Raw genomic sequence first — 144,179 nt, forward strand, 5'->3', positions numbered from 1 at the left:
GGCAGCATTTGCCTTTGGATGTATATAGACTGCTGTTAAAAAGATTTGAGGGAACTCGCGTGGCAGATAAAAAGGACGCAATGATACAGATAAAAGTTCAATGTCCGATGTGCAGATGCGTTCTCTGACAGTAACAGCGCTACAGTACTGTTTGTTTACATAAAAACATACCCCGCCCCCTTGCGTTTTGTCTGTCGCTTCAGTCTCTCGGTCCAGGCGAATAGGTTCACCGAAGCCATCAATGGACAGGTCGCCGTCCCTGTCCCGGTCGGTGAGCCATGTCTCCGTGAAGGCCATTAAGCAGCATTCTCTATAGTCTTTCTGGAACCGAACATTTCCCTGGAGTTCTTCCACTTTGTTCCTTAGCGATTGGACATTCCCCATTATCATGGAAGGCAGAGGGATCCGGGTCAGCTGTTTCCTGAGGCGCAGTCTGACACCCACGCGTTTGCCCCGTTTCCTCCTCTTCTCCTTGATCAAGCCACGGTTTTGGTCGGGTTTCTTCCGAATACATTCTGGCAGCTGTATCGTGGCATCTGTCACGTCAGCTCCATTTACAAAGTTCAATTGTAGCAGCGCATTTCTGCTGTATTGTATCCTCGCTCGGTCAACAGCGCCATTGACATCACGAACAAGATCCACAGTGTGGCCAAGTAAAAGAGATCCATCTTAGATTAGCAGCACGAGGAGCACTCAAAATACATTTAAAACAGGTTAAAAACAAGTTAAAACAAAAAACACACGGGCGCCACACTCTCACTGCCGGTCGGTGCGTGCGCATGTCACTGCAGAAATATTGATCATTTAATGAACAAAGAAAGGTCAGATTTTGGCAAGACAAAAGTCTTGTCGCCTACAGAGAGTAATGTGAAAATTGAACAAATCATTTACTTCAAATACAAAAATATGTTGCATAACATCAGTGAATTAAGTAGTGGTGCTGTGAGATCCATATTTAATATCTTGCATGACTTCCATGAGCTTTAAGGACTGCATCCATACGGTTCGACAATGATTCTTACAATTTATTGATGAAGTCATCAGGAATAGCAAAGAAAGAAGTCTTACATGCCTCCCAGAGTTCATCTTTGGTTTGGTCTTCCATGCTTCCTCTTTCATTATACCCCAGACATGCTCAATGATGTTCATGTCTGGTGACTGGGCTGGCCAGTCCTGGAGCACCTTGATCTTCTTCGCCTTGAGGAACTTTGATGTAGATATGGAAGTATGCGATGGAGCAACCATGCGATGTAATTCAACCGAATATTCATCTGAGAAATCCACCTTCCAGGTCGAATCAGTGCCCAGAAATCAGAACTAAACAAAAGGCAATTTAAAAAAACGTGTGGCATTTTCTAAGGCCCCACAGCCTGCTAAAAGCATGGACGCTGGAAAAGTGGCAGAAGGTGGATTTCTCTGATGAATCTTCGGTTGAATTCCATCACAGCCGCCGCAAATTTTGCAGGAGACCTACATGGATCCGAGATTCACCCAGAAAACAGTTAAGTTTGGTGGCGGAAAAATCCAGTATGGGGGTGTGCGAGAGATTTGCAGGATGGAAGGCAATATAATAGCCTAAAATATCAAGAAGAATTAGCTACCTCTTACATTCCAAACCATAAAAGGGGTCAAATTTTGCAGCAGGGTGGTGCTCCATCGCATGCTTCCATCTCTACATCAAAGTTCCTCAAGGCGAAGAAGATCAAGGTGCTCCAGGACTGGCCAGCCCAGTCACCAGACATGAACATCATTGAGCATGTCTGGGGTAGAATGAAAGAGGAAGCATGGAAGACCAAACCAAAGAATCTTGATGAACTCTGGGAGGCATGTAAGACTGCTTTCTTTGCTATTCCTGATGACTTCATCAATAAATTGTATGAATCATTGTCGAACCGCATGGATGCAGTCCTTCAAGCTCATGGAAATCATACAAGATATTAAATATGGATCTCACAGCACCACTACTTAATTCACTGATGTTATGCAACATATTTTTGTATTTGAAGTAAATTATTTGTAAAATTTTTACATTACTCTCTGTAGGCGACAACTTTTGTCTTGCCAAAATCTGACCTTCCTGTGTTCATTAAATTATCAATATTTCTTCAATGAAGCAAATTTATTTTAGTATATTAAACATAATTTGGGAGGGTTTTAGCTTTCATATGAGCCATTTTTTAAAACCTGTTATGTTCTGGGTCAAATTGACCCGTTTTGAAGTTTGAAGATCTTAAATCTTTTCAGTATGAAACTTATTCTGCTTGCCTTAATTTGGGTAATCAACATATAATATGAAAATAGTTCATCTCACATATTTGCAACCACCCCCTGCATGTTTATATCACATAGATACTGTTCGGGTGAATTTGACCCAGCAGTAAAACTGGAGGTAAAAGGGTGTCAGAAATGTAAGACTATTTCTTTCTTTACAACTGTGAGACATATTTCACCCAAATGACACACACACACACACACACACACACACACACACACACACACACACACACACACACACACACACACACACACACACCCACACACACACACGTGCAAGTGTTATGACTTTTGACGGGAACCATTACGGGAACACTCCACCCACATTCAGTGGACACTCAGCAGGGGAGGGGCAAAACATATAAAAGATTATCTGCATGGGAGTCCTACCAACATTACACTCTGTCAGGCAGACCTTTACAAAATGAGTAGCAGAAGCAAAAGGATCACAGTCCAGGAGGCTCTGAGTCATCATTGATCATGCTAGTGAAATAGAGGAGGATGCATCTTGAGCTAAATTCTGATTCTAATGATTCTGATTTTGAACCAGATGAGGGAATTGCTATTCCTATTCCTCCAAGCAAGACATTCAATGTCAAACAATGGTGAAATACAGTGGTCTTCATCCCCAAATATGCGTCAGGCAAAACTGTATGTCTGCAGAAAACATAATAAAGACAGTGCCAGGGCCCACTAGGATGGCAGTGACGCGTGTGACTGACATCAAGTCAGCTTTTGAGCTGGTCATGCCAGATTCAATACAGAAAATCATTCTGGAAATGCCTAATGTAGAAGGGAGGCGTGCTTTAATGGGAGAAGTGGAAGGAGCTGGACAAAACACATTTAGATGCGTATTTGGGGCTCCTCATCCTGGCTGGGGTCTATAAGTCAAAGGATGAATCGACAGCCAGTCTGTGGGATGCAGAGACAGGCAGGGCTATATTTCAAGCCACAATGTCTCTTGAAACTTTTCACATTTTCTCCAGGGTAATTAGATTTGATAATCGAGAGACAAGGGCTGGTATATGGGAGAGAGACAAGCTGGCAGCTGTTGGGACAGTGTGGGACAAGTGGGTAGAGCAACTTCCACTACTCTATAACCCAGGCACATTATGCATTATTATACTTCTCTGGGGCTCCTTCAACCAGTTTTTCAGAGTAAACCTGCATGTTCAATGCATAGCTGGTGTTTGCATCACATGCTGCCGGGATTTTTATCCCATATTTAGCTGGTTTGGAAGGCATGTATTGCCTTAATGGGCAGCGACCTCTGAATGCCACCAGCATTTCATACACTGTGATATTAGGGCCTGGGTTATAGAGTAATGATGGTCTTTCAAAAGTAAAAAAAAAAAATGGTGAAACATAAAAAAAAAAAGTTTGAACATGTGTTTTTTTAATGAAAAACAAGTGAATTATCCTAATTGAACCATTCCTTGTTAGAGGTAAGGAACACCATTGCACTAAATATTGATAGAATAGTTAGTAATGGAGTTAGTAATGAAATGTTCACACTGCTAGAATTTTTTTGGTTTCGGACATCTTTTGGATAATAAACATGCACCGGGTAAAATTTACCCGGGAACACCATTGCTGTTCCTGACAAATGAACATAACAGGAAGGTTGTTACTAATTTTAAAACTCTCACGCACCACTCCTCTTTGTATGCTCGAGTTGGATGGTTTGCCCTGTCCACCTGCAGACTCCATTGGCATATCCTTATATATAAAACTATCCTCTGTATTCTTGCTACCTACCTGCAGAAGTATGTCATTCAGAAAAGCACAGGAAAGTATCAGCTCCGCTCTGAGGACTTGTTTTTACTGACTGTGCCTAGAGTCCGTACTGAACTGGGGAAAAGGGCATTTAGTTATGCTGCTCCTTTTTCATGGGACCAGCTGCAAAATGCGCTAAAATTTAAGGAGCTGGTTTCTCTAAACATGTTTAAGTCCTTACTTAATGATGTTGAAGCTGGCTCTTCTGTCTATACATGCTTTGTTTGATGATGTTCAGACTGTGACTCTATTTATATGCTCTGTTGTTTTTAAATTATTGTCTGTAACTGTGGAACTGTGCTGCTGCCTGTCTTGGCCAGGACTCTCTTGTAAAAGAGATTTTTAATCTCAATGAGACTTCTCCTGGTTAAATAAAGGTTAAATAAAAATAAAAAAATGTGTTAAGGACACAATATCTCATATCAGATTAAACCGGCCTAATATAAATGAGTAATTTAGTAATGACTTCCACCAGAATGAAATACAGTATCTCAACAGATATTGAATAGATTGCCTAAAAATTGGTTCGGATGTGTATGTCCCTTGTTAAGATGTGCCTATACCAAACACGTAGCGCGTGATGGCCATCGCTTCTAAAGGTGCGAACACACTGCACTCTGACGCGCGGCGAGATTACATACAAAGTCAATGTACAATCGCGTCGCCGCGCCATCGGTGTCAAGCGGCAGGCTTGAGCATTTCACGCAGCGCGTGTCGCGTATCATTTGCGGCGCAGCAAACTCAGAAGTTGAAAATATTGAACTTTACGCCGTCGCCGCGATAGCCAGCGTTGAGCTCCTCCCGACGTCAATCACTTTGGGACGATGGACAGAGGAAAATAAAATGGAAGAAAAAATAATAGTCACCGTTTGCGGGATCCCGGTGCTCTATGACACCACCAGCGTCCTCTACAAGGACCGGAACAAAAAGGAGCAGGCGTGGCTCAGGGTGAGAGAGGAGGTTGGGCTCCCTGATAAGTTCTGTGAATATTTGTCTGTTGCCTGTGTACAGCTCTCAGTTTTGCTTTATATGAACCAAGTCTCCCTCCCGATATTATATTTCCCCTAATCAACCATGGCTGAGATCAGACGCAGCACAACAGTCTGCATGTCCGCACAAAAACAACAACAACACGGCCAACAACTGTGCCAAAAGACAAATAAACAGCAACTGAACAGCACAAATAGCATAGCATTAAAACAGCATTGCATATTCACGCCGCTCAGTAATGCATACAATTAACAGCAAAGCAGCAACATACCAAACACATTTACAGCAGCATTGTGTGCACGGCGGTACAAAATAAAGGCAAATAGCCTACATTCCCCTACCTGGCTGTGACAGGGGACCGTGGCTGGCGTAGATAAACACCGGTGCTTCGCTGTACTTGTCGTGAAAGTTCCCCGGACTTGATCGTCATGTTTGGGTTCATAATATGGAGGTGCTAGCCGTACACAACCGGGTGATTTAACTAATGCTATCCAACTTGGTTTATCAGCTAAATCACAGCCGCACATATTCACTGAATTAATCTCTTACGTGACTCATGAAATTTATTATTTATATCAGACATAAATCGAGTTTTTATTTCATCCAAAAGCCAAACCAAACCATTGACAATTATTCTGTATTTTATTTTTTCATGCAATGCCGCCTCAAGGCTCAATACAGCCCCTAGCTGGTGGTGTCTCTACCCCTCCCCCTCATCTGCTCCATCTATTTTGCTGTCTCTTTGTTTCATTTGGACACATGAGGAGATGTCAACAGTGACCATTCATATTTTTTCCATCACTTGGCTATGATATCAAAAGCTTATGACAGGTTCTTTTATGCGTCTTCTACAAAATGTCCGAGCAAATCTGGGCGCTCGCAATTACCCCCGGGGCCGGGGCAACATTTTATCGCAGCAGAGAGTATGCTGGGTGACACTGCGGGCTCTGACCCACACACACACACACACACACACACACACACACACACACACACACACACACACACACACACACACACACACACACACACACACACACACACACACACACACACACGCGCGCGCGCTTCCCCCGCGCCGTCCTGTACAGCAAGACGATCTAGCCCCCAAATCCCCAGCCGCAACCAGCCATCCAATAGGTGGATGTAGGCAGCCTCAAGCGTGCAATTTTCCCTGCCTTCTTTTCTTTCTTGACATACCCCCTGCCTGGCCACACAAAGCTGGGCTTGACTGCGCCGCCTGAACACACACAAAAGCTTTTCTGTCTCGCCATTCATTTGCCAAATGGGGCCTTATCACATGGTGTTAATTGGCTGTATTTAAGATGCCTTGTGGTTTGTTTTAAATGGATGCAGGGACGATTTTTGATGCATGACCACAACTTCTCGCTTACTGGCATTGTTGTCAGATCTGAGGGCTTTAGGGTACTTATTTGTAAATTGAATTAAAGGATGAGTCATCGATAAAGTTGTCAAATCAATGTCAAAATCAGTGAATATCTCTTCACAATATGCTACATGTCTGTATGTGTCCGCTGAAATAAAAATCCAGTGCTTATACACAGCTTAGGCTCTGTGAATGGTTATGTTGCTAGCAACAGTGGGCCCCCTTTGTTTTCATACCATTTATACCAGATTACAGAGCCTATATGTGTATGAACACCAGATTTTATTTTGGTGCACACACAATACGGACAGGTAGCAGATTGTGAGGAGATATTCACTGATTTTGACAAAGTGATTTCTCCAGAATTGCTGACTTCACCTTAAATGCTCTCAAAGCGCTTGCATACAGAATAAACAAAAGCAAAAACAAACATAAGGCATGATATGAGCTTTTATGGTACCCATACATGAGCCTCCAGTAGCAATGGCCATTAATGGGTGCAACAGGTCTAGGCTATGCATGACCAGATGTGGCCCCCTTCCATGATTTATGAACTGGTTTCATGTATGATGTATGAATACAAATCGTCCTCCATTATCATGATACAAGTATAACTGCCAGCTGTTTCCACCTGCTCCCATTCTAACCACAAGAGGAAGCCTGTCAAGTGTGCAGGCAGCAGAGTCCTGTGAGATAGCACATCATAACTGGGAGTGAACAGCCCTGCGTGTGCTATGCCGCGTGTCAGGCATACTGCACACATAATGTCTTCCATTCATTGTGCCAGCTGCAGCCCCTCATTATGTGACCTAAAGCTCGTCAGTTATAGGCCGGTGTGGATGACAGCTGTTTCACTTGTCCCACTAAGGCTCTGTTATACGTTTACTCGGAGGCTGCCCCCCTTTTCAGACAATTATTAATCTACCACTTACTGTACACGGTAATTGCCTTCCCCCTGTTGAAATGAGCCCAGGGACAAGGGAACTGTGATGATCTTGGCAGCATGATCTGCCCACAGATTCAGGGCCTATTAATACGGAACTTGCGGGACTGAACAAAGCGGTGGGCTTAATTGTACAAGCATGCCTGTCTGTATTATTATTATTAAACTTTCAATCCAGGCATCACAAATCAAATTTGAGGCCCTTGTATTAGGAGAAAGGGCATAACATCGGATTAAAGATAATAGGAAAACCCCTCCGGACAGTATAATTCCTCAAACAATTTCCAGCACTAAAAATCTATTTCCCCAATGTTGTCCCTGAAGGGCTGGGTGAGACACTCAATTTCCCCATCTGCCGGCTACAAAGGGGCACTACGGCGTGAAAGTTTTCAGATACTGCTGCACTTCCACAACAATTGATTGTGCTCTGCCTGGGGAGGGGTATAACAACAGCCTTGACATAATGAGCCTGGAAGTGAGGACTGGTATTTTGTGCACCACATGACTTGTGTAGAAAAATGAAGTGACAATAGAGTGACATCAGAGTCAGAGAGGGTGACGGACCATAGTGTGAGGTCATGGGGTTTACATCCGTGGTGCCAGGCTAGAGACAGGGAGAGGTGGAGTTTGGGAGACAGAAGCCATGTTTACTGAGTAGCTTAGGCAATGGACGCTGCCTGTGAAAGAATATAAGCACTGAACCCCTAAAATATTTGAAGCTATAGTGCGTAACTTCATCATATCGGTTACATTCAAGCCATCGCCTAACGAGTTGACACAAAGTTGATCAAGCATATCAGCTCCATTAAACTCTCTCTGTATTTCACAGTATGGCAGCGTTAACAAACTGGTGTCGTCCCCTGACACTGGTGCAGGAGCTTAGAAAAATCCCAAAGATTGCCAAAAAAATGTTTCAGTTGTTACTGCTAAGAAAACACGTACAGCAAAAGAAATACATGCGTGATCACCAAAAGGTTTGCCTCATGTAGGCGCCGACAGTGTTGTTGATATAACTCAGAATTCCTCATGGGAGCGACAGAAGTTACACACTATAGCTTTAACATACAGTGCATACGGAAAGTATTCACAGTGCTTCAATTTTTCTAAATGTTCTTATGTTTCAGCCTGGAATAACGCTGGATTAAATACTTTTTTCTTCCTCAAAATTCTACACAAAATACCCCATAATGAAAACTTAAAAAAATTTTGTTTGAGATTTTAGCAGATTTATTAAAAATAAAAAACTAAGAGTGAATGAACAGGTAGATGGAATAACCTGTTAGGCTTCCTCCGGTGCCCATGTGTCAGCTGCAGAGTCATCGGCCAGGAACCACCAATCATCAACTTTTCACTCCTTTAATCCTGGAACGTCTCCTGGTGGCGGAGCAGCCACCCCCAGCAGCTGATAGGTGTTACACTCTGCAACTGTTGTCAGGGTTAGTTGTTCTTTCCCCAGCGCTTGTCTTTCCTCCTCAGCCAGAGCCAAAAGCTCCCCTTTTCTGCCTCCTCCGTCAGCTCTTTAGTTGCCTTCTTTATGTTCCCTCCGGTCCTGCGTCTTTCAGAAGGTGTGTGGTTGACAGCCCCACATCGGCATCCAACCTCCACTGGATAGATGGTGGTCTTCCAGCCAGCCTGCCGGCACTCAGCAGCCAGCTCTGAGTACTTTGCCTTCTTACGTTCGTATGCGGCCTCCATCCCCTCCTCCGCTGGTACTGTGAGCTCAATGAGGAGCACGGATTTTGCACTGGTGGACCACACCACTATGTCGGGGCGGAGAGACATAGTAGTGATCTCAACCGGGAACCGGAGCTGCCGGTCGAGAAAATTACTTGTACATATAAGTATTCACAGCCTTTGTGATCAAGCTCAACATTGAACTCAGGTCCTTGAGATGTTTCTACAGCTTAATTGGAGTCCACCTGTGGTAAATTCAGTTGTTTGGACATGATTTGGAAAGGTACACACCTGTCTATATCAGGTCCCATCGTTAACAGTGCATGTCAGACCACAAAACAAGCATGAAGTCGAAGGAATTGTCTGTAGACCTCCGAGACAGGATTGCCTTAGGGCACAGATCTGGGGAAGGGTACAGAAAAATGTATGCTGCTTTAAAGGTCCCAATTAGCACAGTGGCCTCCATCGTCTATAAAATGGAAGAAGTTTGGAACCACCAGGACTCTTCCTAGAGCTGGCCGTCCCTCTAAAGTGATCAGGGGAGAAGGGCTTTAGTTAGGGAGGTGGCCAATAACCCGATGGTCACTCTGACATAGCTCCAGGGTTCCTCTGTGGAGAGAGGAGAACCTTTTAGAAGGACGACCATCGCTGCAGAACTCCGCCAATAAGGCCTGTATGGTAGAGTGGCCAGACGGAAGCCCCAGCCTGCAGTTTGCCAAAAGGCACTTGAAAGACTCTCAGACCATGAGAAACAAAATGTTTCGGTCTGATGAGACAAAGATCGAACTCTTTGGCGTGAATGCAAAGCCTTGTGTTTGGAGAAAACCAGGCATCACCTGGCCAATACCATCCGTACAGTGAAGCATGGTGGTGGCAGCATCATGCTGCGGGGATGTTTTTCAGCGCGCTCTTGACCTCAGACTAGGGTGACGGTTCATCTTTCAACAGGACAACGACACTAAGCACACAGCCAAGATATGGAAGGAGTGGCTTTAGGACAACTCTGTAAATGTCCTAGAGTGGCCCAGCCAGAGCCCAGACTTGAATCCCATGATAAATCTCTGGAGGGATCTGAGAATGTCTGCGCACTGACGCTCCCCATCCAACCTGAGGGAGCTCGAGACGTTCTATTAAGAGGAATGGGCAAAACTGGACAAATATAGGTGTGCCAAGTTTGTGGCTTCATATTCCAAAATACTTGAGGCTGTAATTGCTTGTAATTGATTAAAATAATTCGCTAATAGGCTACATTTTTATAATTTTATAAGACGCTTTGTTTCGTCTCGTCGCGAATCTTTGGTGTTAACGGCCGTTTAGATTTTCTTCCCATTATATCATTCATTGTGGTCCACAGTTTTTTCCTATCATTTTCAACATTGCTAATCTTTTGTTTTTTATATTCCTATTCTTGTCTGGCTAACGGGCAACAGTTTATTAGCCATTTCTTGGCCTTTTCTCTTTGGGTTAGGGTCAATCCATAGGGCTTTTTTATCTTTAGCAGTATATTTTCTTAAAGGAGCATGTGAGTCGGTTTGAGAGTTAGATGGAGTGGTCGCACTAAGCGTGAGCTCCGGTAAACTACCTTTTTATAACATTCTGCACTCATACTATCACACCAAAACGGCTTCAGTTTTTTTCGTTTCTGTCAAACACTCCTTTAGAGAAGTACAGCCGTCTCTCTAAATGACTTCTAAGGGTAAAAAGCCGACTACGAGCGAAAAAGAGGATGCTAATGCTAACGTTAGCTTGGGGGCAATAACCACCATGATAACCACGCTACTCGAGGCACTGACCGCCGAGTTTAAAAAAATCATTCGCTCAGCTCGACGCAAAGTTAGACCAGATTACACTGACAGTGGAGGACCATGGTCAACGCCTCTCGTCCCTGGAGCTTTCTTCGAATGACCTGAGTCAGCGTGTCAGCGACCTCGAGACCATTTGTTCCACTCTGCGTGGTGACAACACGAAGCTAACAGCTAAAGTAGCCGACTTGGAGGGCCGAAGCCGACGACAAAACATACGCATTCTCGGTTTGCCTGAATCCACTGAAACCGGACGCCCAACTGATTTTTTTTCAACTTTCGCCCAACTTTGTTTCTTATGTATTATAACATTGTATTGTAAAACATTGGTCCGTGTATAAAGTGTTATTTTGTATTAAGGGCTGAGTTCAAAGTGACAGAAAGGAATATACCGCTCGTAATTTCGTTTTACCGTTTTCCAGCTGGAATGCAGAAACGAAAATTCCATCCGAATTTTCCTTTCTTGTTTATTGGTACAAAACGAAAAACTAATATGACAGAACAATGAAATGGGTGAACGGAGGGTTTTGTTACTTTGAATTAAGAGCTTAGTCCCAATTTAAGGAGCTATTTTCTGTCCGATTTCCCTTTGTTGGATTCAGACATGAAAACAAATAAACGAGCCTCATTGGCTGTGCCACTGAGAGCTTCCTGCTTCTGTATTTCCAGCGTAAAAGTAGCCTTTATAATAGGATCATAGCATACACTGACCCATAGCCTATGCCCTATTGAGCACAATCTGTAAAATGTATAGCCTACATGTTCGAATAAATAATAGGCCACATTTATTTTTTTATTTTAAAGGTCACATATTATGCTAAATGCACTTTTTAAATGTGTTCTAACATATCCATGGGTCCACGGTGTGCCTAGAGACTGCCAAAATATTTTAAAAAAATAACAATCTCTCCTGTTCTCACTCTCCCCCTTTCTGAAACCCCCACCCCTCCCCCCCAATATACTCCAGTCAGAATTTTCCCCTTTTCTGACCTCACAAACTGGAAAGCCAGAAGCTTCCACTGTGCAGCCCACACCCCTATTTCTTATTGGTCCACGGCCCTGACAGACAGAGGGCGAGGCGTATCTGGCTTCGCTTCCGGACAGGGGGCGGGGGCAGCTCAAAGATTGTATATTTATGAGGGGAGCTGCAGCTCTTTTTAAAAAATAGGCCATTGTGAGATTAGCTGAACATTAGCATAGTACAATAAATTATCTGAAAGTTTTTTTCAGCAAACAATTAAAGAAAAACGTTTTAGGGACCACTAAGACCATATAATATGGTGTATAATAGTACCTTTTAATGTAAAAACACGTTATCACTCCCAACCACTCAACATTTCTCCCCAACTCGTCCTCATTGACGAATGGTCAGTGTCCCTTTGAGTCACTGTTCGACGTGCAATAGCCTAATATAGCCTACCTCTATAGCCAGTACTTTGGCAAGGCATGTGCCAAGTGTGCCACCGCACAGGCAAGGACGGATTAACATGTCCACGGGCCCTGGACACAAACCAGCCATGGACCCCTAGCAACACGCAATCACACACATTATAATGCAGCGCGCAGCCGAGAGAGAGAGAGAGAGAGAGAGAGAGAGAGAGAGAGAGAGAGAGAGAGAGAGACTCTCTTTGCGTCTGAGCCTACAATCAAAGCCCAATCTGAGCGAAGCAGCGTGTAGCCTGGTGAAACGCTGTGTTGGTGTCGTTCACTGTGAGACCTTGCAGGCCGCCGTGCAGTAAAACTATGTGATTTAAGACTAAATTATCACCGGGGATTCCTGCACGTTAACGTTGTAGAGGAGACAGGCTTTGCGATCCGATTGCATGTCCCAAGCCCTGGATATACGGAGACATGTCCCCAATCTCACTGCCGACTAACTGTAAAGTGAACAACCGCCTCGCTCAGTTAGTTTCAGTCTACATCCGACACAGTTAATATAATCACCACCTAAGCATGGACATCGTTAAAAAAAAGCGATCTCATTCTTATTATCATTAGGGCTTTGATGCAATCTATAAAATCTGAACATTATGGAGGCAGTGGTGGTGCGTAAAAGGACGGTGCAGTTGGCAAGCTCTCCTCATACGCCTGCCACAGCAGAAAAGCCACTGTAAGTCGATCGCTTTGTCGATTCATGCCTCTAACTCGTTGACTCGAAATATAATGAGTCGAGGCTTTTAATTCAATGCTGGGGATGTTGAGCTCTTTGGCGATTTCCCGTGCCTTTTTATAGCCTATAGTCTCAGCCCATCGCGTTCTCTCTCCCAGCGGCCAGCGCAAAAACGCAGGTCCCAGCCGCTTCAGAGCGCACAACCACCCGAAAAAAAGAAAAGAAACACAAAGTGGACACAGGCCCTTAAGCTGAATGACCGCTCTGGTAACGGTTATTCCCTTACTGGACGCCGAATATTAGACCCCAAATATAAGACGACCCGACTTTTTACGACCTAGGCCTACTTGTAGGGGAAACCCCCAGTCTTATATTAAAACCATCACCGCTGCATGTATTGGTGCAGTTTGTATTTATCATTGTAGCGAGTTGCGAGACAAGTGCAGGCTGAGCTTTTTTTTTCAGCACCCCCTGCTGAGAATATGTTCACGCGGCTATGTGCGTGTCTGTTTTATGTTGGCGAGCCTGAGTAAGTAGCCTATATTTTAGAGAAGTTTCACATCAGGCCAGCCTATTATGTGGCCTAGTGATGTGCCGAGTAATTTTATTTATTTATTTTTGCCTCGCACCCGGCCGAGAGTCAAGCAGCTCCGCAGGGCGGCGTCCGCCCGACAGCATGTCATTCAAATAGGCTGCTGCATCCAAATCATCCCGTAATCACCAATTTGATACCAGAAAAGTTGCCAGCATGTCTGTTTCTCCCCAGCGCACAGCAAATGAGATATATATTTAGGCTACTATTGTTATTATAAAATGTCACTCAAGAGAGATGATAAACAAACATAACGGTCAGTTATCATTACATTTTAGATGGCAAGATGATAAGGCAGATTCTTTGGAACAACTAAAAAAGGCAAAAGTTGATGATGTGAACAACTTGTTTGTGCTTTAAAGTCGCCAGAACGCAAGAAACAAGTCTTTGAGGCTCCTGGGGGAGGACCCCCAGACCCCCGTTATTGTACAGACCCTAAATAAACGTGCCACACCGAGTTTTAATGAAACACACATAATCTCTTTTCTGGCTGTACGTTATAGTGCTGTACGTTATAGTGCAGCACCCCCACATATTGGAAAAATCCTTGCGCCGTGCATGATGCTAAAGGCAAACCATCCCGTTCTGGGACTGCCACAAGATCGACTTGTGCGTGAAAAGGAAGACAAATCTAATGGTATGGTAAATGGACTTGTATAGCGCTATATCTCCGTTTATCACAGACTCAAAGCGCTTTACATTGTTTTTGTACACATTCACCCAGTCACACACACATTCATACACCGATAGCAGCAGCTACCACGCAGGGTAGGCTTAGCACTAGGGTGCTAAGCTAACTATCGAGAGCAATTCGGGGTTCAGTGTCTTGCCCAGGGACACTTCGACATGTGGCGGGGAGACGGGGGATCGAACCTCCGACCCTGCACACCAGAGGCGAACTCCCTACCCACTTCCCCACTGCCGCCCAAATCTTTCCTCTCTTCTGGTTGAGAGACAGGAGTCCGCGACGATGGCCAATTTGGTATACCAGGATGATTGCAACCTGGTTGTATATGATTGTCGCAAAATGAGGCTATTGATTTTCTGTTTACAAAGATGTCTGAATTGTTTATTGTTTATTAAAATAGACATTTTGAATTGAAATTATATTGATGATAATGATATTATATAGTACTGTTTATGCCTAGACTGCTTTGTTTTTTGTGGCCGGGCTTTCCGCACCGACCAGGTAGGCCAGGTGTGTGTTTGTCATGATGAAAAATAAATGTCAAGGGAAAGAGGCGGTGGTTTAAAAAAGTATTTCGACCGCTTATTCACTCGTTGCTTACAATGGCTTATTCGTTTCCCAGTATATTTTGCTTTATTTACAAGACAGTTTTGTTCTTTTTTGAGTTGTAAAATAAAGGCAATCATTTTTTGAAGTCGCGAGTGCTTGGAGATTATTGGAAGCTAGTCGAGCTGACCTCGCCTTCTGTACCCACGGCTGTACCCAAAGAACAGCCGAGACAATGATACTGTCATACTTCAGAATCTATAACAGGTTTCAACATGTGAAAATAAAGTGTCTACTTGTTAACCTCTTAAGCTCTAGCCTATTTTTTAGGTTTCTGCTCGAAAATTACATACCCAAAATGAATAGAGTATATCTCTGCATCTACAGGGTCTATTTGAATAATTGTGGTGTCATTATGAAGGGAACACTTGTGAAATGTGTAAGTATCAGTATTTATGTCACTGGCTCAGAGTCAATTAAGTTTGCACACAAGCATAAATGACTGATTTCATTTCCGCCTAAAAAAAAATCACACTTTTTCAATGAATATCTCTTTGAAATGATGCTGATGGGGCTACAACTCTACATATAAGCATAGCACAAGGTGTTACCATTATCCCTGCAAAGTTTGATCCTCATAAAGTGAAGCAGAGCAGAATTACAGAGGTTTTAGTAAAGACTAGTCAGGGGGACTCTCCAAAATGGTCATTTTGGCACACTTTGGCACCATATGTGCCATTTGAAGTTTTTGATGTACTGAACTATATTTTTCACTTTTATGTCATTATCTGTGATCATCACATACATTTTCAAGAGTTTTTGACTTTTTTTTGGATTTTAGATTTTTTTTGCATAACCAACCTAAACTATATACAATTTTCAAAGAACCATACAGAGCAACTGAAGTTTGAATCAAAATGAAACATGTTTATTTATCAACAATAATAAACAAACTGTAAAAAAAAATCACACAAAACTATTTACACTGGCTGTAAAGTCCAAACTAAAAACAGCGCTGTGCTGCTATCCGACCTCACAACACCCTAACCCTGAGTGTCCTTTTCCTCTCTACTGGTTGTCGTGCCAGAGCTGGAAACAGTTCTTTTTAGCAGTCAGACACAGTGGCACCTGACATTTTCTACAATACACGGCCGTCTTCACCCTCGGGATCCCAGCATTGTGGCACCACATGCAATGCTTGCGAATTCGAGAGTCATCACTTGCATAGTAGAGGGGCATGCATGTGGTGGGGGCAGAGGCGGGCGGTGGAGTAGCTGCTGAGCCTTCAGCAAACACCAACATCTCTTTCAGCAGCTGCTCTCTGAAGCTCTTCTGGGTGTGCGGCTTTGTCTGGGTAGGGTTCCGCAACTTCAGCAGCTCCTTGTGTAGCAGGAAGCTGTTTACCACTGCGATGTCCACAAAATGATAAAAAAATGTTTTATACCATTTCATGGTCTTGTGGCTGACGCTGTAGTAGCCTATCAGTGCATCGGATAGGTCCAGGCCCGGTTCCAGAACAGAATGCCTTAGGGTGCATCTGAGATTACAGGGGGTGCACCAGTACTATACTAAAACCAGCTACCCAGCTTCAGTTCAGACTTCGCTTTTTACACAGGCCTTTCTACCAGTAGTCAAGCACTTCTGGGCAGTGGCGGAGCCAGAACATTTTCATTGGGGTGGCCAGGATGGGGCCAGTGATCATTTTTGGGTGGCAAGCACAAGGGCTTAGGTTTTGCTTCAACATAAGTTGGGGGCCGGGTAGCCTACTCCCCCAGAAAAAAATGTGCTTCGAACACACCATTTTGTGCATTCGGGTGAATTTTTATGTACTTATTTATGCCTTCTGTTTATTTAATTATTTATGGCAGACATGTCTAAATTTCTGTTAAGGAAAAGACAACAGGCTCCCAGTGACGTTAATGTAAAAGCAGTAAGGCTCTCAGACATTCTGTATTGCTTTCAAATATTTACTATACTGTATTGTTCAAAACAATTTTTTTTAGGACTCACTATTCATGACACAGCAGCAATGTGAACTATTATGACACTTTAAATTTTAAAATCATTGGGGAATATGTATTAACAATTAGGAGATATATCAATGTTTCAACATCCTGAACTGTTATTTTTACCTCTTTTGGGGAGAATAGGGTTTCTTACTTTTTGAGAAAAAATGTAGGCTCTCTTCTGATTATTGAAAAAATCATTCCATAGGCAAATGGGCGTGGCCTATGCCAAAAGATGCAGCTCACTCCAGTGGGATGTTCGGTGTGGGAGTTGTATAGGTATTGCTGTTTACAAGATATTGTGGTAGCCGATTGTTCCCCATGGCGACCAAGACAAGGGCGAGACTGGACAATCATCATTGTGTTTCAGAGAGGTTTATTTCAGGAGTTTTCATCAGGACATTACAGAGGTTTTGGTGAAGCCTTGAAGCAGCAGTGAGCAAAAGGGGCTCTCCCCAAAGCTGTTAGTACATGCTCACACACAGTCTTATATCTGTGTGGGGGGTGTATCAGGTGTATTAATATCTGCAAATAGACATATACTAGTCCTTCTAGGGGGTGCTCTCATTCTCCCCCAGTGACCCTAACCTTTAGACATACACGGTCAGCAACTCTGGATATTATAGACTACTGAAATCCACCACAATATACATTTTGTGTGCTTTTGGTGCCCCCTTATGGATGAATTTCGCGAAACTGCCACGGTAGAACGATGCAGCTCAATTTACAGAACAAGTGGATCTCAAGTTTTTTAATGTGCGATGTTTGGTTGGCGAGTTATGAGCAAAAGCAGATTGTCAGCCTTGACAAAATGGCGGCCGGAGCTAACTACACAATGTAATGTCACTCCAGTGAATATGTGGATATAAAGTTTTTGACTGTGGGAGGTTCGGTGTGGGAGTTATAGCCCCAAACGCGTTTTCCTTGGTGTAGCGCCACCTAGTGGCCGGCATGTCTGAATTTTGTTGTCTGCGTACACGGCCCGGACCTGGATCTAGTTATGCTATTGGCATGTCTGCACCCTTTACGGTTTGGGCTGTGGACACTTTTAGGTGACTACAAATAATAACAATCGGAGCAAAAACAATAGGGTTCCCTGCCCAGCAGGGCTTGGGAACCGCGTTGCTCTGCAAAACGCGGTCCCAGCTCCTGCTCGGGCTTGGCCCCCTAATTAATAACTGTTGCTAACAAACATAACATAAGCATAAATAACTGCTTCTTTTTAAATGTATTTATAAATATAAATCTGTATTTTACTTTTTCACCATGTATATTGATGCATTTTAGCTTGTCTTACTTGTTTTGTGTCTTGTATGTACTACAGCTGCTGGATTTTTGAATTTCCCTGAAGGAACATTCCCAAGGGATCAATAAAGTATCTATCTATCTATCTATCTATCTATCTATCTATCTATCTATCTATCTATCTATCTATCTATAATTGCATGGGTCTGAGCAAGACTTCTCCTCGCTGAACAAGCCTACAGGTAGGCCCACACCAAACACTAGAGGTGTAGAAAATAGCAAAAGCAGCGTGTTGGGTGTGAAGTTGAAAATACTGAACTTTTCACGCTCCAACGTGTGACGCTTAGCCGCGATAGCCAATCAGCTTGGAGAACGACCCGATGTCACGGACATTGGCCCGTTAGGAGGACAGTGTACACATAGTCTGAGAAACACAGTGGAGGAAAATGTCTTTGCGGGCGGCCGGTGCTGTATGAACCCACTCAGGGTTCTACAAGACGTGGGGAAAGTGAGCCAGGAGAATGGGCTTCCTGGTTAATTCAGTGAATATGTGCGGCTGTGCTTTAGCCGATCAACCAATTTAGCGCCTGATAGCATTAGTTAACTCACCCGGTTGTGTGCGGCTAGCACCTCCATATTATGAACCCAAACATGATGGCAAAGTCCGGGGAACATTTACGACAAGTACAGTGAAGCACCAGTGTTTATATCTAAGCCAGCCACGGCATCCAATAATCCTGGTTTATGCGCGTCGCTATCTTGTGAGATTTTTACTCCGCCTCACTCCTCTTGCCGAAAAAGGCCTGTGTGTCAAAGAAAAATGGCTCAGTCCTGGTACCACCCCCAGTGGCCACCGGTAGGTACTACAATGTGTGTCACTTCCTTATTGGATGCTGGTAAAAATCGCTGAGGTTGGGGCTTGGCTTTTCCAAGCGGCGTGAATATGCAATGCTGTTTTAATGCTAGGCTATTTGTGCTGTTCAGTTGCTGTTTATTTGTCTTTTGGCACAGTTGTTGGCTGTGTTGTTGTTGTTGTTGTGCGGACATGCACGCTGTTGAGATCTCAGCCATGGTTGATTAGGGGAAATTAAATATCGGGAGGGAGACTTGGCACGTTGAACCATTTTTGACACAAAATGTCGCCCGAAAATTTTCCGGGCGACAGCCATGTTGCTTTCCCCGCTAAGATGCCCATAGTACAGCCTGAATCTTACATACACCAACACAGAATGCTTTTGCTCATACTCCACTAATTTATCTTAACCACAGCAGTCTATTAATGCCTCGTTTTTAATAACATAACGGATAGGAAGCTACTTATGCTTTTTTTTAAACGGTGAAACTAAAATAATTGTTTTTATTGGTATTTTTGACTGCCTGGTGTATAGCTATTAGCTTTGGGACAAGCAACCAGCTTTTGCTCATAACACACTGTTTATATTCCCCACAGCAGTCTGACAAAGCCTCGTTTTTAGCAAGACAAAGCATAGGAAGGTAATAGAGTTTAAGTTTAACTTTGAAGCTCATTTTAGCTATTTTAGATATTTTTAGCCGTTAGCTTCCGTGCTAACTAATTCAGTACAGGCACTGTGGACAGGCTACTACTACAGGCTATGGACCCGTCGCTTCCAGAGAGGGTCAAAGATTGTATATTTACGAGGGGAGCTGCAGCTCGGTTTAAAAAATAGGCCATCGTGAGATTAGCTGAACATCAGGGTATAGAGGCATACTACAATAAATGATCTGAACGTTTTTTTCAGCAAACAACTAAAGAAAAACGTATTAGGGACCTCTAAGACCATATAATATTGACAGAAAAGTGTATTTATATGTGAGCTTTAAGACTAAATGATCACCAGGGATTCCTGCACGTTAACGTTGTAGAGGGGACAGGCTTTCACGATCTGATTGTGTCCCGAGCCCTGATACAGAGACATGTCTTCAAACTGACTGCGCGACTAACTGCAAAGTGAAACATCCGCCTCGCTCCGTAAGTTTCAGTCTACAGCCGACACAGTTAATAGCCTATAATCACCACCTGTGCATTGACAACGTTTAAATAAAGCCTCACATTCTTATTATCATAAGGGCTTTGATGCAAATGATTAAATCTGAACATTACGGAGGCAGTGTTAGTGCGTAAAAGTCCTCTCGACACATCGTTCGCTATCCAAACGCACACACCTCTGTCCCGAAGTCAGCTGAATGATCGCTCTGGTAACGGTCAGTCCATAACTGGACGCTAAATATTGGACCCCGAATATAAAACGACCCGACTTTTTACGACCTATTCCCAGGGGGAAACCCCTTCTTATAATCGGCCAAATAGCCTACGGCATGTGTCACAGCTGCATGTAACAATATTGCATTGGTGATGCATTTTTTTTTATCAATGTAGCGAGTTATTATTTAAGTGCAGGCAGAGCTTTTTATTTTGTTAGCACTCCCTTCTGGGAATAGTATGTTTCTGCAGCTATGCCTGTAGCGTAGGCTACTTCAACAGCGGGTGTCCACACTGTTGATCCGTCTGAACGTTAGCCTGCATGCTTAGGATCCAACTGGCCGACTGGTTTGAACTCATTTGATATATTTTACGAGTTTAGGCCTACTCCTTGTGCTCTTAATTCAAACCGCATATCGCATCAGCTCACGTGATGAGAAACATAATCAGACTCTGTTCTCTTTCTCTCTCTCTTTCTCTCTCTCCCCACTCCTATCCTCAGAATAAATCTGATTTTAAAAATGCATATGCCTAAAATAGATAGCGGATTTTTTTGCAAGTTAAATGGGAAATAAACTAATAAGAGATAACAATAAATATGAGACAGATATATTCTTATATATTTTCATTGTGACACTGACACCTGTTTCAATTAAATAGGTTGCGGTTGTGGTGGGGGAAAAAAAAAAAGCCTACAACTAATTGCAAACCTATATAGGCCTAATAATAATAAGTTACTTTCTGCAAGTGATGCTGAGCTCGCAGCTCTCAGCTGTGCCAGAGCATTCACCGTGGAAACCAGCTACCGTCGCAGCCAGTTCAGCAGTGTGAACGGTTGTGTGGTGAATCTTTGGTCTGAACTGGGCTAAACCTGCTCAGCGCCATGAGTGGCCAACAACGTTCCCTTACAGAACGTTATTGGCCACACCCACACCGCCCTGCAAAATGTTCTAGACGGCAAAAAAGCTGTTTTTTAGACGAAATGTTATAATATTTATCAAAATTTATTTTTAATCGGATGATTGTAAATAGTTTATAGAGAAACCTAACATTAATGCCATATATTTATGTATGTGGGTTGCCAGGGCCTTTAAAGGGGTAGTTCAGAATTTGACATAGGGCCTTATTCCAAAGTTAGCCTTAGTGTTCTTTATCATTGGAGACAGTTTTCAACACATTTTATGCAGTCCTTCTAGTTGCAGAGTTTGCTCGTGCTAGGCTAGCACACGGCATTGGGGTCAAATTAGCCTGCTACTAAAACAGTCTTACCCACTCCACAGTACACCCGAGACAAATCAATTATAACACCAGAATATCGATGTAAATGTCTGTGTTGATAGAATAATGTTAGGAATAAAACCAACCTTGCATCGCATGAATCATCGCATTTTGAGGGACTACTTTCTCAGCAGCAGCGGAATTTTACTTTGCTCCGGCTAGTTGTGTAACCGAATCACTACAGCAGAAAGTAAACAGAGCAGCGTGGGACAGAAACGGAGGATTAGGCAACACAGTGGTTCAGTGTGCATTTAGGAATTGTACAAATAAACCCTACAGATGGGCACCACAAAGTTCCACCAATTTCCAGTGGCTTGTTGCTGCTGGTTTGGACATAAAAACACCGGTGGAAACTGTTCGCAAACGGAGTATTTGTAGCGATAATTTCAGACCGGATGACTTCGAGAAACCCCCGCAAAGAGCAATAAATCACTGAAAACGAAAGCGGTGCCATCCGTCTATTCAGATGCACCAACAGCCACTGATGAACAGGTTATAACTTTTGGTAGGCTACACAGTAGCTAATAAAGCTGGCCCCTTTCATAATGTTAGCCTATTGACAGATTGATGACAACTTTAGTGGAGATTAGTGTTAGATACAACAAATTCCTCATAATCGTCTTCAAAAGCAGACGCATCGCTAAGTCCTCCAAACGTGGCCATATCTTGTTTATTGAATAGGCTAATAAAATTCCTTTGTGCACTGTACTCTGCGTCTGTAGCAATGACAGCGGCAGGTAAACAAACTATTGGAGCCTCTAGGTAATATCAGTCCGCCGCTACCGCAGCCTACTACCAGGAATATAACGCTGCTGCTGAGACACAGGAAGCCCCTCAAAATGCAATATGCAAGGTTGGTTTTATTTCTAACATTATTCTATCAACACAGACATTTACATCTTTGGTCTGGCGTTATAATTGGTTTGCCTCGGGTGTACTTTTACTCGACGTCATTGTAAAAGAGGGTCACCCCTCAATTGATCTTTCGAGGTTAAATAAAGGTTACAAACAAACAAACAAACAAACTGTGGAGTGGGTAAGACTGTTTTAGTAGCAGGCTAATTTGACCCCAATCCCGTGCGCTAGCCTAGCACGAGCAAACTCTGCAATCAAAAGGACTGAATTAAATGTGTTGAAAACTTTCTCCAATGATAAAGAACACTAAGGCTAACTTTGGAATCAGGCCCTATGTCCAAAATTCCGAACTACCCCTTTAATGACTGTTGCAATGGAGACTGTTTGATACGGCCACGCCCACACAGTCCTGTCAAACGGTCTAGAGAATAAAAAAGCTGTTTTTTTTTCTAAACAAAGTTTTATAATATTTGTGAACATTTATTTTCAATCACATTTTTGTAAAAGCTTATTGAGACACCCAACTTTGGTATCATATATTGATGTTTACTATTTAAGACCAAGCTTCTAAAAGCTCAGGTCCAATTCCTTCTTTTGTGTTGTAACTGTAGATTACTGCAGGTCACGATGTGCCTCCGAAACAATTACGCTCATCATGTTCAGTGAAACTGCACCATATTTTGAAATGGGGGTCACATTAACAAACAGCAGGATATTGTTTCCATATGAAATGCAACACGTCCATGCTGAGAGCTGGTCTGTCTCTCCTCAGTCTCCTCAGTATTCTCTGACTGATAAACAAGTCAGAGAGAGTCAGCTACATACCTGACTGTATTTGCAACATTTGCATCAATTACAGCTGTACAAAGGCAAACATCTTGAGTCAGTTTTTCCCCTGCATTTCACTTTTTTAGTTTTGCCCCGTCAGTTGTGCCGTCCCTGCTGATCCAAACAGGACCAATTACAGTCATATGAAAAAGTTTGGGAACCCCTCTCAGTCGGCATTATAATTGACTCTGCTTTCACAAAAAAAAATATAAAAGTGGTATGTCTTTAATTTACCAGGACAGCTAAGTACTGGGATGTTTTCCAAACAAAGATTTTTTGAAAAGCAGTATTTGGTTGTATGAAATAAAATAAAATGTGAAAAACTGGCTGTGCAAAAATATGGGTACCCTTGTGGTTTTGTTGATTTTAATGCCTGTAACAGCATGTAAAACTGATGACTTTAAACACACAGTTGGTTGGATTATGTTGTTAAGCCTTGAACCTCATATAATTGTCTGTTTAATCATGAGAAAATGTATTTTAGGTGCCTAAATGCAAGTTGCACTTCTCTTTGACTCTCTGCTGAAGTGAAACAGAATGGGATCATCAAAACAGCTCCCAAAAGATCTGAAAAACAAAGATTGTTCATTGTCATGGTTTAGGGCAGGGGTGGCCCTCATGCGGCTCTTTGCCCAGCTTCGTGCGGCTCTTCAATTCATATCAAATTATGTGATTATAATTTTTTTTTTTTTACTTTTTTTTTTGTGTGGGCCTCTGTGTGTGCATGTTCGCAAACGTTTCATGCGGCTCTTACGTTCGTTTTACATGTTGTCTATTATTTAATTTTTTATTTTATTAATTTGTAGGCCCTATGTGTATGCCTGTTCGCAAATGTTTAATTGAGGACGCAACATAACGTTCGCAAACGTTTGGTGCGGACGCAACATAAAACTGCCCGCTCAGCTTGGAGGGAGGTTTTCCGTGAGTAAACTATTTGTGTCAAGTTCGCTCCGAAACAGAGTGGGAGAGTTCATATTTTTTGTTGAACGTTATGGCAGGCCATTCTGCCTTATATGCCAGGTGTCATTTGCGCATTTCAAGGCTTCAAATCTTCGGCGCCACTTCAGCTCTCTCCATGCTAAAAGTAAGTCCCACAACATGCATAGTAAGAGAAAAACGCTATTTTAAATTGTTATATTTTTGTTTGTGGACTTGGTTGAACTGAGAGTTTGTGTGTGAGGCAGTGCACACAATGTTCATTGTTGAAAATGACTGCCCTGTCGTCTTTAGTACTGTAGGAGTCCAGTCCTGTCATTATCACAGGGGCGGCCTTAACGATCTGGGGGCCCGTTTCAAGTCCTAGTGTGGGGCCCCCTGTTTTTTTTTTTTTTTTTTTTTTTTTAATAAATAATGCTTGTGCATGCATGTGCAAGCTCCCCGCGAAAATAAAAACGCCCCCCCCCCCCTGAAATCTTACTGGCCACCCCAGTGCCCCCCCCCACCCCCCAGTTAAAATGTTATTTTTTATTTTAATTTTATTTTTTTAATTAAATTTTTTTCCTGATATGTATCCTAGTTCAGAGATGATATGTATTTTTTTTTCTTTCTTAACTTTATTTGATAGGTAGTTGCCAAGTTCATCACACAAACACTCCAATCCACTGATATGAGATCAGTTTGCAATTTTCAATTACTAAATTAATGGTAGGACCACTAGAACTGGTCTCTGGTCAGCAAAGGTCTTGAAAACAGTATAAGTGTGCTTGTGACATGCGTGCCACCCATGCATGTGTATAGGCACGTGTCCCAGCAGATTTTTGAAATCTGAATAAAAAAATTAAAGTTTGTAGTTAGCGAGTGTAACATGTTCTTAGCAAGGGCAGACTTTCATAAATAAAGGTTTATTTTTTTAGCAAGATATTTGGTCAAAAGCTAGTGGTCATCCGTCCCTCTGTGCAGTTGTTAGGCATCTCGCTGCTAGCAAGTTATGTTGTCTTGCTAATTTTACTATTCATCTGAGCTGAAATAAATATTGACTTTTTCCTTTATTATCTTCGCCAGAATGCACCAGAATGCTTAGATTACATGTTAAAAACACAAAAAAATATTCTGGGGGGGGATGCCCCCAGACCCCCCTTCTGGGGTTTAGTTTTCTGACAAACATTACAATGGATACTAACATGATTTGGGCATTTGGGATTATAAATCATCTTTGAATTGGTTGTACAGCATATCACATGCTATTCATTCAGGGGTGCGATGGCCACCCTCTGTGGCCCACCTTGGCCACCCCCAGTCAAAATTTCCTGGAATCGCCACTGTGTGTACCCGTGTGTACGATGTGGCTCTTTGCAGTAACACAGTAAAAAATGTGGCTCTTTGTCTCTGACTGGTTGGCCACCCCTGGTTTAGGGGAAGGCTACAAGAAGCTTTCCCAAAGGTTTCAATTTTCAATTTCGACTGTAGGGAACGTTGTCAGGAAATGGAAGGACACAGGCATAGTGGCAGTTAAACCCAGGCATGGCAGACCAAGAAAAAAACAGGAGCGGCATAGGTGGAGGATTGTGAGAATGGTTGCACACAACCCACAGATCACCTCCAAAGACTTACAAGAACATCTGGCTGCAGATTGTGTATCTGTACATGGTTCAACAATTCAGCGCAATTTGCACCAAAACATCTGCTTTTTATAAAGACCAAATAACTTAATTTTTGTCTCATCAGTCCAAAGCATTTTCTTCCAATATGAAGCTGGCTTGTCTAAATGAGCTTTTGCATACTCCATGCAACTGTATCTGTGGCGTGGGCGCAGAAAGGGCTTCCTTCTCATCACCCGGCCATACAGATGTTTTGGTGCAAATTGCACTGAATTGTAGAACCATGTACAGATACACAATATGCAGCCAGATGTTCTTGCAGGTCTTTTGAGGTGATCTGTGGGTTGTCTGCAACCATTCTCACAATCCGCCGCATATGCCGCTCTTGTACTTTTCTTGGTCTGCTAGACCTGGGTTTAACTGCAACTGTGCCTGTGTCCTTCCATTCCCTGACAACGTTCCTTACAGTAGAAATTGACAATTGAAACCTTTGGGAAAGCTTCTTGTAGCCTTCCCCTAAACCATGACAATGAATAATCTTTGTTTTTAAGATATTTTGGGAGCTGTTTTGATGATCGCATTCTGTCTCACTTCTGCAAAGAGACAAAGAGAAGTGCAACTTGCATTTAGGCACCTAAAATACCTTTTATCATGATTAAACAGACCTTTATATGAGGTTCAAGGCTTAACAACATAATCCAACCAATTTTGTGTTTAAAGTCCTCAGTTTTACATGCTGTTACAGGCATTAAAATCAGCAAGACCACAAGGGTTCCCATATTTTTGCACAGCCAGTTTTTCACATTTTATTTAATTTCATAAAACTAAATACTGCTTTTCAAAAAATCTTTGTTTGGAAAACATCCCAGTACTTAGCTGTTCCTGGTAAATTAAAGACATACCACTTTTATCTTTTTTTTGTGAAAGCAGAGTCAATTATAATGCCGGCTGAGAGGGGTTTCCAAACTTTTTCATATGATTGTATTTTAAGTGTTCCTGCAGAATATATTGAGTGGAGATGTCTGGTCTCCTCAGGAAATAGCTCCAGCATCCCAGACTGAGTGGCAGACCTTTTCCCACATCCAGATTTTTAGACAATGCACTCGAAATACATACTGAAATTTACCAATTAAAAAAAAAAAGGTTCAACTTATTTTTGTGATCTTTGTTTTTAGAAAGGACAAAAAAAAAACACAGATTGCAGCAAAACAAAACCACCATTACTTCCAACGTGAGTTTAAAGTGTGAGTCAGAGAGGAGAGTTATTTATGACTTTGGAGGTTGAGGGACCAGCCAGAGTTTGTTTCTTCTGTGTACATTGTGTTTGTATACGATTGTTTTGACATGGAGTGCAGGAGATGGGAGCCTCTGAAGCAATGGCAGGGGGCTCATTGTGGTTCTGTCCCTGCCCTCCCCTTTGCACTTGTATGAGGCAGTGTTTTGGACCGTGGCCCAGGACCAAGCATGAGGCATGCCGCTCTACGCTCCAGCCTCTCCAGAGCACCGACGACTCTCACTGACACATTACATCAGCTGGGGGAGACATAGTAGACTATAGTGTGTGGAGTGTTGATGCTCCCTTTCAGCTTACTGCTCTTTGGGCAAAACAATAGGGGAGTGGAGATTGATAGCCATGGCTGTGCGCATCATTCGTGGAATGGAAGACCTGGTGGCATCGGGCAGCCAGCTCGCCTGGAGCTTGGCACACCAGACCTTGAGGAGTTGGTATAATCGTGGGCTGATGCCGTGCAGACGCCTCCTAGAAGCCTGGTTCAGGATTGGAAAATGCTACCAGGTATGACAGCTTCTTGAGCAATAAATGCAGCATGAATAATTTAGATACAAAGAGACTTGGAATATCTTGGGGTTTTATTCACTGTTTTATTCACAGTATGTGTGAATGACTACTGAGTGCCAGATGCATCTCTTTTGATTCCCTATGTGAATCTTTCGTTGCTTCGATAATCCCTCTTCAACTTTTCTTGCGACTGAAGCAAGTGTGTATAGTACTTCTCATTCGGCTCATTAGCATATGCATTATATGGTTATGTTTGGAGGTGCAGGCTGCCTCTCTGTGAGTCACAAAGCCAGTCTTTTTTTAATGAGGGTCTCTCCCCTAGCACATGTGGCAGTCATTAGCAAGAGCACCATGACCATCCGTTTGATCTCGCCGTCTGCAACATAGAGAACTTTCAAAGTTATCTTCTCAAAATGCTTGTTGTTGCCGGAACACCTGAGAACATTGTCTGTGTGTGGGGAACACATCCATCCACATACTGTGTTTACTCTGTATAAACTGGAAAGGGAGCAGCATAATGCCATGTAAAAAATGTATTTGGTTTTAGATAGCAGTTGGGATATAGATTTAAAACTGTTTTTGTTTTTTACATTAAAGTACACTCAGAATACAACGCTTTGTCAAGATGACACATACGTGAAATTACTACACTGCATTAATGCACAAGCAAAGTACAGGCATGCAAACTCATGAGCCATGAAAAAGGTGAGAAGCCCGAAAACAAACAACGGTAGGGGGGTCTGGGGGCATCCCCCCAGAAGATTTTTTTTGTGATTTGAACATTTAAGAGAAGCAATTTGGTGTATTCTGGTGAAGAGAATTAAGGACAAAAAAAACGTTGTCAGATGAATAGTAAAATGAGCAAAACAAGTTAGTCAGCCAACCTTCTTGACGTTTCCAATACAAAGTGTGTGGTAGCCTATTTACCCAGAAAAACGGTTAAAAACAGCTTAGAAAAACGGTTAAAAATGCTGGGAAAACCAGCTTTAAATAAGACAGAAAATAACATGGAGCCTCAAATCAATCACACCAAATTCCCTTACAATAAACTAACTATTTATATTGTGGCAAACAGGATTTGCCTTATCTTTGTTACACAACCATCAATATAACACATAAGAATACACTCTGTCACCATAGTTAATCTCGTGTTCACGCACTCACACGCGCACGCACACACACACACACACACACACCTCAGTTGTGCGCAGGAACATAATGGTGCAAAATGAGACGATAGTGGAGGAAGCAGGTGAGTGTGTTGTTTCGGCGCTGATCTGCTAAAATCACTACATGCACGGCCAGAACACCACGCACCATTAAAAAACCGTGAAAACAGCAATAGACAAAAGCACATTATTAACTTGAGGTGACACGTTAATCTGCAGTGACAATCCGCCAACCGCGGCTGTTAATCAGTGCGAACATAAAGCAATGCAAATGGCTGTAAAACAACGGTTGGCAAACTCCGTGAATTTATTTAAAAAGTGATTCACATAAACCGAGTAGGCACTAGGGTTGCCACCTTGGATTTAGGAAAAAAAGGGACACTTGATGTTTGGGGCGGAGGGCTCGGCCATTATTAGGCTACCAGTTCAGACTGACCAGTGTAATGACCTATATGGGCCCATGGGCCCATTATCTCATAATCCGTATATGAAGCAAATGGTTTCCACAATCTTTTTTTCTATTTTCGCCGGGAGCATGCACAAGCATTATTTATTAAAAAAAATAAAAAGTGGGGGGCCCCACACTGGGTCTTGAAACGGGCCCCGAGATTGTTGAGACCGCCCCTGCCCGCTTGTCGTGCCGCCTGACAACGGAACGCTCCGCTTTCTCTCTGCCCGGCCCCGCTCGCCTCTCCATTGAGAATGCATTAGTTGGCGCAACAAACGCCTTGGCCCGTGTGAAACGGCCTTAACTACTGAACGAAGGAAATCAAATGAGGTTTTGGCATTTCCCCCCAAAAAACGGGACAAATTGTGTCCCGGGAGAGATTTATTTTTTCCCGGGACAGCTGGTGAAAAAAGAGAACAATTCTGGGAAAAACGGGACGGGTGGCAACACTAGTAGGCTCATTAACACGGTAAAATACTAGTACTGCGGCTACTTGAACGCTCCGATGACTCGGAGAGAAAAAATTTTTTACTTTCCTGCAGACGCTCTGACTGACTGATGTCACCGCCCCTCAATGACAAACACTGTTTCTGATTGGCCAAATGACCGTCAAAGCTCATATGATAGGAGTTAACATCCGTCAATCATAGTTAGTCACTATGGTCACTCCATGTCCATGCTCCGCTCCGCTCCGCTCCACACACACACACACACACACACACACACACACACACACACACACACACACACACACACACAGCTGGCCATCAGACCCCCCCCCCCCCCTCCAAAACATATTTTCTCAACGGATCTCCACGAATCACATAGATGGCCAATTTTGTTTCCAAAACGGCAAATTTTGCCGAAAGGTGACGAGTTTGCATGCCTGAAAGTAAAGTACTCAGTAAAGCATTTGAGTATGTGTAATAAGTATGTCTACTCAACTCAGGGGGGAGAGTGATGGGTTGTAGGTTGGTGCTGCAGGGTGGGCCCAGCAGGTCAGTGTGGGAACCATTGGGGTTCCCTGCCCGTAATGACAGGGCTTCAGAGGGAACGACCTCCCTGACACAGTCCTGACCTTTTCTTTTTATCACTCTGAAGCTCAGGTCTCTCTCTATGTCTGGACTGGGGACAGCCATCTGTCAGCCTTTGAAACAACAGATAAAAGTTTTTTTGTTGCGGCCTGCAGAAGATCAATATCAAATAATGCATTATATCTACACAGGGAGTGTTTTAGGGATCATTTAATGTTTTGTAATTTTCTTTTAAAAGGAATTCAGCTTTAAGATATGGAGTAAGATACACAAAATTTAAGGTGAATCTGGAATTCAATGGCTGGCTGTGAGCTTAAAATCTGCCTTTTAACTGAGGGCCTTTGTCTATTCCCTCCATGTTTTGATGTCACTGCCCTGCAACAAAGTAATGTTGATATATGAGCTATAAAAAGGTTGTGCCTTGAACAGCCACAATAATTCATATACTGTAAGTGTCACTGTAGTGATTGAATCCAGATTAAACTATTGAACATTTTCCCAATAAAGATGAATCCAAAACAAACTGTTTTTTTTCAATGAGGGTAGCTTCAATAGGTGTTACTTTTTTCAATTCTTGTAATTCTTGGTCAGAAAGATCCTTCCCTCTTCTGTACCACTGAGATATGAAGCTTAAAAAGGGTCCTGCTGTGCAGATCACATCAGAATATGGAAGAAGTGGGTATGGTGTTGAAATCTAAAGTTAGCGTGACTGCAAATGAAACCAGTCGTCAATCGAGAAGTACAGCTCTACCCACATAACTGTAAATCTCACTGAGGTTTAGGGCGTTGAAAAACAACAAAGTGGAAAAGTGGCTGGCACATGTATTAAAGTGTAAGCTCCATTGTGGCCTGGAGAACAATATGTACTGGTTGACTGAAGTTTAACACATTTCCAGAAGGCGTCTTCCCACTGTGAGGCCACCCTGGACCTAAACATAACCCGCACTTTCCACCAAAGAGGCCAAACAGTTGGATGCCACATGTTTTTGTCAAGTGAAGTCACAATAATAACTCATTGCAATGGCGTTATGCCCTCTGTCACTGCCTGAGATCAAACAGTAGTAAAATACCGCTGATGCTGAAATGTGAAGATAATTCGAAGTGTCTACAAAATTATGGAAAAGGATAGCATCTTTTTTATAGCACGAGCAATCCTTAATCTGACACTGTACTCATTACTCAACCAGTAGACAGCACATTGTATTGCATCAAAGCCCCTATGAGTACAATTCCAATGTGATCGTATAGCTTCTTTCTAGTTTTTCTGATGGAGTAAGTGGCAACGGGGGGCGCAAGCATCTGGAATGTTAAAATGACATAAAATACATTGTCATTGCCCATGTGGTGAATTGGTTAACCATAACCAGTGACATGGTATTCAACAAACGATTTGGTAAACGATCTCAAGCTTATTATAGTTGAAATACTGAAACTATGTAGCATAGAAGCCACAGCACTTGGTCTGGTATGACTTTGTGGTGGCAAATGTTAGCACACCTATATATATACAGATACTGTATACCGATATTGCTGTGTAACTTTAATATGTTAGTCAGTTTGATATCTTATTGAAGTTTCATATGGATTGGATTTATATAGCGCTTTTCAAGGCACTCAAAGACGCTTTACAGGGTTCCAGGTTCCATTCATTCACACACAGTCATACTGGTGGTGGTAAACTACCATAGCAGCCACAGCTGCCCTGGGGCAGACTGACGGAAGCGTGGCTGCCATTCAGCGCCTACGGCCCCTCCGACCACCACCTCAAACATACAGCAGTCATACACATTCACATGAGGCAAGGTGGGTGAAGTGTCTTGCCCAAGGACACAACAGCCATGACACAGGTGGCAGAGCGGGGATTGAACCGCCAACCCTTCGATCATTGGCCAACCCGCTTAACCACCTGAGCCACGGTCGCCCAAGTTTTATATAAACTGTACACACATGGAAGTGGTTTCAATCTTCGCATAGCCCTTGAACTATATTCATAATAACTTTTCTGGTACTGAATTTACCTTGGTCTACAATGTGAGTGATTGAACAACTCCAAATAATATAAAGGTGGTTAAAGTTAAGGCATTAACTTAGTTGAAACATAACATGCTACATTACTTGTTTTCTACATTATTTATAATAAACTCTATTGGAGTATTGTGATAACATTTCACCATCAGCACTACACAGCCTACTATGTCATCTGGATTTGAACGAAAGGCATAAAAAGAAATTCAAATATCTGAATATCAGTCCAAATATTGGACACAGCATAGAACATTGAGATATGAGTAACGTTCATTACCCCACATTCACATTTCTACCTTCCTCAGCATTGAAAGGCAGTTCTGCTGACAGCGACAGAATGAATCTTAAAGCCATTCTCAAAAAATACAGTGGCAACTCAGGTAAACTAAAGCACCAGGGCTTCATTGTCTATTTCTATTTCTTAGAGGAAAATGTGGGATTTTGACATTTCTGGGATTTTCATTAGACTGCATTGTTGTTTCAGAAGAAAAGAAAAAGACAATATCATGCATGGAGCCTTACTGGCAAAATAACCCCACACTTTGATGATTCATTGTGCATTTGTTCATAAGAGATGATTTATGGCTGAATAATGAGGATAATGATTGTGCCTTAGTGCTGATGTTTTGGAGTGTGGGTCTATGGACACTTGCCGTGTGGCTCCTCTTACCTATTCATACAGCACAAAGAAAAAACATGACATTGAGGTGAATCACTGATCAAATGGTGAAAAAGAAGCAGCCATTTTAACTCTGGGGCGAAATGGGGCAGAGGCACATGTTGGAGGTGGACTGGGTGCTTTTTCAGTGAATGTGTTGTCATGTCATGACTCACGTATAGTCTGTGTTCCCTTTCAGATGACAGAGGGCCGACTGAGCCAGGTTCACCTCCTTGATGGCAGGAAGCTGGAGCTGCTGGTTCAGGTCAGGGACACTTTTTGCTTGCCACCATGGTTAAGAATAATGCTGCATACCAAATCCATCCCCTTCCCTGTCACCTCAGGTGTACCCCAGGGTTCTGTCCTGGGGCCCCTACTCTTCATCATTTACCTCCTTCCCCTCGGCAATATATTTCGCAAATTTGACATTAATTTCCACTGTTATGCTGATGACACCCAGCTCTACCTCAATCGCCTCTGCCCCTCCCTTACCCCCCACACTGCCGCCATCCTTCTCCACAGTCTGGTCACATCAAGGGTCGACTACTGCAACTCCCTCCTCTTCGGTCTTCCCCAAAAAACCCTTTACAAACTGCAACTGGTTCAACACTCAGCAGCAAGGATCATCTCCAGAACACCCTCCTCTCACCACATCACCCCTCTCCTGCACTAGCTTCATTGGCTACTGGTTCATTTCCTTATTCAATTTAAAATCCTCCTCTGCACCTTCAAGCCATCCATAACCTTGCACCCACATACCTAACAGACCTCATTCAAATTGCCATTCCCTCCCGTGCACTTCGCTCCTCCTCCTCTGTTCACCTCACTGTCCCCTCTGCCTGCCTTACCACGATGGGGAGCACAGCCTTCAGCCGCTCAGGCAGACAGACAGAGCCTTCAGCCTCTCTGCTCCCCTGCTCTGGAATGCACTGCCCCCTGACATCCACAACACCAACTCCATATCACAGTTCAAATCAAAGCTTAAAACTCACCTTTTCAAATTTGGATATCCCTCCTAATCTTCCCTTCCCATTTCACCATATCACCTTCATCCATTGCCCACTTTATTTTAAAGGGGACATATTATGCAAAAACTCGGGTTTAAATGTGTATTTCCGAGGTCTACTATCAAAGGTTTTAATGGTTTATTGTTAAAAAAACCCATTAGTTTTCCACCATTTCCCATTTCTTCATCGCCTTTTCTGCTCTCTATCTCAAAAGGTTGCTTTTGACATCTACCCCCCTTCGCAAAAATCCTAGTCTGCTCTGACTGGTCAGATCTACATGGGCGTGCATGCACCGCCCTGCTCATTTACTCTATACCTACCTATATGGGCTTGACATACGCCCAGCTGTCAGTTTTGTTTACTTTTGGCCAATGCAGCATGGAGATCAATGTTACCATGTTTAGCTTCATTTCTACAGCAAATGTCAGCACACTTACCACTTCTAAACCAAAAGCTTTACAACTGAACCTGGTCAGGCAGGAGTCTGAGCTGAAAACTGTGAAAATTGCATCAAGATTTCTGGTTTCCCTGACATTATCCTCAGGTAAATACAGTTTAAATATGTCACAGTCAATAACAGAATAAGAGCTAAGTATCTATGCAAAAACCTCCTAACTTGTAACATACAACGTTTTATGTATGTCTCTACAGGTTAAACTGGGGAATGATCTACAACCCAGTGGAGTGAAAAAGCTTTGGTTGTGAAGCCATGCTGAGGTAACATGTACAGTAACGAGGCAGGAAAGGAATGTATCATGTCAAGATTCACTGGAAAGGCATTATCTTTTGTATAAAAAAAAGTATAGAAATAATTTGTCAGAGCTGCAAATTATCTGACACCCTTTCAATATCTAGTAGATAATGTATCATTTGTATTGTGATCACTCATTTATAATAAAGTTTTACTGTTAAAAAATGTATTGTGTTGCTAACTGTCAGTTTGCTTTGTGTAGTAAAGGATTACTTGAAACTCACATTTTCATAGTCAGGATGTTGGACTAGTTTTCTGACCGATCTACATGCATTGACTTATACGTGTTTTAATTCAACCCTTTATCTCTCTGAATATTTCTTATAAAACAGTAGCATTACATTTTAAAAAGACCAAAACCATACTTAAAAATAAAGCAGTTTATTCATAGCCAGTGAAATGGAAATATAAAGTGTACAATTCAAACAGAAGCAAAGCCATAACTTGTATGTAACTGTCCAGTTGTTGCTGGTGGGCCCTGAAGAAGACCACCTGTCCCACCCAGTGAACAGTCCTCCTCTGATGGAACAGATAGTGTGGTCCGTCAGGTCACTCATATCTGTAAAACATGGCACAATCAATGTTATATCATGTAGCCTAGCTGAAATATACATCATACATCTGTAGTTATGGCAAAGCTACAAACTAATGAAAATATATATTTTCTTCCATTATTAAATAAGATAGGCTACTAATACGTTCAGTATAGCCCTTGCTCAAGAAGCAACGAGTTCTGAGTGATACTGTGTGCTTTTTGAAATATAATGGACAGGAAACAAACAGCAGCAGAGGCAACTTACAGTATTCCTGTCTATTATATTGTACATTACACTGGAAATGTAATAGGCCTACTGCTGCATGTACCACGACTGCTTGCATAACTACACACTGTAAACAACAAACAAATACTCTTCAGTTTCCAACACACCATACAGTTTCTTAGTTAACTCAACGTCATTGAAAATGAGGTTCACCCCTCAATTGGTCTCTCGAGGATAAATAAAAGTTAAATGAAATAAAATGTTTCCCCGTCTGTTTTTCACACATGGGCTGTCACGGACAGACTCACAGATCTAAACGTTAGCATAAAGCTAACGGTTAAGCTAGCGGACGCCAGCGCTAACGCTAACTACTTAACCCAGCGGCATTATCTCGTTTCAGTCGGCGTTGGTTATTATAGGAGGGATAAATTAAAGCACATTACACACATTGAACACTTAAACGGACAGATTTGTTTTTAAATAGGACTACTTACATTCAGCGCCGTCGTATAGGGGGGGAAGTTATGACGATTATAAGGGCCCACAGCCCGCTAGGGCCCACACACAGCCCCTAGTAGAATATATGACAAAATGGTTATGCATACAGTGAACTAATATATAATCATACGAATGAGTCCGAATTAAAACAAATCCACAAGTCATACAATATTCAAATTTTTATAATTTCAATAACCTCCTTGGCCCCTTCTTAAAAAATGGTTTGGTCCACCCCGCTGATCGTTCTTCCTCATTGGAATTAAGTGAGCGCGAGCGAACTCCAGCAGGGTGAGGATGCCCCCAAAAAGCACAAGTTTGCACACCAGAAAAGAGTTGAGAAGGAGGCCAGGAGTATGAGCAGCAGAGCAGAGGCCAAAGTAAAACTACCGAGGTCAGCTGAAACAATCGGCCTACTACTTTTTCATTCATAACATTACCTTTGACGGGGCGCAGACTGCAGCCAACGTTAGCTGTCATCTGGCCGCGCTACACTCTGATCAAGTCGCCAGTTCATTGTAGAGCAACGGTGCCTACTTTAGCTATAACTGAACGTTACTACTACAGTGACTATGTGTTTCACAAATATTACTGTCGGACAGTGCTCCAGTATGCGCCCATTCAGAGGCTGAATTGAATTGTATTATGACGCATTCAACTTCTACTCGGTAATTATGAGCTGAAGCGATCTCGACTTCCAAAGTCTGATCTTCAATGAAAAGCTAGTATCTAAGTTTATTAGTTATGTCCTATTAAACCTGTATTAACTAACTTGTAACACAATGCTTTAATTACAACCTTTAAACCTGGGAAGTTATTAAAAACATTCCTTTATATAAAAAGGTATTGGTTATGAGATTGTGTTCAATAATGTTGTCAGCGTGTGTCGGCCGTTGCATGAGTACCAATTTACGTTATGTCCAAAGGGGGCGCTTCACGTCATTCTGTAGAAAAAACTATAACTAGGTCCGTTGATTACTACTTATTAACTAATTGGTAACTGAGACAAGCGGAACGTTTTACTGGTTTTTATTCAATCACATGATATCAGAGTACATCATATATCAGAATACAGAAAAGACAGAAACAAGATTATTTGCCTAGTTACTCATCAAACGGAGTGTTTGCTCATTTCCCCTAATAGATGTTTTCTTGGTATTTTTCACAATTTGCCAAAGCACAAGACCAGAGTTATTGCATGCTCTCCGATTTTAAACTTGCGCCTATCCCTATATATAACATCCCACTGAGTCTGTAAAAATTATAATAAGGACTTAAGGAAGATTGTTAACGACACCAGTCAGTAAATGGGAGATCTTGTCTCAACCCAATCTCCGTTAATTCCAATCACCATTCTATCAGACCCCTAGTCTAATAATCCCCATCTAAAGTTTTAGAATTTTACCAAGTCATCTGTGTTTAAAGACAGAGAGAGAGAGAGGTGCTTGGTGGTTCCGTCCCAAAAAGTTACCGAGTTGATTTCTCAACTGACTATTTTTCCTCCCTGCCCCAGCTTTTATTCCGAGGGGGAGGTGTCTCCTCCCTGAACTAACGAAAAGGAGGAGCCCATTCAACCAGCACATAAAAATCTCTCTGTATCGCCCCCTCTCTTCTGCTGCGTGAACATACCAAGTTACTGTTTTAACTTACAAAGAAAACTAACACTTCCTTTGTTTTTCACAATAAAACCCACATAATTTTAACTCACCCGGAAACCAAATTCACACAATCCAAACTTCAAAATAAAACAGTGTACTACTTTGTTTAAATGTACGAATGTAACAGTTTTATCACATATTCGTCCATAATACTCAACAGAGCATCTGACGATGGTCAGTTCAGTTACGTTCAGGTCCGTCGGACTGCGGACAGGCTTGGGGGGCCCAAGGCAGAGGGGGGCTGTACTCAAATTTTTTATTTATTTTTATTTTATTTTTTTCTCAATATAGGCCCCTGATTCCAGAAAATAGTATTAAATAGCTCACATAGGAAACAGTTGATTTAGCCTTAGTTTTCTTCTCAAAGTGCACCAGATTGATGAATTTTACCTTAACATTTAAAAAAAAAAAATCCGGGGGACCCCACAGTCTCCCTAATTCCTGTGAGAAACACTGTATGTGTGCATGGTTATTAAAAGTCATTAGACCAGGGGTTGTGTTCATTTACGCGTAATGATTTGGTCATTCATCAATACAAACATTGTGTTGTCATCTGGCTTAGACTATAGACAAACATAGCTTTTACATGTGTGTATTGTAAAACCGCCTCTCGGAGGGCCTAGCAGGACTTCCTGTATAGGGGCCCAGAATTTGGTGCAACGCCCCTGCTTACATTTCCAGAGGAGAGATGGTGTCTCTCAGTCTTCCAGGCACAATCTCCTCCACACTCCAGTATAACGGCAGATCACACTAGATTGCCAACCTTTGCTGGGCATAGCCTAACAAAAAATGAAGTAAATCCATTCAGCCCTGGTCTGCTTCGAGGCTGGGGTGTGATGGTAGCTTGAGGATGAGCTAACACTGCAGCTTGCTTCTAGTCTGTTGTTGCATTAGCAGGTGCAGTTCCAGGTGTGTGTGGTTACCAACGGGGCGTCTTGATTTGCCTATCAACTGCCGAGTTTCTGGCGAGCTTTCCCCGTGGGAGTATTTATGTTAATGAAAACCGACCAATTTCGTCATCAGTCGGTGTATTTTGGAACAGACCTTCAAATCCCCCCTTTTTCGAAATAAGCATCACAGAAGAAACTGACATATTTGTCTTTTTGAAGCTTGTGTGTGCTGGTAGGGACCCCAATAACCTAAAAAGTGTGCCCAAACACCGGAAATGTTTGGTTTTTCATAATATGTCCCCTTTAACTTTTTTTAATTAAATTGTTTCTTATCTGCATTGATTGTACTGTATATTTGTCTGATTGTACGTTGTCCTTGAGAGCCGTGAAAGGTGCCTTAAAATGTATCATCATCATCATCATCATCATCATCATCATTATTATTATTATTATACCCCCAAAGATTGTAAAGGATTGCAAAGGATTTTGTGATGCATGTCTCGCTATTTATTGTAAAGAGTTCTTAATGTTATATTATTTACTATGGCTACTAGTTTTTAATAATCTAAACTGGACTCCTATGGTTTACTCTGGATTTTCCAGCCCAAGCTCTTGTCCCGGGACCTGTTAGATTTGGTGGCCTCACATTTTAACCTGAAGGAGAAAGAATACTTTGGAATGTGCTACGTAAATGACACGTAAGTACATTTCCTCAAAAATATATTAAGGACAAAAAGTGCAATTGACAAGCCCAATAGAGTGTGTGTGTGTGTGTTTGGAAGTACTATGTTTAATTCTAATAATTAAAGGGATTGTTTATTTAGAAGCACTCCTTGTTAACAGAAGCATTAAAAGAGAAGTCAGCCAGAAAGAAAGGGAAATGACCATAGCAGTATTCTAATATATGATTTATTCTTTGTCCCTGCGCAGTGGCCAGAATAACTGGCTCCAGCTGGATCGTAAAGTCCTGGATCATGACTTCTCCAAGACTTCGGGGCCTTTGGAACTCAAGTTCCTTGTGAGGTGAGTGCTCTTGCTGCGAAAGCTTGCCAATTGTAGAATACTGGTGTACACTGACAATTTAAAATCTCAGCGTTTTACATTTGGCTGAGTTGTGAATTATAGAGACCTACTTTGAAACTAGTTGGTCTATTGGGAGTATTGTGGCCTCTGGGGCTTGTCCTCACCAGCAGATGGCAGTGAATGTACATAGTTTAAGCCTGGCTGTGTAGGCCTATGTGCCAGACATCATTATTGTACATGATGAAGTCTGTGAATGAATACTGATTTGGCAAACTGCATTGACAATTTATTTTAAGTGAACCTTACTGACCCCAGAAAAACTTTTTGCAGGTTTTATATCGAAAAGATCACCTTTTTGAAAGAGAACACAACAGTGGAGCTGTTCTTCCTCAACGCTAAATCTCACCTGTTTAATGTAAGTGTTTTTAAGCATTTATTTTCCAAATAATGTCCCATACATTTTTGTATACCCCATACATTTGTATCTTTGTATTATTCATGGGGGGTTGGTGGTCATCTGATCAATACTTTGCACAAATGTTGCTGTTGACAAAAGATTAGTTTTGCCTATAAATCTGTAGCTGTATATCTCAAACACACACACACACACACACACACACACACACACACACACACACACACACACACACACACACACACACACACACTTTCTAAATCAATGTCTGAACCTAATAACCTTTAGACAATAACACAAGTATCATATTTCCTTGAGCCTGAAGCTCTTTAATTTCATGACTTCATAGTCAGTCCTGTTTGGCTACTGGATTGTTGTGCATACATAATATTTATAATATTTAATTCATCACATGCTATTTATTTAGGGAATGTCTGTCTCTACAATGTATTTATCTAAGACAGTATGCACCCCCAAAGTTGACATTTGAGACATTTCAGGATCACACACACTAGGGTTGCGTTCCGAATCGCATACTCTTTCTTTTTTCTATTCTACATACTACATCCGACGATAAAAATAATCTAGTTAGGATGCAGTAGGCATACTATTGGGACATACTTTTACTCTCTTATTTCATCATAACATTGCGCCTTGATCTTGCCTCTTGCTTTTATATCCGTCGCATCCCCGTTTGTTTTCATATGGAGGCTTCGTCGATGTGACGTCACTTCACGTGCGCATTGGATTGTGGGTCAGAATCGCCCAAATAGGATGCAGTTTTCAACACTAACAATCTTGGCCGGAGGTTTTCTACCCATGACTCCACCCTGTGGAATAACAGGGTCATTACAGTTAATAGAAAATCTGTGTTTTTGAATGAATGGTATACAAGGGGCATTGTGTTTGTGAATGACATAATTGATGATAATGGTATTTTTTTTAGAACATATAGCCTTTATATACAAATATAATCTAAACTGTACTCAAAGGGAATATAATACAATTTGTAAATCGATACCATTACCACTATTACAGCTAATTCAAAACACTTTGTTTTATTCTAGTACAAGACCTTTGCCATCTTTACCAAATTTAGTAATTAATCAGTGTCATTTGTATGATAAAAAATGTAATAGCAAATTTATTGGTGACATTTTGAAATCTGAAATATTTTTCGATTATAACAGAGGATGATTTGATTTGATTTGAATATTTTATTATTGTGTCATGCATTAGCATGCCCAGCCCAAAAGGGCTTACAAGACACCATTATAAAACACAGACAGACCAAAAACCAAAAGTAGATGCTAAACAATACTAACATTAACGATATAAACCATCCTGACGTTTCATCCAGGAAACAAAAGAGGCCAATTTATAAACATTAAAGGTAAACAAACATTCCATCCTGACATCATTACTCCAAAATATTTCAGGGTTTTGAGGATTATGTGTACAAGTCCCAAATACGGACGCCTTATATAGCCTGAGCGACTGTGGCTCAGGTGGTTAAGCGGGTTGGCCAACGATCCAAGGGTTGGCGGTTCAATCCCCGCCCGGCCACCTGTGTCATGGTTGTTGTGTCCTTGGGCAAGACACTTCACCCACCTTGCCCTGTGTGAATGTGTATGATTGCTGTATGTTTGAGGTGGTGGTCGGAGGGGCCGTTGGCGCTGAATGGCAGCCACGCTTCCGTCAGTCTGCCCCAGGGCAGCTGTGGCTACTCTCGTAGTTTACCACCACCGGTATGACTGAGTGTGAACCAATTGAACCAGGAAATGTAAAGTGTCTTTGAGTGCCTAGGCCAGGGCTATTCAATACCTGGCCCGCGGGCCGGGTCCGGCCCGCAAAGGAATATTTACTGGCCCCCGCCTTGACTTTTTAGTGGTGCACAATTAATGTACTAGCACGTGCGATGTGTGCTTTTGCATGGTCATAACTGCGCGAAAGGCCGAAAAATGCAGTAAATAAATGTGCACATGTGTCTCCAAGCGTTTCTCTATCAGCTGCTCTGTGTATGCAGCTTTGCGGGCGCGATTGTACCGCAGTGTAAGTGTATGGTCCATTATTTGTATTTAGTGTGTCTGCATAATATTGCACCAGTAGAACTTTGCATGTTTGCACAAAATTTGTACCTTCACATAGCAAACAAAATTGCACAACTGTAAAGTCAGTGTCTGTAGTTTTTTTGTATTCAAATAAGCAGTTGTTTATTTCTGTACTGTGCATTGGCATTTTTGAGCAAAATACAGCCAAAACCTTCACCGCGGCGCGGCGCGCCTCCCATGCCCCTGGACAGTGACCCCTTGACAAACATATTTTGGGGGGGAAACACTGTAAGGTGTTGCACTTAGAGTAGCCTACATTTATTTCTATGTTTTTTGATAAGCTGTTGCACTCTTAGTAAACCTAGGCCTACCTGTATTTTGATAAGCTGTTGAAGAGTTAACCTGTTGTGTTTTCCTGAACTGATAAGATTGTTAAACACTTAAACAACAGGCAGCCTATGTTAATCAAATAGGGATTTTTTTTGATAAGCTGGTGAACTCTATTTGATAAAATAAAGACAATATATGCACTCCTATGTCGTTGTAGTGTTTTACAGTATATGTAGCTATTGATGTGATGCTCATCAATTTTAGGCATTTTTTTTCTGGCCCCTCATTTTGGATCATTTCCACCAACCGGCCCCCATTCAAAACTAATTGAATAGCCCTGGCCTAGGCAATAAAGCGCTATATAAAACCTATCAATTATAATTAATTATATAGATAAACCACATTTCAAGTTTATCAAGTGGCCCATTTAAAGAGACTCATTTGAAAATAATCTATAAAATCTATCCGGTCGCTGATTTTCTTAGAAAAAGGTTTAGATTTGAAGTAGATCCGTGTGTTTTTTGTGAGGCGGCTGTTGAAACCTTGGAACACATGTTCTTTTTATGCCCTGCCGTCAAAGTCTTCTGGTCTGATTTACATAATTGGCTATCACTCAAAATTGACGATATCCCAACCTTTGAATTATTACATATCCTCTTTTATATGGACATTATAAATTCATCCCTTTCTGACTTAATTAACATGATCATCCTTATGGGTAAATATCATATCCATTGCAATAAGGGGAAATCTTCCAAGCCTTCCTTTATATGGTTTATAAATTATTAAACAGTTTCTCCTCCTTGACAAAAGTCAAATCTAGTAGAATTGCAATAAAAATGTATACCGATATTTCCAGTAAATTGTTGTTTTGATCCCTCTGAATGTTGCTCCTAAATTTTATTATTTTAGCTTATTTGCTTTCGATTTGTGATTTTGAGTTTATACCCCCTGTTTGTTGTGTTGTTGTTTATTTTTATTATTTTTTATATTGTAACTGATGTATGTATAATGTATGTTTTATTCCCCTACAAGAGTGTTGTATTGTATTTTGTTTATCAATAAAAAAAATAAAAAATCTTGGCCGGATGAAGTAGAACATCCGGGTACTTCTAACCATCCTAAATCTGGCTGTCACTAGGTCACTACACGATCTGAGGAGCCTGCACAATATATTTCATTTTTCAAGTGTTAACCATTGAAAAGTTTACTTTGATAATTATAAACATATATGGCTATAACTCTAACCATGAGAATGACATAGTACTCGAAACTTTAGAAAAGCATATACAAAATACTCTTAACAACTTTCCAAATTCAGGTATAGTAATAGGGGGAGATTTCAACATGATCTTAAATCATAACAATGACTGTTGGCCTCCACGTGATTCCACTGCAGTAAATGAAAACTTAAAACTTTTTATGCAAAAATTTAATTTAATCGATGTTTGGAGGTTTAATAATCCTAACATAAATGCTTTTACTTGGAGTAATACAAGTGCCACCAGACGATCACGTTTGGACTATTGGTTAGTTTCTGATCATTTTAACATTGATAAAATAGCAGTTAATATTATCACAACCCCCTTAACAGATCATAATGCAGTCTCCATCCTTATCCCCCTGCACTCTGCCCCCTCTACAAGGTGTAGAAATACAGTCATATGAAAAAGTTTGGGAACCCCTCTCAGCCGGCATTATAATTGACTCTGCTTTCACAAAAAAAATATAAAAGTGGTATGTCTTTAATTTACCAGGAACAGCTAAGTACTGGGATGTTTTCCAAACAAAGATTTTTTGAAAAGCAGTATTTAGTTTTATGAAATAAAATAAAATGTGAAAAACTGGCTGTGCAAAAATATAGGAACCCTTGTGGTTTTGTTGATTTTAATGCCTGTAACAGCATGTAAAACTGATGACTTTAAACACAAAGTTGGTTGGATTATGTTGTTAAGCCTTGAACCTCATAGAAATGTCTGTTTAATCATGAGAAAATGTATTTTAGGTGCCTAAATGCAAGTTGCACTTCTCTTTGACTCTCTGCTGAAGTGAGACAGAATGGGATCATCAAAACAGCTCCCAAAAGATCTGAAAAACAAAGATTGTTCATTGTCATGGTTTAGGGCAAGGCTACAAGAAGCTTTCCCAAAGGTTTCAATTGTCAATTTCGACTGTAGGGAACGTTGTCAGGAAATGGAAGGACACAGGCATAGTGGCAGTTAAACCCAGGCATGGCAGACACAGTAGAACATAACTTAATTTTTCAAACTATTGAGAAATTTGGATTTGGTGACTTTTTTTGTAAGGCTGTAAGAACAATGTACTCCAAAGGCAATAGCTCTATTAGATTAAAGAATGGGACATCGCCGAGATTTGAGCTCCAACGGGGTATCCGGCAAGGCTGCCCTGCCTCTCCCTACCTATTCATTCTATGTACACAGCTTCTCTCCACCCATATTAAAAATAGTGCCTTAAAAGGAATTTCAATTGCAGAAAGAGAAATTATTCTCACCCAACTAGCAGACGATACTACATTATTTTAAAAAAATGCCAGCCAAGTGCCAATTGCTATCAAAACAATTGAATTATTTTCCGCAGCTTCTGGACTCTGCTTAAATCTGAAGAAATGTGAACTTTTTTCCCTTAAAGAAAGTGACACTTCCCTGGTCTGTAACATACCAGTCAAAGATAAGATTACTTATCTAGGGATTACTGTAATGAAAAATGAGGAGGAAAGGTGTTCTGTAAACTTTAATTTGATTAGTGAAAAGACAAAAAAAATCTTAATCAATGGCTACAGAGAGATTTATCTTTAAAAGGACGAGTATTGTTGACGAAGGCAGAAGGTTTATCCCGTCTTACATACGCTGCTATTCCCTTGTTTCTCAACAAAAAGCTCTGTAATTCCATTGATAAATTACTTTTCAACTTTATTTGGAAAAATAAGACGCATTATGTAAAAAAATCTGTTATTATGAACACCTTTGATCGTGGTGGTCTGAACTTTCTTGATTTTACAACTCTGAATAATACCTTTAAAATAAATTGGACAAAACATTTTCTAAAAAATCCCACATCTATATGGAATTTTATACCTAATTATATTTTCTCTAAGGTTGGAGGTCTAGAATATTTACTTCTGTGTGACTATAGAATAGAAAAAATTCCTTTAATGTTATCTAAATTCCACAAACAAATGCTCTTAGCATGGTCGTTAATTTACAAACATAATTTCTCCCCACATAGGTGCTTCATCTGGAATAATCGGCTTATTACGTACAAAAATAAATCTTTATTTTGCGAAACCTGGTTCAATAATAACATCATTTTAGTGTCCCAATTATTAAATGATTATGGAACATTACTGAATTATTCAGAATTCCTTCACGCTTTTGGCATTCCAATCACCCCAAAAGAGTTTGCAATTGTTATGGATGCCATCCCGTCTGGTATTCTAACTCTCTTAAAAGGAACTGGAAAACCAGACTGCTTACCATCATTGGACCCTAAATTAACCTCAGTTGGTAATGTATGCTTCGCTACCAAAACGAGGAATAATAATCGTAACATTCGCTCTTTATTCCAAAAAGATGTCACCAGTACCCCTAATGTTGTTCCATATTGGTCTAATTTTGTTGACAACCTAGATTGGGGAAGCATCTGGAACCTTCCATACAAATACCTCCTTACGAATAAAGTAAGAGAAGTCTCCTTCAAAATCATTAAACCTAAGCATATCTGCTTAGGTTTAAGCTTGACATATGTGTTAACTGTTCTTTATGTGGAACATGTCCCGAAACAATGGTGCAACTGTTCTGGCATTGTCCCTTCACTACCACTTTTTGGAAAGATCTATCCCGTTATATCATTGAAAAAATTGACTCTGATTTTTCTTTATTTTGGAAAGATGTGTTGTTTGGTTTCCATGACAAAAAAAGTAAAAAACAGAAAGAATTATACTTAATTAATTTGTTGATCATTTTAGGAAAATTCCATATTCATAAATCCAAATTTAGTAACTCAAAACCTTCATTTGTAGCTTTTGGCAGGGAAACCAAGCAGTACATCAAGTCCATTTTTGATTCTAAAAACAAGAAAGCTGCTAAGACTGTGCAATTATGCTCTATATTTAATTTATTTGTTTGAAACACTCCCTGGCTATATATTTTTTTACTGAGATGCTTAATATGTATTAATGACTTGTTTTTGTTGTGTTTTGTATTGTATCATAAAGATTCAATAAAGATTTATTAAAAAAAAAAAAAAAAAGCCTGCATGATATGAGGTGCGCGTGCGCAAAATGGCCGCCATCATTGACAGCCCGCTTAGCTCAAAGGCTGTGGCTGTGTCTTGATTCAGGGGTTGCGGTCTTGGAACCGGCCTCGTAGGCTGCATTTGAAGACCGATTGCGTCATAGCGGCGCGCAAAGGCTGTCCCATTTGCAAGGCTCCTTGCAAGGCTCCTCATATGCGGTCGTGAAATGCAGCCTTCGTTTCACGGTTTTGAAGCAGTTTTGAAGGCTGCATCAGATGTATCCTTCGTGGCCCAACATATCCCAAGATTCATTGCGTTTTTTTCAGAGATTGCATAAAATAAAATAAAAAATAACAAAACAGCAACGTGTTGCTCCATCTTCTTAACTTTTATCTTCCTTTCTTTTTTTTTTTTCGTCTGGTAGACAACTTATTTTTCTTTTTTCCTCCGCTGACAGGGCTGTCTCCGTTGGCAGCAATCAGGGTTGCTAGGCAGCACAGGAGCGGCGAGTCGTCACGCAAGGTAACGGCTTGTTACGTAAACCGGAAATGCTCGTAAACGGAGACCTGCGGAGACCGTCTCGTTTAACAAGGCTCGTTGGCCTTAAAACCGGCCTTAAAATCGGCCTTCATAGGCTATAGCCTTCATAGACCGCGAGACTGCGTCCTACCAAGTGCGTGGTCTCTGAATCAAGACACAGCCTGTGTCTTGATTCAGGTGTTGCAGCCTACGTAGGACGCAGTCTCGCGGTCTATGAAGGCTATAGCCTATGAAGGCCGATTTTAAGGCCGGTTTTAAGGCCAACGAGCCTTGTTAAATGAGACGGTCTCCGCAGGTCTCGGTTTACGAGCATTTCCGGTTTACGTAACAAGCCGTTACCTTGCGTGACGACTCGCCGCTCCTGTGCTGCCTAGCAACCCCGATTGCTGCCAACGGAGACAGCCCTGTCAACGGAGGAAAAAAGAAAAATAAGTTGTCTACCAGACGAAAAGAAAAAAAAGTACAAGAAAAAAAGAAAGGAAGATAAAAGTTAAGAAGATGGAGCAACACGTTGCTGTTTTGTTATTTCTTATTTTATTGTAGGGGAAGGTGGGGTGATTTGTGCGTTTTGGAAGTTGCAAAACCCCTTGTTTCTAGAAAACCGTGGAAGAAATTGGAAATGTGACCACATATTTAAGAAGAGCCATCCATTTGACTCATCCTGTAAAGAAGGGAGACACAAGGAATAAGATATAAGCACATTTAAGCTCAAAAAACTGTGTTTTGCCTTTCAAAGTAAAATTTCCATGATCAAGGTTTTTTGATTATTGTGTCTGAACAATTATAGACACGTTTGAAAACATTTGACACATGTTTTAGTGCTTTGGTATGCTACACTTTGAGTCTATATAGTTAGCACAATGTCAACCCTAAATTGCTATATCATGCCTATTATCCAAAATTCTGGGGATGGGGTGATTTGTGCGCAAGGGCCTGGGTGAGTTATAAGTAAGTAAGTAAGTAAAATGTATTTAGAAAAGCACATTTATGACAGTTTGCACTGTCCAAAGTGCTGTACATAGTGCATTCAGTAGGTAAACAATGAAGGTACAATAACAATAACCAAAATAAAAGACGTAAAGCCCATACATCCACATAAACACAGATAGTAGTGCAGAGGTAAGATAGTTAATGGGGAGGAAAAGCCAGGGTGTACATATGGGTTTTGAGCCTTGATTTAAAGGCAGAAATGTAGGGGGAATCACATTTGTCAGGTGGCAGTTGGTTCCACAAGCACGGAGCAACTAGTGCAAAGTACATTTCTGAGAGTTGTGCCAGTGGCATGGCTGTATACGCTGGTCACCAAAAGAAAGTGATTGTCTACAGTAGCTCAGAAGAGAGTGACATCTCAACTCCACTTAACGACACCACTGATGAGAGTTCAGATGGCCAGAAAGATGATGATGGTGACTTTGTCATTTGTGCGACAAGACAACTTTTTTTCCGAAAGCTATATTTCTTAAACAGTTTATTCCAGATCCAAAGTTTTTATTGCCAGGGATGCACAACATCCTGAAATATATGTACATATTTGAGTTGGAGACATAACTGTCAAGGCCTCACTTTAAAATCACTTTGAGTAAAAAGTTGCACAAATCACCCCACCTTCCCCTATGCCATCTCTGAAAAAAACGCAATGAATCTTGGGATATGTTGGGCCGCGAAGGATCCATCTGATGCAGCCTTCAAAACCGTGAAACGAAGGCTGCATTTCACGACCGCATATGAGGAGCCTTGCAAGGAGCCTTGCAAACGGGACAGCCTTTGCGCGCCGCTATGACGCGATCGGTCTTCAAATGCAGCCTTCGTAGGCTGCAATACCCATGCAATACCTGAATCAAGACGGAACGCCATACTAACGTCCTACTCATACTAATTTTGACTTCAATTTGAGTAGCCTATGTGACGGTTGGGTATGCGAGAAATTCCCGGATGAGTACTAACTTTCGGGAAGATTTTGGGTATGAATCGATTGTATACTTTTCCTACTCAACCGCCCAACAATGCACTGGGTCAATTCTACCCGCCCAGGAAAATGAAATATTTTCGAGCATGTTGCTAGGCAACGACATTGTTTGGGGTCCGCGATCTGACAACTGTACGTGCAGTTATTCATAAAACACTTAAAATAGATAAGAGATGAAGATAAATACCTAACAACATTAGAGTCACTAAGTGAAATGAGTGTTGTGAGTCTGATAGTGGAGAGAGATCAGAACAGATCGCTGTTCCACACACCGCAGCTCGTCCAGCTGACAGACAGCTGAGTGCTGTCGATGATGAGCCGGACAGAGAGCGTCGGAGGGATCCTCCGCCTCAAAACATAATTATAAAACATGAGGTCTAAAACACAGATGATGAACACAGGACTGTAAAAATCTAGTTCAATATCTAACCTGTAGAGGGCGGTTATACGCTAAAAGAAATTAGAAATTTTTCATTGCTTGAGTATAGGCTACTTCAACTGAAAACGTTTCGACGCACCTCGCATACACAATCGATCTTTGAGTAGAGAGTATGCAGTATATAGATGGTGAGTATGTAGGATGTAGGACGTACGCTAGTATGGCGTTCCGAACACAGCCTAAGTGTTTTGGAGAGCCACAGACTGCACTAAGAACAGACTGTAACTCGCTCAATTCTGAACCGATTTTCATGACATTTAGTTTGTTATGAAGATAGAACAGTTAATCATGCTACAGATTACCTGTTGGAATTAAATTCAGTTACGGGGCCGCTAACCCACGGACTTTGGCCGTGTCTGAACTGCCATACTAGCGTCCTACATCCTACATACTCATGCATACTCTCTACTCAAAGATCGATTGTGTATGCGAGCTGCGTCTAAACGTTCTCAGTTGAAGTATACTCAAGCAATGAAGAATTTCTTCTTCTTCTTATAAGATTCAGGCAGTTTAGACACTGTTAAGCTTATAACCGCCCTCTACAGGTTAGATATTGAACTAGACTTTTACAGTCCTGTGTTCATCATCTGTGTTTTAGACCTCTTGTTTTATAATAATGATGTTTTAAGGTGGAGGATCCCTCCGACGCTCTCTGTCCGGCTCATCAGCACTCAGCTGTCTGTGAGTTGAGCTGGACGAGCCGCGGTGTGTGGAACAGCGATCTGTTCTAATCTCTCTCCACTATCAGACTCACAACACTCATTTCACTTAGTGACTCTAATGTTGTTAGGTATTTATCTTCATCTCTTATCTATTGTAAGAGTGCATGAATGACTGCACGTACAGTTGTCAGATCACGGAACCCCAAACAATGTTGTTGCCTAGCAACTTGCTCGAAAATATTTCATTTTCCTGGGCGGGTAGAATTGACCCAGTGCATTGTGGGGCGGTTGAGTAGGAAAAGTATACAATCGATTCATACCCAAAATCTTCCCGGAAGTTAGTACTCATCCGGGAATTTCTCACATACCCAAACTCGCATACCCAACCGTCACATACTCAAATTGAAGTCAAAATGAGTATGAGTAGGACGTTAGTATGGCAGTTCAGACACGGCCCTAGGGTACGTTCCAATACCCGTTCAACAGGCCCTCGTTCACTTTCCCTAGGCACTTGCCCTCGGGGGAATCCCCGCTGCCATCTTAAGTGTCGTTCCAATAGTCTGGAAACTGAAGTGAACTTCGTGAGATAGACCCTCGGAGGGCTGAGTGATCAAGTCAACATGGATGGTCACTCCGAGGTGGATATCACCCACAGTGCATTGCAGTTCGTCTTCTTCTTCTTCTCCTTTTATTTTCCGGTAGACTGTATGCTTTTAGGGACATCGCGGCCACCCGCAGGACAAATATATATATATAAATATATTCCAAAACGCCTCAATTAGGCTATTCTATTTCCATACGAACAATCCAGTGAATGTATTGCAGTTTACACATTGCTGCTATAACACCGATGCCTGCCAATTAGAGGACTATTTAAAACAAATGTTTTCGGTTGAAAGTATAAATAAGAAAATATGTCGGAGCAAACTATTTACATGTGTAAGTAACAATATCTTGATAATCTGAGTTACCGTGTCGAAATTCAATGTTTGTTATGCTATGGAAATGGCTTTCTGCAACATAGGCTACTTTAGCAAAATGTTATAATTCTGTATTATTTGCATTCAGATTTACCTATGTAACTGACGGTCCATTGCGACTACAAGGGCAAGTGGGTTCCATTTAAATCCTCCGCTCCTCCCCCGCCCAGTCTCCCTCCGCTCTCCAAGTTCCCTCCGTGCAACGTATGCTGTTACGCAGTGGCGTGCACAGAAATTTTTGGGGGCAGGTGCTCATAGCAAAAAAAAGGGCACAATATATTCTATCGATGAATGACCAAATCATTTTAATTGTACAAAATCTCCCCTGGCCTAATGACTTTTAATACCCGGCCACACAGAGTGTTTCTCAAAGGAATTTGGGAGACTATGTTTGGGACCCTGGACCCAGAAAAATTTGAACCTTTTAAAGTAAAATTCATCAATCAGGTGCACTTTGAGAAGAAAGCTAAGGCTAAATCACCTGTCAATGTGGGCTATTTAGTACTATTTTCTGGAATAATTTGGAGACACAGGATTACCAAAAAGCAGAAAGAAAAAATGTACGTTTGAAAAAAAAACAGTCAGCTTCGGATTTTTTTAAATAATCCCTTATCCCGAATTCTCTCTTTGAAGTCTTCGTTAGGCCCCTGATCTCCGTAATTATAATATCCTATTAAGGTAAATACAAGATTACTGCAAGTCTTGTAACATAGAAATAACTTATGGTTGGGACAAAATAATATAATTAACTTATATAGCTTCATGACTGATTTAGTACCACCAACCCACTTTGCGTAGTTAAAATAAAATGTGTGGACAGCTTTTAAGATATTTCAATAACATTTGAGGAACAGTTCAACATTAAAATCTGAGCTTTAAAAAGGCCCTGAACAGTTAACATGACTCTGGTCTTGACTCTGACCATTCATCTTCATCTTCCTCCTTGCTGCTGGTGGATGCTTTCATCCAGGAGAGCAGAGAGCTTGGTTACATTACAACCAGGCACAAGGCTACATTGGGAATTGCCTGTTTGTCATTATACATTACTGCATGTGTTAATTATATCGCCTAAAGTTAACATAAACAACACAAAATATTCAGCATACTGATAGATTCACATGCTGTACCAGTGACAAACTCCGCCGACATTAGTTGTGTTCATCACGTCCTATCAATTTTTTGGGGGGGGCTAGCTTGTTAAGCAGGACAGTCGGCTAATTTATACTCAGCTGTGTGGCGCTGCATGATAGAGGCTACTTTATAAGAGAGACAAATAAATGCAAGTTATAGCTTGGCAACTGAGGCTTAGGGGGCAAACAATACACTCTTGACTCCATTCATGTATGTGTTACCTCGCTGGTGGGGCAGGGCAGGGCAGGCGCAAGAGTAGGTGTGTGTGTGCAGCAGCTGTGAACTGCTGCGGCAACGCGCCTCCGTTTGTGTCCACTCTGCGCGTTCACGTTGACAAAGGAATTGTGTGCGGAGGAGGAGGGGGGGAGACATATTTATTGGGGCATTATTGTCAAACGTTTTTAATCGTTGAGCATTTATAGATGATAATGTCGGCATGGGCCACATACACTGTAAAAATAAATAAAAATAAAAAATAAAATAAAAAAATAACTTTTTTTTTTTTTTTTTTCAAAAGGGCACTTGATTGGGCCAGGGGAAAAGGGCAGGTGCTTCAGCACCACTTCAGGTCTACCTGTGCACGCCACTGCTGTTACGTCATGCCAAGGGCTGAGGGTAAATGAACAAGGGGAAGTGCAACTACTATTGGAATGCAGGGAAAGTGTGTGTGTGCTTGTGCTCACGGGGAACTTTAGGAGGGGGCGGGGTTGAGGACGCTGACGTGCGTTGCCTAGGCGACTGCGGGCTTTCCAAGATGGCGGCCGTTCTGCGCATGCGGTCCTCATATCGTGCAGGCTCCTCAGATCGTGTAGTGACACTGGCCACAAGAATCGGGACATCCTAAATCTTTTTTCTACATACTATATAGTACAAAGCAGGGGTGTAAAGTAGCGAATTACATTTAGCCTACTCGCGTTCCTGTAATTGAGTAGTTTTTTCGTGTAGCCTAGGCCTACTTGTAATTTTTTGAGTGATTTTTAAAACCTATACTTTTACTTTTACTTTGAGTATGTTTATTTTGAAGTATTGTACTTCGCTACATTTTATATCACCTGCGTTACTGAGTAAAAAAAATAGATAGGGAAACGAGAGAAAATAAAAGAAATATCGCGGGGTGCTTTTATTTTTACGGTACAATACCGGAAACTAACACAGAGAATGATCGACAGGATCATTGCGACTAAATGATAACAACAAACATTGCTTCCCTCTATCATTAAAACAAAAATAATCCTAGTTAAACTGTCATTGTAGGACTACCGCACGTGAAGACGTGAAGGCTTTTAAATGCAGCAAACCTTTCATCCAGCCGTGCGATCGGCCCCTCCCTCACCTAGCTTTCAGTTTAACAGTGCAGAGTAGGATGGAGGCGGTGCGTGTTGCCGGGAGCTTTGAAAAACTTCCAGAAGACGGCAGAAAGTCAGCCTTTGCTCGAGAAGAAAGGTAAAAGTAATAGACTAAAACAATGTGCAAGATATGTTATGCGCGGACACGCGAGTCAGATGACATGCGCGATCGTGTGAGAGAGAAAAAAAGTCATATGCGACCCAGCTGCACCTCAAAACATCACGACCAATTAGTTTACTCACTTTAAGTCGAATCCAAGTGGTCTATGACCAAGCAATAAAGGAATAAAAAACACAGGAAGTTTAAAGCTCCTTGAATCTTGCCACCACAACAGTCATCAATTAAGAACACTGTGGCCTACAATGCAACTTGCTTATCCAGCCAGCTCCATGAGATATACATTAAAATATGCCCTCACATTCCTGCTAGCAAAAGACGTGCCCTATCGACAACATTTGCAACGGTTTATTTTGATTTTGACACTTATTTTATTTAATTGTAAAAAATATGTTTTACTTAGGCTATTTGCATTTTCCTTGTTTTCAGTTCAATTAGGATATGTTTAAAGTCAAAAGTCATGGTTTCAAATGTTAAATAAGTGCATGTTGCAGTTCTTAAATCAATGAATAATTGTCTAATAATTGTGATTACACAATGTCAATCAAAATAATCATGATTATGATTTTTGTCAAAATCGAGCAGCCTAACCTTGCAATGTCCATGGTTTAGATCAATTATAAACAATTACATTATTAGAATTGCAGCTGCAGTCTGTTTAGGTCTGTAGACCGGTTACATTCCCCATTAACAGACCATTTGCTCCATATTTGCTTATCTAAAGTATAATGACACAGTATACATGTGGTGACATGATTTATTTAATTTGTGCACTTTCATTTGTAAGTGTTGTATTAATTAAACAAAACTAGTTTGAGATTTATATCCCCTTGTCTATAGAATGCCCAACACTGAAGAGACCCCCGCCCCCTCCCGCTGTTAAAAAGTAGGCTAACTAGTAACTTGTAGTTTAAGTAGGCTAGGCTACATTTTAAATCAGCTACTTTTTCACTTTTACTTCAGTAGATTTTTAGACCAGTACTTTTACTTTTACTTAAGTAAAATTTCATCCAAGTAATCATACTTTTACTTGAGTAGAATATTTTTGTACTCTTTCCACCTCTGGTAGAAAGTATGCGATTCGGAACGCAACTAGGCCTACATGTTTTTCTCAAGCGGATCTCAAGCGGTTTTTCAAAATGCTGCTTTCAAGTGTTGTTGGAATGTTTATGTGTTGTTTGGTATGTTGTTTGGTATGTCATTAACTCTGCGTGTGACATACCATGTTGCCTACATTTCTTACTATATTTTAGTATTTAGAAGTTTGTGCTCGATGAGTTTTAAATTAATTCTCTAGATTTGGAAATCATTATAATGGATTTCAAACGCTAAGTTTAACATGACATGATTTGTAGCAGGACCAGGAAGATTTTTGAGCGGTACGAGGGCACGTGAATGCAGCTTGTGATCCGACGTTGCAGTCTGTAGTGCATTTTTTATTTTTTTTTCACGGCGAGAGCATGGACTGGTCACCATGGGAGACGGAGACTGTTGGTTGAACCTGCTTACGGACCGTACCACTTTACCGAGGGGGCTGTCGTTTAGTGCAGGAGCTTCAACTTCGCTTTTCATGCTGGAGAGTGTGTTTTATCGCCTGTAGAAAATGTATCGATAACTCTGGTGCAGAACATGAGTAGGGAATATACTTCAAGGACAGTTTTGAAACCCGTTTTCTCTCTGCGGCAGTGCTTCAGTCGGTAACGGCAGAAGTGAGGTACGGGACGGGAAGATTTTCATTTTCTCAAGTCAAGTGTGTCGGACAGGGGACAGGGCAGGCTGCACATTGTGTGTGTGTGTGTGTGTGTGTGTGTGTGTGTGTGTGTGTGTGTGTGTGTGTGTGTGTGTGTGTGTGTGTGTGTGTGTTTTCCCTTAGAAAAAAAAACAATTCTATCGTAAAAAAAAATATTTTTATATTTTTTACAACAGGAGACCATCGAAGTTGAGAGTGAAAACGTTTTCAAATTAGCCGCATTCGCATTGCAGGTAAGAACGAGTTTGTTGCATGCTTTCTAGCCCGGAATTGTGTCACTTACCCCTACTGTGAATGAGGACAGACTGACGTCACTTACCCCAACTGTGAATGAGGACGGACCTTTCTTTATAGGTCCATGGGACGGACTGACGGTTGGGGCACGCACCATTTGAAAACATTTGCTTTGGTCGCAGCTGTTGTTAAAGAAACTTGCTCTTTTATTATATTATTGCTCTCTACAATGACCTTGTGCTTTGCTGCTGTATTTCTCTTGAGGTAGCCTACAGAAGAAAATCAAACGTAGTAAGGTGAAATGTGTTGTTTTAACCGTGTAACGTTACATAGGCTACATGTAAATAATATACAGGTAGCTAGTCTTAGCCTACGGGGCAATTTAGTCAGTGTTGCACTTTTCTTCTTCTTCTTTGACTAATGTTTTTACTGAATGCATTGTTTTTTTCTTTTAAGGAGGCCAGAGGAAATTACATCAGGTAAGACATGATCAAAGTGTTAACAAATATAAACGCCTCAAACGGTATAAATGTTGAAAAGTATATAGCCCAAAGGGATTGACACATGAGCTAGCTAGAACTTTCATTTAAACTGTGTTTTGAATGAGAAATGCAGGTGAAAGGCAAATTAGTAGTGTCATGAAATGGTGAAGCACACTATTTTTTTTTACAATATATGCTATGCCGTTTTTGTTATGTCCTGACGTCTTATCTTGTCAGCTGTAAACACATGCTACATTTGACCTTTTCATGAACAAGTGTCTGCAGATGAATACAAACTCTACATAATTTATTTAGTGTTTGCGTCTGTACTCTGACAAGTACACCGGCTTTGGTTTGTCAAGTTGTTTGGTCAGTAATCAATGTATAAAGATCGCTGTGTATAGTCAGTTAATGTTCAACTTGACTTGCTCAGATTTTATTTCAAGCTGAACTTCCCTCAGTTAATAATTCCCCTGATTTTGTTTCTTGTGACATTGAACTGAACCCCTGCTGGCTTGCTGCCATCCACATGGTCCGTGTTGCCCTTTTGTCACACAGTTGCCTGTGAAGGCAGACGTATGTTTACAATTAGGCTTACTACACAACGTTGCAAGTGCTCATCTTAATACATGTCACTTGTCCTGACACACATGGCCTATTTGAAACTTGTACAAATACATGGACATTTTGTATACACTTTGGTCAGACTAGTGGGAGATTGTACAAAACCTCCACAATCTGTTCACTGGTAGAGATAGTGTTTTCATTGTGGGCTGTGAGCTCACAGGCTTGACCTGCTGATATCATATGCAGTTTTTTTTTTGCCAGTCGGAGGAGTGAAGGTCATTGGGTGTAATTAGTAAACACTCTGTAAGGAATTGCATGCGTATGGTTTGAATGGTGTGCATGTATTCTGAAAATGCAGTTTTACCCCTTGTTAAAAAACATTGCCTTTGTTCTCTTGCAAAAGAAAGGGGAACATCTTGTTATTGACAGCCATGATTGACCCGATACATAATGATTATTATTTATTTCTGCTTTCGAACAGATTCATGCCTCACTGTTTGGATTGACTCTGGATTGTAAATGTGTGCAATCTGAACTTTCATCCCATGTGGGTGTGAGTGGGGATGGGCTGTACTTTGTCCTCACTCTGAAAGCACAATAAAAGAGAACCTGCCAATAGGGCTGGGCGATATGGCAAAAATGATTATCACGATTATTTTTCGATATTGATATTAATCACGATATATAATGTGATACTGCTGAAGCCTGAAGAAATCAGAGTGTTCATAAGTTTAAACATACAATGTTGTTTATTAGCATATTTGTGATGAGGGAACATTGAATCACATTTAAATATAAACATGTAACTTCACAAACATGTTTTATCTGCCCCTAACAAAAAAATATAAGATAGCTTGAATTATTTAAAATAATGTAAATAAAATAAAAAAAGCTCTAACTTCTTTCACATTGAACTCCATATTGAATTTGAAGCCGACAACTGAAAGTATGTGGAAGGAGTGTGCCAGTAATTGAAAGTGCGATTGATTTTATTCTTGAATTTGGGATATAATGAATTAGCTGGTAAATGAATAGTTTACCAGAAGAAGTCATGGTCAAACATTACAAAAATAAGTGATGCAGGTCTGATCAGTCTTTGTGTTGAGGTAGGCAGTGTTTATCACATCTCCATATGCATTAGGGATGTGAATGTGTCGACCCAATGACCGGTTTTCTGTGCTCAAGTCGACTTTAAAATTAGAAATCTGAAAATCAGGGGGTTATGCCGTTTTATTATAACCGTGTATGCGAGTTCACGTCTGGTCGTGAGCGCGCTGCAGGAGTGTCACTTCTGCATGAAGTGTCAGCTTCACATAAGAGTCCGGCGTGGGACCATTTTTCACTGTTGATAAAAAAACAGTGCAGTGCAAAATATGCTGCATAAGTTAAACGCTCGTCTAAGACTATGATGTTAAATCACCTTAGAAACACACAAAAGCCCCTTTTACACAGCCAGTGAAAGCCGGGAATATGCCGGCCTTTCGGCCCTCCCCCCAGCTGTGTAAATGCGACAGTTGCGGAACGAGGGAAGAAAGGTGCGAGTGATCGTTCCGGGAATTTTACTACCTCGGGGGGTAGTAAGATTCCCGACACGATCAGTTCCGCCTCTCTGTTTAAATGCTCCAGCTTGTTGTTGCGGAACAGGGGGGCGTTTGACGTTCCATAGTCTACGTTCTAAACATGCGACCATGTTAGCAGTTGAAGGACGTGTGTTTAACATTAACCACGGCGGCCTGATGTCCCGTAAAAATCACCAAATAAAAGGAACGGTGTATAATCTAGCTGATCATAAGGTCCGTTGCTCAATCCAAACCCCCGCGCTTCATTTTGCAGAGTGTATGAGTCTATTTCTGCCCAGGAGAAGTTGTACAATGGAAAGCTAGGCTAGGCTAAGTGAGGGATAAAGTATAGCGAATGGGTCACTTGCTAGAAATAAAGACCGACAAGCTGAAGCAGGAGCCCGACGCGCAGCGGAGGGCTCTTGTTCAGCTTGAAGGTCGACCTAGTAACGGGGGAATAGTCTGCTCGCCCCGCTAGACTGTCTGCTTCAGCTGACTGAAGGCTCCGGCTCAGCTGTTAGCCACAGAGCTACTGTTTTGCTAACACATTCCGCCGCCGCTATTATTATCCTAAGTCTGAGCGTATATCCACACTTTATTTCTGTCTACAGTAACGTGACTTCACACACTGTGTGTATGTGTATGTCTGATTGGCAGATCGCTGCCCTCACAAAGAGACTCGCTCACAACCAACCTGTCACACAAACACACACACACACACACACACACACAGAGGTGAAGCGGTCGGATTGATTTAGTCAGTTTGGTTAACTGTCCCAGTGATGTTGGACTCAGCGCGTAGCGAGATCAACTGGCACATCGTGGGGACAGTAAAATACGGCCCTCTTACTGCAAGCTCCAGCACTTCTGCTCTCAATTCACCGGCCATTGTTGTTGTTGTAAAGCAGCTGACCGGCGCGGCGCTAAATGTTTACGTCACACCTGACGCTGTTTACAAGCACCTCTTTCATTCCGGAGCGCTGTGTAAAAGGGACTACTGATGCGCCAGCAGGCCGGCGTTGCTTGGTTCTGTGTAAATAACACAGAAGCAAGCAAAGCCGGCATATTGGAGTGATGTTGTTCCGTCAATATGCCGCAATCTCTGTGTAAAAGGGGCTAAAGATTATTCCGAGCAAAGCAGCGTTTCACTGAGATCTCGCCAATGAGCGAGTGAGCCGCCGCGCAAAAGAACTCTGTGGTTTGAGGCTAAAATAATAACCGGTTAGAGATGTCGATGGGAAAGTCTTCCGCGATCTGTTTGTATGTCTCAAGCCTCCTGCGCGACTAAAGGGACTGTCCATGAGCCGCTCCCCTCCGTTAGTTTCTGTCTACAGCCGACAAAATTACAATCACCTGCTAAGCATGGGCAGCATTTAAAAAAGCATCTAATTTGTATTACCATTAGGGCTTTGATGTAAATACTGTAACATAACGGCGGCAGCTCTGATGCCTAAAGGAAAAGCGCAGTTTTCACTTGTTTTCACCACCTCAACCTCTGCCGTGGGAGGGAAAAAAAGGGGGGGGGGAAGTAAGTCGATTGATTTGTTGACTCGTGTCTCCACACGTCAACTCGGAGAAAACGTTTCCTCGTGGAGCGGATCGCGCCGTAGTTCAGTTCAACAAGAAAGGCAAAAACAAACTGTGGGACTGTGCAGCGCACTGTCATCATGCGTATGACGAATGTATTAAATATGCAAATTTTTTCGGACCTGACTGGAAAGTATTACCCGAGGGTACACGCCAGCACGCAAATCTATCCGCATATTGCGTGTGGCGGGTGTTAATTTCCATCCCTCCGCTCTCCTCTCCTCTCCTTTCCGCAGTGCTCTAAGCTCAAACATGCACCAGAAAATGCAGGGTTCGACATAACGTATAGCCCGATGGCCCGGGGCCAGTAAAATCATATGCAGGGCAAGTTGATTGGCCAGTCACTGTCCCGCCCGGGCCAGTGACTGGCCAATCACAGTTCAGTATCTTTTTGTAGACTACATCATGGTTCATTGAAATGCGCGTTGAGAGTCGGAATGAAAGCAGTGTTTATTTAAGACTCAATATAATAAACCTAATATAAAATATATTTTTTAATGAAAGGCCAGTGGACAACCGATGCGTGGGCGTTTTGACAGGCGGAGCAACAAGCGGGTGCACTCTCGCTCCGTTGGCAGAGCTGCCTACCGTCCGCCTGCGAGTCGACAAATCAATCGACTTGCTTTGCCCCCTTTCTTTCTTCCCACAGCAGAGGTTCAGGTGCAGAAAATTATAACTGCGCTTTTCCTTTAGCTGCCGCCATTATGTTACAGTATTTGCATCCAAGCCCCAATGGTAATACAAATGAGAGGCTTTATTTAAACGCTGTGACTGCGTCTCCGGTGATTGTGTCGGTTGTAGACAGAAACCAACGGAGGGACTCCGCTCACTGTACAGTTCCTATAGTCGCGCAGTTTGGCACTGTGTTTTCAGGCTCGAGACATTCAATCAGATCGCGGAAGTCTTTCCCATTGAAATCGCTAACGGGGGGAATATCCCCGGTTATTATTTTAGCCACAAACCACAGTTCATCTGCGCGACGGCTCACTCGCTGGCGAGATCACACGGTGAAACGCTGCTATGCTCGGACGAATGCATTGTGTGTTTCTAAGGTGATTTAACGTCATAGTCTTAGACGAGCGTTTAGCATTATGCTGCATATTTTGCACTGCATTGTTTTTTATCAATAGTTTGAAAAAATTGTCTCACACTGGACTCTTATGTGAAGCTGACACTTCATGGAGAAGTGACACTCGCTGCGCGCTCACGACCAGACGTGAACTCGCATATACGGTGAAATCTCCCATTAAAAAAACGGCATAACCCCCTGATTTTCGGATTTCTATTCTATTTTTAAAGTCAACTTGAGCGCAAGTGGAAAACCGGTCATTCGGTCATTCACATCCCTAATGCATAGAGAAAGTAATAAAAACAGCCTACCACACCACAAAGACTGATCAGACCTTCATCTCTTATTTTTTTTTTATGTTTGAACATGACTTCTGCAGGTGAACTATTCATTAAACTGCCCAAATTCAAGAATAAAAACAACCATCAAACTACTGGACTTTAAAATACTGGCCCACTCTTTCAACATACTTTCAGTTGTAGGCTTCAAATTCAATATGTTTGCCTGGTTTTATATTATGTGTATGAGCAATATCAACATTTCATATAATTAACTAAAAGAAAAATAACCAAATCTAAAGGGAATATATATACTGTTACAGTATAGATATTCCCTTTAGATCTGGTTATTTTCTTTATTTTTCTAATACAGGTATTATAATGATTGACACTAAATTATGAAGAAAAAAAAGTGTGTGCAGGGCCAGTGAAAATATACAAGGGGCCAGTAAAACTCGGATCCACTGGCCCGGCGGGCCAGTAGGAAAAAAAAGTTATGTTGAACCCTGAAATGGGCGTGTACTTCGACATGAATTTTCTTTTTTTTATTATTATAATTTTTTTCAGTATCGAGCATTTATGTCTTATGCTTATCGACGTAATCGCCGTGAGTTTTATCGCGATTACTAATCGAAATCGAATTATTGCCCTGCCAACAGATCTGGTAAAATGAGCGAGGTTGGGTGTCCAATCCAAACTGTCTTGTTCTTTACTCGCACAGATACTACTTTCCCCATGCTTGTTTTGATTATGGTCTCTGGATATTCGATTATAAGAAGCTTCGAGTGTTCGTTTTGTCTCATTTGACAACGATTAAAAATATATATTATGTATTCGTTCTTTTTCGAATTTTTTTGAAGAAGACGGCAAATGACATCTGTTTTCCACAACCTTCTGTGTTACTAGAACATAGCACTGGCCCCTCATTTCTAACACTGTTCTTGTGCTGATGCATCTCTCCCTGTCCTGTAGGCATCGTCTTTAGATTATACTTCTTTGAGAAAACAGGCCTGGTGGTAAAAGACCCCTCCTAAAGGATTAATATAAATGGCTCTCTCCCATACTGTAGTAGCCCTGGAGCTGTGAGATTAGCTGTGAGGGAGTTAAGGAGACCTCCTCCTCCTATAGCCAGCTGCCTTAAGAGGGATGAGCCTGGCCCACTGTCCAATTGCAGACAAGTTGGCGACAGGAGGACTCACTGTTATTGTGGTGGTGTGGGCAAACCCCCTGCTGTGCATTGAATTAATGTACCATCAGGTTTCACATTGTACTTGTAGCAGAATTCCCTTTGCTATATCAGTATTGCATTGCATTACTGTACTGATTCACACATCTGTTGCAGGTATAATCCATATAGCTGAATGCAACAAGTTACAAATGGGTTCTTTATTGTAAATTTGTGTAAAAAACAAAATGCCCTTCCTAAACACTGAATTGACTGATGTCTTTAATTTTGCCCAAAATTAAGCGTGGATTTCTTTCTTCGACTTCAAAAGTGAGCTAGAGACATTGTCTATGCCACTTAACTTACTAGTAATTTTAAATCAACTTTGATTAACACAATTGTTGTGTATAGCCTGTAGTTAGCGGTACATTCACAGCACCAGGCTCTCTCATTGTGCTCTCAACCACAGCAGCCACTACGTCTCAGCCCATGTGGAATAGCTGACAGATGAGTATTATCCCTCCCACGCTGGGTATAGCTGCACTGCACTGGGCTGTACCGGGTGTAGGAATCGCCCCCAAAGCTGCAGGCTGCAGGTAGATAACAGACATAAAATTGCTTTCCAGATTGCTGACAGGGCAGCAGCCAGGGCTGCAGAGCTAGATCACCCCAACAACGCCAGGCCCCAGCTCCACATAAAATGTATGCCATCAAACACGCAGTATATTGCTATGGCAGCAAAACTCAGTCAACCTAAGAGAGGTAGCTACAGGGAAGAGCGATTCAAGTGCCTCTGCCCTTGCTGCGGTGGCTCACCCTTGTTTTTTGTGTTTAGTAGGCTGGTCCAAATAACTGGATCCTTATGCGTCTGTGCTACCAAGTCAGCGACTGTTAGTTAAAGTCGCTGTGGTAACACAACCAATCTGTATCAACACCTGAGACAGCACACAAAAGCATGATGAATGCATGAGAGTGATGGCTGAGGCAAGTTTCAATAAGTTTACATAAGTGCAACACTGCTACTGTCTTTGGTGAAATGCATGTATTTATTTTCAAAGCAAATTTTTTTTTAAATTATTATTAAACTGTCAAGTTATTTTGAAAAGAGCATGCTATTGTAGGCCTACAAGATTTATTTTCTGAATTTTCAATTCTGCTTTATTTTTAGGTTTTAAATTGAGAAATACATGTTTATTCCAAAGGAAACAACCACCACCTTAACCCTGCAGGAAACACTGAATCTAGTAGTTATTTTGTTATGTGGAGGTTATTGTTATAGCAGGTACATTAGTTAAGAGTGTGCTAATGGTTCATATTAAATGTGGTCTGACCTACACATGTTAAATTGTGTCCCAGAGGCCTCGAACTATTTTGCAGGGGAATGTACATTACTTTTCAACACAGGGAGCGGCTGCCAAGTGCTTGTGAATGGCTTTTGTTCAAGTCTCCAGTGGACTGCCCCGCCAAGCCAGAGGCCTTTTTGTCCAGCAGAAACTTTAGACCGAGTACTCCCTCCTACATCATGTTGGAGTGGCCCATAGTTCACTATCAGAGACCTTGACAGTGGAAAACACTGCAATTTGTCTTTACAGATTACACAGCCAGTATAGTAGCTCACAAAAGTGAGTACACCCCTCACATTTCTTCAAATATTTCATTATATCTTTTCATGGGACAACACTGAAGAAATGACACTTTGATACAATGTAAAGTAGTCAGTGTCCAGCTTGTATAACAGTGTAAATTTACTGTCCCCTCAAAATAACTCAACATACAGCTGTTAATGTCTAAAGTGATGGCAACAAAAGTGAGTACACCCCAAGTGAAAATGTCCAAATTGGGCCCAAAGTGTCAATATTTTGTGTGACCACCATTATTTTCCAGCACTGCCTTCTTGGGCATGGAATTCACCAGAGCTTCACAGGTTTCCACTGGAATCCTCTTCCACCTATTCTTGACGACATCACGGAGCTGGTTTATATTAGAGACCTTGTGCTCCTCCACCTTCAGTTTGAGGATGCCCCACAGATGTTAAATAGGGTTTAGGTCTGGAGACATGCTTGGCCAGTCCATAACCTTTACCCTTAGCTTCTTTAGCAAGGCAGTGGTCGTCCTGGAGGTGTGTTTGGGGTCGTTATCATGTTGGAATACTGCCCTGCTGCCCAGTTTCCAAAGGGAGAAGATCATGCTCTGCTTCAATATGTCACAGTCAGGGCTGTACGCTTATTTTTTAAAGTGGTAGCACTGGTGCTAGCAAGCAAAAAAATTCAGTAGCACAAAAATAAATTTGGTAGCACACAAAGTATGATCGAAAACTTGCATGACCCTAACCCTTGCATTTAGCTCTAATTACCTTTGAGCATGTCATCTTGGTTTTATTTGAGATTCTCAATGAATATGATATCCTAGTGTGCAGTAATAATTGTAGAAAAATGAATAGGGGTGCACTGATTGCAATTTAGACAAAAGAGTCTAACCTGCCAATGGCAATTTTTTTGCTGATTCAGAATTATTTCCCCCCCATAAAACTATAAAAATAATGTCTATACCTATATATTTTTATAAACATATCATTATTATATTAGGCTAATAATAACAAACATTTTTAGAACATTTAATTCTTTTAATGAAAACCATACTTTAAAACATTGAACATATAGCCTATTAAATAAATTAGTAAACATAGTTGTACAATTTAGGCCAAGTTAAATAGGTTGTGTCAATCTTTGTTTAAATCATAGATAGTTACTGCTGTTGGCTGCTTTCTTTATAGGTCCATGGTTGACTGCAGGGCTGTGAAGCGCTAACTTCCTGTTCTTACCTGCTTCAAAATAAGAGTCAACTCGCATTTGGCTAGTAACCAACTTTTATTGTGAAGGCACACAGGAAATGTTCTGTTTGCACACGCACTAACTTGACTGCGTTAATGTAAAGAGAGCCGTCTCCTTCCTGTTTTTAACCGTTGGTGAAGTTAGACACTATAATCGCCGCACAAGCACAGATCCCGAGCACACATCTTTCACCAGCCAAAGTGGAGGGTAGACTTAATAACTTACTCGCCTAAGACTACATTCACCCGCATTTGGAGAGTGTTAATGTAGAGCCCTCTAAGCAGTATTGTGCATAGCTCCTCTGTGTCTCAAACAGACAGCATCTGCTCATTAGCACTGGTGCGACTGGACTTGTATTCATCATCGCACGTGATCAATTTCAGTAGCAAATGCGATCAAAACTGTCGCACTGTACAGCCCTGGTCACAGTACATGTTGGCATTCAGTGAACTGTAGCTCCCCAGTGCTGGCAGCACTCATGCAGCCCCAGACCATGACACTCCCACCAACATGCTTGAATGTAAGCAAGACACACTTGTCTTGATCCTCGTCACCTGGTTGCAACCACACACGCTTGACACCATCTGAACCAAATAAGTTTATCTTGGTCTGATCAGACCACAGAGATGGTTCCAGTGATCCATGTCCTTAGTCTGTTTGTCTGTAGCAAACTGTTTGCGGGCTTTCTTGTGCATCATCTTTAGAATGGTCTTCCTTCTGGGACGATAGCCATGCAGACCAGTATGATGCAGTGTGCGGCGTATGGTCTGAGCACTGACAGGCTGACCCCCTACCCCTTTAAGCCCTGCAGCAATGCCGGCAGCACTCATAGGCCTATTTTCCAAAGCCAACCTCTGAGTATAAGGCTGAGCATGTGCACTCAATCTTCATAAAGTATTGCAACATGATAACGACCCCAAACACATCTCCAAGACGACCCCTGCATTGCTAAAGGAGTTGAGGTTAAAGGTTATGGACTGGCCAAGCATGTCACCAGACCTAAACCATATTGAGCATCTGTGGGGCACCCTCAAACGGAAGGTGGAGGAGAGTAAGTTTTCCTAATATCCACCAGCTCCGAGATGTCATCATTAATGAGTGGAAGAGGATTCCAGTGGAAACCTGTGAAGCTCTGGTGAACTACATGCCCAAGAGGGTTAAGGCAGTGCTGGAAAATAATGGTGGCCACACAAAATATTGACACTTTGGGTGCAATTTGGACATTTTCACTTAGGGGTGTACTCACTTTTGTTGCCAACACTTAAATGGCTGTGTGTCGAGTTATTTTGAGGGAACAGTAAATTTACACTTTTATACAAGCTGTACACTGACTACTGTACATTGTATCAAAGTGTAATTTCTTCAGTGTTGTCCCATGAAAAGATATAATGAAATATTTGAAGAAACACCTCTGCTTAACATTTTGGTTCAGACCAATTGTTGCAGCTGTCATAGTGTGATCATTGGCTAATCTGGGACGGTTAATCAATATAAGGTTGTTTAGATAGGACTGCGGACTGCATTATTGTATGGCTTGGAAAGAAAAATCTCCACAAGCCCCCTTTAAAAAGCTCCTTATGACTTAATGGCCCTGCATGTGCCTTCAGACTCATGTCTTGTCGCCAGACTTTTAAAATTAGTACTGGCAAGACCAGTGGCATGGCGTGGGGATTTTTTTTGAGGAAGCCAAGTGAGACAACACCTTTAATCTACATGTTTATTGGAAGGTGGGGGAAAGAAAAGAGTAGGCTACGTCGCAGCTTGTATTTAATGTAACTACAAGAGCTATTATAGCGCCTGGTCACTTTACCAGGACTTACACACGCCTGTAATCTGTCCGACACCGCTCGTTCGCTCTCTCTCTCTCTCACTCACTCACTCTCTCACTCACACACCTCCTTATCGTCTTATTAAATTATACATTTTATTATAAATGCACCCCTCACCCCGACCGGAATGCACAATTAGCCGCTTAATGCCCAATGCAGATTCGAATTCATTCACAATATAATTAGGGGACGTTTTAGGCTATTTTAAGTTTCACGTTCACGTGAGACACAACTCACACAATCAGTTGTAGGTGCTTGACATACACACATACTTTCTATACATCCTTTTCGTTTAAGAACTAGGCCAAATGTTCATTACAACACTATACTTAAGACAACCCAGAACAACTTCAGTGGATACAGTAGGCCTACCAATGCAACTTAATCCAGGCAATCAAGGCACAATTAGCAATAAAATAACACAAAACATAACACACATAGCTACACAGACAGTTAAGGGAACAGTTAACCCGCGCCGGGAGAAGGTGTGTATTTTACTCACTATTTGTAGAGGAAGGCCATTAGCTGAAGTTTGCCGCTACCAGCTAGCCACTCGGTGCGGACATAGTTCTCCTCACAGAAAGTGCGATAAACTTTCTTTCTCTCCTCACGCATTGGCCTGCCGTCAGATTTGATTTTTAATGACTCCTCAATTGGCAGTTTGGTAAAATAATTTTTTACTAAATACTCAAAATCTCCACCCTCCATAACTGTTCTTGCTAATATGATAACAATGCAAACATGCTAATCTCCCGCTATTGTTATTGTTGTTAAATTTCAGTGACGTTGATAATGATGCTTTGATTTGATTGGTGTGAAGCCAAAGGCAGAGTGGCTTCCCTTGGCACCCTCATGACACCCTCCTGACCAATCACAGGAGGGCAGTGTCAAGACAACAGCCTCACCTGATTGGTCAATCCTTCTTTCTTTTTTTCACTAAGGGATGCCAGCTCGGGCTGGCTTCCTCGCAGACCTACAGTGTGCAGTGTCGTGTTTCGCCGCGTCTTCAGTATGTAACTTTAAAGGGGCGCTGTTTCGCGCATTGTGAAATGCTCAATGAGAGGAGAAAAATGGAGAAGAAATGACAGGAGCACAGCACCAAATAATTACCGAAACGGTTAATATAAATGTTTTTATTGGATGACAACTACAGCCTAAAAAACAGGGAAGCCTGGCTTCCCTTGGCCTCCGGGAGAAAACGCCACTGGGCAAGACATGAGTACAGTTCAGGTTTAGTCTTAGCAAGCAGTATTACGCTTTATACTGTAGATAAGATACTTAAACACTATCATGACACTGCACCTTTTCTAAAGGTTTGCAAACATGAATGATTGCTGTCCCACCTTTTAAGATAGAAATTCAAACCACACTGTGAAAGCACAGACGTGGATAAATGTTTTCTATACATTTTTACACCTTAAATTGAGATTTTTTTTAGGTAAAAAAAACTACATTTACTTTTCTTGTTGTCCACATGCTGATCCAAAGTATTCTGTTGAGGGCAGAGCAGGGTACATTAGATGTCTAAATGAAGAGATTATCATGTAAATTGGAGTTATTATTTGGACCAAGTGTAATTTTGTTCTATGTTGTTTCCCTCTCAACTTTAAATCGTAGATGGGTAACTAGAAAGGACTGATAAAATAATATACTAACTTTAAGAACAGCAAATGTATTCAATCCAATTACATTATTTTATTTTCAGTGCTGAGACTGCCAGTTCAGACCTGAAGCAGCTCCCAGTTCTGCCCACCAGAGTATTAAGGGAGCACCCATCTCTCAATTACTGGTAAGTTCTCCCAGTTGTTTTTCCTCTGAAAACAAACCACAAAGTGCATGGGGGTCAGTTATGGGTGGTGTCAGTGTTTTGGGGAAACATTCTTGTGGTTCAACCCAGTACAACAGAGCTTCCTCTGCATTATACATACAAATTCACCTGTCAAATTACATCAGTTGTCAGTTAAAACCAGGCTGTACAAAGCAGTCATTTTCCCCAGAATAGCAGTTGTGGGTAGTACGTTGCTTACAGACCTTGCCGGGTACTTGGCAGACGGTGTTGGCTCTGATGCCTTGACTAATTAATGCCTGGGTAGTGTTAATTGCCAATTAGCATTGAGAGAGCACAGGGAGGTGCTGACAGCCACTGGCAGTTTAAAGGATTGCTGTCTGTCTCACACTGCTGTTTTTGCTCCTCTACCTGCCCCTTCCTCTCCAGGCTAAATGGTCATCTGAGGTCTGCTGCAGCCTCTGAAGCCTATACATCAGTTTAATATCCCAAATAAAATGATAGTGTTATGGTGTACGGCCCGGGTGAGCACATGAACACTTCTGCCTCTCTCCCTCTGTCGCTTTGTGTCTGTTAAGTAGGGCTGTCCCGAATACCATTTTACAGGCTTCGAATACTCGTTGGATTTTCCAAGCGAGTATTCGAACACTCGTTTTAAAAAAACAAACCATCAAAAACAACATTAATAATCCCGATGTACTCCCTGAAACCGAACTTGTGGCACGATACAGTACGCTGCGTTGCTGTTGATGCTTTAATAAGTTTAACAAGCGAAAATGTGACAAAAAAAGAAAAGAAAAAAAGGCAATGGGGCCCACGGATTACTGTCCAGACTCAATATTAGACTAAATATAAATCATATGTATCATAAATGACACGAAAGAACTTCCTTTTTAATGGGAATTATCTATGAAAACTCTATGTAGAAAGATAGGGCTTCTAGAAGCAGCGCTGCAGCAGCTGCTGAGACGTTCCATGTGTGTCCGAGAAAAGTCCGAGAGACGCAGCAGTAAGGTAAGGCGACGTGCTCCAGAGGTAGACGCATGATGTGTGCAGAGGCCGTAACCCTTACACAAGCTTATCAATTCATCCTGGAACATGCATCTTTTCGGGGACTTATAAATACAAAGATCCAATAGTGATAGTCCTTTGTATTCATAGTATATCCATTATTGACCGGGTATTCCCATTGTGCAAGCCAGTCACGGTTGATGGGCAATAGCAGCGCAACATCGCGAACGTACACAAACAGCTAAACTAAGCTAACGTTAGCATTTCGCCAAGCAATGCTTTTCCATCCGAGATCGCGCTAATGTTGCGTTATAAAGTTAAGGGAAACACATCATCTATTCTTCCTCCATCTTTTTCTCCGGATCTGGAAAGGTCAGCGGCCAACTAGGTCAAAGTTCAAATAATCTGATAATCTATTTAAAATTAGCGTTACATTTGTATTTTTATATGACTTGTATATCTGAATATTATTATTTGCTGACAAAATATATTGCAGTTTAAAATGTTTTTAAAAACAAATATTCCGAATACTGAATTGAGCTTCGAATACTGACCTAACAAACGAGTATTCGAATATTTGAATAATTCAGGCCAGCCCTACTGTTAAGCCACAGTGAGTTTGCAGTCTCTCGCTATGCTATTAAAAGGCATGATTACAGTGGGGAAGTAAATGGGATGCATTTGCAAGAGAGGTAGATGAGAGCAACATAAAGCAGGCCAGTAGAAGGCCAGACTGCATTTTCTGCATGAGCGGGCAGAATGTGTGTCAACAAGAAAAGGGTCTCCTCACCGTCCCTCTGGGGCTACTGGAATGTCTTGATTATTCATTAAATGTTTTTAACTATTCCATTTGCAGTGAGGACAAAGTAATTGAACATTACAAGAAACTGAAGGGACTGACCAGAGGACAAGCCATTGTGAAGTAAGTTTTTTAACAATCATAGTATTTTTTATTTTATTTAAAAATAATTTGAGTTTGGCAAATTACCTTGTGTGTCTTCCTTACTGCCACTCATGACACAGTTCTGCAGGACCTACATCAGGTTTTCCTCTTTAATAAGTTGTATCTGCACTGTGCTGTCACATACCAGAATGTGTCGTTAATTACAGGCGTCGCTCTAAGGCCATCTTTATACGGTAACAACCTCGACACAAATGCCAAAGTATTTTTAAGGTTGGGGCCTATCATTTACATAACATTTGCAGACTTGAAAACTTAAACTTTTGAAACCAGGTTACAGAGTGGAATCCTTTGAAAACGCAACTCCAGCATCACCATGTGAATAGCAATGCCGTTTCCTGTGATAACAATGACATCACAGTTCCACTCCACACATTTGAAGGCCTTTTACATTTGCAGTTAAATAGCCACACAAGATTTAGAAGTTAGAAGACAACATGCCCTGTGTCTCTGCTGCACCATCACTGTGATCAGCGGAGAGTCTCATGCAAGGCTCAACTACTACCAGCCAAATGCAGGTACATTTAGTCTAAGCAAGTAGTAAGTTATTGACACCACCCGACACTTTGGCTGGTAAAGATGTGTGCTCTGCCAGTTTTTCTAGCGATTTATACATTTAAAAACACTATCTATAGATCAGCGTGAAGCAGTTAATAATGGATAGGATTTATATAGCGCTTTATTCCCTAAGGACTCAAAGCGCTTACAGGGTTCCAGGTTCCATTCATTCACACACAGTCATACCGGTGGTGGTAAACTACGATAGTAGCCACACCTGCCCTGGGGCAGACTGAAGGAAGCGTGGCTGCCATTCCGCGCCAACGGCCCCTCCGACCACCACCTCAAACATACCGCAGTCATACACATTCACACGAGGCAAGGTGGGTGAAGTGTCTTGCTCAAGGACACAACAACCATGACACAGGTGGCCGGGCGGGGATCGAACCGCCAACCTGCTCTACCAACGGTCGCCCCTAAGTTAAGTTCCTGTTAAAACTAATAGACTACTAAGGCTCATAATAAAAGCATTTCACTGGCTTCACTTGAAAGCTTTTCACTGGACAAACGTGAGTTGACTTTTATTTTAAAGCAGAAAGTTCTACGTGTTTAAAAAAGAGGACAGAAAGTGTCAAACTAATTTTTACAAAGGGCCACTCTATGACATGATGATCGCACTAAGGACCAGACATGTTGTTTACTGACATGCCATCCTTCTAGTGAGCTATATTGTAACTTAAGGCAAAAGTTAGAAACCAGATAATGTTAGCATTCACCCTTAGACACTTGACACAATCAATCATCAATATTAGCATGCTATTTAGCCACATAGATTGGTCTATTTACAGCCCTCAGAAAACTGACATTTTCTTAGATGCAAGTTCATCAATTCTTGGCTTAAAATCCTGAGCTGTGGAACTTTCAGCAGTCAGCTCATGACTGTCCTAAAGGTTGGGAGTGTGTGCGACGTGCGGATATGGCACAGGCTCCGCATGAAGAAAAAAAAAAATAATAATCTATATTTTTGATTTTTTTTTTGATAGGCGGACCGAATTGAATGGGATTGCCGAATTGATTCGCGGGCCTTGAGTTTGACACGTGTAATAGCCGTTGTGTTGCGCAGTGTGAGTCATCACGTTTGGTCAGACGTATGTCATGAGCCGCCTTCTGACGGTGCGTTTCAGTTGTACAGGGAAATAGGAAATTTCCGACTTCACTAAATTGTAGTTTATGGATCTACCGGTACTTGGCAACGGTAGCTTGCTAGAGCCTAACGTTTAGTTATTTGGTTGACGAAGGTTGTAGGCGTCCATACTTTCCCGAGCAGATGCACTGGAACACTGACAGGTTGGAACTCGGAACTACCAAGTTGGAAATTTCCGAGTTCCGAGTATAAAGGAACGCAGCATTCAACTGAAACTGGAGCGCGACTTCGACGTCATCGTTCTCAGCCACTCACTCTGATCGCTGATTGGACCGCTAAAAATTTGGACGAGCAGAATCCCACTAACACACCCCACCCCCAGACTGACTACTGAAGTGAAATGAAAATTTAGCGGAAGTAGGTAGGCAGGCGGAGCCAGGCTAATCTCTACTAGGCTACAAGTGTCACCGCCAACTGCTGGCTAAGCATGCGTACTACAGCGATTTCGGCCCATTTTCTGAAACCATGTGCATGATGAAAGTTATCAAAACAATCGTGTCTGAATGTGCAAGTTTTTGAAAATGTAAAGGAAAAACCTTCCTGTTTTGAGCAAGATTGTTGTCGTATAAACATGGCCTTAAATTAGGCAGCCTTGTAAGAATTCAGTCATCCATTGTGTTCTTCCTGGGACTGTTACTCACAGCGACCCTGGGATATTTACGCTCGGATGATTTGTGCCCTTGAACTGATCAATGATTTTTCCCCTCCCTGTGAAACAAAATCGTCCTTGACACTGCAAAAGACTGTGGCTTCTCAATGAATGCAGCTTAAATTCCACTCCGCCTGTTGTATAATAGCCATCAGGTTGACAGTCATGAAGTGAAAGTGGAGCAATTCCTGTTAACCTGTTCCCCCTTTTTCTCTGAAGGTATCTGGCCCTGGTGGAGAGCCTGCCGACATATGGAGTCCATTATTACCCTGTGAAGGTAACAGTGCGGTGCCCCTAAGTCATGTAGAAGCTTTACCTTTGATCAAGCTTCTGTCAACATGCTTTCTCCATTTATTTTAATGTGTTTAAAAGTCAGCTATTCCGGAGAAAGCTTGTTGTCACAATCACCTTTTGTTAAAAAAAAGTGATTATCTCCTCTCGATCTGCTACCCGTTTGTACTGTGTGTGCGCTGAGGAAAAAGTCCAGTGTTAATACACAGCCTTGGCTTTGTAAATGGGCATGTTGCTAGCTACGGTTGGCCCCTTTGTTTACATCGAACAATTTATAGGGCACACACAGTACAGACAGGTAGCGGATGGTGAGGCGATATTCATTGATTTTCACACAAAAGCGATTTCAACCATACGTGTCATCAAGAATCGCTGACTCCAGCTTAAATCTAGAACGTTAACCTTCATTTACTTAATTTTAGTACATTTCAAATCATGAGGACTTAAACTTAGTCAATTGCACGACGCCAATCCAGGATGAAAAGGGAGTGGTGTAAAAGCCTGGTGTAAGTAATTCTGTTAAGTGCCAGCCCAATGCTTTCAGAAGTAGACCCCGAAATCGATCCGAGATTTACTGATGGATAAGACGGATTTCCCACAATGCGTTTCTAGTTTAGACCGTAAGTGAGGGGGCTGTTCCATTTCATGAAAGCAGCCCCCAACTGTTCTTGATACCCCTGTACCAACGAATTGATCAAATCGATAAAAAACGATTGCTAAAAGCGTTGGCAACGAATTTGGTTTTCGATTTGTTGAGTTGTGCTACTAATACGTCACTCATAGGTGCGGCACTGTTCACAGCTAGCCGCCGACAGGTTCATGCATGCCCACAGCGAGCCTTCCGCGCGAACAATAGTTGAGCGAATTAGCAGTGCAGGTGACAGTCCACATTCTTCGCTCAGCCACTAACTGTTTCGTTAGTGACTGTTCTGCGATATGTTTGTGTATCTCGAGCCCGAATACACAGAGCCATTTCGGCAAACTGACTGCGCGACTAAAGGGACTGTACAGTGAGCCGCTCCCCTCCATTAGTTTCTGTTTTCAGCCGAGTAAGTTACATTCACCTCTGACGCATGGACAGCATTTACTTTAGGCATTGCCCCGTTTTCTCTCACCGCCGCTGCTGTGTGAACGTGGGGGAAACGCTACCCAGTTATGTTTAATTTTTTATCATTTTATATTACTTTTAATAGTTCTGGGATGTTGGAGCAATAAACTGCTGTTTTTACACTTCAGTCTGCACTGTGAATATGAAGTAATGTTCAGTTTTTGAATAAAGCTGTGGCAATTACAAATGTTTTTTTAATCCGATTCATCGATTAATCGAAAAACCGTTTAATCGATTATTAAAATAATCGTTAGTTACAGCCCTATATCCCTGTATTGTGAGCAGTCTACAGGTGCATCATGGAAAAGTCCATTCAAAGGATGAAACTTTCATATATTTCAGATTCATTGCACAAAGTGAAATATGTCATGACTTTGTTTTGTTTGAATTTGGATAATTAAGTACAGGCCCTCAAGTATTGAGGGGCCGTAACTTATTGTTATCCACCATACTTATTCTGGTGGTGGTGGTTCATCTTATTCTTCCATGCCATTTTTCTAGCTCCTACTCCTCCCACACCGTTAAACACAGACACGCAAAAATTTCACAGAACGTGCGTCCCTACCATAGATAGTAAATAATATGGATGTAGCATCCGGGCTGACCTCAGTTATTCACTAGGCATCCAATAATTCTGGTTTGTGCGCGTCGCCATTTTGTGAGATTTTTACTCCGCCTCACGTCGGGGGGAGGGAGATAGCTGACGTATACCTCCGAGGCAAAGTGAGGGACAACGGGCGGAGAGCTGTCACTCAAGAGATCGCGCCAATACATTTTATCTCCGATATAAAAAAAAACTAGCGTGGTCCAAAAAAATTCACCCCCCTCAGTGTTGTCATGGAAATATGACCTAAACATACAGACTAAAATGGTTTTCTGGCCCAGGCTGTAAATAGGTTTAATAAGACTTTGAACACAAGTGAGTCAAAGAAAAACTGCTCGGTCTTGGCACCACCCCCCCAGTGGCACTTCCTGGTTACTACAGTTGTGGTCACTTCCTTATTGGATGCTGCAGCGGTTTGTAGAAGCGTTTGAGCCCGGCCGACTGGTGGGGCGCCGCCGATGCGTGGCTGGCGGTCGGCGCCGGGTGGCCCATACTTTCAAAATCTCCAGTAGTTCAAAATATTAGAATATTACATAAAACCAATCAAAAAAGGATTTATAATACAGAAATGTCGACCCCTGAAAAGTATGTGTATTCTAGATTTATTTCACCTCATGTGTAATTAATCCAGAATATAAAAATTACATAAAAAATTAACTAACTTTTCATTGATATAAAAATGTTTTAGATCTCCTATATAGGTATAAGTACAAAGTGAGAAAATACATTTGGAACTGTGTGGAACCACAAACTGTACCAATTCCAACTAAAGATACACTTAAAGCCATTACGAGTAACATTGCGCGTTGGCTGCCCCTTTGGACAAAAGCGGTAGTATTTTTACGACGCCAGCTGTCGTGAAGCTGTTTTCTAGCTCGTGCCGGGTGTGCGAGATTCAAATGATCAGGAAGCAATATAGTGCATGTCCGTGTGTTGAAAGTGGGCACCGGACTCTTTTCGGCTCCGTGAGAGTGGTTAGTGACACAGCAACAACTAATGCCAGTCAGTGCTACACACACCTGATTGCAATGAGTTGATGCAGTGTCACCTCTCACGGAGCTGAAAGATTCCGTGTCCTCACACAAAGCGAATGAATGAGAGACGGCAGTTAGTATGGATCACGATGAGGTAATGTGTTTATTTTGTTGTAAATAATGACTATTTCAGATGAATAATGGTCATCTGATGATGCTGGTGAGGCAAAGTAAACTTTGTTTTAGTAGGCTACCGCTCATTCATTTAGGAGTAAACACTGCAGTCTAGTTCGCTCCCGTGAAATTGTGTATACGTTGCTTGGCAACGCCCTCCCGCCCGCCTATCACTCTCCCTTTTAGCTTTTCTTCATTGCATTTTCTTTTTTTTCTTTGATGGTTCAGCCCCGTTATCAGTAATTATGACGACAAACAACTGTCTCAAACAAGGCTCCCGCTCCCCTTCCCTCACCTGGAGGGATAGGCTTCTCAAATTGCGTTGCAGCGCCACACTGAAATCTGTGACCAAATACGGATATGTGACCATAGAGCATGCACGCGTGAACCGAAAATCGGACTTGGTGTGCGACCAGACCAAACGCAGTAATAAAAACTATATAAAAACGTCTTTCTTTACACTGATGGTCTTGTTTGCTGTTAAAGGTAATTTATGATTATGAGAGGAAACATGAGGCTGTTTAAAAGATATTTAAATGTTACTCGGAGCTGCTTTAATCTGCATATAAATCAAATAATGACACACTGCTGAAAATTTGAGTCTTGCAAACAAGTTGTCTTTGAATATTTTTACAAATTGTACATTTACAAAGTAACAGACAAAACAATTTCAAGAAAATGTATTTTCCTGAGTAGTAACAAACCTAATTGTGTCCCTTATTTACAGTCATATGAAAAAGTTTGGGAACCCCTCTCAGCCGGCATTATAATTGACTCTGCTTTCACACAAAAAAGATAAAAGTGGGATGTCTTTAATTTACCAGGAACAGCTAAGTACTGGGATGTTTTCCAAACAAAGATTTTTTGAAAAGCAGTATTTAGTTTTATGAAATTAAATAAAATGTGAAAAACTGGCTGTGCAAAAATATGGGAACCCTTGTGGTCTTGCTGATTTTAATGCCTGTAACAGCATGTAAAACTGAGGACTTTAAACACAAAATTGGTTGGATTATGTTGTTAAGCCTTGAACCTCATATAAAGGTCTGTTTAATCATGATAAAAGGTATTTTAGGTGCCTAAATGCAAGTTGCACTTCTCTTTGTCTCTTTGCAGAAGTGAGACAGAATGCGATCATCAAAACAGCTCCCAAAAGATCTTAAAAACAAAGATTATTCATTGTCATGGTTTAGGGGAAGGCTACAAGAAGCTTTCCCAAAGGTTTCAATTGTCAATTTCTACTGTAAGGAACGTTGTCAGGGAATGGAAGGACACAGGCACAGTTGCAGTTAAACCCAGGTCTAGCAGACCAAGAAAAGTACAAGAGCGGCATATGCGGCGGATTGTGAGAATGGTTGCACACAACCCAAAGATCACCTCCAAAGACCTGCAAGAACATCTGGCTGCAGATTGTGTATCTGTACATGGTTCTACAATTCAGTGCAATTTGCACCAAAACATCTGTATGGCCAGGTGATGAGAAGGAAGCCCTTTCTGCGCCCACGCCACAGATACAGTTGCATGGAGTATGCAAAAGCTCAATTAGACAAGCCAGCTTCATATTGGAAGAAAATGCTTTGGACTGATGAGACAAAAATTAAGTTATTTGATCATTATAAAAAGCAGATGTTTTGGTGCAAATTGCGCTGAATTGTTGAACGATGTACAGATACACAATCTGCAGCCAGATGTTCTTGCAGGTCTTTGGAGGTGATCTGTGAGTTGTGTGCAACCATTCTCACAATCCTCCACCTATGCCGCTCCTGTTTTTTTCTTGGTCTGCCATGCCTGGGTTTAACTGCCACTATGCCTGTCCTTCCATTTCCTGACAACGTTCCCTACAGTCGAAATTGACAATTGAAACCTTTGGGAAAGCTTCTTGTAGCCTTCCCCTAAACCATGACAATGAACAATCTTTGTTTTTCAGATCTTTTGGGAGCTGTTTTGATGATCCCATTCTGTCTCACTTCAGCAGAGAGTCAAAGAGAAGTGCAACTTGCATTTAGGCACCTAAAATACATTTTCTCATGATTAAACAGACATTTCTATGAGGTTCAAGGCTTAACAACATAATCCAACCAACTTTGTGTTTAAAGTCCTCAGTTTTACATGCTGTTACAGGCATTAAAATCAACAAAACCACAAGGGTTCCTATATTTTTGCACAGCCAGTTTTTCACATTTTATTTTATTTCATAAAACTAAATACTGCTTTTCAAAAGATCTTTGTTTGGAAAACATCCCAGTACTTAGCTGTTCCTGGTAAATTAAAGACATACCACTTTTATATTTTTTTTGTGAAAGCAGAGTCAATTATAATGCCGGCTGAGAGGGGTTCCCAAACTTTTTCATATGACTGTATATTGCCCACATCACTGACTTCATTCAATCAATCAATTTTATAAATACAGCCTGCATATAGTGTATTTCTAAAACCTCTAACTTCAATATGAACAGACTATCACATCACACAACTTAATTATTATAATTTATATTATTTGAATTTAATCATAATTAATTTAAATATGAATGGTTCAGTTTCAATAAAGTTAATAAAAGTAGGACTTTTAAACTGAATGACAATGTAGTCCTTTATGTGGTACTTTAATACAATCTTATTAAAAATAAAGCAATACACAGAAGATCATGGTATAGCAGTTTTTAACACCTTGATTTCCGATCGGAGTGACAGCTGACTGAACAAATCGGGCAACAGGATAAGTTTTATCGGGACCAGGCTAAACGTAAAGGATAAATCTCCATGGTAATTTATGTCCCTCTGCTTTTGTGCAACCAAGTCATGGCTAAAGTAGGCCAGGATAACCAAAATATCCCGGCTTAATCCCTTGTATTGGTTTTGTGCAATAGGCCCCTGATCTGCCAATAAGCAACAACACATGTACTACGAACATACAAGACTACACTGCGTTCCAAATTATAATGCAAATTAGATTTTCCCAGATTTTCCTAAATAGTCGATGCGAATCACAGTCAGTATAATTTTCATTTCATCAACCGTAGAGTATATTTCAAATTGTATTGAACAAACCTCCCAATAATAAAAGTTTTTTTTTTCAAAAATAAAAAACTCCAAATGCACTGTTCCAAATTATTATGCACAACAGAGTTTCAAAACATTGGTTGCGTTCCGAATCGCATACTTTCTACTATATAGTAGGGATGTAACAATATACCGCAAAACGGTCGTTCGCGATATGAAAAGGCCACGAATGTCAACCGTACGTTTTTTCTTGTTATACCGTGTCACGGTATTGAGGCGAGCGTGCATGGTAAATGCGCTCCGTCATTGTGGAGAGTCTGGTAAGCAACTTTGTCATAAACGTAGCACTCAATCTAACACTGTATGGGTTACACCAACATTGGAAACCAAACAATAACACATTGACACATCTTATCACTGAAACATGACTTCTAACTTTAAATTGAACAGTCACGTCTCACGTGGGCCGTTGTTTACACTACGCAGACCAGCACGTGCAGCTTCACAACATTGAGTCACGCAGTAGCAAAGAAGAAGAGAGAGAAAGACAAAGGGGAGAGATAGAGAAAAAGATCGGCATGGTACCTTACTAGACTGAAGAGAAAGTTGCTCGCGGGTGAGTTATATCATTATGAATCCAGGTGAACGTGAGGAAATGAGATCCAAAAAAAAAAAAAAAAAAAAACATCCACCGCAACTGCGCGTTAAATCCCAGGTAAAGTCGGTGAAAGGCAGATGAAGGAAATAAGTCCAAAGATCCTTTATATGTTCATCACAACTTCACGTGAACTAGCATAGGAACTCAGCTATACGAGCTATACCGGTGTTGCGCCGAAAGCTGTGACCTGCCAGAATATCACACATTCTGGCAGGTCACAGCTTTCGGCGTAACACCGGCATGTTGCGCAATACTATGGAATCCCTACTAGGTCAAACCAGGTGACACTACTGTCAAGCATAGGTGACGTTGCGAAAGTGTGAGGAAGGGAGGAGGGAGAGAAGTGCACTGCAAAAACATTGATTTTGAGACTGCAGTTTTAATTAATAACAAATAAAAATCATAATTTAATATTTTACTGAGTTCATTGTTCAAAATTATCACACTATTGTTTTATTTTATGCATACTTTTACAGTTACAGACAAGTGCCTAAAGTTTAGATTTAAAATTCCTATTTAATTTTAAAATTATAGGTGTAATGCTTCTTTAAAAAAATAGGAGAGAAGCAGTGTCTTTGTTTTGGTGATAAATTGTTTAAATCTCTCAGAAATCTCTTCATAATAAGATGTAAAAATTTGAATTATTCGTTTGTGTTTTATTTAAATCAGCGGTACAACATTTCATTTGAGGGGGTAGAAATGAATTCCGCGCTTAATATCGTATCGTGATATCGTGATATCATTCGCCATATCGTATCGTACTCAAAATTTCATATCGTTACATCCCTACTATATAGTATGTAGAAAAAATATTTAGGATGTCCCGATTCTTGTGGCCAGATTTAGGATGGTTAGAAGTACCCGGATGTCCTACTTTATGCGGCCAAGATTGTTAGTGTTGAAAACTGCATCCTATTTGGGCGATTCTGACCCACAATCCAGTGCGCACGTGAAGTGACGTCACATCGACGAAGCCTCCATATGAAAACAAACGGGGATGCGATGGATATAAAAGCAGGAGGCAAGATCAAGGCGCAATGTTATGATGAAATAAGAGAGTAAAGTATGTCCCAATAGTATGCCTACTGCATCCTAACTAGATTATTTTTATCGTCGGATGTAGTATGTAGAATAGAAAAAAGAAAGAGTATGCGATTCGGAACGCAACCTTTGTATAGGTTGCAAACAACTAAAAATGGTCATTTGTTGAATTTGCAGGATTAGGTCATATTTAGTGAAATCAAAAGCTATTTCAATCAAAAACATCTTAACAGGCCAAGTTACATGTTAACATAGGACCCCTTCTTTGATATCACCTTCACAATTCTTGCATCCATTGAACTTGTGAGTTCTTGGAGAGTTTCTGCTTGAATGTCTTTGCAGGATGTCAGAATAGCCTTCCATAGCTGCTGTTTTGATGTGAACTGCCTCCCAACCTCATAGATCTTTTGCCTGAGGATGCTCCAAAGGTTCTCTATAGGGTTGAGGTCAGGGGAAGATGGGGGCCACACCATGAGTTTCTCTCCTTTTATGCCCATAGCAGCCAATGACACAGAGGTATTCTTTGCAGCATGAGATGGTGCATTGTCATGCATGAAGATGATTTTACTACGGAAGGCGCTGTCCTTCTTTTTGTACCACGGAAGAAAGTGGTCGGTCAGAAACTCTACATACTTTGCCGAGGTCATTTTCACACCGTCAGGGACCCTGAAGGTGCCAGCCAGCTCTCTCCCCATGATTCCGGCCCAAAACATGACTCCACCACCTCCTGTCTGACGTCGCAGCCTTGTTGGGACATTGTGGCCATTCACCAACCATCCACTACTCCATCCATCCGGACCATCCAGGGTTGCACGGCACTCATCAGCAACAAGACTGTTTGAAGATGAGTCTTCATGTATTCCTGAGCCCACTGCAACTGTTTCAGTTTGTGATCATTGTTTAGGGGTGGCCGAATAATAGGTTTATGCACAACTGCAAACTTCTGGATCCTACACCTTAAGGTTTGCGGGACTCCAGAGGCACCAGAAGCTTCAAATACCTGTCTGCTGCTTTGTGATGGCATTTTAGCAGCTGCTCTCCCTTTCCAATGAATTTGTCTGGCAGAAACCTTCCTCATATTACCTTTATCCGAACGAACCCATCTGTGCTCTGAATCAGCCACAAATCTCTTCACAGTACGATGATCACGCTTCAGTTTCTTTGAAATATCTATTTTTTTCATACCTTGTCCAAGGTATTGCACTATTTGACGCTTTTAGGCAGCAGAGAAATCCTTTTTCTTTCCCATATTGCTTGAAACCTGTGGCCTGCTTAATAATGTGGAACATCCTTGTTAAGTAGATTTCCTTTGATTGGGCTTACTTAACAAACTGATTATCACAGGTGTCTGAGATTGATTTCAATGATCCAAAGCCTCCTGAGACACAATACCATCCATGAGTTTAAATTAAATACAAAAAATGAAATGTTTATGACACTAAATTCCAATTTGCATAATAATTTGGAACACAGTGCCTGGGTGGGAAACCACAAATAATTCAACCTGATAAAGTTTAGCATGTTTAAGTGATTCCTTGCTTTTACTTGCTTCCACTAACTTTCGCAACCAAACCTTATTAAATCAAGGTGATTGACGAGATCAAACAGTGTTAAAATGACTGGCTAGCAAAGATTTTAACTGGCTCCTTATATATTTGATCTCTTCTTGTGTAGCTATTGCTGTGAGCTTAATGGGGTAATTGCTTTGGTAACAGGGATCTTTTTTCTTCTTCTTCTTTTCTCGCAAACTCCCCCCAATAAACCTTCCTCTAATGAGTGCTGTTGCGTTGTGTGTGTGTGTGCTTTCATGCAGGACAAGCAGGGAATACCGTGGTGGCTGGGTGTAAGCTACAAAGGCATTGGCCAGTACGATTTGAAGGATAAATTGAAACCAAGAAAGGTAAGTTGACATCTTTTTACAGCTGCCCTGTTTTCTTAAAGGCACTATGCAACAGTTTAATAAAACAATTAATTATAGAGTCACACAAAAAGAATCCCTCTCAATGATCACTCCTGCCCCACTAGAATATGTGATGGTGTGTGTATCTGTACAGTCCTCTTCTCTCTGGCTGTATTTTACATGGTAGCATTTAGGGCTGGGCGGTATGACGGTAGAAATCTGTCAACCGGGAGAGATTTTACAATACCGTTTATACAGTGGAGTAAAAAAGTTCATGTCGCGGGAGGCAGCTGTCCCTCTGCGTCACTACAGTTACACCTGTTAAGCTGCTGTGCGCCGTCACTTTACAAAAAACAAGCCAACAACTCTGTCACGGTGGCGGAGCAGCTGGTTTAAACAGTCAAAAATGTTAACGGGCAAAAGAAACTTGCTGCTATGCGCAGCGCTTCAGCGTGCTGTTGCCGTGACTCAGTGTGTTGGCTTGTTTTAAGCAGCTTACTACAGTGGGTTAGCTCTCGTGAGCTAGCTGGCTAACACTGATATTTATCAGCATCTATTCAGGGCTTAACCCCCGTGCTGTTATTGGTGGAGAACTTAAACTTAACTTTAAAATATGTCAAACTTGAAAATAGTATTTATGTTGAAGCTGGAGTGAAGTGATAATCAGATATTTGCATACTACTAGTTTATTTTGACAGCTTTATTAAATGAAGATGAGCAAATCTTGCAGGAAAAAGTATTTAATTATTTTGACTACAGTTTTCACTCACGCTCAACCCCTAGTCGGTGAAAAGCTACATTCTTTGCCCATAGGATTCGGGACGCAAATAATCAAATGTGATTAAAGTACATTATGGTTATTTAAATCCATTAATTCGTTGAATTGAATGGAAAACTACTATACCGTGATATATAGGCTACTGTTACCGTGATATAAAATGACCTATACCGTGATATAAGATTTTCACCATACCGCCCAGCCCTAGTAGACACCACCATAGGCACATCTCTGTATTGGGTCCTCTGCTTTTTTCTGAAGAAGGTTTGGGTCTGGCTCCAGGGTGCAACTATGTCCTATTAGCAGCTTGTGTCCCTTTAGGGGCTGTCCACAGCTTTTAACAGGTGGTTGGTTCCTGCCCGGTGCATAACACATTTTTGCTGTTAATATTACTTTGATCTGTGATGTGAGCGTGTTCTTTCGTGATGATGATAGTTGAACATGTTCAATATCTGTGCCATATGAGGGGGATTTGCACAATTGTTGATGGAAGGAGAACACATTTAATAACCTCACTCATATTTACCATGTTTGATTTGATTTGATTTGATTTATTAGGATCCCCATTAGCAACACACCGGAGTGAGAGCTAGTCTTCCTGGGGTCCGAAACATACAATATAGACAACAGACAATCACTTGTTTGACATTATGTCAAACCGAAATAGACAAATAATAACAACAATATTACACAACACTATGATTTAAAAACATCATAATTACAAATATAACAAAAGAAAATAAAGATAAGAAATACAAAAGGAAATGAAACATTTAAAATGTATACATTACATATGGACCAGATGTTTTTTGCAGACTTTTTAAAGTTGTATTTGCTATTAATGCTAAAAGTAATGTTTTTTGGCAGTTCATTCCATAATGAAATTGATCTGTAAATTATAGTATTTTTAAGTACATTGGACCTTGGTCTAGGTAAAGCTAGATGTCCATTACTTGCACCTCTAGTGCTATGACCGTGTGTGTCAGACACACTAACTAAACCTTCAGCAAAGAAGGCAGGTATTTTGGTGGTTATGACTGACCTTAGGAACATCAAGAGATTAAGAGAGATCTTTTGTTTTACTGTGAGCCATGAAAGGCTAGAATGCATTACATCAGTGTTAGTGTGAATGGAGCAGCTCAGTGCCAAACGGGCAGCTTTGTTCTGAGCTACCTGAAGTTTATGAAAGTCTTTTTTGTTTACCGATGACCAGATAATTGTACAATACTCAAGGTTTGACAAGACCAGAGCATGTACAACTTGTTTGATTATAGATGGTGTAAGATACAATGAACATTTTCTTGTCATGCCAATCCCTCGACCCATTTTTGTTACAATGTTGTCAATGTGAACTGACCAGGACAGTGAATCAACAATGGTAAGACCTAAGAGTTTTATCGTGTTAACTTGTTGAATTGGTGTACTACCTATAACTAAATTTAACTGAGGTTTTTTTGCCAGCATATATCTTGAGCCAAACACAATAGATTTTGTCTTTTCAGTGTTGAGAGCCAGTTTGTTCTCATTGACCCAGTTAGACACATCATTTAATGAACCATTCAAGTTAGCTGTAAGCTCATTACACAGAGTGTCAGCACAGAAAACAGTGGTGTCATCAGCATACATTACAATATTGACATTCTTTGTGCACAGAGGCAAATCATTAGTAAATATGGAGAACAGTAACGGACCAAGGCAACTACCTTGTGGCACACCACATTGTATGACCTTTGAGTCAGAAAAACTGCCATTGAAAAAAACCTTTTGTTTTCGTCCTGTAAGATAGTCCTCTACCCAGGCTATTGCTGTAGATGAAAAGCCATAGCTCTTAACTTTTCCAATTAGCAGCTCATGGTCAATTAGATCGAATGCTGCACTAAAATCAAGCATAACTGACCCCACTAATTTCCTACTATCAATATTAGTCATCCAGTCGTCAGTCATTTCTGCAAGTGCAGTGCAGGTGGAATATCCTTCTCTATATGCATGTTGTGAGTCAGATATTAATTTATTACTGGTGAAATAATCCTGAATTTGTTTAAAGACAATTTTTTCAATTAATTTGCTCAATTCTGGTAAAATACTTATAGGCCGACTATTGGGGCCATTAAAAGCACAATTCTTATCTTTTATAAGTGGAATAATTTTAGCTTCCTTCCAATGAGATGGATGCACACCTTGGGTTAGACAGTTGTTAAATATATGGGCTATAGGAGTAGCTACATGGCTGGCAGCTAATTTCAACAATTTACCATCAAGAAGATCAGTGCCAGAGCTGTTACTGTCAGGTAGTGACATTAACATTCCCTTAACCTCTTCAATGCTGATGAGGTTAAACTCAAAGTGACAGTTACAATTTTTCATTATTACCTCTTTAATTAATCTGTTTGATGCTACCCCATCACTTGCCTGCATGTTATTGCGGATTTTATCAACTTTACCTATAAAGAAATTATTAAAATGGTTCGCAATATCATAGGGTTTAGTTATGAATGCTCCATCATTATGAATAAAGGAAATAGACGTTTTAGATTTTCTCCCCATAATATCATTCATTGTGGTCCACAGTTTTTTCTTGTCATTTTTAACGTCGCTAATCTTTTGTTTGTAATATTCCTTCTTTTTAATTTTATTTAATTTTGTCACATGATTCCTTAATTTACAGTATTCTTGTCTTAGTGGCAGTGCAGCAGTAGGGAAGAAGAGCAGCTTCAAGCGTGGCTTTGTGTTTGGCAGCAGAGATGTTAGTGGCTAGGAACAGCAATGTGTAGACATTAGAATCAAAAATAAAGAGATGGTGTGTGTGTAAGAGAGAGAGAGAGAGAGAGAGGCACTGGTCAGACACAATTTAGGCCAAGTAAAGAAGCGTAATAGTATCGTACATATAGTCAATGCAATGGGCCTGTAAGAGCCCATAAGGTTATAACGACCCATAATGTAATTTAAAAAAAAATAAATTAAACCCATAGTGATAATCTAGAAACCCTGGTCAATAATGTAACAAATTGCTGAGTGGATCATTGTAATAACATTTAGCACTAAATGTTCCAACATATTACATTGTGGTTCACCTATTACATTATGATAAAGTAGTCTAAATCTTTTTTTTCTTATAGTGTAATTGATTTGTTACATTATAAACTGAGTCAATTTATGGATTAAAGGGGTAATTATAAAGTGTAGTATTTATTAAAAGCCTGTTTTCAATAGCTTTGACTATTAGTGTGTGAGCAGGTAGCAGTAGGCCTACAGTTACACATAGCCTACACACAAACACAGGTAACGCAAAACGACTAAGTGCGCACTCACACTAGGCCATCTGTTCCGTGCCCGAGCTCATTTGCATCCTAAAGTCTAGATCGTTTGGCTAGTGTGAGCACGCCATCTGTATTCCAGCACGGAACACTTCCTTGGCCACGGCACGCTTGGGAGAGGTGTGCCCGGGCACGGTACAGATGCTAATGAGATATCACGCGCACAAGCAAGCGCACAGGCGGCATGACAGGCGAACGTGTGCGCGTGTGCGTGCGTGTGTGTGTACCATGGACCTATTATAAGAGGTGTGTAAACGAGCGTAGTTCATGTCAACTGTGTGTTTACAGGCGAACGTGCGTGTGTGTGTGCGCGCGCGCCTACAAGACGTTGGGCGCACGAGGACAATGACGTCACGGTTAACCGTGTACACGAAAAAAATTACGTCGTGTACACAGTTAGACATTTTTGTAAACGTTCACACCCCTAATTGATACCATTATCAAGTCTCCTTATCGATCCGGGTCTTTATCGAATCACTATCGATATCGATAGTGATTCGCCTGCAGTGTGCAGCACTGTGGCAGTGCCGGGAGCGCCCTCACAATGTCATTGGTTGAGGGTTCAACACTCTCCACGTGCACTGCTCAATTGATTGACGCCTAGAAACGTCCCGACTGAAAAAAAATAAACCAAAACAAAGCAAATACAGCCAGTGGGTGGAGGGCTGTGCAGGTAAATACACCACCACACATTGAGTCGGATTACTTTTGTGTGACTATAATTAAATTTTTTTAATGAAAATGTTGCAGTCAACCTTTGAACTCTTATTAGTTTGCAGTTGAAAACATATTTTTTCAAAGCAAATGTCCAAATGTTTGCTGTTTATTTTAGTTTTTCTCATGTAGGTCAATATTCTAAGAATAAGGGATGTTATATACTGTACAAATTGTAAAGCTGTGTGGGACGATTAACCTTGGGTGTGGCCTCTATAATTGACCTAGTATGGTTTTTCTACAAAGTGACATTTAAAGGTGAAGTAAGCGGTTTATTTATATTAAAATAACTGTTAAATCGTTCTATATTCATACAGTAATCACTTACACGATGTGCGCGGTTTCATAAAGCCAATCTCTTAGTCAGCTGCACTGCATGCAATCATAAATTAAACTTTATGGGGGCGCCTTTAGCTCAGTTGGTAAGGCGTCCCCCTCCCGGGCCGGGCCCAGCAGCAGACCCGGGTTCGGTTCCCACCCGCAGTCGTTCTCTGCATGTCACTCCCCTCTCTGCCCCATTTCACCTCTGTCTCTCTGCACTATCGATAAAAGCATAAAAATGCCCCAAAAAAAAAAAAAAAAGAAAGAAATTAAACTTTATGTAGTATCCCGAAATGTTATCCAATCACAAGAGAGAACGCTACAAACCCACAACCGTCCGCACCCGTCTCACTCATGGTCTCACTGCCGGTGCACGCCAGAGCGATACATGGGTGAATGTTTATGCGCCTACAATGGCGGAGCAGGTAAAAATCCTTCCCAATGTCTGTTTTGATGGTTTTTTGATGGTTTTTATCATGTTTTATCCATACCTGCAAACTCGTCGCTTTTCGGCGAAAATCGCCGTTTAGAATCAAAATATATGACCCACGTGAATCGTATAGATCCGAAGAGTTTTTGTTTTTGGGAGGGGGAGGGGGGGGTAGCGGCAGCTGCCAGAGAAGTCAGCCAGCGCTTCCCAGACTGGACTGTGTGGGCGAGTTACCGTAGTGTGAGACAAGGGAATATCGTTATCTTGGCAATAAAACATCTTTGGTAGACGTCATGAGTATTGTCCAATCAGCGTTAAGATCGGGCACAGTAAAGCATCACTGCTGCCGCTGTGTGTTCAGACTTTAGAATTGGCTAAAAGTCTCAATCAAAGCCCTTTTGATAATAAAAAATTTGAGGCTTTGATTAAACACTGTCAATTCTTCAGAGGTTAATGTAACAGCCTACTGAAACAGAAACTATACGGAGGGACGCAGCTCACTGTACAGTCCCTTTATTTAGTCGCGCTGTCAGTTTGCCGACATGGCTCTCTGTTAGACTCGAGACATAGAAAAAGATCGCGGAAGCCGTTCCCGTAGACAAAGTTAACGGGCAGGATATCCCCGACTGATTTCATCCATCAAACCACAGAGTTTTTTCTGAGCGGCGTCTCACTCGCTCACTGGGTCTCCCGGGTCCCGGTGATTTTCACCGTCACAGCGATCGACTCGCTGCTTTGCTGGGACGGAGACTTTGTGTGAAGGTGATTTAACATCACGGTCGTAGACGAATGTTATAACTTTATGCTGTATAGTTTGCACTGCACTGTTGACCCACACAGGACTCTTAAGTGAAGCTGACAGTTTAATGAGTGCACATTGCAGAAATGAAGTGTCTGCAGTGCGCTCACAATCAGAGCCGACCGACAGGCCCCCCCCCCAATTTATTTTTATTTAAAATAAAAATAAATTTAAAATATTATGCAGGGTCAGAGGACCCTGCATAATATTTTATTTTAAATTAACATTTTAATGGAAAATCCAAGAAGCTTCTAATTCATCCGACCCAGTGTCTCCAAATTATTTGTTCACACAAAATTCCTCAGATTTAGCCTCTTAATTTCCCTCTCAAAGTGCACCAGATTCATGCATTTCACTTTAAAAAGTTTAAAAAGAATCTCCCGGGGGGGCATACCCCCGGACCCCCCTAGGAGGGTCAGGATCTCAGCTGGCTATTATTTTCACCCAGCTGGACATTGGAGGCAATAGTGGAGAACTCTGGTTGTGTGAATGATATTTAACAATAGCCAATCGTTTGGACAGCGAAAAACACCCGACCCCCCTAGAAGGGACGGGTGTTTGTCACCTTTTTCACCTCCTATGAGTTTGCAGGTCTGTTTATCACACTTATGGATCTAACTTGCTGCTCGAAGACCGCAGTGCATTAATGTGGTGACGTAGGGATGAGCGAGGGGACTGCTAACTGCAGTAACTGACAGGAAGTTAGCTAAACTGACCATTCCGCTTACAGCTCCTTTAAAGCTCCCATATTATACACTTTTCGGTACTATTATACACCATATTATATGGTCTTAGTGGTCCCTAATACGTTTTTCTTTCATTGTTTGCTGAAAAAAACTTTCAGATAATTTATTGTACTATGCTGATGTTCAGCTAATCTCACAATGGCCTATTTTTTTAAAAAGAGCTGCAGCTCCCCTCGTAAATATACAATCTTTGAGCTCCACCCACCCCCTGTCCGGAAGCGAAGCCAGATACGCCTCGCCCTCTGTCTGTCAGGGCCGTGGACCAATAAGAAATAGGGGTGTGGGCTGCACAGTGGAAGCTTCTGGCTTTCCAGTTTTTGAGGTCAGAAACGAGGAGAATTCTGACTGGAGTATATTGGGGGGGAGGGGTGGGGGTTTCAGAAAGGGGGAGAGTGGGAAAAGGAGAGATTGTTATTTTTTTTTATATTTTGGCAGTCGCTAGGCACACCGTGGACCCATGGATATGTTAGAACACATTTAAAAAGTGCATTTAGCATAATATGTGACCTTTTAATACTCAAGTGAGAAAAACAGATTTTTTTAAAAAGTTATTCATTATAAACTTCTTGTGGAAGTATGGTATGTAAATTGCTGCTCTTCATCACCATGCCTCTTGTGCACTGGTAAATGATCCATCCACACTGTTAATAGGCGAAATAAAAACCCTGGTTCACATGCCAGTCAGACAAGACGGATGGGAAAAATATTTTGGAGTATCAGTGTGTGCTCCCTGAGCAGAAAGGCGGAAGAGCTAATAGATTACAATACCAGCAACAATGGAATAAATTGTCATGAGGATTATTAAACAGCTCAACTTCAGAGGGGAAAATGCACAAATACCTACACTCTCAGCCAAATGTGAAGCCTTGTCCCTCTTTTATTTTTAAAGCTCACAACTGGGGCAGTTCACTATTAAAGTACATTCAGATATCTTGTGTTTGTATCTCATGTAGAGCTCATCTGTCTCATTTATAACTGAAAAAGTACAATTATTTACCCAAACGTTCAAAATTGTTTCTTTTAAACCATTAGCAATATATTATACTTTTATTTTAGGTACTTTAACTAAGGACCAATTGATACTTCCTTTACACAACTGTTTAGCTTTATGATGGCTATGATACACCCATCTAGTCTGTGCAGGGCCTACAATGTGCCTTTTCTATGAAAAAAAAAAAAGTGGTTTCAGCACAAAAATGTCCTACTGAGCTGTGTATTACCCTCCCCTTTGTTAAGAGCAGTTTTATTTTATAGTGTCCCAACCAAGCGTCTCTCCCCAGCCTCTTTCATTAGACTTGTGATGGTTGTTGTTATATGGCAGGAACCTGTTGACATAGCAGGGTGTGCTCTTACACTGAGGCAGTAATGGGCACAGCCAAAGTGTGTCTCTCTCCCCCAACCAGCCTAGATGAAGGTGTAATTATGCTTCTCTGTGGGGAGCAGCAGGCCTCTGGGACTGCTGTTGGCACTCTGCCAGCCTGGTGGGTGGGTGCTTATTTAGTGTTTAGGGGGCAGCAATAAGGGCCTTATGTTACTACGAGGGTTCAAAACTAGTCTCTGCCTTCTCCAACTCCTCCACACAAGACAGGCAAAGTGATCTCCGTCATAGTGACATTCAACTGACTACGGAAATTTTGGATGTTGAATTAGCCTTAGACTATTTCATCAATACTTTCACCTCAATTATAAACAAGCATGCGCCCCTTAAAAAGCATAGAGTAAAAAAATTGATCAAACCCCTGGTTTAAAAGTGAACTGTCTGATTTATTTTCCGAGAGAAATAAAGCATGGTCTGTAGCTAGACGCTCTGGAGATAATACCAATTGGACTATTTTTAGACACCTTAGGAATAAGTGCACATCCATGACTAGGAAAGCCGAATCTGAATACTACCTTGAATTAGTCTCCGACTGCTACTCTAACCCTGCACTATTTTGGAAAGCTGTGAACTATAATAAGAACAATTCTAGCACAGTTCCCACTCAGATCAAATTAAATGGTCACACTCTCAATGATCAAAAAGAGATTGGCTTAGCTTTTAATAAACATTTTGTAGCTGCTGGTCAACTCTTTCAGAATGGAGGATATACGCCTTCTACCACCAGTAGTAACGTACCGCCTGTCTCTCAAACTCCTATTTTCAGCCTTGATCAGAAGATCAAGGCTGAAAATCTACAACAACACTTGTGGGAAGAATCCCACAAGTGTTGTTGTAGATGCGCTCCTCGCCATCAACCCCAAGAAGTACATGGGAGAGGACAATTTGGACCTGTTTTCAATCAAGCTCTCTACACATATAATATCAAAACAAATAACCCATATTTTTAATCTTTCGATCTCCTCTGGAATAGTTCCTAAAATTTGGAAAAAAGCTCACGTAATTCCTTTACATAAAGGTGGTGACAAAAATAATCTTAATAATTACAGGCCAATTTCCAAACTCCCATGCCTCGCAAAAATTCTAGAATCACTTATTAATAATCAGTTAAAAACATTTCTAACTAGTGCTTCCATTTTGAGCCCATTCCAATCTGGTTTTAGGGCAGGCCACAGTACTGTCTCTGCTGTGACTTTGGTTGTAGACAACATTGTTACAGCATTAGACATGAAAAAGCACTGTGCAGCACTTTTTATTGATCTTTCAAATGCCTTTGATACTGTTGACCACCATTTGCTTTTACAGAGGCTGCATGACATTGGCTTTGATCATTCTGCATATAGTTGGTTTAGGGATTATCTCTCTGATAGACAGCAGTCAGTTAAACTGGGAAGATACCAATCTGAGTTTCTAACTGTTACAAATGGTGTCCCACAGGGCTCAATTTTAGGTCCAGTTCTTTTCACAATTTATATAAATAACATTGTTTCATCGCTAAAAAACTGTCACACCCATCTATACGCTGACGACACAATACTGTATTGCATTTCCGATTCGGTGCACCAATCTATTCAGAACTTACAAAGTTTTTTTAACACCCTGCAGGACTGTCTAGTGGACCTCAGGCTTGTTCTTAATACAGACAAAACCAAATATATGTGTTTCTCCAGAGCAAGAACAACACATTTTAATGATTTTAATATTTTTACAAAGAATGGATTTTTAATTGAAAGAGTCACAGAGTACAAATATCTTGGCATCTGGTTAGATGATAAACTCACTTTTAATTTTCATATAAAAAATCTTGTTTGTCGACTACGACAAAAAATTGGCTATTTTTATAGGAACAAAACCACCTTCCCTTTATTTAGTAGGAAAAGGATTATTGGGGCAGTTTTCATGTCTGTCCTTGATTACGGTGATGTGGTTTACCGGCATGTCGGCTGTGTCGGCGATAGTGTATTACAGAACAGTTAGTGGCATTCGGAGCGCAGAATCTAGGTCAACTATAGGCTACTGACGAAAATCACACAACACATTGCTTCTATTTATTAACAATATTTATGAATTTAGCCTATATTTTGCTGATCCAACTCAAATTCAGCCCAGCCAGGCGGTAGTTAAGTTTCAGTTTGGTTTTCATCTCCATGGTATACAGCTGTTTGGACCAGCTGATCGGCTCCCTACAGCGGGAGTCAGTCTGCGTTCCAGTTGTACTGGGAAGTTGGATTTATGGTGCCAGTGATAACTGAACTAAATGATAAAATAAAGCTATCTCTTCCTTCCTATATCTGTCTATCATTAGCCCTCCACTGAACACTCAGTCACTACTATCCTTGCTAAAAAGAAGCAGGATTATGACCTCATTTAGCACATTATTTTTAAATATTTTATATTATAATTTTTTTTTCTCCCCCATCTAATTTTGAAGATTTTTAGAAAAATGTGTTTTGTAAGCGCTTAACGGAGCATGTTTAAATACAACCTGTGAACCTTACCTTTTAAATGTATTTTATTTCATGTTTCTATTAGGGATGTTAAACGACTCATTATTTGCGTGTCGACGTGTCGGAGGCATGAATCGACAAATCGATCGATTTACTGTGCCATTTATATAAAAAAAATAAAAAAAAGGCAGTGTTCCTTTTTTGCAGCAGCACGTGGTTGTGATGCTGATAAACTGCGCTTTCCTTTAAACAACACTGCTGCCGTCCGCTGTGTGTGTTCAGACTTCATCTGCATCAAAGCCTTTTTGATAATAAAATGAGAGGCTTTAATTTTAAAAACGCTGTCCATGCGTCGGAGGTGAATGTAACTTACTCGGCTGAAAACAGAAACTAATGAAGGGGATCGGCTCACTGTACAGTCCCTTCAGTCGCGCTGTCAGCTTGCCGACATGGCTCTTTGTGTTTATGTTACTTAATAGACTCGAGATATAGAAACAGATCGCGGAAGACGTTCACGTAGACAACGTTAACGGGCAGGATACCCGTGACTATCATTTTATCCATCAAACCACAGAGTTTTTCTGCACGGCGGCTCACTCACTCATACTTGCCAGGTCTCCTGGTGATCGTCACCGTCACAGCGCTACTCGCTGCTTTGCTCGGGCGGAGGCTTTGTGTGAAGGTGATTTAACATCACGGTCGTAGACGAATGCTATAACTTTAGGCTGCATATGTTGCACTGCACTGTTGACCCACACAGGACATTTAATGCGCGCACATTGCAGAAATGAAGCGCCTGCAGCGCGCTCGTGACCACACGTGAACTCCCATCACGGACGTCTCCCATGTCCCCAAAACATATAATAAAGTAAAACACCCGATTTACCAATTTCTATTTTTAGAGTCGTCTTGAGCACAAGTCGAAAATCGAGCCGAGAATCGACACATTATTCACATCCCTAGTTTCTATGTGCTACACAGGCTTAGATATTAAGGTTTTGGTAGACATTGACAATTCCTCAGTCCTCCCCGCCTTAGGTCACAGCCCGTTTTCAAATCAGCCCTGATTTAGAAGAGGTAATGGACGGAGGTCAGCTGTTTTAGTATTTATATTTTAAGTTTGTCAAAACCTCTTCAAGTAGCAGCAATAGCACACCTTCTCTGATGTCATTAAGAGGATATGCACATTTAGTAATGTGAATACCCTGTAATTTCCATTACGTATAGATTAAGTGTATATAAGCAAAGCTTGAATATTATTAACTCCCAATATCTGGAGTGGGCATAGTAGGAGAAAGAAACAACATTTTATTTTATAAGAGGGCTACACACAATATTCAATATGAGAAAGAAAATGGAGGACCACAAGTGTGTTTCCAGGACATAAGATGGGACAGAAGCAGATGGCAAATCAAGACTAAATTATTTTTTGAATTAACCAAGAGATGTCTCTCTCACTCACTGTCTGTGTCACTTGGGCTCTCTACCTCTCCGTGGGTAATGGGACACTCTGTAAGACCACATGCTGGTCCACAGAAACGATCAGCCAACCAAACAAAATAAATCTTCACTCTATTATGGGTGGCAGTTGCAGTATTAGTGTGATAATGACACGATAAGAAAGACTTGAAATAACTAAAGTGTCTGAGGGTAAATGATCATGATTCATGATCGTGAAACAAAATAGGTTGAAGTTCCTTCCGTTGTCCTCTTGTCAGGTTTTCACAACGTTATCTCTGCGTCATGATGTGGAAACGTACCGTCTTGCCTGCTAGCCCAGCCAGTCAGTCATTGCTGGTATGTGACGTGTATGTGAAGGGTGGGGCACAGATCTTTTTTTGTATACGGGTGTGCGAGTCAGGGCTTTTGAAACATTTTCAATTGCATGGTTTTTCAGGACTCGCAGGCAGCCCGGGGGGTCCTTATTGGGTGTGAGTGGGATCTGAACAGCCTGATCCCATCTGAAACCACAGATATTTCTGGCTAACTTCCACCTGCCTGTAATGAGGCCTTTGGCTAAAACAAGTGAGATTTGAATACTTAAGATGCAAATCGTGCGTGTACTGTTAAAGTATGAGAAGAATTTCTGATTCTGATAAGCTACTGTTTTTCCTACTTTTAAGAAAATTGTTTATTTCGTTATCTCTCTATGAGTCACTTGCTATGTAAACTTGCTTGCTGGTGTGCAGAATGTTTTCTTGAACTGCTTCCTCTTTACTTGCAGTCTTGTGATTGTCGAGTTTGAGGTGTGTCACATCCTTGAAATATTCAGACAGCAGCTTCAACAGCAATCCCAGCCAGGAGAATCTTCTATTAGTTTTATCTATGTGCTGGCACACAAGTGTTTCTCTAATAGAAGGAACCATCCTGTGAAAGTGTGTGTTTATTGCCTAAACCTTTCTTATCTGTTGTCATAATGTAAATGATCCCAGTGTAAGGGACTAGGGAGTGTTGATTGGTGTGGGGTCCCTGCTATGTCTTGCTAGTTGGTTCCTATGGTTTATAAAGTGTCATGCTCTTCATTCAACTGGAAGACTGACTGTGTAATTGATAAGGAGTGTTGGCTGTAACACTGTGTGGAATGATCCACCATACCCACAATAATAAAGCAATACTGTTGACTATGAACTGAATATTGACTTCCAGTGTCTTTCAGGATGGCAACAGTTTTTTTTAAGAGTTTAAAAAAAAGAAGAAATCGACATTTGAAAACCATAAAAAATGCAAGCGTTCTGTCAGTGTTGTGTCTGTTGGCTTGTGACAGTTCATCACAGTGCATACTGTTTCTTCTTACCTGGTTCAGTGACCTGACATAGAGCCCCTGCATTTAATGATTAGACCATAATAACAGATTCCTAACATATTTGCCCTAGTGGACAAGGTGGTTATAATAGATTTGGCTACATAACTGTGTTGTATGTGGTGTTTACAATATGGAAAACAGAGAAACTATCAGTCCCACACTGACTTTGAGTATTCAAAGTTGGTGTGGGACTGATAGCTTATCTGGGAGTTATGGAAAGTAGAGAAGATTTGAAATGTTCTCAAACAAGCAAAAACACTGTCTAGGAAATGTTTTTGTATAACCTGCTCATCTGGTCTGACTAAAAAGGATGTGTAGGAGTAGGTGTAGAGAGAGAAGAGAGAGCTGCAGGGCAGTAAAGCCTTAAAGGCTGTGTGAGGTATCTGTGATGTCAGAGGAGGAGGACTGGCTAAAGGGGCGTGGACAGCTCAGCTGAAACTCTTGCAACATCTATCTAGCACCAGACAAGAGAGAGTATTGTTCGAGGAATCTCTAGCTCTGTGGGAAACTCAAAGTCAAGGGATTCAATACAAACCCCAGAGAATTCAGCAGCGATTTGATAAGGGAAGAAATACCTTTCATGGTAAGCCTTTTCTCTGTGTCCGCCTCGTTCCGAAGCTGTTTTAAGTAGCAGCAGTGGGTTTTAAAAAAATATTCTCCTTGGTTCTTTTAAATGTTCTCTTTACCTGTGTGTACCTGTTCTCTATGATCTTCGATTCATGCGCTCTGTCACTGTGTTAGCCAGACTGTAAAGGAAGTTTTATATTTAGTTTGTTCACTATTAAATGTGGTCAGCAAATGTGTTTGTCCCAGTGGAAGTGGACAGTGTCAGATTATTGTGATTTCACACCCGAGGTACTATTTCTCACTATGGGTTTGATAAGTTTTTATAATTCGTAGTTTTAGTACATTAATCTCAACCCTAAATTTTTTCTTTTGCTAAAATGAGAGCAGGGAAGCGTAGTTCACAGGCCAGTGGCACCATATCTCTTTATTGAGGCCAGTGTCAGTGGAGCAGATGTTATATTCTGACACAGAGAGTTCCGGCCTGTGAGAGGCTGGCCTGCCTTCTGCTATGATTTTGAACCCTCTTGTTGCAGCAGCGTTATAATTGCTCCTGTGTTAGCCTGAACATACACCTAACTGGGCTGGCCTCCTGAGTTCCATTCACAACATGGGCTGTTATGTTGTTTCTGCTAATGTTGCAAGTTGACCGGAACAAAAAACTGCTAAAGGGCAGGCTGCTGTGGCTCAAACAAAGCATGTTGTTTTAATACCCCCCACCCCCCCCCCCCCCCCCACACACACACACACCCCTGTTGTTTTGTTCTTGTGGCAAGATTGATCCCCTGATTATGGGAAGCTTCTAGCTTTTCAGTTTTTTCACAGCCTTTGCGAGTCAATATACATTTCTGTTTATATCAATAGTCCCATGTTGCCTGTGTACTCAGTCAGTAATGTGTAATGTCTCTCTACCCCTCCTCTATCTTTCTGCCAAACTGTCTCTTTCCCTCTGCAGTTGTTTCAGTGGAAGCAGTTGGAGAATTTGTATTTTCGAGAGAAGAAATTTGCGGTGGAAGTGAACGACCCACACAGGTCAGAGAAAGAAAAACACTTTTATTTTCTGAAATGTCCTTTCCCTGTTTTTCAAGTGATCCTACTGCCAGCTGCTGCTCTTAATGTCCTCATCCTACACCTCAAGCATTATAAAGGGCATCCACAGCCAGTGGCCAATTTAGGGCACCATGTTAATAGCTGTAACCTGTCTCTGTCAGTGTTTTTCTGCTGTTGAAGGGCCACTATTATTCTTGAGCAGTGTTGGGAACGTTACTTTAAAAAAGTAATTAGTTATAGTTACTCACTACTTGTTCCAAAAAGTAACAGAGTTAGTAACTGAATTACTTTATAATAGAAGTAACTAGTTACCAGGGAAAGTAACTATTTGCGTTAGCCTACTGTAAAAAAAAAAAAAAAAGTTGCTAGGCTATATGTCAACAAATTTGGATTTTTCTGAGCAGTTTTCACAAGTCAGTTGAAATGAGTAGAACAGACAGGTAGGCCTACTTGTAGGCTACATAACCTTCAATATTTATTGCACATCATCAGACAGCAAGAGGTTTATCCTGCACTTCAAGTATTTTGTTCTCAACAAAAGTAGTAGAGGAAACTGTTGAAAATGCTGATCTGCTATATCGGGTGTCGGCTAAAACACCACTTAAGGCCAAAAACGTCAGACTATAGCCCCTTTTACACAGAGATTGCGGCATATTGACGGAACAACATCACTCCAAAATGCCGGCTTTGCTTGCTTCTGTGTTATTTACACAGAACCAAGCAACGCCGGCCTGCTGGCGCATCAGTAGCCCCTTTTACACAGCGCTCCGGAATGAAAGAGGTGCTTGTAAACAGCGCCAGGTGTGACGTAAACATTTAGCGCCGCGCCGGTCAGCTGCTTTACAACAACACTGGCCGGTGAATTGAGAGCAGAAGTGCTGGAGCTTGCAGTAAGAGGGCCGTATTTTACTGTCCCCACGATGTGCCAGTTGATCTCGCTACGCGCTGAGTCCAACATCACTGGGACAGTTAACCAAACTGACTAAATCAATCCGACCGCTTCACCTCTGTGTGTGTGTGTGTGTGTGTGTGTGTGTGTGTGTGTGTGTGTGTGTGTGTGTGTGTGTGTGTGTGTGTGTGTGTGTGTGTGTGTGTGTGTGTGTGTGTGTGTGTGTGTGTGTGTGTGTGTGTGTGTGTGTGTGTGTGTGTGTGTGTGTGTGTGTGTGTGTGACAGGTTGGTTGTGAGCGAGTCTCTTTGTGAGGGCAGAGATCTGCCAATCAGACATAAACATACACATACACACAGTGTGTGAAGTCACGTTACTGTAGACAGAAATAAAGTGTGGATATACGCTCAGACTTAGGATAATAATAGCGGCGGCGGAATGTGTTAGCAAAACAGTAGCTCTGTGGCTAACAGCTGAGCCGGAGCCTTCAGTCAGCTGAAGCAGACAGTCTAGCGGGGCGAGCAGACTATTCCCCCGTTACTAGGTCGACCTTCAAGCTGAACAAGAGCCCTCCGCTGCGCGTCGGGCTCCTGCTTCAGCTTGTCGGTCTTTATTTCTAGCAAGTGACCCGTTCGCTATACTTTATCCCTTACTTAGCCTAGCCTAGCTTTCCCATTGTACAACTTCTCCTGGGCAGAAATAGACTCATACACTCTGCAAAATGAAGCGCGGGGGTTTGGATTGAGCAACGGACCTTATGATCAACTAGATTATACACCGTTCCTTTTATTTGGTGATTTTTACGGGACATCAGGCCGCCGTGGTTAATGTTAAACACACGTCCTTCAACTGCTAACATGGTCGCATGTTTAGAACATAGACTATGGAACGTCAAACGCCCCCCTGTTCCGCAACAACAAGCTGGAGCATTTAAACAGAGAGGCGGAACTGATTGTGTCGGGAATCTTACTACCCCCCGAGGTAGTAAAATTCCCAGAACAATCTCTCGCACCTTTCTTCCCTCGTTCCGCAACTGTCGCATTTATACAGCAGGGCGGAGGGCCGAAAGGCCGGCATATTCCCGGCTTTCACTGGCTGTGTAAAAGGGGCTTATGAAGCATGAGACGATGAGAGGAGGAGTAAGGATTTATCCTATGTTTATTTCCTTCTTTAACATGCACAGCAGAATACAGATCCCAGGAAAAGAACAATAGCAATATTCGTCTCATGATGACACGTTAAATAGCTGTTGCAACCGGCGAATCGCGGCCGTTTAATAACGTGCATAAATTATAATTTATAGAGATCGGGAAACTCCATGCACTTACTCACAAGGGCGATGCAAACAAACTCAGGGAAAGCACGTTTCAACCGTGGATTGATAGGTGGTTACTGCGGCAACGTGCACGCTCACACAACAGAGAGAGAAAGAAAAAGAAACTTCACTAAACAGGCACTCTGGCTGACTGACGTGACGGCGCTAACTGACAGTCATAATGTCATCCACACTGAATAAAACACAATTTAAAACACACCGGTCTCCTCACTAGCAGTTTGTGTAGTATGGAGCCAGGGGTGCGTTCGGATTATACAGTTTATTCAATCAATTCATAGTAACGCACCCATTTAACGTTCAGGAACGATAACGGCGTTGTAACAACGGAAAAAGTAATTAGTTAGATTACCCCGTTACTGAAAAAAGAACGGCGTTACCTAACACCGTTATTTTAAACGGCGTTATTCCCAACACTGTTCTTGAGTTATAAAACATCTGCTTCTTATACAGGCTTTAATGTGGCATTCAGTCTTTAAAGCTGTTATTAGATCCCACTGTCTGTTTAGAAATGAGTTTGATGTCTCTGGATAAATACTTATGAGGATTCCAATCTTTGCCTAAAACTATTTTTTCATTTCTTAATAAAGCTTCTGATATCTACCTTTAACTGTTATATTTTTGTATGTAGCTTTGGAACAGATTTGCTATTTGTATCAGCACAAGTACTGAGGGTTTTTTTCTGTTATCTTCTTCAGAAGAACAGTAACCAAGCGAACCTTCGGGCAGACTGGTCTGGTCATCCACACGTGGTATGCCTGCCACTCTCTGATTAAAACCATCTGGGTGATGGCCATCAGCCAGCACCAGTTCTACCTGGACAGAAAGCAAAGCAAAGTGAGTGTCTTGTTTTCTTCTCACTGATTCACTTAAAACTGTGTTCATATTTCCTCCCAACCACGATTCAGTTAGAATACTCCTTTTACACTGATGCTTGATGTGTGTAGATTGCTTTTGTCATGTCAAGTGACCCACATATGCCACCCCCCTACAGAGCAGGGTCAGGCCTGTGTGTTTGTGTTTTTGTTTGTGTAAAGTAAGTTCTTGCTGGGAAAAACATAGATCTTTGAGTAGCAAAAGACTGGCTGGTGTACGGAGTGTGTTAATGTTCTTCACTCTTCAGTTTGTCAACTCATTTGAGCCTATTAGGAACTTGATTTTGGGTGAAAAAAGCTTTAGCGTTGAGCTTAATTTGGCCATAAAAGGTACACTGTACTGAGTTCTGTTTGAACATCTATTGTGCAAGTGTTAAAGACCGTTATAGCAATGACTGTTCATCAAGTGATGCACTGTGTGACTAGAGTAAATAGCTTTGCAAATTGATATCCCAGGCCTCCAGGTTTAATGTTATAGGTTTCATTCTTCTCAGTCCTGTTGGGAAATTGTCACTTCCTCGATTTAAACGGAATGGAATTGTCGTTCTCTATTGAACGGGAAGTAAACGGTAGTTAGGTAGCTGAAATTGAATATGCACTGAGCTTGAGTGAAAGATTCTTATCACTCTACCAATATAGCAAAATCATATAGTTGTTGTAGTGACTATGTCTATATTCGCCTTTTATGTGGTTAAAGAGGATATGTATTAAACTCAAAGTAAACTACAATTGGCCTTTTATAGCATGTGAAGTTGTGAAGGGATACATGTTTATCTTTATGTTCACATCCAAGTTCTCTTGCAAGTGTTAAAAGTTGTCACAAGGCCCTGAATACAAATGTGTGGTCTATGTGTTTGTGTTTATGATGCATATTTTATTTTGCTGAGTATGGGGGCTATTATGCAGTATGAGCAGTGTGTGATGTGCATTCCATGATTGTGTGTGTGTGTGTGCGTGGCTGCGTGCATGGCTGTGTACGTGCATGGCTGCCGTCAAATGAGGTTATTCAGCCACTGCCTCCCTCAAAGGCAGATGGTGTGTCAGTGTTCATCCAGGAATAGAACTCTACACTGATTGATGAGAGAGCAGTGCTGCACTTGGAACACCAAGCATGCAAATGGAGCCCGCCACCATTCACAGTGCGCTATCATTAAAATGAAAAACTGACAATCCCACCCTTCACTACTCTTTTCCTTCCTTTCCTCGTCCCTCTTCGTAAATGTCTCTTCCTTCCTAACAGACAAAGATGACCACGACCAGGAGTTCAGGGGACATCGCCGTGGACCTCACAGAGATCTGCGCCCCGCGGATCACTAAACAGTCCAGCATGGAGAGCAAAGACCAGCTTATCATGGCCAGCAACGGAAGCCTCATCTCAGCCGGTAAAGCACAGAGTTAATCAGCAACACGGCTTCTGTTCCACTAGACATTGATGTGGAGATGATTTATTGATAGAATTTGCAGTTAATCAAATGCGTGCCCGGTTCCAGGTTCTGTCGACTCTGAAGTTAGCGAGGAACAGAAGAAAGAGAAGATCTCAGAGTTAAAAAATAAAGAAAAGAGCCTTCAAGACACACTGACGCATAAACTGGAGGAACTGAAGAAAATCTGCATGAGAGAAGCTGTGAGTGTCTCTCTCTCATTCTGTTATTCCCCACTAATGTTTGAACTGTCAGATGATTGTTGGTTGCTTTTTTCCTCAGGAGCTTACAGGCCGACTGCCTAAAGAGTTTCCCTTGGCCACAGGTCAGAAGGCTCCTCAGGTGCGTCGGCGAGTCGGGACAGCCTTCAAACTGGATGACCTTTTCCCCTATGATGAGGTTAGCAGAGCTGTTGTGTTGTGTTTTTTTGTGGTATTTTTCTGACTGTTATTTCACAATATGCTGAAATACAGTTCTTACAACCCTTGTTTACCTAGGGGTCATTAAGATGATTTGACTTTTGAAATGAGGATTGAGTCGTGTTCACACCTAATAGTCCACTTCTTTGGTGCGGATACTTTGTTTAATTTTTTTTAGATGGTTCGGTTCGCGTTCACAAAGGGAAAACTCAAACTATAAATCTTAGAGGTATAAATCAAGGAAAGTCTGTGTGTTTGTGTCTGTGTGTCATTCCTCATTTTTCTTGACTGGCTTGACCGATCACGCTGAAATGTCACATTGCTCTTCAGTATATTCCTGAGTATATACCCGGACAGAGCCATTTTTTTCATTTGTTATTGCAAAATTTGTCACGCTTGATTTGTGTTGAGCATTTGTGCTGCGATCACTACCGAAAATCCGCACATGCGCAACTGAGCCGACTCATTTCACTGGTCCGTGTCGCACCAATTGCTGTCGGGAGCAATAGGAGGAGCCATATTTTCTGCTTTGTTTTGTGCAAGGGAGAAAACAATCTCGTGCTTGTGTTATTGTGAGGCAGCACAACCATAGGGTGCTGCAGCAGCCCCAGCCCCAGCATCCCACGGTATGCAAATACATAGACACTGCAAGAAAAAAAAGTGGGGCTGATTTACAACAAACACACACACACATGGACACCGCGAGTGCAATCAAATCAACTGGACCGACTCATTTTAAGGTTGATGAAATGTGTATCTTCTATTTCATGTCCATATGAAGAAGTATCCAGCAGTGAGGGGTCCCCACCTGCCCCAACTACTCGCAAAAAGCCCCATAACGTTGTTAGATACAGGCATGCAAACTAGTCACCTTTCAGCGAAATTTGCCGTTTTGGAAACAAAATAAGCCACCTATGTGATTCGTGGAGATCCGCTAAGAAAATATTTTGGGGGGAAGGGGAGGTCCTGATGGCCAGCACAGTGTGTGTGTGTGTGTGTGTGTGTGTGTGTGTGGAGTGGAGTGAAGTCACCATAGTGACTAACTATGATTGACCGATGGTAACTCCTATCATATGAGCTTTGACGGTCATTTGGCCAATCAGATCCAGTATTTGTCATTGAGGGGCGGTGACCTCAGTCTGCAGGGAAGTTGACATTTTTTCCTCTCCGACTTATCGGAGCGTGCAAGAAGCCGCAGTATTATTATTTTACCGTGTTAATGTGCCTACTTAGTTTATGTGAATCACTTTTATAAATAAATTCACGGAGTTTGCCAAACGTTGTTTTACGTCTGTTTGCATTGATGTATGCGCGCGCTGATCAATGGCCCTGGTTTGTCACTGCAGATTAACGTGTCACCTCAAGTTAATAATGTGCTTTTGGCTATTGCTGTTTTCACGGTTTTTGAATGGTGCTTGGTGTTCTGTCCGACACACCTGAGGTGAATTTAGTGATTATAGCCGATCAGAGCCGAAACAACACACTCACCTGTTTCCTCCACTATCGTCATATTTTGCACCGTTATGTTCCAGCACACGACTGAGAGGTGTGTGTGTGTGTGTTGTTGAGTGAGGTGACCTTGATGCAACTTATTACTTGTGCATATCTTGTGACATTTGTATATCTTTTTGTCATAGGTAAAAGTAGGATATTTTAATATTTTTAATGAAACAGAATAGAGTGTGACTGCTCATCAGGGTAACGCTGACCAGAGGAAGGGGAAGGACCTTATATGGCCATACAGTAGGAAAGAGTAGAGGACGGGGGGCTACCGGGGTTCACCCGTGCAGGTGTTCTGAGATCAAAGGAAGGAGTAGAGGAAGGGGGCTACCGGGGTCCCCCCGTGCAGCTGTGCCTTTTTCACTCCTCCCTCTCTTCCAAGTCTCATTGGTCCTCAGATTACTATATAACAGCTCGTTCTAAGCAGGACAAGGCCTTTTTGGGCCACTTTTTGCAGGCACTACTATATACTCTATAGTTAGTCACGCTCTGTTCCAGCACACTCTATCTGTCCCTTTAACCATGGAGGCAGAAGAAAAACTTAGAAAAACTTTGTGAGTCCGAAATACTCTGAAAGATTTTGGACTTCGAAGAACTTAGAGGCAGAGTCTTTTAAAACACTTCTTTAAAACTCTTGAAACACAGATGACTTGGTAAAATTCTAAAACTTTAGGTGGGGATTATTAGCATTAGGAGTCTGATAGAATGGGGATGGAATTAACGGAGGTTTAATGAAAAACTTTCCTTAAGTCCTCACCATTTTTACAGACTTAGCGGGATGTATTCAAATACATATATAGGGCTAGAGCGCAAGTTTAAAATCGGAAAGCATGTGTTAACTCTGGTCTTGTGCTTTGACAAATTGTGACAAATACCAAGAAAACATCTACTAGGGGATAATGAGCAAAAACTCTGTTTTGATGAGTTTATAGGCAAATAACCTCTTTTCTTTTCCTTTCTTGTCCATTTTATGTAATATTTCTATACTCTCTTGTATTTTGTAAATAAAATCCCTTAAATGTTGTAAAGCCTCAGTTTGAATTAGTTTATAGCTGGAACAGAAGGACTTTAGGTATAGGGTTTTTTCTTCAAAGAGATCGTTTCCCCCCCGGGAGGTAAGTACAATATGACCACACTACGGCACATTACTGATTTAAAACATACACAACCTCATAAAACTAACCTCTCTGTAAGGAGAGAATATGCTCTAATTCCTTCCCGGATTTAACGCAGACGTTTTAAATCTTGAAATAGTATAAATGTTCTGTTTTTAGGAAGCGGGGTTAAAAAGCATAGGCTGCATAAAACTGAAATAAATAACTTGTGAAGGATATCTTCTGCCTAAAAGTGGTGAATGATTATCTGAATCAAATATAAAGTGTTGCATTTCATACCTAAACAGGATTCATTATATAGATGAATAAGTTTTGATGAAGTAAAACGCTGAACACGGTGGGTACAATTTTTATCTTTAAAGCAGAATCCCTGGTAGTCTAGTGGTTAAGATTCGGCGCACTCACCGCGAAGTCCCGGGTTCGACGCTCAGCGGACACCGTGAGGGTTATGGGAATTTACTTATGAGGAAAAGGGTTGTACTTAAAGCATCGTGTTACAAGTTGGTTAATACTAGTTTAATAGGTCATAACTAATGAACTTAAAAACTAACTTTTCATTGAAGGTCAGACTTTGGAAGTCGAGATCGCTTCAGTGTGTGTGTGTGTGTGTGTGTGTGTGTGTGTGTGTGTGTGTGTGTGTGACAGTGAACACAAGAGAAACTATGGGTGACTACATAGCGTATTTGTACGTGTTTGATTAATGGTTGTTAAGCAAAGATAATGCAAATCCTGTTTGCCACAATATAAATAGTTTATTGTAAGGGAATTTGGTGTGATTGATTTGAGGCTCCATGTTATTTTCTGTTATATGCTGTTTTTTGCCATAATTTTTAATCGTTTTTCTAAGCTGTTTTTAACGTTTTTCTTGGTAAATACCTACAAACATTATATGGGAAAAGTCAAGAAGGTTGGCTGACTAACTTGTTTTGCTCATTTTACTATTCATCTGATAAAAATAAAAGTTTTCTTTGTCCTTAATTCTCTTCAGCAGAATACCGCAAATTGCTTCTCTTACATGTTCAAATCACAAAAAAAATCTTCTGGGGGGATGCCCACAGACCCCGCTACAGGGGTTTGTTTTCGGACATATCACCTTTTTCATGGCTTATGAGTTTGCATGCCTGTAGATTTGACTATTTCTACCTCCCACTTTTTTTCATTACACCTTTAATACTTTCATCTTGCACTAATTTGTACCCTTTTCACTCTTGATTTTCTAGCCACATGCAATTTCTATTCTAATATGTTGTACATGGACAAGATTGCTTAGAAAATATTTGCCTGTGATCTTCATAAAATTCTAACCACACACACAACCCAACATTGACATGTAGTTGCACTGCACATATCCGCGGGTAAGGAATACTTACTATAAATTGTAAACATACAGTAAGTTTCAGTTGAACTGTACATTACATTGCATAATGCTTCGAATGAAACATTTAGTGTTAAGTTCCCAGCTAAAGTTAAATGGTAATAGGAACTGGAACATACATTTTGTAATAAATATGTTGCACACTGAAAATGAATGGTAGATTAATGAACGTATCTGTTGACCTGGATATTACTGAAGTCTGTTACTTTGTGTAGAGAACTGCTGCTGACAGGATCTGTCTGCATTTTCGGGAAACTCCCCTGTTAACTGTGTGTGTGTGTGTTCCCCTGTAGGACCCACAACTGAGGAATCTGGAGAGCAGGTTTGCCCTGCATCAGAAGATCGTGGAAGCAGCCATTAAGCTAGCCAATGAAGGGGACCTGTGCAAGACGGTGAAGAAGAAGAGGAGAAACAACTGTCTGGATGCAATGAGGAAGCTGGAGGAGATTGAGAGGGAGATCAACGCCTACAGGATCAAGAAGGGAAGAATACCCACCCAAAGAGCGTCACTGATCATAGCAGGTAGATGTTATAAACAACTTCAGTAGATACTCCATAATGTTGTTGTTTTTCAAAACTTTTATACATTTTTACCTTTTTGAAGTTGTATTGAATTGAAAAGTCTATCTCATTATATAAAAAGTAGAATATCAAATCCTGATAGTTTTTCTCTTATCAGATGACTGTAACCCTTCAGAACTCAGCTCTCTGTCTGATAGCCTAACTCTTGAAGATGGTAAGTGCCCAGGCCATAGCCATGCTGCAGTGTGTGCATGTGTCTACTCCCTCCGTCTCCATTTTACTGTGTTTGAAAATCAATTTTGAACCAAGCATTCACGTTTTATCACCCAGATGATGAGCTCATTTCCCAGAGGCAGCGGTCCAGATCGGTTCAGTATTCCCCCAGACCGCATCACGCAGAAACTCTGGACATCCATTACAACAAAGACAGACGGGCCTCTGCCAATGACAAACACGCAGACAACCGGTACACAGATGAAAGATATTAATATTTTTACATTTCCAACGTGCGTCTTGACAGTGGTTTTTCTACAGTCTCTGAGCGTGAAGCTAGTACAGACCTGTACATTAGATCCAGAGCTACATTCCTGCCAGTCACCTCCTCCCTTCTTCTCCTGCCTCTCCAACAATCTCCCCCTCTTATCGGCCCAACACACCGGCTTTATAAATAGATGGAAAAGAACATGTTGCTGCCTGTGAAGGAGCAGACAATTCAAGCTGAGGGGAGAGAGAGGAAAAGGGAAACAGGAAGGTGGCTCTGGAATCTTAGTTTAAATTGCAGCTACTTCACCACTGTTTACAAAGTGATATGGCTGTTGTGTAGCTACATAGATTTAAACTTGTTTCAAAATGCTAGCAGTTGCATGAAAAGAAGGATCAATGGACTATGTGACGACAGTCAGTCAGGTGTAAGTGAGGACTAGAGTTCTAACTCAAGTACTAAACTCTTTCTTCTTACGTTTTGTGGGCAGTTAAAGAGAGTGGTCTCGGTTTAAAAGCTTTTCCCTAAAGAGTCCAATACCCTGAAATCATTGTTCTCAATTTTTTTTTTAAGATTAAATTATGACCCAGTCCAGGATTCGGGATATCACCGCGATGCCTTATCAAGCCACAGCAGCCCGTTTAAACCGGCTTCCAGACAGCCACGTGATGCCCGCAGCATGCCCACCACTCCCCTCCTCACCCGCAACGCGTACAGCAGCACCCAGCTCAGGTAAGCTCTCACACAAGGACTGTGTCATTTTTAATACTGTCCCTTTTTCTCTTGCATATCTACCCCATTGACAACTCTCCAAGTGGTTTTTTGTGCGTCAAACCAATTAAATTAAGTGTTCTTTCTGTAGATCGGATGATGCCCCGCAGCATTTCCGCCAGCGTAGTGGCAGCCTGGAGTCCCAGTCTCAGTTCCAGACAGAGCCCGAGCCCCCTGTGCCAACCATCACCTTCTGCCCGGCCCGACGTAGCAGCACGGAGGTTCTAGATGACGGCTCCTCCTACACCAGCCAATCCAGCGTTGAGTACAGCGTCCCAGGCAACCACACCCACCGACGCAGAACGCGCGGCCGCCACAGACAAGACAAGTACGCCAACACGGGTAGCATGCCGAACCTAGCTCAACCTGAAACCCGCTGCTACACCTACCAGCCGCCTCGGGCCAGACCCACCACCACGGCCTACTACGTCACTGGCTATCCCAACTACACAGACCAAGAGCCTTACACCAACGGAGTCTACATGTACGACAATGAGATGGAGGGACACTATACCGTAAACCCTTCCTACCATCCGACCCCAACTGCCTATCACGGTCACGATATGCACGGTCACTATGGTAACGACGAGATGGACGGCATGTCACAGAACCCTTACGCCACGCTGCGGCCGCCCAGGAACCGCCCGGGGCAGCGCAGCACAGAGAACATCGGCAAGAACATCCAGAAAGCAATGGTGGCCGAACACTTAAGAGGATGGTACCAACGCAATGCTGCGCACAAGCAGGCAGCATACAGCTATGACTACGACAGAGGCTCCCAGCACAGCCTGGGCTATCAGACCATGCCTGCTCCCTACAGCCTCAACAGCAGGAACATCTCCTGCACCTCAGGTTAGATCACTGCACCATAGATTACACTTTCAGGGCTGCAGAATTCTCATTTAAATGCGAATCACAATATGTCTTCTCAAGAATTTATATCACAATTCTCTCATACAATACCGTACTTTCCGTACTATATGCCGCACTGGACAATAAGCCGCAGGTGTTATAATGTTTAATTACCATATGTAAGAGTTCGTGCACAGAGGGGATTGTCGGGAAAGAGATGGCAGCTTGAGGAAGCTCCCACATTTCAACAAACAAGTTGCATATTTGCATAACGTACGTAAGTGTTACCATTTTGTGCAATAGTAGCTATTAGGGATGGGCACGAGTGTTTTCGCTACTCGTGTGATCGCTTGCATTCCTCGAGGATCAATCGATTCCTCGTTAAACTTTTTTCTATTTTTAGGACGCAATGCATCTGTCTACAGAACAATGGTTGACCGCAATAAAGCGCTCAATGCTTATGTCAAACAGTCACAGTTGCCATATGATATTAAGGATTTATTTTCCACAAGTTTAAAACACATTTTCCTAACTGAAAGTAATTAAATAAGCGGGCCACAATTTAAACCGATCGAGTAGGTCTGCGGTGGAGAGAGAAAAAAGAGAGAGAAAAAAAGCATGGGCTGTAGTTGGCTAACATTCAAAATAGACATTTAAAATAAGAAGGGCAGCAAATACAATAAAAGTATTGTCCTACAATTTAAACACATAGATAGGCTAAATAACTCACCAAAGCAGTAGAAGTAGTATCCAACCGCGTAATGCTCACTCCTGTCCGTGACTAATTACCGCGACTAATTCCTCGTTAACGGAACGTTACACCGTCGGCTTTTGAATCTCAATCCTATATTCCATAATAAAGGCTTCTTAAATGTTGTTTGCTCGAATGTGCCCGAAGTCAGCCTGGCTTCTTTAGGCCGACGTGACTTTCCAAGTTTTCCAGCACCGCATTCAGCTCCGCGGTGCTGTGGAGACCACACACTGGCTGCGCTGCACGGAGGTGGCAGTTATTTGCGGTTTCTGTTTGACACAACGCTTAGTTTATTTAACTTGGATCAAAATATTTAATTTTGTTAAACTTTATATCCGTTTTGTGCCGTTTTGTACACGTATATAACATTTTAAAATAGGGGCAGCCCGCCGGCCGGCCTAAAGGCTACAAACACTAAAAAAAACAAAACGATTTTCCTCATCCACCAATCGAGATCATTTGAAACGAGGAGTACTCGAGTACTCGATTACTAACGCCCATCCCCAGTAGCTACAGAATATATACTGTGCTGTGTAATAACAGGGTCGAAAAACGGGGAAAAAGTTGCGGCTTGTAGGCCGAAAAGTACGGTACTTGTATTTTCAACAAAAACATTTACTTAAACTTACTTAATTCAATAAAACCCAACACCCAGTCCATTTGAACAAACCATCCCATGTATTCAATGCTTTTTGGTTTTAAACATAAGCCTACAGTAACAACAATGTGGGTCTTCGAAGGAAGAATACTAGAGTTGCTTGCGTGAATTAATAGCTTATTTTGTTTTACATGTCTTGGCTTATTGTCATTGATAAAGCAGCTAGAATTGTTTCTAAGCAAATAGGTAAACATCCAGCATGACTCAATTGCATAGGGAAATATGAGTGAGAGAATTGTCATCATTCAGAAATGAGATCACATAGATATATCAATCAAGATCACAATTTTTTACGATTAATTGTGCAGCCCTACTTTCTAGTGTGTTACGTTTTCCACATGCAACTTGGTCATTTTCTGACTTGTACAACTCATTTCCTCCAGTGTCCTCAGCGGCTTCCAGTGCAATGTGGCACAGCCAAATTAGTGGTGGTGGTGGTATGGTCGAATATGACATGCCCATGCATGCACCGCAGGCCTACTCGTACTCTACAGCCCCCTACAGCCACTCCGCCCACAACAGGTGAGAAAAAAAACTTGGCCTCAACTCAGCTCCTCATCCAATAAGCCACTCCCTGATCCTTCTTATCCGCCGAGCTAAGCGCTAGTGTTTGATTACCTAGAATGGATGTCTACTTGGTTTTGTTATTCTTTTACACACAACAATACTGTGGACTGACGTTTAGCCAATACTGCCCTTTATTCAACTTTAATCCTTATGTCAACAAAGACATCAATCTGCTTCACAAAACTGCCCGGTGCAGCAGAAGGTTAATAGGATCTGTGCAGCCAGCAGTCAGTTATTTTCTCAGAGCTTAAGACTGATGGTTCTACTCTCCTCCTTAACTGTCCACTGCCCCCCTTGCTTTCATATAGATATGGCACATTGCAGCTTTTTAAAGGCTCCTTTAAAGGCACTGTGCCTTTTTCCCTGCTAGTTCTTCCTCCTCAGCTTCCTCCTCCAGCTCCTCCCTGCCCTCCTCCTCCTTTCCCCCCTCCTCCTCTTCCTACTTCCCTGGCTGTCGGGTCAGGCAGGTGACCTCCAGCCCTGCACAGCCGCAATCCTCCAGAGGGCACAGGCTCAGTAAGGTGTCCTTTGTCAAAGGTAGTTCATAGTAAGTAAAACGGCAACGGTCTGAGCCTGTGGGCTTTTGCTTCTTTCTGTTTGTCTGCAATGTGGCTTCATAGTCTGCTTGCCAATGTTTTGAAGTGAACTTTGCATTTTTGACTGATGCTCCATTGTCATGTTGAATAAGATAACTGCATGGTTTTACAAAGAAAGAAAAAAAAACATGCCTGCCTGCCCTACTTCTAATCACCGCATTCCACTGTTCCTTTAGCTCGGAATCATTTTGTCGTTTGCCTTCCTCTCGGCCCGTGCAGAAGCTCCCTGCCCGTGTGCTTCCATTTACCCTTGACCCTTTACCCCTTCTCATGCGCAGATGTCCCCCAGAGTTTGAGTGGCGGCGCTCTGATAGGATGGCTTGCCCTGCGGGGCCTTTAGAAAGGTTTGGTGCTGCGACCTTTGCTACTGACCAGGAAAAATTAACCTCCTTCCCCCAATAATCACAGTCACAGCACAGACGAAAGGGTGAGAGACAAGAAAGTAAAAACTTCCCCACATGGTTATCATGGTGATGGTGATGTGTGATCTTTTTTTAAATCTGTGGCAGGGACGGACAGAAAGCTCCAAATCATTCACATGGCTTTTGGCGATCTTTGCTCTACTTCTCTGGGTGTCTTGTGGTGGTGGGAAAACATTTGCTTGGCAGAGGAAAAAAATGTGTCACCTGAATAGTGTTGCATTTGAATGTGTGTGCATAACGTTTGTGGACATCTGCTGTCTTGTTTGGGTTAGAAAGTTTGACCCTGGGTTTACGCGTCTGAAACCGAGTATAACATTAACACACCTGAAACATATATGGATTTTTACATTTCTTATTTTTGTAATTTATTTCCTGATCTTTGCACTACAAAGCCAAAATATGATGGATGGTTTGACAGCCCAGGGTTAATTCATTCTAAATGCATTGTAAGTGACGTTGCAAAATAAGTTTTCTTTATATGCATAATTAATAATTAATATTTTGATTTTCTGTAATAAATAAATACATAATTCATGTTGGGTTAAAAGGTTAAAATGTTAATATAATGCAACTAAAAACCAATGTGTGATCTGAATATTAGAATGTGTTAATGTGACGCAAGCGCACGGAACTAATGTTTTGTTCCTAGTTGCCCTACGTCATGATTGTTGATTGACAATTGATGCAAGGCTTGACCAAGCGTGTGTGTGTGTCGCTCGTTAAGAGCAGCGATATTGTAACAAGTTGTCTCTGAAGCTGAAGCAGACGGCCAAGATATAAGGACAGTTAAAGGAACTTTCAACGAACCTCTTTTCACAACACACAGACACAGGTCGGCTTCTTTGGAACGGGCGTACTTTATTGACACGTTGCCTCCAAACAAAGTGATCCTTTACTCCTTTACGCCGTGAAAACTATCACAAATAAACACAATACAGAACGGCAAATCAGCGAACTATACAGTAGTTACAAAAGCATGAAATAAACACAGAAATATAACACTAATTGGCACATGAAAAGACATGCATAAAAACAGGAAATAAAGTACATTAAAAATGACAATAAAATACCTCGCTGGCCGCTTGTTGTGAAAAGAGGTTCGTTGAAAGTTCCTTTAACTGTCCTTATATCTTGGCCGTCTGCTTCAGCTTCAGAGACAACTTGTTACAATATCGCTGCTCTTAACGAGCGACACACACACACGCTTGGTCAAGCCTTGCATCAATTGTCAATCAACAATCATGACGTAGGGCAACTAGGAACAAAACATTAGTTCCGTGCGCTTGCGTCACATTAACACATTCTAATATTCAGATCACACATTGGTTTTTAGTTGCATTATATTAACATTTTAACCTTTTAACCCAACATGAATTATGTATTTATTTATTACAGAAAATCAAAATATTAATTATTAATTATGCATATAAAGAAAACTTATTTTGCAACGTCACTTACATGCATAGTTAACCAAACACAAACTAGATCCTGTTTGCCACACCTCTAAATCTTGTTTGTTTTTTACAGATCATACATAGATGTCAACCAAATGGACTTGCACATCAGTAACCAAATGAACACAAGCTTGGACCAAGAAGAGCATAATATTCAATGGCACAAAGACGCAAAACCGGGAACAATTGTGTAGCTGCCTGTCAGTCACCGTCCAGTGTTAATTTTTTCACCTTGACAAATTGTCCTTGTGCCTTAAACTGCACTTACCTGTTTTCTGTGTACAAGCGGATTCAAGAATGAAGGAACTTTACTTCAGTGGAATTCAGCGTGTAAAGAATGACGTTTTTTAATTTTCTTTTATCTTGAAAACAATTGCCAAACCGTTTTCAAAGCATTACAAAACGCCACAGGAGCGTCTTCATGTCTGGATTGCGAGGTTTTGTGGGGATGGCACTTGTGCACTGAAACTTTACTGGGACCTGCTGTGGACTGTGTAGTATAGCACAAGAGAATGTGGGCTAAGCCCCTTATTTACAACCCTAGGACTGTCTCTATTAAAGGATATCGAGCCGGAGTGAACAACGATAGACTGATCCTTTTTTTTTCTTAATTACACACCTGTATGAATTCTGTAACCATGAAGGATTATACACGACTGAGGACATTATGAATTGAAGGATGAACTATTTCAAAATGAGTCAAAAATATGGCCCTTCCTGCAACCGTCATCTGAATCAGTTTTATCATAGCATTGCTTATAGCTACCACAGTTCTTTAAGTACTCGTGTTTGTCATTTGCAACTTTTTAAACCTTTCACACTGTCAGTACTTACAAATACAATTGAGCAAAATACTTCTGCCACACCATTTTGAGTATTAGCATAAGTCACCAACTATGATTGATATCACTGCCAAATCTGATCGGTCGCTGCAGGAAGACAGAAAAGCCAGATGTTTATTTTAGTTTTTTTAAATGGTTATTACATCCATGCTGGAAATCATGGACTGGTGCTCCCGATTTCTCTCTAGTGAATGAAGCCGTATGTACATTTTGGTATTGTAAATACACTGGTTTTGTTTTCTTTTTTTTAGAGCATTTTTATGTATTTGAAAAGCATGTAATATATAGTAAACAATTGTTGTTAAGCTGGTTCTTAGTCATTTGTATAACTGCATTTGTTTGAATTAAAACAAAAATCAGAATTTGAATCAGTTCAGTTTAGACATGGTATTTATTCATTAAAAAAACAGTAAAGGACTTAAACATTTCTCAGGGAAATTGAATCCATAGACAAAAAAAAATCTCATCCATCTGAGTGCATCATTTAAATCCAAAGCCATTACATTGGGTATTTGACCGTCTGTTCAGCCACTTCAATTAATGAAATGGGGTTTGAAGAAAGTACACTGATTGTCACCATGGCTTAATTACTCATTTAGGCTCATTTACATTTAATTTTAAAGAAGAACAGGCTTAGCCTTTGTCACATTGGATCACGATGCTGTCTTAGTCAACTGGAACCCATTTAAAAAGAAATGTACGCATTTAAATGGTGAGGAAACTGCTTATCTGGGATACTTTTAAGGAGGCAGATTATAGTTGGGAAGATAACTGGCTTCATCCCAGATTCTTTTTCTTTTTTTTTAAAAGTTCATGAGTGAATGCAGAGCTGCAATCGGTCACAATGAGAACTAATTATGAATAAATTATCATTATAAATTATTATGTTTTTAGAAAAAGCTCCCCTGCTGCACAGCTGAGTTGCTCTGCGTTCTTGGTGCATTGCTGTGTTGCCAGGCTGGTTTTCTGTGTCCCCGAGCAGTAAAAAACCCCACCAAACCTGTCTTTAAAAACCTGTCACACCTGTTCTTCTGTCGTCCCTGTGAATGACAACCTAGTGTTTATAGCACCAAACCCTCCCTTAAGGCATCCATGTTCACATGTACTGCCTCCCCCCATCCTCTACTAGATCACAGTCATCACACTCTAACCCTTCACCTCCTTTCCCTACCTTCCTTCCCCAGCCAACACATTTTCTCAGTCTATCCGGCCACTGGTTGCCTCTTTAAAGGTGACATATTAGCCTAATTTTCAGATTTATGTTTGTATTTCATGTTGCTGTTTGGAAATGTTTGAATGGTTTAAATGTGGAGTCAGCGATTCCGGAGAAGGCTTGTTGTCGAAATCACTTTTTGTCGAAATCGGTGAACCACTACATATGAAGCCCAGGTTGCTTTGATAGTGGCCTTCAGCTAGTCTGTATTGTTGGGTCTGGTGTGTCTCATCTTCCTCTTGACAATACTCCATAGATTTTCTATGTACTTCAGGTCACGAGAATTGTCTGGACAATCCAGTACAATAATACAATGGTCAGTCAATCAGTTACTAGTGGTTTTGGCACTGTGGACAGGTGTCAAGATGCGGAAGTAGAAGATGTTGCAGTGGTTAAGGACGCCACCTGGAGACGTGGGATGTAATCCCGGCGCTAGAAACCTTAGTTTTCCCTGGTGGAGACGAGACGGTGTGGATCCTCTGGCAGCATCTGAAGTCTTCCTGCATCCACACTATTCGCACTTTACTTAGTATTACCATGTAATCACCTGGTCAATGATCAAATTCCTTCGTGATTTTCTCTACTTATGACATCTATTGCAGTATGTCCGTCCTGGGAGAGGGATCCCTTACTCTGTCGACTCTCCCTGAGATTTTTTCAATTTTTTTTAAATCCCGGTAAAGGGTTTTTACTGGGAGTTTTTTCTCAGCCGAGCTTAGGGTGTAAGGGCAGGGTGTCATATTGTATCATATTGTATGAAATGTAAAGCCCACTGAGACAAATGTATTTGTGATTTTGGGCTATACAAATAAAACTGATTTGATTTGATTTGATTTGATTCAAGTCTTGCTGGAAAAGGAAATCAGCATCTCTAAAGCTTGTCAGCAGACAAAAGCATGAAGTGCTCTAAAATCTTCTGGTAGACGGCTGTGGTGACTTTGGACTTGATAACACAGTGGACTAACGGCAGCAAATGACTTGATACCTCAAATCATCACTGATCCAAATAAAATGTTGCATTCCATTTGGAAATCAAGGTCCCACAGTCTAGAGGAAGAGTGGAGGGGCACACAATCCAAGTTGCTTGAAGACCACTGTCAAGATTCAACAGTCAAATGATGATTTGGGGCACCATGTCATCTGCAGGAGAGTTAAACCTGCATGCTAATTATTGCTTTCCAAATTATTTCTCTGTCAAGGGTTCAGATCAGTGGAGGTTTAACTCTGATTAGGCTAAATATATTTCTGCTTAAATGCATACACTGCAAAATAGGCCTAATGATTAAACATAAATTAAAATCAAAAAGAATAGATCGTAATTTAATTTTGAGCGGTGATGTCATGTCAGACTTTTGCATAAGCAATTGGGGAAACGCATCAAAGGCACGGGGTTTAAACTCCCAATTAGCGCTCAGCTTCGCCTGTCAGCAAGACGTTTCCCATCAAACATTCCGCTCCCGCAGCCCGTGGGGAAACTGCAGCGACTTGCTCCAGGCCCCCAGGATGCTGCCTTCTCCGAGCAGCCAGCATGGACTAGTGGCCAACCCATTGGTACTGCATGCTGTGAATGGGACCTTATTTTCATGGTAGCCCTAAGGCAGATTTCCCCGTCCACACCAATACAAGCGGCGAACAAGATTGTGTCGGCGCAAAAATTTTCTGGATATCAATCATAGGCTCAAACTTATCTTGAGACCATATACTATTAAAACTGAAGTTTTTTCATTTCAAAACGCCACATAAAGCGTTTTATTAGCCCAACGGCTTTTAACGGCTTTCAGTTTGTTTTCGAGGGAGGAGGAGGGAGCGGCACGTCATACACTTGGGCGTGCCAGGGCTTACATGAAAGCAATATGGCAGCTTTCTTGTTGCTTCTCTGCGCATAGGAATTCATAGGAATGAATGGGCGCCATTTTTCAATACGGTGTCCATTTCTTTATATGTCCATGACTTGCTCCAGTGTCTGTGTCCGTCTTGATCCCGCGGGACTTCAAAGTCTCATGCAGCCGAGCCGCAACCAGCCGCAGGTGCAAGTCGGACAAAAAGTCTAACCATAATGCTGTGCGCTCAGCAAGACGAGCATCATAATTGCGCAGGTCTTAGCAACACCGCTCCTTCTCAAACGAGGCTATTGATATACTCCTGTGCCTAATGTATTCAAGTGTGTTTAAAGTTTTGCAAATCACTGTGTATTGTTTTGCAAAAAGTGTGAGGCTGACTTTGTGCTTATAGTGGTTCACATAAGCGATCAGTTGATCCAAACAGCTGTTAAACAGAGATGAAAACGAAACTGAAACTAAACTATCTTGACCTGGCTGGCCTGACTTAAGGTGGAGCAGCCAAATATAGCCTAAATGAATAAATATTGTTACTCTTCGCATTGTGCTAGTGGAAATGCTCTTACTTTCACTATTAAACATAGCCAGGAGTTACACTGTTGATATTTAAAATGTTGATGCCACCAAATAATTGTATTCATTTTAAGTGATCATGACCACATTTCTTCCTCAAAGATGATGGTTCACCACTATCTATCCAGGTTTTAATAATGTGTAGGACAGTTCTTTACACGATTTTAGTAGTTTCAGCTTCTCCTGAGTAGTTTTCTTTGTTTTTTTACCCTAACCCAGGCCAATAATTTCACCCCTCTCAAACAGTTACATCTTTTCCAAAACCACAGCATATGCGGTTCTGACATGGTTGTTTGAGAAATAAGAAGTTATTCACTGCATCAGTTAGGGTTCAATATTTTATTTATATTTAATTAATTGGTGCAGTTTTTGACCGATGGGGTTCTCTTGCCTATTTGCTTAGTAAAATCCACATGGTGGTCTGGCAGTGTATAAGAGTTTCCAGTTGTTATGGGGACATTTCCCGAATAAATAAATATCAATCTACTCTAAATCTACTTCTCTGATGATGGGTGTCGACAAAGACTTACGTGTGTTTGAATCCTACTGGCTTTTAGAATTACATATTTTCACAAAGGTGGAGAAAGAAAAAAAGAGAGGAGGTGGCCTCTCCTCATGCTTCGGGAGTCCTCTTCACATTGAAAAACCCTTAAAAAGTGCTTTTTGCATAGTGAGGGACCATCAAGAGAGGCCACAATTTAGTAGCTTTACTTGCACTCAGTGGACTTCAGTGTTATGCTCAAGGGAGGTCTCAGATACTGTCAGCTCCTCTGTAGTGTGAGAGGGGAAGTGCTTTGTATCCAGCTGTCTCTGTCTGTCTCTGTGCCGGTGCTGCTTCACTCACCAGCTGCAGCCAGACATCACGAACACTCCACTAACTAAACAACGGCCCTCTGTGTGACAACCATCTGTGCTTTCATAAAATACAGGTGAATTTCAATGATGAAGTAAAACAGTCAGTGTAGTCAAAATACCAGAACAGGCTGTTTTTTACAATCCAGGTCAATGCAATGAATTCCATGAAATAAGTTAAAGGAAGGAGATATTCACTGATTTTCACAAAAGGTGATTTTGACAAACGCGCATAAACGCTGGTTGATGGCCTATAAAAAGATACCTAATAAAAGTTTTTTATCGTGTGTGCGTGTTTTCCTCTTCCAATAACACCTCTAATTCCATGTTATTACATTTAGCAGAACACCCACAAATCAAAAGTGCAATTTTTGAGAATGCTCACCCAATTTAGCACTCTTTATTTCAAATCAAACCCATAAAGTAACTAATGTTGCTTTGCAATTTAAAGGATGTATAGTCGGGCAACTGTCTGAGGGGTATATAATGTTTATGTTTTATTTTTATTTTGTTAACCGTTAGTAGCAAAATACAATCGAATTGTTGTTTTAAATCAAAGTGGGTTTCCAACTAAACTGTATTTATATGTGAGAAATTATCAGAAATGTAGGTATTGTGTCGTAACTAGTATCAGAAATGTTTTAACAATGTCTATAGATCAGATAGGTCAGTGCTTCTCAAATGGTGGGGCGCCGTGAGTTGTCAGGGGAGGGGGGGGGGGGGCGCGGGCTGCCTTGATTTCCAACTGACAAAAAAAAATATGTTCTAGCAAGCGCGATGTGTGCTTGTGTAAGGTCATATCCGCGCGAATTGCGAAATGCCGCGATTTGCAGTAAATAAATGTCCACGTATCTCTGTAGGCTATTTAAAAAGAAATCAAGCAAGTAGACTAATAATAACATTAATGAATTATTGGTTATCGCATCACAGAAGGCCTATTGGCCTATAATAATTTTAAAAAAACGCCACCTTAACTAAGTTTACAGTTTAAAAATGTTTTGAATGAAATACAAACCTCAGTGGTTTCTCTGTCCTGAGATTCACACAGACTGAGCAGTCTTGTTTAAGGGCCGGTTTCACAGACAGGGCCTAGATTAAGCCAGGAGTAGGCCTTAAAGGTCCCATATTATGCTAAATGCACTTTTTAAATGTGTTCCAACATATCCATGCGTCCACGGTGTGCCTAGAGACTGCCAAAATATCAAAAAAAATAACAATCTCTCCTTTTCTCACTCTCCCCTTTTCTGAAACCCCCACCCCTCCCCCAAAAAACACTCCAGTCAGAATTATCCCCTTTTCTGACCTCACAAACCGTAAAGCCAGAAGCTTCCACTGTGCAGCCCACACCCCTATTTCTTATTGGTCCACGGCCTTGACAGACAGAGGGCGAGGCGTATCTGGCTTCGCTTCCGGACAGGGGGCGGGGGGAGCTCAAAGATTGTATATTTACGAGGGGACCTGCAACTCTTTTTTTAAAAATAGGCCATTGTGAGATTAGCTGAACATCAGCATAGTACAATAAATTATCTGAAAGTTTTTTTCAGCAAACAATTAAAGAAAAACGTATTAGGGACCACTAAGACCATATAATATGGTGTATAATAGAACCGAAAAGTGTATAATATGGGAGCTTTAATGTGGACTAGTTAAACTGGGACGTTTAAGTCACTGTCATGGATATGGCTTAAGTTTGAAACCATCCGGTTATTGAATCTAAAAGCCATACTGATGGGACTGAGCAAATAAATAGTTGGGCCGCAATTTGCAACAAATTAAATTAATGAAAATGTTACGAAGACACCAACTTCAGGTTATCTTCATTATTATCGGTATTTCACATCTTTCTCATTTATAATTTTTACATTATATTTAATGATATCTGCACTGATAGACTCTGTGGAAAAACCCGAATCTCGCCTTGAAGAAGAGCTTGCCACAACCTTTCAACAAAGGACAAAAAAGATGACGTTGCATGAAAGTTAGCCCAAGAATTCCATGAACAGAAAATGCAATATCTGAAGGAAGTATGACATGAAAATTAAAATAAAATTCTACAGGTGGAATTGGACATTATTTAACCTTTATTTTAACAGGCAAAATTGCTTGAGGTCAAATGACCTCTTTTCCGAGCAAGGCCTGGCAGAAAATGGCAGCAGTTAGAATGAATGAAATATAAGACAAACATAAGAAGAAAGCACAGACATGAGAAAACAGAGACAAATACATTCCAGAAGGCGAAGAAGAAGAACAATTTTGAGGCAATGAGAAAAGTTTTAAAAATCATTCTTAGTGATGAGTTCCTGCAATTTGAGTGTTTTTTTTTTTAATAGTGTTCCAGGCGGTGGGAGCAGAGTACATGAAAGCCCTCTTCCCAAACTCAGTACGGGTTCTGGGGACAGAGGTGGAAAGAAAGTAAAGAGAGCGTAAACTGTATGACATGAAGTTGGAAGAGAGAGCTATGATTCAAACAAGATACAGTACTGAGACAATTGTGATTACTAATCACAGTAAGGATATAAGTAGAATTAAAAGGTGTTCATGTTGTGTTTTGTCATTTTGTTATTCATGTGTGTCAGTATTTTAAATCACAACAACCACATTTGAAAACCGAATTGTTTTATGGCGCTTTTCCACCGCATGGTATCAGCTCGACTCGACTCAACTCGCATTTTTGGCTTTTCCACCGCAATTTCATGGTACCTGGTACCACGTAGCGGCTGCTTTTTTGGTATCGCCTCGCTCTAGGTTCCAAGCGAGCTGAGCCGATGCTAAAAGGTGACGTCGGCAGACGGCCGGCCACTGATTGGCCAGAGACTATTGTCTGGCCAATCAGTGGCCAGAGACTACCGGCTTCATTCTGTTGTTTATTCTCCCCAACTCTCCGGGACTTTTGAGTGTATTTACGCCGCGTGCAGCCTTCTCTGGCTCTCTTTCATTTGATTTGCATCACAGATCTGAATTTATTTTCCATATATTCGCTAAGCTCACCCAGTGTTGGTTGTTGGGGAAGTTACTTATCATACGAGAGGAGACATGTAGGGCAGCTAGCAGCTAGGCTAATAGTAGCCAGCTGGGACAGACATGATAGCGAGCGATTACATTACAAGCCTCGGACTGAACTGATTACCTCAATAAAATATTCAGGCTGAGACACGGCTTGCATTTGAAAACACGTATCCTGAAACAAGCACTAAACAGTCAACTTTATCATGCCCGTGCTTACGTGCATAGGGATGTACGTGACGCATCCCTACAGCTGACTGTGTGGCAGTCACACATCGGGACAACAACCATCCCTTTTAATGGCCCGTAGCAATATTCTTCTACTTCTTTTAGCAAACAGATACAAGGGGGGTATTTCTTAAACATTTTTCATCCGTGTTCTTGGCGGTTGGTTCAGTTAATAGTGCAACACTGCTCGCAATTTCTGCTCTGCTACTTTGCTCCGGAGTAGGCTTCCAGCCCCTTACGACGACCCCGCCCACGTTCAGCAGGTACTATTTGCGGTGGAAAACGACCCGTGCTGCTACCAAACCAAGTTGAGTCGAGTCGAGTTGAGTCGAGTCGAGCTACATTTGCGGTGGAAAAGCGCCATTAGACACTCATTTTATTATGCTGAATACATCTTCAATTTAAATGCATCCATCTAATAAGCTCAGGCAAAGTTGTTATTTTCAGTGCATTTTCCATATTGAAAGCGGTCTCGAAATGTAAATTCATCAAATAAATGTTTTGGATAAGACCTATCCACAAGTACTCTTCTGGCTGGCCTCTGCAGTGGGAGTTGGTCTTCATTTAGATATTCCAAATAGTCCATGATCTCTCACAAACACCACTAAACTGAAGTTAAACCTGCCTCCTTGGAGGATTAATTTTAAGTTAAAATTTAGACCTAGAGTAGCTCTTTTTTCTTTAACCTTTATTTATACAGGTATATCCCATTGAGTCCGAAGACTCTTTTGCAAGGGAGACCTGTTCCCATTTACACGTTACCATTCACACACCGATAGCAGGCTAACTATCGACATTCACACGAGGCAAGGTGGGTGAAGTGTCTTGCCCAAGGACACAACAACTATGACACAGGTGGCAGGGCGGGGATCGAACCTCCAACCCTTTGATCATCGGCCGACCCGCTCTGCCACCTGAGCCACAGTCGCCCCCAGCTCTAGTCGACAGTCTTGCAATTGGCTTTGTTTAATCCAGAATATCTTTAATCTAGGACTATTTTAAACTGAGTCTGTGCAAGTGGCTTTGAATTAATCCAGCTCAACAGGCATTTTAGCCTCGGACTAGGCTTAAGCCTTGTCTGTGAAACCGGCCCTAAATGTTACAAATTGAGCTAATAAACTTTGATTTTTTTTGCTGCTCAGCTAATTTTTGTTATCTAATTTGATAATAAGGTGATAGTATGCAGAATGCTCGTGCCAGAAACTCATACAGTGGTTTTGTACGGATAAATAAATACATATTTTTTTTTTTTTCATATTTTTATTGGGTTTTTTCTGTTTATAAACACAACAAAAACACCCACAAGGAACAATTGTCTCGTCATGAGTATACATTGCAAATTTTAACAATGAAAATAAGCATAGATTATACAAATATCAAAATATCAAACTTATAACACAAAATAAATAGTTCAAAGAAAGTAATGAGAGAGAGAAAAAAATAAAAAATAAAATAAAATAAATATATATAGGGGAAGGTGGGGTGATTTGTGCATTTTGGAAGTTGCAAAACCCCTTGTTTCTAGAAAACCGTGGAAGAAATTGGAAATGTGACCACATATTTAAGAAGAGCCATCCATTTGACTCATCATGTAAAGAAGGGAGACACAAGGAATAAGATATAAGCACATTTAAGCTCAAAAAACTGTGTTTTGCCTTTCAAAGTAAAATTTCCATGATCAAGGTTTTTTGATTATTGTGTCTGAACAATTATAGACACGTTTGAAAACATTTGACACATGTTTTAGTGCTTTGGTATGCTACACTTTGAGTCTATATAGTTAGCACAATGTCAACCCTAAATTGCTGCATCATGCCTATTATCCAAAATTCTGGGGATGGGGTGATTTGTGCGCAAGGGCCTGGGTGAGTTATAAGTAAGTAAGTAAGTAAAATGTATTTATAAAAGCACATTTATGACAGTTTGCACTGTCCAAAGTGCTGTACATAGTGCATTCAGTAGGTAAACAATGAAGGTAAAATAACAATAACCAAAATAAAAGACGTAAAGCCCATACATCCACATAAACACAGATAGTAGTGCAGAGGTAAGTAAGTAGTGCAGAGGTTAATGGGGAGGAAACACCAGGGTGTACATATGGGTTTTGAGCCTTGATTTAAAGGCAGAAATGTAGGGGGAATCACATTTGTCAGGTGGCAGTTGGTTCCACAAGCACGGAGCAACTAGTGCAAAGTACATTTCTGAGAGTTGTGCCAGTGGCATGGCTGTATACGCTGGTCACCAAAAGAAAGTGATTGTCTACAGTAGCTCAGAAGAGAGTGACATCTCAATTCCACTTAACGACACCACTGATGAGAGTTCAGATGGCCAGAAAGATGATGATGGTGACTTTGTCATTGTGACACAATGACGCACAAATCACCCCACTACGTGGGGTGATTTGTGCGACAAGACAACTTTTTTTCCGAAAGCTATATTTCTTAAACAGTTTATTCCAGATCCAAAGTTTTTATTGCCAGGGATGCACAACATCCTGAAATATATGTACATATTTGAGTTGGAGACATAACTGTCAAGGCCTCACTTTAAAATCACTTTGAGTAAAAAGTTGCACAAATCACCCCACCTTCCCCTATATATTAAAAAAAAAAAAAAAAAAAAGGGCAGGGGGATTAGTCTTGGGGCAGGACTGATAATGAGTTAAAGTAAGATATAAAAGAATTCCATTTTTTTGTAAATTTAGTGGAGCAGCCTTTTACCGACAGGGTTATTTTTCTAATCTAATAAAGAACATAACGTCCTTAAGCCAGACCGATATGGATGGGGGATTGGGAGACTTCCACATTAGCAAGATTCGGCGTCGTGCCAGAAGGGAAGTGAAGGCTAGCACCTCTGATTGCAAAGAGCCAACACGGAGCCGTTCTGTTGGGGTCCCAAATATAGCAATCAAGGGGTCTGTCCTTATTTGAACCCCAAGAACCCCCGACAAAATCACAAAAAAGTCAGTCCAAAATTTAAGCAATCTGGGACAGTAAAAAAACATATGACTAAAGTTACATGAGGAGGCATGGCATCGGTCACATTGGTCCAAAACATTTGGATACATTTTAGACAGTCTAGCTTTGGTGAAATGGACTCTATGTAACACTTTAAACTGAATAAACTGCAGCCTGGCACAAGGAGAAGATGAGCGTATACTATGCACAGCTTTATCCCACCATTGATCTGTCAGATTTATCCCAAGTTCACTCTCCCAAGCACTTTTGCTTTTGACAGCTGAATCATTTTCCAGAGCCATGAGTTTGTCATAAATCTTAGATATTAGTGATTTCTGTTGGGGTTTTAAGGTCAAAAGGTCTTCCCATGGCTGGTTAATAGAGAGCAAAGGATAACATGAAAAAAGAGAAGAGGCACAGTGCCTAATTTGAAAGTACATAAATAAATGGGATGTAGGTAAATTAAAATCTTTAGACAAGTCTGAGAAAGTAGCAAAAGTGCCGTCTTTATAAAGGTCTCTAAAAACTTTAATGCCTCGGTTTTGCCATAAGATGTAGGAGATATTCCCAACAGATGGGGGAAATAGATGATTGTTCACTATGGGCATCAGAGTGGATGCAGAAGAAAACTTAAAATGGCGCCTACATTGGAACCAAATCCTCAGTGTAGATAGCACAATAGGATTCTTAGAGAAACTAGAAGGGTTAATGGGCAATGCAGATGTGAGTAAAGCCGGTAGTGTAGAGGAGAAACACGACTGGGTCTCAAGCTTACACCATAATAGATCGGGAGATTGAAGCCAATAAGTTAATTTATGTATTTGCGCTGACCAATAATATAGAGAAAAATTTGGTAAGGCAAGACCACCGTCAGATGTGAATTTTTGCAGTAGAGACTTTTTTACCCTGGGAGTCTTACCTCCCCATAAGAAGGAAGTAATAGTCTCATCCAATGACTTAAAAGACATTAATTTTTAAACACATTAATCCTACCTATCAATGACAGAGGAAGATAATTCCACCGCTTGAAATCTAGTCCAAGCTGGGTAACCAAAGGGACATAATTGGCAGAATAGAGAGAAGGCAAGGTGCGGGTCACATTAATCCCTAAATATTTAAACCCCGAGGGGCTGAGCTTAAAAGGAATATCGGACTGTTGGAGTTGTAAAGCTAGGGTGTTTATAGGATAGCATTCACTTTTAAGTAGATTAACTTTATAACCTGAGAAAGAGCCAAATCTCTCCAGTAATGATAAAATTGGCGGAATAGTAGTCAGGGGGTCCGATATATACAAAAGAAGGTCGTCAGCATAGAGAGACAATTTTAAGTCAATGCCAGAACGAGGAATGCCGTGAAAGTGGGGGATAGATCTTAAAGCAATGGAGAGGGGCTCTATGGCCAAAGCGAAAAGTAAGGGGGAGAGGGGACAGCCCTGTCTAGTACCACGTGATAATGTGAAATATTTAGAACGGGAATTATTTGTGTGGACACTTGCTTGAGGGTTGGTATACAGAAGTCGAATCCAATAAATAAACCTGTTCCCCAGGCCAAACTGTTGTAGGACTTCAAAAAGATATCGCCATTCTACCCGATCAAATGCTTTCTCAGCATCGAGCGAAATAACAACTTCGGGCGTTGAGGCGGAATGACCAGAGAAAATTACATTTAAAAGTGTTCGGACATTGAAAAACAGCTGGCGCCCTTTGATGAAGCCATTCTGTTCCTCCGATATGATGATAGGAAGAATCTTTTCAAGACGAGTTGCCAAGGTTTTAGCTAAAATCTTAACATCAACATCAAGAAGTGACAGAGGCCTGTACGAGGCACAAGAAACAGGGTCTTTTCCTTTCTTCAAAAGAAGGGATATGGACGCTTGGGTTAAAGTGGGGGGCAGTGAACCACGTTCTAGGGACTCGTTAAAAACAGAGTTGAGGAGAGGAGCCAGCTTATTAATAAATTTCTTAAAAAATTCAACTGGGAATCCATCGGGGCCGGGTGATTTATTGTTTTGCATGGCTTTGATAGAGGATTTAATTTCTTCCACACTTAAAGGTACATCAAGCTCATTAGCAGTAATGGGATCAACTTTGGGGATATCAAGATTCTGGAGGAAAGAAGTCATTTCTGTCGTGTCTGATGATGATTCTGATTCATAAAGGGAGAAATAGAAATCCCTAAAGATGTCATTTATAGAAGTGGGATCAGAGACAAGTGCGCCAGAGGAATCTTTAATTTGTGGAATTAATCGGGAAGTAGTTTGACGTTTCAATTGATGAGACAGGAGCCTACTCGGCTTATCACCATGCTCATAATAAGTAGCACGAGAACGTACTAAAAGTCGCTCAGCGTCGCTTGTTGTAAGGAGGTCCAACTCCGCCTGCAGATCATATCTCTGTTTCGCTAAACTCTGGGATGGGTTAATAGCATTTTGTCCATCAATATCCCGGATTTTAATCAGGAGTTCATTTAGCCTAGCCTTACGGGTTTTATTGCGATGAGCTGAGTAAGAAATAATTTGACCACGCAAATAGGCTTTGAGCGACTCCCATAATAATGAGTAAGAGACAGAATCATCTTTATTAATAGTTATAAAGTCATCAATTGAGGACAATATAAAGGTGTTGAATGCATCATCAGACAGAAGCAGAGTGTTAAATCTCCAGGGTGAGGAGAAACGGGGTTGGCCCGAAAGCTGTATATTGAGACTAAGGGGAGCATGATCAGATATAACAATTGAATGATACTCGGAGGAGGTCACTTTGGAGAGCAGGGAACCATCAACAAAAAAATAATCAATGCGGGAATAGGATTGATGGACTTGGGAGAAAAAAGAATATGCTTTGGTTTGGGGATTATGAAATCTCCAAGCGTCTACAAACCCATTTTGGAGCATAAAATCAGAAATTGATTTAGACATGGAAGAGTATGTTGGATTCATAACACAGTTCAGGTCCCCAGCAAGAATTAAAAGATGGGTGTCTAGGAAAGGCAGGGTGGCAAATAATCTATTTGTAAAATCTGGGTTATCAAAATTTGGAGCATAAATGTTTACTAATAAAACCGGATTCTGGTATAGAAGGCCTGCAACAATCATATATCTCCCATTCTTATCAGCTATGATCTTAGAAGCGGTAAAATGTACCCTTTTATTAACCAAAATAGCTACCCCTCTAGCTTTCGAATCAAAAGTTGAGTGAAAGACATCACTGACCCATGGACTCTTAAGTCTAACTTGATCCCTATCACGTAAATGCGTTTCTTGTAAGAATACTATGTCGGCATTCAATCTCTTCAAATGAGAAAGTACTTTCGAGCATTTGATGGGGCTATTCAGACCTCTCACATTCCATCTTAAAAATCTAGTAGTGGATCCATTGTCTGAGTTTGGGCAAGTTGTATTAATCATCTAAAGGTTGCATTTTATCAGGAATGGAGAAGGTAGATGAAAAGAGGAGATCCCCCAGGGCAAAAAAAAAACAAGTAATGATACAGAGACATAACACCAGAAACAATCCCCCCCCCCCCCCGCACATCAATTGAACCCATCCCCAAACGATGGGAGCAGCAGTGCAGACTCCGACAGGAGCCATCTTCAAAATGAAGCTTTCGACTTATAAGCTAGAACTAACAGATAGAACTCTGCAGAGCATTAACTCTAAACATTGAATATTAAACATAAGGCACTTGAAATAACTATGGTGCATTGGCACAGCAGAACTGAAAATTAGATTTTACAAAAATAAAATAATAAATACAAATACGCATGTTCCCACAGACCATACATCTAGGAAACGTTTATACATGCATACACCCACCCACCAGTTTCTGTGATGGAAAAGAATACAATAAAAATAATAAGGGTAGTGGCATGTGGTTTACATTTCTTTTTTAGGGAGAACATATTGGCACACAAACCTAAGTAGGCTGTTGTTACCAACTTCAAACAGATAAAAAAAAATAAAAAAAATATAAACAGTACAGCTAGAAAAGTCACCAAACGTACTTAATTGTCCATAAGTGGAGTTGGGCAAATATCAAAGTCGTCCAATGTAAACAAAAATATTAGGTGACAGCTGGAGGCTTAAAATAGTTATAGGGAAAAAGTCATTTTACAACTCACCAGAACTGGAAAAGGAGGACCGGAGCAAAGGACAGCACGATACGGGACTCTATTTATTCAGTGTTTTAATAAATGTCTTAGCCTCCTCTGGAGAAGTGAAGTCGCGCTGTACACCTGCATAGGTGATGCGAAGTCGTGCAGGAAAGAGGATGCCAAACCTGACTCCATCGATGCCTCGTAGGAGGTGCCGAACCTCGGTGAAGGCTGCGCGAGCCCGGGCCGTCTTGGGGGTATAGTCCGGGAACACGGAGATGGACATGTTGCGCAGAGTAATCCGTTGTAACTCTCTCGCCTTTCTGAGGATCTCGTTGCAGTCAGTATAGTAGTGCAGCCTTGCGACAATGGCACGGGGGCGGTTGCCTGGTGCGAGCTTTGGCGCCAGAGCGCGGTGTGATCTGTCGATCAGCGGCTCCTTCCCGAGTGAGAAAGCCTCCATCAATAGCTTGGAAATGTTAGCCGCTGATGCCGAGTTAGGGTCGTCCTCCGGGATACCGATGATACGGATGTTCTGGCGGCGCGATCGGGACTCCAAGTCATCACACTTATCCTCCATCTTAGCCGCCTCCTGTGTCAAGTGCTCCACTTTAGCCCTGAGGGCCACGATGTCATCAGTGCATGTAGAGAGGGACAGCTCGAGGAGGAAAGCTCCGTTTTAAAGGCTAGCAGCTCGGTTTTAATTGAACTGAGGGTCTCAGCCAAGGCTTCCCGGAGCTCGGCTTTAAACATTGCCGACATCAAGACGAAGAGCAGACAAAAGCTCATTTCAGGAGGGGTCGAGGGCGCGCAACAGGCCGCAGGTGAGGCGTAATACTGTTCTTCCCTTTTTTTCCCTTAGGCGACATGAAAGTAGTAGAAAATAAACCAAATGTGTAAATAAAAGTTCACTTAAGCTGCTGGACCGTAGTGGGGGTGAGAAAAGTGCCTTGAAATTGAAAAAATAAATACATCTGCAGGAGCTCAAGACGACGCGACCTACATCTCGTTTCGCCAAGCCGGAAGTCCAAATAAATACATATTAGCAGGTTCTCAATAGTATTTAAATTTGGGGGGGGGGGGGGGGCGCGAAAAAACTTCTGCCCCCTAGGGGGGCATGATAGAAAATAATTGAGAACCACTGAGATAGGTATTCAACCAAACCCCGCCAACAAGGCTCAGCTCAGATTAAAGTGACTCTAAATCCCATTTACTTCGATCAAGGGAGAAATGGCTCCAAGTTATGAAGTAGGAATAGTTGGATTAGTTCACAAAAAGGATGACCTTCAATCAAGGAGATTGTCCACTGTTCAATGTCAAACGCATGCCTGAGGACCTGACCATTGGGAGTGTTTCGGGCTTCGGTGTGTGTGTGGGTGTGCTTGTGTGTGTGTTTGTTTGAACGGGTCAATGAATGAGTGGCAAAACCCTTGCTTTGGATAAATTGCTATAGGCCTATAAAATGTAGCCATTATTGGAAGGATGATGAGCTGCCATGAGGTTACAATGCTGGAATCTGGGTCATCCCATTTTGGAGCGACTGTGGCTCAGTTGGTAGAGTGGGTCGGCCGATGATCAAAGGGTTGGAGGTTCGATCCCGAAGCTGAGGAGAGGGTGTGGGGTGTAGGAGGGGTCAACCCTTGTGTGCCTGACCAAATAAACGGGAAGTATTGTATTATACTAGATGCCTCCTTGCCTGGAGAGGGAAACAGTGTTTTCACTTAGCAAATTGCGTAAAAAGCAGAAACCAGGTGTGTGTCAGCTTTCTGTCGCATCACTGAAGAAAACTCCCTTTAGGCAACTATAATGGTTGTTTAAAAATTACAAGTTAGTTAGGTGTTGCTGATCCATACAGAAAACCCCTGAGAAAGGTTAAGTGTTGTTGTGCACAGTATAATTTTACCTGTTGGGTTTGCAGCAGTAAACACACGTGTTGGTAGGATCCTTAGCACAGCTGCGGCATCGAGACTAAGGGCCTCCAAGACATGACTTTACTTGAGTTTATTGCCACCATTGCACTTCTTGTAAGTCCTTTAAGTTTTGCAACATGGATGAGGCCCTGTGGGAGACGGCATAAATCATTACAATAGTAGCACAGTGGGGGAAAGCCCTGCAGCTCAAGTCAAAGTTAAAAGTGGAGTCATGGTTTCTGGAGAATGCTTGTTGACAAATCACTTCTTGTCGAAAACAGTGAATATCGCCACCCGACCTGTCCGTATTGTGTCTACTCTATGCTGAAAAAGAAAATCTGGTGATACCAAGCCTAGGCTCTGTTAACAGGTATAGTATCTCACAAAAGTGAGTACACCCCTCATGTTGCACACTTGAATAATTAAACTCAAGAGTGACTTGAAGAGTAGTTTCTTTTTAATGAGTTCTGTAAACATACACAGGCAAAGTAGCCTTCACATTTGGTTATGACTGTTACGTTCTGTCCGCCATGTTTCAATACTGTTCTCTACTAAATGTGTAGCTTTCACAGGACAGAAGTGCACCAATAGATCAAAGCCACCCTGTGGCGGAAATGAGGTAGGCCTACTACATGCATTACATTATATGCCTATGTAAAGGTAAATGGAGCACAATGTTTACTTCAAAATGAAACAAAAACAAGAATAATGACTGTTAAACTAATTATGGCAAAAATAAGGACTTCAGACAGAGGAGGTGTGTTTGGGGTCGTTATCATGTGCAGTGCTGCCCTGCGGCCCAGTTTATGAAGGGAGGGGATCATGCTCTGTATGTCACAGTACATGTTAGCATTCAATGAACTGTAGATCCCCAGTGCTGGCAGCACTCATGCAGCCCCAGACCATGACACTTCAACCGCCATCCTTGACTATAGGCAAGAGACACACTTGTCTTTGTACTCCTCATCTGGTTACCGCCCAACACTCTTAACACCATCTGAAGCAAATAAATGTATCTTGGTCTCATCAGACCACAGGACATGGTTGCAGTAATCCATCTCTGTAGTCTGCTTGTCTTCAGCAAACTTTTTGTGTACAAATGTACACTGTTATACAAGCTGTAAACTGACTGGCTACTTTACATTGTATCAAAGTGTCATTTATTCAGTGTTGTCCCATGGAAAGATATAATGAAATATTTGAAGAAATGTGAGGGGTGTACTCACTTTTGTGAGATACTGTAGGCTATGTAAACAATGGGTGGGCACCCATAGCTAGTGTGACCTCTGTGGTCGGTCTCTCGCACAATAACGTCTCGGAACCCAGGTTTTGGCAACAGCAGTTTTAATGGCTCTGCATCTGCATATTTTATAGAAAACAACAGCGGAGAGAGTCATCAACGTGGGCACGGACAAGAGTGTGTTCACTGTAAAGACGGCACATAACGTGAGCTAGCTTAAAACAGGAATTTTCCCGACCAATAAAACATACAAAAGGCGACTTGAAAACAAGCAAAAACATGGCGAAACGTATCTTTAACATATATATTTTCCTACTTTACATAAACAGCTCAACTTCTAACTACAGTTCATATAGTTAATTATTAAATATGCGCACAGACTCAACACACGTATTACCTCATGGAATTCTCTCAATGGCTTTGGAGAATCCCCAGAATTCATTGCCCTAATGACCCAACTACTCCGTGCAGGTACACGTTTACGACAGTAGATGGCACTGTTGAACCATTTTAGCTGGATTTAAACAAGAACTCAACCAACCATGTTACATACACCCCCCTTAAATCCTGCTAAATTGGGGCACAATAACGAGAAAGAAAAAAATATATATATATACATGTAGCTACCCATAAGAGCATATTCACAGTCATAAAGTCAGTTCAACAACTTTCCACATGGAATTATGTCAGCAAGAGATTGGCCAGACCCCTCACAAACATAGACTAAAAAGATGCCGTATACACCTCTCGTACAATAAACTCAACTCTTTCACAGGGATAACCATAAGTCACCATAGACAAGCACTAGCGTGAGTAAAAAAAACAACTGCAAGAAACTATCCCGAAAACATGTTTCTGACAAAAGAAAAGAAAGAATCAGCTGTTGATACTGAATCATCCACAACCTGTTCATTCATCTCACAAATAAGTCTGTCTGGAAGTTTAACACGTCTACCTGCCCTAGTGCAAATGGGTGGTAGCTGTGTGCAAACTGTATGTTCATGTGTGAGTATGACTGGTTGTGTGTCATGTTCAGGGGAGGGGAACTGTTCCTCTGCCACAGCTGAGGGCGGGATGGCTGCATTCTGGGAAGCCACGATTTCAGCCGGTAGTACAAGGGAAGGCAACTGTTCAGCTTGTACAGCAGAATCAGAGGACTCTGGAGCTTCGTACACAGTATGTGGGGTTACAGTAAGCTCGGTCTCCAAGTGTGAGTCGCTCATAGCTGTAACAAGAGAATCAGGCTGACTGTCTATGGATTCCACATCACTTGCATCATCCATCTGCTGTAGCCAGTTACGTGTCTTTGTCACACTGTCTTGAACATCAACGACTGGTTCACATTGTTCACTTCCATCAACAGAAGGGCAGCTCAACTCATCATCATCTCCGGCAGGAAGAAAACTCACAGGGAGTAAAAGGTTTCTGTGAACAACTTTCTCTCTTGATGTCACAGGGTCCCTGATGCAGTAGACATTGATTCCAGGCTTTACAGATGTCACTTCGTAGACTGTGGATTCCCACTTATCTGCTACTTTCCTCTTCCCTCTCTCACCACGATTCGCAAGTAAAACTCTGTCACCAACTGTGAGAGGAGATCCTCTTGCCTTGCGGTTGTAGTTTTTCGCCTGACGAGCCTGCTCTGTGCGACTGTTCTGCCGAGCGATGCGTGCAGCTTCAGAGAGGTCACGTCTCAAATGGAGGACAAACTCATTGTGACCAACAACAGCATTGCTGGGGAGGGCGTGCTGGAACAAAACATCAACTGGTAACCGGGGAATCCTGCCAAACATAAGAAAGAAGGGTGCAAAACCAGTTGTTTCGTGCTGAGTGCAATTGTAGCAGAATGTCAGCATTTGCAGCATTTGTGGCCACTTAGCCTTTGAGTTCCACAACTCCATTTCCCATGGGATGGTACGGGGTGGTATGTGACTTGTGGACACCGGCCACTTCTAGGAGCTCTTTAATGAGTTGACTCTCGAAATTGGCTCCTTGATCCGAATGAATGCGTTTAGGGAAACCATAGATGCAGAAGAAGTCATTCCAAAGGCGACGAGCAACCTGCTTTGCTGATTGGTTTTTGCATGGGAAAGCATGTGCCAGTTTAGAGAAATGATCCGTGACAACCAAAACGTCAACACTTTTTTTGTCAGTGTGCTCAGCAGTCCAAAAATCAATACATACAAGCTCCATTGGCTCGGAGGTGCAAATACTTTCAAGTGGGGCACGGTCTTTAGGCTCTGGAGTTTTCCCAACCACACAGCGAAAGCAGTTTCTGACATGATTGATAACGTCTTGCTCCATCCCTATCCAAAAGAATCTCTGTCTGGCAAGTGCGAGCGTGCGAGCCTGCCCCTGATGACCAGCGGAGTCATGGAGACCATTGAGGACTTGTGCCTTGAGGGCGTTTGGGACAACGAACTGGTGAGTTGTCATGTTCATTTGTTTGTCTCGTTTCACTTTGTACAACACACCGTTCTTTATGGAGAGCTTGGGCCAATGTCGTAACAGCTTCAGCACACCACGAGGCTCACCAGCACGTTCACGTCTACTGGGCCTCCTGTGACACTGGACATAAAAGAGAGCTCTGCCCAGAACATCATCCTGCTCCTGCAGATTTACCAGTTCACTACTTGGCACAGAGGCAGTTTGGTCGACAGGAGCGAGCTGGGGAATATCTGGTCCAATGCCTCTGACTTGGCTTAAACCTCCAGTGTCATGTGCATTCAACACAGCTGAGACGTCCTGTGAAGACAGTGATCCATGAGAGGATGGTGATGTGACAACAGCTTCCTCCTCAGACTGATCTACAACCATCTGACAGTTAGTAGTACATCTGAACGCATCTTGTACTGTCCTATCCAACAACCCACTGACTTGATTCTGCAACAAAGCATATGGCTCATTTACAAGGCGGTGGCTCATGCATGACTGGACAAATGGCTCTCTACTTAGTGCGTCAGCGACAACATTCTTTGGGCCAGGGACATAGTTCAAGTCAAAACTGTAAGCAGCAAGCTTTGAAACCCATCTCTGTTCACATGCATCTAATTTAGGCTTAGTTAAGATGTACGTCAATGGATTATTATCCGTCCAAACTGAGAACTTTTTAGCTCCTTTTAGCCAATGGCTAAATTTATCGCAGACTGCCCATTTAAGAGCAAGAAACTCAAGACGGTGTGCTGGGTAGTTAAGCTGCGAGCTTGAGAGAGTTTTGCTGGCAAATGCCACAGGTCTGGCAATCTTTCCATCAGGAGGCACTTGTGAGAGGACAGCTCCTAAACCATCAAAGGAGGCATCAACAGCAAGGATAAATGGGGAGTCAAAATCAGGATGTGCTAGTGTAACACTGTGCATAAGGTCATGCTTTAAAACCCTGAAAGCTTCTCTGCACTCGTTAGTCCAATCAGATGGCGACAGTCTAACTGGGCCCTTTTTGAACTTTGGTTTATTTCTCCTTCCTCTTTTGGGTGATGCAGCGGGTTCAGCCACGAGGCTGAACAATGGCTTAGCTTTGGCAGAGCAACCTTCAATAAAGTGATGGTAATAGAGGACCATACCTAAGAAGGATCTGATTTTCTTTGCAGACGGTGTCTCTCCATTAGGCTCCATCAGGTCAGCTTCCTGCACATCATTAATAGCCTGCACTTTACTCGGGTCAGTCTTAACACCATCTCCACATATGATGTGCCCCAGGAACTTGACAGACCGGCGAAGAAAGTGGCACTTTTTAGGCGAAAGCTTCAAATTGTTGGCCGAAAGGCGGGAGAAAACCATCTGCAACCGCTGGAGTGCGACCTGTTCAGATGGAGCATAAACCATTAGGTCATCCAGGTAACATAACAGGCTTGTGAAATTCTCATCACCAAAGATGGACATCATCATTCGCATGAAAGTAGCAGGGCTGTTTGTGAGACCCTGAGGCATCCTGTTATATTCATGTAGACCAAAGGGGGAAGAGAACGCTGTGTATTTTTTGTCATCCTCATGCAGCCTGACATTGTAGAACCCGGAGGTGAGGTCCATTGTTGAAAAGAACACATTTCCACCGAGTGCAGCGAGACTGTCTGTCTGATGAGGCAATGGATGTGCGTCTTTGACAGTTCTTGCGTTCAACCACCTGAAGTCATTACAGATGCGGAGATCACCATTTGACTTGACAACCAGGACGAGGGGAGATGCATATTCACTCTGAGACTTGCGAATTATCCCCAATTCCTCCATATCATTGATGGCAGTGCGGAGTTTATCATAATGGCAGGGTGGGACTCGTCTGTATGGAAGTCTGAAAGGCTTATCATCCATTAAACGGATTCTATGTACAAACTCTTTTGCCTCACCGCAGTCCATTTTGTGCCTCGAGAATATGTTCTCATACTGTTCAATGATGTACAGCAGTTTATCTTTCCACTCCGGAGAGACTTCACAGGATAAAAGGTCCAAATCTTGCAGGCCAAGGTCGCTCAAGATGCGTGATATTTCTTCCTCCGACCTTGCTTTAGGAGGTGAACTGTGTGTGTGCTGCGCACTGGATTGGACGTGCTCTGGTTCCGGTAAGTCCTGCACAGAGAGACATGGGGACACATCGGCAACCTTTGCATTTCTCTTAAGCGTGAGTGGCTTTTCAGTTGGATTTAATATTTTCACTGGAACCCAGCCTTCTCCTGACAACGAAGTCACAACTCTCCCCACAAGAATTTGTGCAGGTCTGGCCTTGGACTGTGTGGGTTCAATGACAACTGTTTTTCCCACTGCAGATACATCAGAAGCAGGTAACTTAGCCCACACTAAATGCTCAGACATTGGCTGTAAAGTGACACATCTTTTAAGTTTAGCCGTGCCGATCCTGTTCGGCGTCGCTCCGGCTTCACATTTATCCATGTCAGACAACAGAGACATTAAATGGGGTAGATTATCACCTTGAGTGTTTTCAACAGGAGATGTGAATTCACCAACTGTCTCCTTCATCTGTGAGATAAGCCACTTGATTAAGTTACTGCCAAGAATCATTTCATCAGTCTGGCCTGGCACAACCAGAACTGGTATTATCACTTTATAGCCATACACTGATGTTATGAGGTCATACATGGCGGTAGGCGTGACAAGGTTACCCCCACAACCAACAATGACAAACTCTTCAGCTGATTTCTTTTTCATGTCGGGGATGGACTGGGAAAGTTTGTTGTCAGCTGCCACACTTACAGTGCATGCCATAGAACCACTGTCCACTAATGCTCTCAGGACTAGATTATTAGCAGTGGTGACATCTGTGTAGAATAGGCTGTCAGTTTTTGAGAGTCTCTGCAAGTCTTGTACAATCATTGTTTTATGTGACGGCAAAATATTGCTGTAGGTCTCACATAAGGTGTCATAATCTTTGATTTCTGTCATATTCAAGGTGGGAGGCTCACTTACTTGATCTACACTGTCCTCCCCTATGTGCAGATCATTTAGTTTCCCTGTTGAACATGGGGAGGAGGGCGTCTTCCCTCAGGGCAGTTGCGACGTGAATGGTCAGGTGAGTAACAAAGAAAGCACAGCCTGTGCTCGCGACAGTGTGTGAGAGCAGAGTGAGAGCCGTCTTTACATAGCTTGCATGACATTTCATTCAAGCCCTCAATCCTTGGCGGCCTGTTCTGTGGTCTCTTGTTAGCTTGAGTGTAACCAGGGCTCTGCAGCAACACTTTCTCCAGCATTCCAATCATCCTCTCCAGAGCACCGGCGTCTTGGCTCACAGCTTGCTTTTGTTCTGGGATGTCTGAAACAGGCGTAGTGTTAGGACAAACCTCGACTTTGTTCATGTTTACTTTTCCACTTCTCACTGCAGAAGATCTTACTCCTTTCTCAAGGTGGTATTCATCTAACACTTCTTGAACCTCTCGTGTGGACCATTTGTCAACCGTCTTGGACCTAAAGGTAAGGGCTAAATCTCTGTTGGGGCAGTGTCTGATGAACATACGTGTGACTTCAACACTGGGGTTGTCGAATACTTTGCCTTGCTCTTTGAGAGAAGTTACAGCATCGTCAGCAGCTCTGTTAAGTCTTATCCAATATTCATATGGATCCTCCTCCCCCTTTGGTAAAGTGGAGTAAAAGTCAGCCAGCGGAACAGGGGAGCAATGGCTTGAGCCAAAATGTTTGTGCAGTAGCCTGTAGATTGCATGTGGATTACGCTTAACATCAATCTCACCATTTCTTATCCCATATCTCACCACATCCTTTGCCTTGCCTCTCAGGTGGACGAGAATTTCCTCAGCCTGATGTTCCAGCTGCACGCCACTTTTATTGATGTAGTTCTTCATCGAGTCCTCCCAGTCATCAACATCCAGTTTATCCGAGCTCTCCCCTCGAAACGCAGGTGGGTCTTTAACTCCTCTCTGTGCGACCAGCTGGACTTTGGATTGATCTAGTGTGTGGCTCTGGAAGGACTCTTTGTTATTGCAAGACTCATCATGGCTTGTGTGTGCAGCAGCTTTGGGGCTCGATGTGTTAAGGTGGGACATTACGCTATCAGCCAACTGCTGTCCTATCTGCTGCACAATAGTGCTCATTTGGTCAAAGAATCTAACATCATCATGGGGAGGGGCTGGGGGTGATGTGTTAGTGCACTGTGGTGGACATAACTCAACTTTAGGTTCACTGTGAGGTGTCGCTACATCATCACCAAAATATGTCTTATTCCCCACATGATCACCAAGAGAAAATGGGACTGGGGTGCTATGTAACCCTCTACCCCTGCTAATACCCAGCGGAGTGATATCAGAGTTACAAAAGTTACTGAAGCTCATTTTTGTCATCAAAAGTCACCAGTTATATCTAAGAACTCAATCAAATATAGCAACTAGGCTGGCACTTAAACACACTTAATAAAAAGGACACAGTTCCAAAACGATGTAGTGGCGAGAAGACGTCTGTCCGGTCCGGCGTGGTCATGGACGAGTCACGGCACCAATGTGACCTCTGTGGTCGGTCTCTCGCACAATAACGTCTCGGAACCCAGGTTTTGGCAACAGCCGTTTTAATGGCTCTGCATCTGCATATTTTATAGAAAACAACAGCGGAGAGAGTCATCAACGTGGGCACGGACAAGTGTGTTCACTCATGGAATTCTCTCAATGGCTTTTTAACTATTACAGTGTGATCATATAGTGGTATTTGGTACACATAAATAAAATAAATAAAGCATAACAGAAGTCTCACTCTTCTTTTAAACAATAAAGAAATGTCCTATATAATAACAAAAATATATTCTTAATTTCACAGAGCTCACATAAGTGCATTAACCTGCTATTACCACATTTTTAGTAACCTCTTAACATGTATTACAAAGTGACAATAAAACACATAAACCAGCAGACAATATAGCTGCACAATATTAAAACACCTTGCAAAAGTAACACATAGCTACTGTACATACCTGCATATTTTATAGAAAACAACAGCGGAGAGAGTCATCAACGTGGGCACGGACAAGAGTGTGTTCACTGTAAAGACGGCACATAACGTGAGCTAGCTTAAAACAGGAATTTTCCCGACCAATAAAACATACAAAAGGCGACTTGAAAACAAGCAAAAACATGGCGAAACGTATCTTTAACATATATATTTTCCTACTTTACATAAACAGCTCAACTTCTAACTACAGTTCATATAGTTAATTATTAAATATGCGCACAGACTCAACACACGTATTACCTCATGGAATTCTCTCAATGGCTTTGGAGAATCCCCAGAATTCATTGCCCTAATGACCCAACTACTCCGTGCAGGTACACGTTTACGACAGTAGATGGCACTGTTGAACCATTTTAGCTGGATTTAAACAAGAACTCAACCAACCATGTTACACTAGCAACATGACGTTTACAGCGCCTTGGCTGTGTATTAACAATCAGCGCACGCACAGGTAGCATATCGTGAGGAGATATTTCATTCTGCATTCTCCAGAACTGCTGACTCCACCTTTAAACTGCTAAACTGGAGCCACTGGAACACCCTTACACCTGAGTGTGCAGAGTAGGGTTGCTGGACGGGTCCCGGGATTTCGGGATTCCCGCGAAATGAGTCAGTCCGGGAGTACCGGAAATTGGCCACGGGACCCGTCCTCCCGTTTTTTTAATTTTTTTTATTTGTTTAATTCATTAATAGTGGCCTTTACTAATAAAATATATTCTCGCCATCATGGCCTTTTCAGAAGGGAGGCTTTTGACGTGTCTGGTAATACATTTTCAATGACATGCGAGTGGAGAGAGACGCACTACCGTTCTACAGACGTGGCGACAAGCGGCCGCACTAAACTGTTGTTACGTCTGTAACGCAGACATGCGAGTGGAGAGGGAGAGAGAGAGTCCGCAGTTCTACAGACGGAGCGACAAGCGGCCGCACTACAGCTAAACTGTCACGTCGGTGCTCCTCTCTCTCTCTCTCACACACACACACACACACACACGCGCGCTGGCAGCCTGGCACAGCTGAACAGTGTTTTACTTTTCTCTCCTCAATGAGAGAATTATATTCAAGTCAAGATTGTATGATGAACATAAAGCAGCCTGTTTCTTTTGCTGCTTTCTCTTGTAGCGACATGAATCTAATGAGATGAAACAGCTGGAGCATCGCTGTTCGCCCCGTTCCTTCCACCAAACACTAAAGTGAAACCTAGACCTAATCCACAAAGTAGACATTTAAACCAAACCAAACTGAATAACTAATCCACTTATTAACTAAACAAATGTTAACAATATGAGTAGATATTTAAAGTGTAACTGAACCCTTTTACTTGTTTTTTGAGATAGAAGCTGAATTAAATCACTATGTTGTTAAGGAACACTTATATGCTGGTGTTAACATTGAAAAAAATTGCAATATGTTAAATATCGGCAATTTAAGAAATGTTTTGTATTGTAAATCATTTTAGAACTTTACTAAGATTTGAAAAAAACTTTTTGCCATCGGGTTCGAAAAATGACGTACTACTGTACTTTTGGTACAGTAGTACGTCATCACGTCGCCGCAAAGCCGGTGTTCTGACATTTTCTGCTCCCTCGTCAGATGTTGCTACCTATCAGAAAATGCTACCCTACGTCATGGTAGCGTATAGACAATTACCTCATCAAACGATGCATCCATTACAGAATCACGTTATTTTACACCACTACTCACCCTATGTAGGCCTACACACAGTGTAGCCTACACTGTAGGAATATGGGGAGCATATTTTGATGCTGTTAGTGTTTAATAGCCTATATCAAATTATGCTACCCTATCAGAAAATGCTACCTCACGTAATTGGTAGCGTATTTGATCTGTAGACCCATTAACTATCAAATAATGCTCCCACTACAGAATCACGTTACTTACAACACCACTACTCACCCCATGTAGCCTACACTGAAAGCTGTATATTTTTATGCTACTTTATAACGTTATTATAGATTTAGTAGGGTATAATGTGAGATCAATTGTCTCTATCAAATAATGCTCCCGCTACAGAATCACGTTATTTTACACCACTACCTATGTACACCCCCCTCCCACCACCACCACCGGCGAAAACTTTCTCCACTCCGAGTCTGGTAAAGTTAACACATAGAAAAGCCTATCATTTTATTTCTATATTCAGCAGCAAAGCCAGTGTCTACATGCTCACAGGTCAAAAGGCACAATTTAAACATATGTGTAGCATAATTACGCAGTTAAAAACATGTTTTGAAGAAAATACTCGGTAGCAAAAAAAGGTAGCAGAATCTGACGGCTGCTCACGCAGGATTGTTATTTTCGGAATGCGCATGCGCAGAACCACTAGGGAGCAAAATCTGACGGGTAGCAGAAAATGTCAAGTCACCGGTCACGCTCTTCACAGGTCCATGGCTGATCCATGAGCTACTACTGTTATACCATCCCTCCAAGGATGTTATTTCGGGGGTTAACACACTTCACTTCTATCGGCAGTGTGTCTGCATTATCTCACACTGTATAACACACACACACACACGGACCCGGACTTGTTCATTAGCCTACTTCACTTGATTGACACACGCTACCGCTCGCTCGCTCGCTCGCACGCACGCACGCACACACACACACAGACTGCCGCTCGTTCACTTGCGCTACTCGGTCTCCTAACACTACGATAGAAACACCCGCCAACAATTTAGAATAAGAAAGTCCTCCACCACAGACGACCCATCTGTGTGGCATATGAGCTCACTGTGTAGCGACAGCGCCGTTAGACTTTGTGTCACTCGATATTTCAATGAAGTCATGTCATTCAGATCTTCCTGAGTGACAGCTAGCAGCTAGCAGCTAGCCCCCTCCTTCACAGACACCGCGCGCCCCCTCCCTCCCGAAAGTCGGCCGGCTGATGTCGGAATGTTTAAAAACAATGGTTCTCAAACGGAATTCAGAATCCATGGTCTGAAAGCATTTTTCAAAATCGTGCAATAGCTCAAACAGGGGGTTCAGTTACCCTTTAACAGCAGCGACACAGGGTTGTAAACAAAAGTTGTTTCCATGGTTACCGCCTCCTTTCTCCGCCGATCCATGTCGAGTGCACCTGTAGAAAGAACGTCTACTCCCGTCTGAAAACACCTTTAGATGACTTAACTTTTAATGCCCTTAGTTCATTCTAGAGCTAGCATCCAGTCTGCCCTGCGCATATGAGGCTATAACGTTCCCAATAAACCACTCGGCCGAGTACGTCATGGACATATAAAGAAATGGACACCGTATTGAAAAATGGCGCCCATTCATTCCTATGAAAGCTGCTCAGGCGCAGAGAAGCAACAAGGAAGCTGCCATATTGCTTTCATGTTTTTTTTTTTTTTTTTTTTTATTATTAGAAATTTTATTTACAAAAACAAACGATCTCTTCAATCACAAGAGCGCCCGAGGCAAACATCAAAACATAGTGCATTACAGATTAAACTCATTACAAATAGCTTTGGTTTTCACAGCTTTGTAGTTGTTGCAATACTTAAGCGTGTCCAGGTAGGCATTAAAGTAAGAAATGAAGACAATAAAACTAGGTTTCTGATTTCCAAATTTGGTGGTGTGTATATAGAATTTAGCTAATAATAACATAAGATTAATAACAAACAATTTTTTAACAGAAAATATATTTTCAAAAATACCAAATAAAATAAAATCAATTTTGAGTTTGAGTCGTATATCTAACTTTCTG

At 41.6% G+C, this 144,179-nt stretch overlaps 1 protein-coding gene across 1 annotated transcript; it reads left to right on the forward strand.

The window, feature by feature from the left end:
• Positions 1-27,385: 27,385 nt before the first annotated feature.
• Positions 27,386-112,327, forward strand: frmd4ba (FERM domain containing 4Ba; the record flags this gene model as incomplete). Its single annotated transcript, XM_080026027.1, is given in 24 exon segments — positions 27,386-27,547; positions 33,084-33,149; positions 39,050-39,144; positions 39,377-39,469; positions 39,800-39,884; positions 55,628-55,684; positions 56,142-56,164; positions 68,758-68,841; positions 70,706-70,771; positions 73,381-73,438; positions 82,822-82,908; positions 98,158-98,234; positions 101,171-101,309; positions 102,588-102,729; positions 102,838-102,971; positions 103,051-103,167; positions 107,471-107,699; positions 107,857-107,913; positions 108,030-108,165; positions 108,754-108,912; positions 109,043-109,803; positions 111,596-111,734; positions 112,088-112,118; positions 112,124-112,327. Coding segments are annotated over 24 exon segments (3,201 nt in total).
• Between the last annotated feature and the right edge of the window lie 31,852 nt (positions 112,328-144,179).

Source organism: Ammodytes marinus (genome assembly GCF_949987685.1).
Source record: "Ammodytes marinus genome assembly, chromosome: 4".
Lineage (NCBI taxonomy): Eukaryota > Metazoa > Chordata > Actinopteri > Uranoscopiformes > Ammodytidae > Ammodytes > Ammodytes marinus.